The sequence below is a fragment of the Acartia tonsa genome, chromosome 10 (assembly GCF_053477335.1).
Source record: "Acartia tonsa isolate MP-2025a chromosome 10, ASM5347733v1, whole genome shotgun sequence".
Classification (NCBI taxonomy): Eukaryota; Metazoa; Arthropoda; class Copepoda; order Calanoida; family Acartiidae; genus Acartia; species Acartia tonsa.
In genome coordinates this window covers 3,729,728-3,855,000 of record NC_137269.1, presented here as the reverse complement: position 1 = coordinate 3,855,000, position 125,273 = coordinate 3,729,728, and the positions used below count along the sequence as shown (strand labels likewise).

At 33.7% G+C, this 125,273-nt stretch overlaps 3 protein-coding genes and 1 long non-coding RNA gene across 7 annotated transcripts in view; 2 read left to right on the top strand and 2 right to left on the bottom strand.

The window, feature by feature from the left end:
- Positions 1–3,283, bottom strand: part of LOC145329204 (protein CDV3 homolog) — a 12,257-nt gene extending 8,974 nt beyond the window's left edge. Inside the window, exon 1 of the mRNA XM_080173256.1 lies at positions 3,187–3,283. Coding sequence (XP_080029382.1) covers positions 3,187–3,282 — 96 coding nt within the window. The 5' untranslated portion in view covers position 3,283. The remainder of the gene's footprint in view (positions 1–3,186) is intronic.
- Positions 3,284–13,768: 10,485 nt separating this feature from the next.
- LOC145330469 (tropomyosin-like) lies at positions 13,769–24,282 on the top strand. The gene is made up of 10 exons (XM_080175102.1): positions 13,769–13,895; positions 14,618–14,675; positions 15,254–15,322; positions 16,039–16,142; positions 16,735–16,798; positions 19,399–19,485; positions 20,079–20,189; positions 20,742–20,839; positions 22,040–22,102; positions 23,922–24,282. Exons 1-10 carry the CDS (start codon positions 13,795–13,797, stop codon positions 24,019–24,021), a joined length of 855 nt encoding a protein of 284 aa, XP_080031228.1. The 5' UTR covers positions 13,769–13,794; the 3' UTR covers positions 24,022–24,282.
- A 5,855-nt stretch (positions 24,283–30,137) lies between these two features.
- Amph (amphiphysin) lies at positions 30,138–119,191 on the top strand. 4 transcript variants are annotated; one of them, XM_080173251.1, is made up of 16 exons: positions 30,138–30,345; positions 77,360–77,440; positions 80,341–80,395; positions 88,872–88,960; positions 89,771–89,872; positions 91,386–91,478; positions 92,081–92,134; positions 93,058–93,180; positions 93,537–93,578; positions 93,905–93,993; positions 103,854–103,870; positions 109,119–109,430; positions 110,415–110,609; positions 111,599–111,639; positions 115,680–115,781; positions 116,108–119,191. In XM_080173251.1, exons 1-16 carry the CDS (start codon positions 30,277–30,279, stop codon positions 116,189–116,191), a joined length of 1,548 nt encoding a protein of 515 aa, XP_080029377.1. In that variant the 5' UTR covers positions 30,138–30,276; the 3' UTR covers positions 116,192–119,191. The 4 variants fall into 4 exon arrangements, with proteins under 4 accessions (XP_080029377.1, XP_080029380.1, XP_080029379.1 ...); XM_080173252.1 differs by having other exon boundaries at positions 30,139–30,345; positions 116,111–119,191; XM_080173254.1 differs by lacking the exon at positions 110,415–110,609 and having other exon boundaries at positions 116,111–119,191.
- LOC145329203 (uncharacterized) lies at positions 95,316–95,787 on the bottom strand. Its single transcript, XR_013882803.1, has 2 exons — positions 95,554–95,787; positions 95,316–95,356 (listed from the first exon to the last, which is right to left on the bottom strand). It is a non-coding gene; the product is annotated as an uncharacterized LOC145329203 (long non-coding RNA).
- Positions 119,192–125,273: the final 6,082 nt, after the last annotated feature.

Sequence of the window (125,273 nt, the reverse complement as noted above, 5' to 3'; positions counted from 1 at the left end):
ATTTAAGCAAAGATTGGGTTTAGGCTTTTTGTCTGACCTTATCCACCCCTTTTACTTTTTGGAATACATACTAGATGTTGGGGGCGCATCCGCAAGTTGTTAATCAAGCTAAAAGGTAAACTATATTAGCTATAGAGAGTGCAGAAAATTAACTAGAAATGAATCTTCCCTCTAAGATTTATTTTCTAGAGTAATTAGTAACCCAAAACTGTTGGAAAGAATATGGAATAATATAATATTCTTAAGCTTTCTCAAAATTGGAGAAATTGGAGAATTATCTTTATTTATTTCTCACACTTTCTTGTTATCTCTCTCTTTCTTTTTGCCTCTCTCCTTTCTCTCTATCTCTTTTTAATGGGTTAATTTTCTTTATTATCATTGTGAATGTATATCAATTCACCATCCATTGTCTTATCCCTTTAGATCCCCTGAGTTTGTTTACAAATTTATCTTTTCCTGAAGCTTATCTCTCATATTTTTACATTTTATCATCATGCAAGTTTTTTTTAGTAGCGACTCTACTCCTCGATTCATTTTGTCTGTCTGTCCGCTGTCAGTTTCATTTTTGGGAAAATGAGACATTAGAGTAAAAATTAGAGGGAGAAAGGGTTATTAACCTGTATTTCCTTATCGCACTGTATCTAGCTGACTCTCAATTGGGTCATTGAAAATCAACCAATAATGATGTCACTTATATTAACACAGCCAAGTAGCAGAAAATAATTTAGAAGCAGACGAAAGAGTTCATTGAAAAAGGGAGGAAGGTAGTTATCTGTATATAATTCTATACTATAGATCTGTTAATTAGACTTTCAATGCTACTATTTTATTGTGAAGATTCCCTAAATTGATAATCATCAAGTATGTAATTTATGTCTGTCTGTCTATTAGTCATGCTACAAAATATGCTCTTGAATCACTTTGTCCATTTTCCTATCCACGATTTTATTGTACTTTGCTGCTTATGAATGTTGTCATCCTTATTTTTTATATCTTGTTTAAAAATGTTTTAACCTTTTACGCCGATTAAAAATTTCCAAAGAGGCTTTTTGTTATTTGTATGGCCCCTAAGACCTTTAAAATAGTGATTTCCGTCCGTACGACCGTCTGTCTATCTGTCTATCCGTTTGTAAGTCCCGTAAGATCTAGCAGCTAAACCGACTGAAAAGTGATTTTTAAATAATATACCTGATGGTTCTCAATGGTTTTTAACTATTTTTCTGGACGAAGGACATATCCACTCACTCCTTACCCCATCATGTATTTTAAGTATCTTAGCTTATACAAATTTATAGCAGTAAGTTTGAATTTGGAATATATACATTCATGTATAGTATAGTACATACAATAAAGTTATAAAATGAAAGTTAATATGGTAAAAAACTAGGACAATTTTATCTAAAGACAGCCCAGGAAGATTTTTGAAAAGCTAATTTTGGGGAGGGAAATTCTTTCAATTTAATTTTTAATGGGGGTTGGTAAATTAAATACATATTACTAGCGTCTGTGCCCCTAGCACCTAGGGGCTCTGTATTTAAAGGGGGACAAAAAATAGTCTAAAACCATCTAAAAGCTGAAAACAAATTGGTCTAAAACCATGCCAGGTCCTACATGAAACTTCAGACAAAAAAAAACAATACTGTACATATATAATGGGATAGTGTTTTAGGGGTGAAATAAACCCAATACCAATCCCTGCTTTCAAAGATTTAGATTTTTAACTTTTAAGTAGAAAACATAAATCCTGGAATCAAATTTCAAATTCCTCTTTGACATTGAAAATAAGAAATATTAGCAATACAAATATTTTATGTTTCAGCTAAGCAACTCTTTGATTTTTTTATTGGTAATGCCTGCGCAAAAATAAACAAGGATGACAACATCCATAAAAGCAAAGCACTAAGACGGTAGGACAAACGGATATTAACACTTGTATAGTGTCAGAACTGAATAATCAGAATATAAATGTATAAGCAAAATTGTAAGTAAATTTTGAAATACTGCTTGATACAGGATAATGTTTATTGTTTATGGACATACTTAAAAGGACTTGATTATAGAGTTGCTTCGCATATAACGTTATACTTTGATGTCCCAGGAATTAATATTAAAAAAATCAGATTAATCGGATAGTTAGATCACAAAAAAATATGTTGTCAAAAAAAGTAAAAAAGTCTACATGTTTAAAATGGACTTACGAACATTCTGTTAATGATTATACAGTTGCAACGCTTTCTAAATCGTACCTAACTTCTAAAGAAATCGCCATGCAAAGTTTGAAATCGATAGGACTATTTAACATGCCTAACATGTCTAAATTAACGAAAAAAGTTATCCGTTCCAGACGTACAGACGGACCGACCCTAATTATAGAAAATCTCCGCCTTTAAAAACAGTCAATTACAATGCCACTCTCATGACGGCGAAGCCCTCAGATACTAGTAGCGTAACACTCGTAATATGTTATTCAGTAAATATTATCTATACTGTATTAGTTATTTATCGTATCGTATTATAGACAGCTTTCTGCGGATATTAAAAGGTACAATTATAATATTAAAACCATTTTGTTAGCCCACCGCCAGTAGTCAACAAAATTGGTATTTATCTTATGGTTCTTATTTTAATATTCATAAAAAATTGTTTGTTATACGATACTATACATAATATTTATTATAGCTGTGAACCGGTTCTAATCCAGCGGATATTAATCGGTTTCGAAGCCACACTGGAAATTTTAATATTTCATATCACCTTTTCGTGTTATTATATTTATTTGATATTTACTTGTGTTATTTGATTCGATTTGCCATTTATTGTTATAATGTTTAATATAAATAATTGAGAAAATAAACAAGGATGACAACATCCATAGCAAACAACATTTTAAACAGCAGAAGAAATTACTGCCGTTTCAGAGATCTTATAAACACAGCTAAACCATTTGAATATTGTACAACTTTTTTTCTAGATGTCTTTCATAAAGATGCGCATTTGCCATTTTTTGAGCTAATACGCTCCATCCCCCCTTTTTGAATTAGCCTAGGTCATGTTTCAGGCTATTTTTCGAGAAGATACTAAAAATATGCCTAATCAAAGGACACACCAGCCTTCACCCCCCCCCCCCTTTTTTTATGCAAAACCTGTGCACGGGCCTAATAATCAATCAATAAATTAATAGCTTACCTTTCCTCCCTTTTTTCTCTTGTCCTTTTTGGCAAAGAAATTATCGAGGTCGGCCATTTTGTTTTCACTTGCTTCTAGGTCTGGTACCAAGCGCATTAAGTCTGAAAATTGGAATTGTGTTCATTAAAATCTCTGCTACTTCTGGCAGGGATCTAAGGGATAGGACGATGGTCAATAAATAGATATTTATCCCTAATGATGATACACAATATTACCCTTCTGTAAATTACAATCAGTGGTTGAAGAAACTTACTGAACCAACCAATCAAAAGTAAAAGTCTACAAAGTTATAAAACCAACAAATAAGGAAACATCATTTAAAAACTTTGGGGACTAGTGTAATAACCAGCTCGATGTCCCCTTTAAAGAAGTTTAAGCAGCCAAAATTCGATACTAATTAACAAGGATTACAACATCTATACCTACATGTAGCGAAGCACATTAAGAATTATGGAAAGACTATGAACCAACGGACAAATTGAGTTAAAGAGCAGGCGTCATATATTTTTTTAAGCGAAGCTTTTCTATAATTAGGGTCGGTCTGTCTGTCCTTCCGTCCGTACGTAACGGATAGCTCTTTTCGTTAATTTGGGCATGTTAGAATTGCCCTATCGATTTCAAACTTTGCATGATGATTCCTATAGGAGATAGGTACGAGTTAGAAAGCAAAGAAACTTTATAATCGTTACCAGAATAAAAAATGAAGCTTGGATGTCCTTGACGTGATTATAAACTATTGTATTTGGTACCATTCATAATTTACAGTCCAATGTTTCCTCCTTCCATGGGTTATTAGATTTTTTTAAACATAAAAAATTCTTTAAATTTTTTAAAAATCAATAATTTAATTTCACGAAATGACAAACGGTTGGAGAAGTTGATTCCAGATAATTGATAATTCCAGATATTTGTGGATATTTTCTGGAACTATATTGGTAAAAAGTTTGGAAACATTCAATCAAAAATTCAGCTAAAGTACCCAAAGTTTTGAACCAACGAAAAAGATGATGTGATTGTAAGTAAAACTTTGGATACCAGTTTATTTTGTAGACTAATAGAGTAAACCATTTTAATCCAATAATTTAAAACCCAAAAACATGTAAAAAATTGCCCAAATTTTGAAACCATATGTTCCAAACCTGTTGAGTCGTTTATAACCAAAAAACCTCGAATTTATCAACACACTCAAAAAAAATTCAAATAATAATAAAACATGAATAAAAAGTAATATTTAGTATAATAAATAGTAAAATTGATTATTTTTATAACACAATTGTTGAAAAAATCACTTGTTTCTGGATGACATATGTTAAGATAAAAGAATTAGAAAAATGATTTTTATTTTTGGATAGAGAGAGATATTTTATACTACTGACGAAATAAATGTAGAGTGTTATCTTTTTCTCTCCTTTTTTTTCTCTCTCTCCCTCCCCTTTCTCTCTCTCTCTCTCTCGCTCTCTAACCTAACTGTTGAATACTCTCTTTCTCCTTCTCTGGATAAAGTGACGTCACAAGGCCCACTCACACAAACTCTCTCACACACACACACATGCACTCCGTTATCGGAGGGCAAGAATAGGCCTTAAGAGAAAGAGAGAGAGAGAGAGATCCTCGAATTTTCAGGGATCGAAAAATCAACGACGATTAAAATGATCAACAACCATTTCTTTTCTGCTACATTTCCTAAAAGGTAGAATTTTATATTTAAATAGTTTGGGTACGATTAATTCATATTAGATTGCCCTATACTTTTATCCCTGATGTAGTGAATATACTATGTAAGGTTAGAACCATATGATATTAGACGTATTACTTTTAGAATAATTATAACATTTTTATTCTTTTTTTCTTCTTTCAGTATAGCTTAAAACAGGTTCTCAGCCATACTGAAAAATCATATATAGCATCGAATTACAGACAATTTTCAATAAAAAAAAATCATGAAATTAATGCCAGTTTTAATATTATTGTTTTATATTGTCTACAGGGTGAGTCAGAAAAAACTGAGTTTTCCGATTTTATGATACAACCAGTAGGAATATGGAAAAAACAATTAACATATTAAAAATACAATTTAATTAATAGTTATTTCTTTCATCGTATTATAAACGGTTTTCCGCGGATATAGAATGTACAATTATAAGATTAAAACCAGTTTTTTTAGCCCCGAGATGCCAAAGGCACGGGCTAAAAAAATTGGTTTTAATCTTATGATTGTACATTTCTATATTTGTAGAAAACTGGATATAATATGATGCTAGACATAGTTTTTTTGTATGGATGAGAACCGGTTCCCATCCACCGGGTTCAAATAAAGACGAGAAATTAAATTATCACATTATAAATCAAACGTTTTGTTGTAATCTATTGTTAAGATTTAATACTCCATGACCGGAAAACCAGCTCATGACCAGAAATATTTCATCTTGTTACCTAAATTCCTACCCCCTCCCCCTGAATTTCCTCTATATTTGGTGCAAGACTGGATTTAATCTTCAAAATCTCCGCCCCCTTTTGACAAATTATACTAGTGTGTTATAATCCATCATAATAACTTCATTTAAATATGGTAGGGTTTCTAAAAGGCATTTTCATTTTAAAAATTCAAACCTTAATAACTTTTTTATCTTAAGAGATTTTTTTGTCAAATAAAAAGGTTTTTTTTCTTGTTACTATAAGCTATGTTATTATAGAAAATTCTTTTAAACCACATGCATCACAATCAAGAAATATGAAAAAATGACAAATTGAAGTATTATAAAAATGCTTTTGTGAGGAGCCAAAAAGCATTTCACCTTTAAAACTCATTAAAGTACTTTTCTTAGACCTTTTTCTAAATAAATATTGAAATTTTAAGATTTTTTTTATACAAAATAGATGAGTTATTTTAATTTTTCTTGATTTTTCACACAAGGCATTTTTTGACACCATATACCTATCATAGAGGCCGCATTTTTAGAGATAATGAAAAACACCTTTTACAAGTTTGATGTGCTTTTGTACAGAGTACAAGGGTAAATAATTATTTTTTTCTGTATTCCTTCTGGTTGTTTCTAAAAATTCAAAGACTCAGTTTTTTCTGACTCACCCTGTATTATACGATGCGATAAATAACTACAATAACTTTTCATGTCGAGTATAATCTCGTAAATGGCTCTCATCGATCCATGAAAGCTAAGCAGATAAACGAACTTTTAGTCAACAATTTTAGAGTAGTAGTTTCTTGCAGGGAAGGAGGATTCATTGGGAGTTTTTTAACACTAGTCCCCAAAGTTTTATTATAAGCTACATTGTAAAGGAGTACCATATCGGTTCAGCAGTTACTGAAATCTTCAGACGACAAAAATACGGACAGACGGACAGACATCAAGCTACTTTGTATTATAGATAAATTACTCAAATTATAGCAACGCCAAGTTTTAACAAATAACTCTAATATCATATACAACATACATGCAACGCTCGAAATGATTCTCTTTTTGCCTCTTTTTTGAGCCTTACCCAATACAGAAAGGTTATCATTCAAAATTTTAAAAAAAGGATATTAGCTATTTAGCATATCGTTTTATAGGCATTGTTCACAAGCGACTGCGCCCCTATGGGCACTTTTTTATCTATGAATCCTATATGAGAACCGCTATTGTAAAGGAGAACCATATTGGCCAAGCGGTTAGCAATATCATACAGTACGAAAACACAGACATATAGATACCCTGTTACAAATTTTGACCGTTTTGTTTGATTATAAGAAATCACGTATTTTTCGGAGGTCGCGCATTCATGAAAATTTCTATACTACGTCATGAGAGATATAGAGAGACAGGAGGACGGAAAGAGAGAGAGAGAGAGAGAGGGTGGGGGGAGAGAGAGAGTAAAGGATATGCAGCTGTATTTATATATTTTTGGTTTTGAGGATTTACGTTTCAGCAAAAAAAAAGCAGATTTTTTTAGCAATATCTACCTTTCCAAAACTATATCAGGATAATAGTTCAAAACATGCCCAGCACCGAAAAAAGCTTGACAAAAAAGTCTTTAATTCTTGAGACAAACATACTATTACTTCACATATCTTTATCCTTAAATAGAAGTAATAGGAGGTCAGTCTTTGTGTGTATTTGTCTGTCTGTCTCTCTGAAGCTTAGGAACCATTGAACCAATATGGTTTTCTTTTACTGTGAAGTTTATTGTAGGTCCAGGCAAGGTTTGTAAATATTCAAGGGGGAGCAGGGACGTCCAAGGGGGGTATTTACCCCACCCAATAGAAATCAGTGGGGGTAATTACCCCCCCCCCCCCCCCAAAGCAAATTTTACCCTCAGGTAACACTTTTTGGGGTGTAAAAAAATTCTATTTTAACCCCTCCAAAAAAAATTACAAATTACCACCCCCCCCCCCCACCCAAAAAAAAGTTTGGACGTCCTTGAAGGGGAGGGTATCTTCAACAACTTCTCAAGAGAAATCGCCCTAGAATAAAAATATATTGGAAATAAAGTAAAATTGGGTTTCTGTGCTCGCTAGAAATTTTGAGGTAAAGGACCAGGTAGGGAGGACACATTGGTTTACTAGTATTCAAAGTTATGTAACCACTTTGGGTACTTTTATTAAGTTTGATTGGGTTTTTCCAAAATATTAGTGTCGAAACCTTTCATTCGATAATTTTAATTATAAGCAATCTGATATAAAAAAGGATACTATTTAGGTAGCTGTATATAGTGCCCAGCAAAATGGGGATAGATTTCACCGCGTTTGGTTTATGTGTCCAATCGACGTCATAGTATAGGGAAAGAGAAATGGAAGTGGTAAAGAAACTCCATAGAAAAGAAATGGGGTATAATAGGGTATATTATGACGTCAATAGAATAGGCACGTCAAAAGTGGTGACATCTATCCCTATTTTGCAAGGGCGCTATAGACAACTACCTGATAATTTTACTTGCAAATATGCACCCTTTTTAACTTTTTTGGTTTGCCGTAGTCTGTTTCATACTTTAATACAGTGCACTTCTGTAATATAAAAATCATTTTCTTTCCTGCTAAAATTACTTTTTTTACAACATGGTTAAAACATTTGAATTGGAGTAAGAGAAAGATAAAAATAAATCTTCTAAAAACGTTACCAGAAATGTACGTAATGAGTATAAATATACGTCAATATGTTAAAACAAGGATGACAACATCCATAGAAGCGTAGCTCTGAAACGGTAGGACAAACTAACATTAGCTCTTTTAGAGTGTCGGAACTTTAATTTGTAAGTCTAAAAATATTGTATATAATTTTGTTGTAAAATGACGTAAATACAGGATGCAGTAAAAGGACATAATTTCTTTTTTAGGATTTGAAATTATTTGAATAGAAATTAACTTTTAAATCAAATCTTAAAATTTAATACCTCTAAGTGTATTAAAGTTAATTTGCAGAACAAATATTATATAGGAAAAGAATATTTTCTTTAAGGAACGGGTTTAATGTTTGATTTATTATGTGTTTACCTACCTCTATCTAAGAATGTTCATGCTTTTTTTGGTTAGGGAGATCTTAAGGGACAGACAAACAAAGAAATTTGAATGTTTCCAATATAAGAGTTGTATTAAATACGCCTTTAATGTCAAAAGAACATTAGTTATCATTTTAACTACTATATTTCCATTTTAAGGAATAAGACAATGGACGATAAATTGATAAAATTATTTGTGCAGATTATAATTTGTTATGGAAAAGTCTAGACACTGCTAATTTGTACAACCCAATCAGGATTTAAATATCTATTATATTTTATATAGAACTAGCGGCTACGCCCCTAGAGGCCTAGTGGCACTTTAAATGTTTTATTTTATTCTAAATATGTTTTTGTTGCGTTCAAGTCTCTACGTAAAATCGAAAATATTACAAAAAAAATTCGATTTTTTGTAATTTCCCTTAGGAGGGTGGTGGTACCCTCCACCAAAATAGTTATAAACCTTCCCGGGACCTATGAGAAGCTACCCTGTTAAGAAGAACCTAATCGATTTAGTGGTTATCGAAATCCTTCAGTACAAACACACAAACATCCTGTTACTTTATTATAAGGATTATAAGGATAGACTCCACAACTAGTAGTGTCCAAGCGTTTCCTTAATTAGGAATAAGCTAGAAAAAGGGGTGATTTTGTTTAGATTAGATTAGATTTATTATACTTGGGTGTACTGTACATACATAGAAAAAAAAACAATAATAAATGAATTGAATGAGTATTATATACATTTATACATACAGTCAAATTTTATTGATAAAAGTGGGAAGTATGCAGTAATGTGTATTTACACATTGTTTTCATACAGGCCATATAAGTAAGACAAAAAAATAGAAAAAAAGATAATAAGCAATAGATAAAATCATATTGGAGAGGAAAGAATGATAATAGGAAGGATTGATTAGGGCATACAAGTCTCACACCATTATTGCAATTATAGAAATTTAGGAAATTTTTAACAAATAAATTTTAACTAATTTATTATGATAATTTATCTTTAGTCTGATAAATATATGTATCATATCAATTTAAAATTGGCAAGGGGATTCCCGTAACAGTTAGATACAATTTACTAATTTAAAAAACATTATTGACAGCAATTTTCATGTGATATAATTATCATCTGATTCTTGGAATACTGAAACCAGGACAAAAAAAGCACACAATGTTATCAGCGAAGCATCTCTACATATAATCAAGTCCTCAAAATGTAAGTATGCCCTTAAACAATATCCTGTATTTAAACAGTTTTTCAACAAATTTACAATTTTGTACGACTTTTATACATTTATATTCTGATTATTTAGTTCTGACACTCTTGTTAATGTTAATGTTCGTTTGTCCTACCGTTTTAAAGGTTTGCTTTTATGGATGTTGTCATCCTTGTTTAATTATTAACATATAAAAACTTTGAAATGATTCATTTAGATTGCCCCATAAAAAGGACCAACGACTTATAAGGGTCATTTCAGTTTAAATTTTTTACCCAAGGCTAGTCATAGACGTAGACGTAACATAGCTAGGATATCGTATACACAGCGAACCTAGTAAAAGTGTCTGACTCTGATTATGAGAGGCCAGTATACACTGTAATTGACCAATGGTAAAATTCATAGTGGCCTCTTATTGATTAATTTTTTTTTGACGTCATAATCTGAGTCAGCCACTTTTACTAGGTTTATAAATAGCGCAGTTACTCTATGTTTTCTTACATACGTCTTAGAGTATAAAGAATTGTTTTTGCAATATTGCAAGATTGTTGATAGAAAACGGATTTTAAAATTATAAAATATAACAAAAAAAAATTTTAATTTGTTGAAAATGCCTGCTGAAACTGGGAAATTCAAAAATATCAAAAGCTTTATGGGGAAATCACTTAAAGTACCTTTTTGAGCACTAATGACCACCTAACCCATCCTCCTTATCTTGAAATAAATAAAATATAAGGGGAAAGTAGTTTTTAGTTTGTTTGTTTATTGTTTTAGTTCAGATTAGGTTAGGGTTAAATGGGTACATACGCACATTTTAAAACTTGATTATAAAGATGCTTCAATTATAACATTATGCCTAATGTTCTTAGGAATTATTATGTGACTTAATACCCTACATGCAACAAACTCTTTAACTGAACAACCTTTGTCTGTAAGCCCCAGCTGTGTATGGTGATGTGTATTTCCTGTTTTAGGCAAAGGCCATTCCCTTACTCTAACTATTAATGTCACGCACCTGACATAGCATCAGCAGTCATATCATTTATGATGTTAGGCCTAGATTTTAACTTAAACTTCATATACAGGGTGCAGCACATAAATCCGAACTTTTTTAAACGGCCATAGCGTCAAAACTACTTGATCGAGACATTTGAATCCACTATAAAAAGCTTAGGTAATGACCTTATAGCACAGATAAATCTAGACTAGGGTCCACTAAATCTGATCTCAGCCCATCTGTAGGTGAGATAGGCATATGAAACTTGCTGGAAATTGCTGTTAGAAACATAAGTAAGACACTAGAAAAGACTAGAGCTCTCTATCTGAAATGGCTTGGCCGTAGTACTCCAGCAAAGTGAAACGTGGCAGATTTTAAGATGTCAAAAACGCAAAAAAAACGTGAAAATTTGTGAATAGTTCTCGGTTCTCGATTTCAGGGACCCATATGGAACTTTAAAACTCAGTTTAGACAATGAATTGCGCTGACAATTCCAGCTGAATCGTCATGCCATTTTCAAAAAGGTAAAAAAACGTTGTTATAGCTTAACTGTGGTCCAAATAAGAGCCTCCATGTCTAAGGGTAGCTTGAAAGTTGGATTAATTTGGACCCTGCGGTTACTCACATTCCTAAGGAAATATGGCCTCCCAGCAGCCTGATCTTAATTCAATGGACTTTTGGGCCTATAGCTACTTAAAAGCATGCACCAATAGACATGCCCATATCACAAAAACCTCCCTCATTGCCACTATCAAGGAGAACTTTGCCAGCTTGGACAGGTACATTTTGACCTGGGCCTGCTGGCGGTTGAGGAAGCGGGCAGAGGCGGTGAATGAGACTGGCAGCCATTTTTTTGAATAATCTAATAGTCAAATACCTATTATGCCTCTCAGTTTTTAAGTCCGGATTTATGTGTCGCACCCTGTATACTGCGGTTTTAAAACTTTCGCAGGTTTATAAAATAGTTATAATTTGTATTTTCAGATTTTGCAACGGCCAACCTAGTTTTCAAAGGTGAGTATGATATTATTTTTGCTATTGTTAAAAGTTAGGTATATTAAAGGATAAGACAATTGACAATAAATTACTTTACATCTCCAATGAAAATAAATGAAATGAATGGTAGAAAAGTTTGAACGTTTAAAACCAACAAACTAAAGTTTTCTATGAAAGTACCCAAAGTTTTTAGCCAACGATTAACAAAATGTGGCTATAAAAATTTGGGTACTAGTGTAATTTTCAGTCCAATATCCCCTCCCTCCCTGTCTGTGTTGAAATTCATATCTAATATCTATTTAGTCTGTGACATATATAAAAAAAATGTGCTGACTCCCAATAGTTTTTCTCTCCTGAGAATCCAGGTAAATATCTCAAAGTTAAAAGTCAGTATCTGTTTCATATCCTGACCATGATTATTATTATTCATTAGTTATATATAAAAGTAACAGGATCTCTGTGTGTGTGTACCAAAAGATCTCGTAAAATACTGTACCGATATGGTTTTCCTTTGCAATATAGCTTCTCATAGGTCTTGGGAAGGTTTATAACTATATTTTTGGGGAAGCCCCTAAAAAAGAAAGTGCCGTTAGTAAGCTATAAAGCTTTAACATGTGGCTCAGCCGCTAGCCTTTAGTAATGCGTGTAACTTATTTGTGTAGGTGTGTTTTTGATCCTCCGAAGGCGTCATAGTAAAAGATATTGAAAATTCTACCCACTACTTTTTACTTTTTGAGAGAATGGTTAATTCCCACTATACCCCCTTAAACAAAAATAAAAAGAAAAGTTTCCACTTTTATTATTAACTTTTGTCTTATTCCTTTAGTACCCTGTATTTTATTGCAATAAAAATAAAAATATGAAAGTCTTATTATGACGTCTAAGGGAAATTTATTTTCCTCTTACCTTAAAAAAAATCTCTACAGGGGCATAGATATTTATTGGTGAGAGTAAAGGGTTAAATAGCCCCCCTCCTCCCCCTTAAACTATGAAACCCTAAATTTTACCCCCCTCAAAATTTTTAAAAATACATTCTCAAACCTAATTTCGAAAAAGATACTACAACTTACGTTAATCTATTAAATATGAATGGATATATTATCACTTGGATCTTACACCAGATTTTCATCTTGAAGGCTGAAACGAGCAGCAAGATAAAATAATGATTTTTTACTACAATCCCCTTTATCCCATCCATTCTGCTTGAATGAACTGACCACTAAACGAGTTTGCTGTTGGCAAATAAATTGACGACAACTCTTCTGCAAATACCGACACTCCTCGGGCCTCTACACCCCCCTAAAACAGCCAAGAGGGGTGTCAAGGTAGAAAGGTTTTTTTAGGATATGTTAAGTGGAATAAACAGTATTATTTTTTTAGGAATTACTATGATAAATTATATAATATCTAATTTTAGTAAAACTCTAGTATCCACTAGTGACAATTTAGTAAGGGGTTAAGTCGACACTTTATTTCAATTCAGTTTTCAAGGAAAAGAAAAAAATCAAGGCGTGATTTCTCTTGGGACCTTAAAATAGTAATAAATCTTCTCTGTGCCAAAAAAAAGCTCCACTGTAAAGTAAAACCATCTCGCAGACACATAGACAGACATCAAGTTACTTTTATATAAGGATTAACACTCTAGAATTTTGTTTTCTGCTTGTATTTTATATTGATTAGTTTTGTAGAGATTAGTCTGCTATCAGCAGAACATATTTAGCGGCATTATGTGCGCTAGCCCCCAAAGTCTTTAAAATTAGCCAAAATAAGAAAAGTTGCACTATTACCAGTACTCATGAAAGCCAACATAATAAATTTCAAATCCATTGCCCCTTCCCTATATCCCAGAGAATGTTATTTGTTAAATTTCAGAAGGAATAGAAAAAAACTTTAGAAATGGATGCTATAAAAAAGAAGATGGTTAAGTTGACCACAGAAACGGACGAGGCCACACGCAGGGCGGATAAATTTGATGCCATCGCTATGCAAGCTGCCAGGTAGATAGATAGACAGTAAGGAGAATAGATAGATAGAACTGGATAGATACATTGCTTGGTAGATAGGTAGATAGGTAGATAGCTAGGTCAGTAGGTAGATAGATATATGGTGAAGCTGATAGCAAGGATAGCAAGAAGGGTAGATAGTTAGATAGAAGTAGATAGATACCTAGCCAGGTAGATAGATAGATAGCAAGGAGGAAAGATAGATAGATGGATAGACTGAGGAAGATAAATACAAAAATAGATAGACTGGAGGATAGATAGATACGTAGATAGACAGTAAAAGGTAGATATATAGCCAGGTTGGTAGATAAACATAGATTTTGTCTTGTAGCCCATAAAAATGTTATTGAAGCTACTCTATAATTTATTTTATCTGCCTGTTTGTCTGTCTGTAAGACTATGGCAAATTTTCTTGGCCATTTTACAAGATAGACGAATAAAAGTTTTTTTTGTGAAGATTCACTGTACCAATAAGCATCTATTTAGTTAACTTGGTCCGTCGGTATGTCGGTCATGAAACATGCTAACTTTGGCAACCACTAAATCATTTATAACTTACTTTGTCCTTTTTGATTCATTCGTATTTTATAATGCTTCGCTTGTTATGGATATTATCATCCTTTTGATTAATGCAAAAAAAATTTTCACAAATTTTATGAGTCTCAAATAAAGTTTGAAATCATTAGAGCTAGTTTATCATAAAGATAATTATTTAGCAATGCAGACAAGATTGAGGAAGAGCTGAAACATATCACCAAAAAGTTTGGAGCCAAGGTTAGTAAAGATCTCATGAATGGCTTGCTTAATTTTCTACATGGATTGTGGGAACATTAGGCTGTTCATTACACAAGTCCCCAAAGTTTTATAATAACATTTTCTTATTCGTAGGCTTAACAACTTTGAGGACTTTTATTGAATTTGGTTCATTAGGTTTTTTGTTAAAGTTCAAGTTCTTATAATACAAATGACCAATGATAGGCCGATACATAGACTACATTACCAATGGCAATCCAGTATACATTTTAATTGACTAATTGTAGGCCAGTATGACATCATTTTTTAAAGGCACTTTAATTAGCTTCGTGTTTCCCATTTAGTAACGTGAGGGGGGAGGATAATCATATTATTTTCTTCGTTTATAACAATTACAGAACTTGCCACTTAAATCCCACAAAAATAAGAAATTTAAATGAAGGGAGGTTATTATACACCCTAAACTATTTTGTTCCCCCATTAAATTTTAACTTTCCATAACCCATTCCCCCCCCCTCAAAAAAATCTTTTGCAACATTGTAAAGAAAACCTGGTTTTGCTATGCTTTTTATGGAAATATTTATTCTTGATTGTTTTAGGAATCTCAATTTGATGCTATAAACGAGGATCTCTTCAATGCCACCATCCAGCTAGAAGAAAAAGAAAAGGTTAGATTTGTATATTTTTTCTAATTACTAGCTACTGCGTCACTAGTACCTAAGGACTCTATATCAGAAAAAAAGCCTAACACCATCAAAGGACCTATAAAAAGATTCACTTAAGAGTAGGGCCATATCGACCATATCTATCTATCTATAGGTAGCCATTAATGCTGGGCAGGATGTGAACTCTCTGTCATGTAGGATTCTATCTATCTATCCATATATCATTATCCAATATCCATCTATCTATGTGTCCAGGTAGTGAGCAACTCTTTGTCCCGCAGGATTCTATCTATCTATCTATACACCTATCTAAATGTCCAAGTAGCCAGCAATGCTAAACAGGACGTCAACTCTCTGTCCCGCAGGATTCTATCCGAAACGTATGCACCCCCAAAATATTTTTCATTTTAACTCCCCCCCCCCCATGTAAAATTTACCCCTACCTTGCGGGTAGGGGTAAGCTTTTTCATTTGGGGGGTAAAATGGCGCGCAAATTTTTATTAACCCCACCAAGCAAATTTTACCCCGGGGTAAAAATTTAGGGGGGGGGGTAACAAAAATTTGCGCCGCGCTTCGCACGCCATTTTACCCCCTCCCCCCCCCCAAAAAAAAAATTTCCCCCGCCACAAAAAAATTTTACCCCCCTAAATAAAAAATGCTTGGACGCCCCTGAATGCATCTAACCATCTATCCATATATCTATCTATATATATATCCAGGTAGCCAGCAGTGCTGAACAGGACGTGAACTCTTTGTCCCGTGCGATCCTTCTGAAGGAGGACGAGGCTGAGAAGAGGGAAAACAGGCTTGCCACGGCCATCAGGTATATGCAGATAGATAGATAGATGTAGGGACGTCCAATTTCAGAAATATTTTATCCCCAGCCACCATAAAAAAAAAATTACACCAGAAGTTTTTGAGAGGGATATTACCAGAAAAAAAGTTTGGACGTTTTAGATAGATAGAAACATAGACTAATAATTCTGTCATCATATTATAGATAGATAAGTATAAAAATCAATAGATAAAAGATAGATAGCTAGCTAAAAAGATAGAGATATATAAAAAGAAAGATAGATTGATTGAAAGACACATAAAAAGATAAATAAATATATTGATAAGCAAATGAATAGATTAATATCCTTATACTAAAGTAACAGTAACAGGTAACCGCTGAACCGATCGGGTTCTTTTTAACAGGGTAGATTCTCATGGGTCCCGGGAAGGTTTATAACTATTTTGGGGGAGGGTACCACCACTCTCCCAAGAAAATCACAAAAAAATCGTAATGTAAAGAATTATCGTAGAGACTTTAACAAACAAAAACATTTAAAGTGCCACTAGAGGCCTCTAGGGGCGTAGCCGCTATTAGATAAATAAATGAATAGATAGATTGACATAATATATGTTTTTAGTGATCTCCTAAGAGCTTCCATCCGAGCAGATGAACAGATTAAAATGAAAAATCATATAGAACAGGTTTATATTATTACCTCAGATTAACTATCCCTTGTCCCTGCACGTCTGTCTGCCCGTCCATACGTCTGTGATGCTATATTATAATGTGATATTCTCGGCTGCTAATTAAGATATACAAATAATAATTTTTTTAGAATTCCCTGTATCAATATGAATTTACTTTTGTTTGTTGGTCGAAAAACATGAAAAAATGTTTATCAATTTATTCTGTCTGTCAGTCTATCCATCTGTAATGCTATTGGGGAAGTGTTATTTTTTCGGCTGTTATTTAAGTTAGACAGCTGATTTTTTGTCGAAGGCTCCCCGTACCAAATGCATCCAGTATATAATATACTTTTTTTGTTGGTCTAAAAACATGAATAAATGTTTATTAATTTATTCTGTCTGTCCGTCCGTCAGTCCATCCATCTGTAATGCTATATAATAATGTGATTTTATCAACTGCTATTTAGGATATACAAATAATAATTTTTTGAGAATTCCCTGTACCAATATGAATTTACTTTTGTTTGTTGGTCGAAAAACATGAAAAAATGTTTATTAATTTATTCTGTCTGTCAGTCTATCCATCTGTAATGCTATTGGAGAAGTGTGATTTTTTCGGCTGTTATGTAAGTTAGACAGCTGATTTTTGTACCAAATGCATCCAGTATGTAAGTTACTTTTTGTTGGTCGAAAAACATTAATAAAGGTTTATTAAATTATTCTGTCTGTCCGTCCGTCAGTCCATCCATCTGTAATGCTATATAATAATGTGATTTTATCAACTGCTATTTAAGATACTAGCGGCTTCGCCCCTAGCCTCTAGGGGCTTTGCCCCAAGAGGTTTGATCAAACCAATTTTTCGTATTTTAGATTTAAAATAAAAAAGAAAAATTTTTTTTGGGGGGGGATTTTTTTTTGGGGGGGGCGGGGTAGTCGACCACACTAGGGTTAGGGGTGTCCCACCCCCCAAGAAAATAGTTATAAACCTTCCTGGGAACTATGAGAAGCTACCCTGTAAAGGAGAACCCGATCGGTTCAGCGGTTAGCGAGATCCTACAAACAAACAGACAAATACACAAACAGACAGACATCGTTCTACTTTGTATTATAGATACCAATAATATTTTTGATAATTCCCTGTACCAAATGCATCCAGTATAAAATCTACTTTTTTTGTTAGTCGAAAAACATGAATTAATGCTTATGAAATTATTTTGTCTGTCCGTCCGTCAGTCCATCCATCTGTAATGCTATATAATAATGTGATTTTATCAACTGCTATTTAAGATATACAAATATTTTTTTTGAGAATTCCCTGCACCATTATGCATTCAGTATATAATCTACTTGGTCTGTCAGTTTTTTGGTCATGCTTTCATATTTTACAAGGATGATAACATCCATAAAAGCGAAGCTCTGAAACGGTAGGACAAACAGACATTAACACTTGTATAGTGTCAGAACTGAATAATCAAAATATAAATGTATAAGAGTCGAACCAAACTTGTAAGTAAATTTGTTGAAAAACTGCTGGATACAGTATAATGTTTATGGACAAACTTACATTTTTAGGATTTGAATGCTACTTTGTTGTTGCAGAAATTAATGTACCAAAAATCAGATCAATCGGATGATTAGATCACATAAAAATTTGTTGTTAAAAAAGTAAAAGAAATCGACATGTTTAAAATGAACGTACGGACATTCTGGTTGTAATGATTATAGAGTTGCTACGCTTTATAAATCGTACCTGACTACTAAAGGAATCACCATGCAAAGTTTGAAATCGATAGGACAATTCTAACATGCCTAAATTAACGAAAAAAGCTATCCGTTACGGACGGACGTACGGACGGACGGACCGACCATAATTATAGAAAAGCTTCGCTTTTAAAAATAAACAAAAGACAATGAAATTAAGTAAATATCAGGGATTTAAAGGGATAAGTCAATGGAAGATAAAGTGATGTAAATCCACAAAACCACCAAATTTTGTAGTTTAAAATTATTGGTTGAATAGTTTGTACAATGCTAGGTGTATCCAACCATTCAATAAGAGAACATTTAATAAAACTTTGGATACCAGCATAATATATTGTCCAATGTGTCCTTCCTTCCTTCCTGTTATGTTAATACTTCTTAAAAGCGAAGCTTTTCTATAATTAGGGTCGGTCCGTCCATTACGGATAGCTTTTTCGTTAATTAAGGCATGATAGAATTTTAAACTTTGCATGGTGATTCCTGTAGTAGTTAGGTACGATTTAGAAAGCGTAGCAACTCTATAATCACTACCAGAATGTCCGTACGTCCATTTTAAACATGTTGAATTTTTTAACTTTTTAATTATCCGATTGATCTGATTTTTGATATACTGATTCCTGAGACAACAAAGTACAATATTATAAGCGAAGCAACTCTTTAATCAAGTCCTAAAAATGGAAGTATGTTCATAAAAATTATCCTGTATTAAGCAACAAATTTACTTACAATTTTGCTTCGACTCTTATGCATTTTTAAAATGGTTTTCAGTTCTGACACCATACAAGTGTTAATGTCCGATTGTCCTACAGTTTCACAGCTTCGCTTTTATGGATGTTGTCATCCTTGTTTTTTAGGAAATATCTACTAATGAAGAAGATATTGATGGTATTGAGAGTCAACTCAAGGATGCCAAGATTATTCTAGCTGACTCTGAAAGAAAGGTTAGTATAGTAATTTATTGCATCGTATTTTATACAGCTTTCTGCGGATATTAAAGTGAAAATTATTTAATTAGTAACAGTTCTGTTAGTCCCGAAGGGCAGAAGACCTGGTCTAACAAAACTGGTATAAATTTTATGGATTGTTTTAATATACGTGGAAAACTGTCTGTAATACGATGCAATACATGATTTTTCATAGTATATTAACAAGTACAGGGATGTAAACAGATATTAGGATTATGTACAATTTCTTAATGATCCTTGGTAATTAGCACAATTTATTGGGAGTCAGAATGAAGCAACTTATAGTGCCTAATTAAAAAAATGACGTAATATAATACAAATGAACAATGATAGTCTAGTATACAATTTACCATATTGGTCAATTACAATATATAATTGGCCTATCATTGGTTATTTGTATTGTATGACATCATTTTTTATTAGGCACTATAAACTCCTTCAGCAAACAGTAATGAAACTTCTTTTTAAACCGTGGCCTTTAGGAACTTGTAAATTTAATAACAAACACAGAATTCAAATTTTATTAATACCACCTGGCAAACAAAATTGGAACTAATATTTCCTTCTAGTACGACGACATTTACCGGAAACACACGAACCTGGAGTCTGAGTGCGCACGCGCCACTGAGAGAGCGGAACTGGAGGAAAAGAAAATCGCTGAACTAGAAGAGGAGCTCAAGGTACTTTTTGTATCCTGCATATCTTGTAAGACAATAGATAAAAAACAGTTTAGTTGTAAGGTTAGGTTATAATAGGCATAGAATACTAGGAAGCCTGGCAGGGTTAGGTTGTATTTATTGAGTCCTAATATGTATGAGAAGGGGGAGGGGAAGGAAGGTAAATATTTAAAAGGATAAATTGTTTTACCTACACCTTCCTTTTCTAACTTTAACCCTTCCTTTACAAATTTTTATTACCACCCAAAAACATAAATAAAAAAATAAAATGTTTGGGTATCCCCTCTAACTTAAAGAATATAATAGTGATACAATATTACACAATGACCAGCCCTACCCAAACTAATGGGATGGAATATTCAACTCTTTTCAGGGACCCTAAGGGATAAGACGATAAATTAAAATACACGCCCAAGACCATTTAACCCATTCAGAGGTTTAAAATCATGAGTAAAAAAGTTTGAACAAACCAACCAATGATTATGCATTATTCTAAAACTTTGGGTACCAGTGTAATTTTAATCCAATTTCCTCTCACTACCTGATTTATTTTAGATTGTTGGTCAAAACCTTCAACAGCTGGAAGTTAGTGAGGAGAGGGCAATGGCGAGAGAAGAGGCATATCAGAAACAGATTAGAGAACTTATGAAAAGGTAGATAGATAGATAGATAGATAGACATTCTATATACATATACTGGCGGCTACTTTTTCTTAACAATACGTAACATTTCTATGTTGCGTTCAAGTTCTAACGTAAAATAAGCAGAACCCGATCGGTTCAGCGGTTAGCGAGATCCGTTGGTACAAACAAAAAGACAAACAAACAAACACATATCCTGTTACTTTAATATAAGGATATTATGACAGGTGAAAATTGTCGTCAATTTAGGTTGCTAACATGGACATCTCTTAATGGCCAGTTCGTTCATCCACTACAGGGTGTCCCTCGTAAACTGTTTTTTTTAAACACTTATTACTCCCTTAATTAATATTTAAGCTATCTTAGTAAAATAAAAAGTATTTGGCAGCTTACTACCGACTATTTAATGATATAGTGATGAAAAATCCGCAAAGTTAAAAGAAAAAAATCTACAAGGTAATACATAACAGGCTGATTTTAGTGAATATATGACTAATCCACAAGAAAAATATGACTTAGGTAACTTTAAAAGTATCTGGTGGTCAAACGGTGGATCACAAAGACTTACTCCAGACATTATAAGAACTGGCATTGTAGTCTAATTAAAAAATCTAGTATATTCAGGTTCTTGTGTGCATTTGAATCGAGTTCACATGAAAAATTAACAAAGAAGATCAATATTATGCCTATTTTTACATATTGTTCACTTATATTACTCTTCAGATTCTTGAATATTCAGAATTTCTGGTATTTTATGTCAAGTCTGTTCTATTTTTGTGCTTAGAAAGTCTGATTGACCAGCCGTTTGGACCTTAACTAATCCTAAAGTTCACAAAGCAAATATTTTCTTGTGGTCTAGTCTAAATTTGATAAAATGAACCTCTTATGTAATTCCTCGTAGATCATTTCCTGTTTATTTTGTGGATTTTACATCATTACCCCATAAAATGGTCAGTAGTAGGCTATCAAATAATTTTTATTTTACTAAGATAGCTCAAATATTAAGGGAGTAATAAGCGTTTTAAAACAAACAGATTACTAGGGACACCCTGTAGAAGGGACTGGATGGGATAAATGGGGTATGGGGAGAACGCTATTTTAGACCAAGATTCTCTGTATTAGAGTACATGATAATCTGGTGTAGGATTCAAGTAATAATAAATCCATTAAAATAACTAACATAATCTAACCTTACCTAAATTATTTATTAAGATTAAAAGAAGCAGAAACCATGGCTGAAAATTCAGAAATGAACATCCAACGACTTAATATTAGGTAAGAATAGCTATGTATCATGTAGTTTTGTTGGCCCCGATGGACCGACGGAAAAGAAAGAAAAGAGTGTCCTCGCATCTAAAAGAATTTAAATGACAGAGATCTTAAGGGATTAGACAATGGACGATAAATTGATGTATAATATCCCTAATAATAAAATTAAATTATCCTTTCCTTTGGTCAAAAGGATTGGACGCAACTGGTATGTAATTAATCAAAATTGGGAACAAATGCGCAACGTTTAAGTGTAATTACTACTATAACTTTTAGTACCAGTGTAATTTACAGTGTATGATACCCTCCTTCCCTGCAAAGTGTTGATGTTATTCTAACTTACCAGAAGGACACATGTACGTTGTAGAGTAGCTTCGCTACTAATGTATTAAAAACATATGGAAATTTTTAAAGAGCGGAAAAATATTTTTAATAAAAAATTTGTATGACTGCCCAGAATTTAGATAGACATGACACATTCAATTTAGCCCCCAAAAATTCTAAGTAAAGTCTAACAATGGATATAGAAGACGTGGATATATTGACAGGAGAAAAATTGTCGTCAAATTATGAAAAGATAATATAAAGGGATGCTTACCCCATCAAACCTTGAAAACCTTCTTTTAACCCAATCAAAGTTTTTTTTAAATACATTAGATTCTTTCCTTTAAAAACCTTTGGAACTACTCATTTTACCCCCTAAAACAAAAAAGCTTAGACTTCCTTGGTACAAAATTAATTATTAAAAACTAATTTCAAAAAAAATAAAATTTCATGAAATGTAATGAATGTTTTAAATATGAAAAGTCAGCAAATAAAATGATTCAGTTTTGGCAAATTTTCAAGAATGTTTTCAAAAAAAAAATTTTTAAATCAATAAAATTTTAGGAAGTTTTATATCTCTTAGAATTTCAAAACATATGTACTTATTTATTATTCAGGGTATTTTTTGATGGAATAAAACCATATGTTTTTTTAACCAAAATACAGAAGGGATAAGACAATGGCCGATAAATTGAATTAAATCCTCGATAACGATGCACAAAATTACAATTATGAGAAACGTTAGAACACCTAACTTAACTTTACCAATCTAATTCTATAAAAGACCCAAAAGTTCCATCGAATAAGAAACGTTTTTTTTTAAACTTTGGGTAATAGTTTCATACACAGTCCAATGTTCCCTCCCTCCCTGGTTTTCAAATGCAGCTATAGCTGCAAACCAATATAAACAAAATTGTAAGGTCTAAAATAAATTTTTAGAAAAAATAATGTCCAAAAATGCACAGAAAGTGTTACACATTTTTAAATCATCTTTTAATTACCTGTATGTGTACATTTGGACATAATACGTGCTATCAGCCGTTTATAAGCTAGCTAGAATCGTCCAGAGTTGCACCCTCTAACTTTGTTCTATTATATCAAGTAGTAAGTTTTTTTTTTTGTATTTAGCTTAAGGTTGCGATAACTACTTATCCAATTAAGTTCTACATTTCAATGAAGCTTCACATAGGTCACGGGTTGGATTTAGTCTATTTGTCTGTCCTTTACAGCCTCTGGATGCTAGTATTTAATAATTATCTGCCTAACCAGGATTGACCAAATAGAGGATGACACCCTGTATGTATGTATATACTTTATTATCTATCTATCTATTTAGGATTATTCAAATTAAGGAAGACACCCTGTAGACATTTATTTATTTATGAAAATTACACTGGTACCCCAAGTTTTGTAACTTAGAAACTTTGGATACTTATACTCAGAGAATGTTTCCAAACTCTTTGTGTTTAAACTTATCAACCAGTATTATCTATCTATCCAGGATTGACCAAATAGAGGATGACACCCTGTATGAGAAGCTGAAGATCAAAGCCATCTCTGATGATCTGGATGGAACCTTTACCCAAATGGCTCATATGTAAATGGATTTCTTGGTATTTTTTTAAGAAATAAAAAGAATATTGATGTCAAAGATAGCAAAACCCAATGATAAAAATACCAAAAATTACATTCAAGTAACATTTGATTTTATATATGTTTTTATTTCTATTTTCTAAGCATCAAATTTTAAAAAAAAACTTTTCTTGTGGAATGAAAAAAGCTTAATATTTGTTATTGTTTTAGACTATCATTGTCTTTTTGGCAAAAAATGACAATCCTCAATAAAAAAAAACTTTTTTTTTTATAAAAATATTAGAAAATGCCTGTTCATTTGAACTTTGAAATTTTAATTGAAAATTGTTGAAAAATTTATGTTATTTTGCAATAAATTATAAAATAGAATTGTTCTTTTTTCAGTATTTCATTTTAAAAATTAGAAGTTGGTATAATAATCAATATATCTCAGAGATAAATAATAAATAGATGTACATTGTACATCCCCGATGATGATACACAAAATTTACAATTCTATAGATTACAATTAGTGCTTGAAACGTTTGGACACTCTACTTATTGAACCAACCAATCAAAAATTAATAAAAGTCTTAAAAGTTGTTAAATTTTCTACCATCAAATCCATTCAATTTGGTTTTTTTTATCATAATCGAGGTTTTCATTAATTTTTCGTTTAATATTACTCAGGGCCATTTTTTTGGGAGAGGAGGGGGGGGGGGTGTTCACCTCTCCCCTTAAAAAAAGTTTCATTTATAATTAAATTTGACCAAATTTGAAGTAAATTTTAGAAAATCACTAAACCTCTCTTGAGTTAAATTTCAGAGGTTGTGCGTTTTTAAAAAAAAAAATAATTCCTTATATAAAAGCAATGGCGTGCACCGTGCTTTGCCTCATAAATTTAAGGGGGATGAGATTTTTTACCTTGACACCAACCTTCTCTGTAATAGAGGGGGTGTAGAGGGCTGTAGGTGTGTGGAAGCCTGGGACCCTGGGGGATATATCCAACCCCTTAATTTTACCAGATAGTTTGATACAGGAATAAGGTATAACCAACAAGGGAATTAAATCTAAAATAATATTTGGGGGGCAAATGGAGAGGTCGTTAATTTTTTGATGTGTTGCCCCCCAACGACAGCTGAAAAACACGTATAGGTTTCGTGATTTTTTCCCGAATTAATTTCGTTATTGGTATGAGCTGGGTTTGATACAACCTTTCTTCTGCGCACCTCTGTATAAATATATACCCCGCCCGGGCCGCCCCCCCCCCCCGTTCCAGGAAGGCCCCAGAAAACAAATAGGGGCGTAGCTGCTATCTGAAAATAAAAATAAAAATCTTAGGTGATTGGACAATAATGTTTTTTTTATATATATTTTGCTAGTTTAAAATTTAAATAAATATTATTATTCACCAAACCTTTATGAAGTTTTAAAGGTTTAGGGATTTTTTTCAATTTACAAAATTATCTATATTACAGGGTAGAGTGATGACTTTATGTTCGTCTGTCCGTCTGTCTGTGAGAAGCTTAAGATCTCGGTAACACTGAAACGGTTGGTAGTTTTATGCTATTTTCTTTTCTATTTGCAAAACCCCAAACAAATTCAGTTTTAAAATAGTTTTTTTATAGTTAAAAACCTAACCTGGACTTATAAGAAGCTACACTGTCGTGTAAATGAGAACCATATTGGTTCAGCGGTTAGTGAGACCCCTCGGTACAGACAGACAGACACACATATAAACAAATAGACATCCTGTTACTTTTATACTAGGACTAGTAGCTAAGCACCTAAATTTATTTTTCGGGATGGTCTTTTCTAAGGCGATTTCTTTTGTGTCAAAATAAATCTTAAGTTGACCTATAAGGAAGCTTCTCTGTAAAACAAGAATGACAACATCAAAAAAAAGCGAAGCTCTGAAACTGTAAGACAAACGGACATTAACACTTGTAGAGCGTCAGAACTTAATGATTAGAATATAAATGTAAAAAGTCAGAAAAAAATTGTAAGTAAATTTGTAAAAAAAACTGCATAAATACAGGATAATGATTAAGGACATACTTACATTTTTGGGATTTGATTATAAAAATGCTTCGCTTATAACAGTGTACTTTGTTGTCCTAGGAATCAGTATTTCAAAAATCAGGTTAATCGGATTATTATATCAAACAAAATTTGTTGTTAAAATAGTTAAAAATCAATATGGTTAAAATGGACGTAAGGAAAGATTTACCACGCTTTCTACAACATGTAAAGTTTTAGAGAATGCCAAATTAACGGGAAAAAGCTATCCGTTCCAGACGGACAGACCATAATAATAGAAAAGCTTCGCTTTTAAAAAGAAGAATATTAGGTTAGCGAGATCTTAATTGCCACAGAAAGAAGATACACAAAGAGACAGACATCCTGTTACTTTTATAGGAGGATTTGTAATTAAGTTGTTTATTACTTCGGCTATTTAAATTATCCTTATAATAAAGTAACAGAGTGTCTGTCTGTTTGTTTGTACCGAAGGATCTCGATAATTGCTGAACCGATATGGTTCTCCTTTACAGGGTAACTTTCAAAGGTCCTGGGAAGATTTTAACAATTTTGGGAGATGGTATCACCACCCTCCCAAGAGAAATCGCCATTGGAAAAAAATCACCACCCACCCCATAAAAAAATTATTTTATTTTTTTATATAATAATAATGATTTTTTATATAATTTTTTTTTAAATCTACAATAAAATATTAGGTTATCAAATTCGACCCCACCCTCCTAAAGTGCCCCTATACACTTCTAGAGGCGTAGCCGCTAGTATTATATAAAGGAGCAAGGTTTTTTTTGGCTTAAAGCTTAAGATCTCAATCACTACTTAACAGATTGTTTTCTCTATTTCAGGTAAGATTCACATAGGCCATGTAATGGTTTTAGACTTTTTATTTTCAGATTTAAGTTTTGGGATGGTTTTAAGCTATATTTCTAGTTTCTCTCTGCCACTTACCCTAGATGCTAGGGGCTAGTTTATGGACAATGTAGTCCTTGTTCTAATTCTTTCTTACTGTTGTGCTTTCATTCTGTTTCTCCATCTCTCTCCATCTCTCTCCCCCTCTCTCTCTCTCTCTCTCTCTCTCATGCTATCTAAAATATTGTCCGTCGTCGCTCGCACCATCACTCTCCCTCCCCTCTCTTTTCTATTCCTTTCCATCTCTCTCATTTTCTCTCTATCTAATCGGATTGTTGTGGAGCTTACTACACACACACTCACACACACACACACACACACACACACACACACATCTTACCCTACTACGGACGCACACATTAGTAAAACAAAGGTGTCAACATTAATCTGTCAAATAACCGTAAAACAATTCTCACATACCAAAGAACCTTGCTAACCACTTAATCGAAATGGTTCTCCTTTAAAATACAGCTCCCCAATATCATGGGAAGGTTTTAAACTATTTTTGTGTACCACCACCCTCCTATCATCAATATTTAATTTTAAAACTAAATTTTGAAATGGGGGAGCATAGAGGTCTCATAAAATGTTGATTCTATTAGATTGTGCTTTTTAGGGGACCCTTACAATGTGGTTTTAGGCTATTCTCTTATCTGTCTGCCGGTCCTTCCCTAGAGGCTGGAGTAAAGTAACCAATGTCTGTAAATAGTAAAAATAAGAAAAAAGGGGGATAAAAAATATTATTTTGTTTGTTCACCCCTCTCCCCTGAAAGTTGCCAATTGGGGGGGGGGGGGGGGGGGTTGTAGGTTCAAAACGCCTTTTAAATAATTTCATATATTAGTTTATAGTAAGCAAAATTCTATATTTCAAATTTGCGAGATCATAAATTTGTTTGTGCTTTTCCTTAGTGTACAAATTAATGACAAACCCTTGCCGTCCACCTGTTAGGATAGTAGCTTTTTTTCTTAATATCTACCACCTGCGGGCCTGTATTTATTCCCTAACCAAGTGGGGCTACCCTATACCCAATAGGGCATAACCTAAGCAGACATAAAGAAAACACAAACAAAAAACTCAAAGTATGCACAACTCCGCCTTTGCCTTGTTTTGAAAAAAAACTGAAAATAAGGGGTGAAGAGGGGGGTGGGGGTGGTAGTTTTTTTTATAAAATCACCTGTGAGCCCTTTTTTTGTCTCCTAACAAAACAGGACTACCCTGTACCCCATATGGCATAACCTAAGCAGACCTAAAGAAAACACAAACTAAAAACTCATAAAAATGCTATGTATTAAATATATGTTAAAGGGAGTGTGAAGCTAAAACTTTCTGTTAATATACGGAAAGAAGGGTGTTTTTAAAACAACATTAACTAAAAAAAATATCTGAAAGTTCCTTGTGAAAAAAAATATTGACTTTTTAATCCCGAAAAAACCTTGTTGGGGAAAGGAAGAAAAATTTTTCAAGCTGCTTTGGCTACATTTTTACTGTTTAAATCTATTTCCAATGACAATTTGGTTATAAAATATAGCTTAAAAGTTTTCCTAACAGTGTCTAATCAGTTATGTGATATTGAATTTTTATTTTACTGTTTTGTTACTGTGTAATTGTCGATAAATGAAGCATTTTAAAATGGAAATTATCTGTATAATGTCTAGATTAGGCTAGTACTTCCATTCAAATCCTTATACCAATTTATAGAATATATAGAATTAGACAAATTTCTTCTGAGTATTTTTTCCGTTTTCATTTTACTTTTTTATCATAGTATGAAGCGAAATAAGGTTCTTTTTGTAAGGTTATAATGCTGTAATTATATTAAGTGTAAAATACTTTTATAAAAATAAATTTTTATATATGTTTTTGAAAAATACTTAGTCAAGTATAAATAAAAAATTGCGACTAATATTTTGTCCACCTGCCCATCTGTACCTATATAGAACAACTTACAGCAGCTGATTTTGTTATTGTTTTGCAACAATAATATCAGAGATTAAAAATATACTTTGTTTATAATTTTGAGTTTATTATTTATAATAAGTATTTTTTTTAAGTTGACCTTTAAAAACATATTAACAACTTTTAAAGCTTTCATAAGAATTTCCTCAAAGAATACACAACTCTATCTTTGCCTTGTTTTGCGGGCCCTGAATTTGTTCCCTAATCCAGAGAGGCTACCCTGTACCCAATTTGACCTATCCTAAGCAGACCTAAAGGAAACAAACAAAATCAAAATAAAGACTATTTCATAATATTTTTGATTAAATCTTAAATAAAACTCAAGAAAAATATAATATAATAATAAAATTTTAGGATAATGGAAAGAAAACGAAGTTGTGGGTTGCGTCGTATTTTCACAGCAGCTTTTCTCCTATTTCTGGCCCATGTGGGCATATTTTCTAACCCTGAGGGGCAATCATTAACATTCATCTAACCTAACCGAAAATAACCTGTCAAAAGCTATTGTGAAAATACGATGAAACCCGCAACTTCGTTTTCTTTACATGACCCAATTTTTCAATTATCATGGTGGCCACAGGATACCAGCAAAATATCTAATTACTATATAAAGGGGATTAGAGCGAAATTTGATTTACTTGCGGAGAGGGAGTGCTCTGAAATCCCTTTGTCCCTAATTTAGGGGTATAGGTAAGGAAAAGTGCCTCGGGGTTTAGGGTTAAACAAGGATGACAACATCCATAAGTAGCAAAGCTCAGAAAAAAATTGCTATAAAGCAGTTTCATACAATAAACATTAATCTTGATAAAATAGGGAAATAAGGAAACCTTAAAAATCACGCAACCTTAAAAACCACGAAAATTTTAAAATCTAGGAATCAATCTAGCATCGCAATTTATAGACAAATCTTAATGAAACTTGATAAAAATATGTAGAATATGAGCATATTCAATTCCTAATAATTTCAGCCGCAAATCATGACGGACAGACAGACAGACGGACGGACGGACAGACGGACAGATGGACGGACATTTCGAATTATAGAGTAGCTTCGCTACTAATAATAAATTTTTTTTAAATGTAAAAAAGTTGGAAAAGCATCAAAAAAAATCCGGCACCCTTTCAAATAGCTCACCATCACACGCACACGCTCACAGTGTGCTGTGTGTGTGTGTGTGAGTGTGTGTGTGGGTGTGTGTGTGACGGACCCCTAGTCTACCTGTTCCCAAGATTATTTAGTTCTGCTTCAGACACCTGTTGAGTCACAGTGATCATAAGAATCATCACAAAAAATTCGTGAAAATTTAAATTTTTAATTTTTATTTTTCAGTGAAATCTTACATTAGAGCGGTCCAAATTGCCATAATTAAGTGCAGATAAAATGGCAGATACTAAAACGGCCAACTTGTCCAGGCTAGTGCTGAAACAGGCCGGCAGAGCTAAAGAAAAGGTAGGGGAAAGATATTTTTAGATTTAGATAGCCAGAAAGATAGAAAATTGGTAGATTGTCATCAAATTTTGCTATCTTATGAAATTTAATTGAAACATCTTTTGTTGTAATAAAGTTCGCTAGATCATATGTTTTGTAATAATATACAACCATATATATAAGCAACACCTAGTTGTGTATGTGTGTGTGTATGTGTGTGTGTGTGTGTCACTGCCTATGTAGGCCTATAAAGCAAGCTTACACTCTCACACACACACACACACACATTGGTGTCTATATATGGTATGTGTTGTAGGCATTAGAGTATATAATTAGACAGCCGTCGCCCCCTTTTTTTCCTTCGCGCATATTAGCCTACTGCGCAAAAATCTAACTTTATAAACCATTATAGAAGGTTTTTAATATACGTTAGTTTGTTCAAAGTATAGCAATTATATGGATTATTGAAAGGGGAATTGTTTCGTCAATTTAGGTTGCTAATACTGCCCTCAGTTAATGGTTAATATGTTCCTCTATGGTCAGGGGGAGGGGATTGGGTGAACTTATGAGGGAGAGGAGGTAGTATCGTTATATTAGCCAGCTGGGAGAAACATTTTATATGGGTATGTGAGAATCTCAAAATATCCACTGTATTTGAAATGACAGGGGAGGGGAATAGAAAAATCTCCATATACCATCCAAAAAAATTTAAGAGTAAAATAGCCTAAAACCATCTAAGAACGAACATCAATTTATCGTCCATTGTCTTATCCCTATATGAGTCTACACGTAGAAACTCTGTAAAAAGACTATCTATAGAATAGTATACCTATATGTTATATAAAGAAAAGTCTCCTTATTTGTCAGTAATTTAGATAATATATAGGGGGGATAAGTAAATAAAGTAAAAAGTAGGACGAAACCGAATCTCTCAGACTTTTGATTCCTATGACGTCATAAAAATAAGGGATTATTCATGTCTTTTTTAGGGGTTTTCTTTCCCACTTCTCCTCTCATCTCCCTCATTTTTATGACGTCACAGGAATCAAAAGTAGGACAGATTGGACATCGTCAAAAGTAGCTATTTTTGTCAGGGATCCAAAGGGATAAGACAATGGCCGATAAATTGAATTACATTCCCATTGATAAACCCCTTCTGTAGATTACAGAAAGTGGTTGAAACGTTTGGACACTCAACTGAATGAACCAACCAATCAAAATTCAATAAAAGACTCCAAATTTGTTAAGCAAACAAATAAGAAAACGTTAAGATAAAACTTTGGGGACTGGTGTAATAAATAGCCCAATGTCCCCTCCCTCCCGGTATTTTTGCACTGGTTACCCTTAACAATTTTGGATCATGTTAAAGATTTTTCATTTTTATTTACAATCAATAAAAATAAATTTAATTTTAATATTTAAGATTGTTTTGATTGGGCGATAGATGTAATGTTTCCACTTTAACGTATGGACATATTGAAATTTTGATTCAGAGTGTTGCTTTAAATGTCCAATATAGAGGGTAAATGGGTGTTTAGTTTTACCCCCCTCAAACTTTGAAACCCCTCATAGTTTTAAAGAATATATATGAAATTACCCCCCTAAGCCTTTAAAAAACCTCATTTTACCCCCTCAAAATAAAAAGCTTGGACGTCCCTGTGAGTAGCTTTCAAATATATAAATCTTTTTATAAGCTAATTTGCTTATTTCTTTTTCTTTGGACATTCATAAAATTTTATTTTCACATCTGTCGTTCAATTTTAAAGATGCTAAAGCAATGGATATAGAATACGTGGATATTATGACAGGGGAAAATTTGCCGTCAATTTAGGATGCTAATATGGCTCTCATTTATAGGGCAGTAAGATCATCCAGTTTGAAGGGAAGGGACGGGGGTATAGTTATTTTAGCCAGCTGCGAGTAGCAATTTATTAGAGTACATAAAAATTTGGTGCAACATCCAAGTAATAATATATCAAAAATAATAAAGCAAAATTTTACACAAAAAAAATGGTTTTTGATGTGCTTTAAAAAAGACAGTACATGCCTATTAAAAAATATTTTTATAGTTAAAACAACATATTTGAATATCGTAGAACAGTAAATTGATAAACAGTAAAGAAATTATCATGCATAACAATTCTATTTAAAAATGATTTAAAATTGTTTGTTAATATGCATCTTTTTATTATAAATTGTCCTTTTAAGAAAATTGTATGAAAAAAAATGTCATCGTGTAAAATGATTTTATACAAAAGGTGTCCAAATTAAGAAGGCGATATTAAATGAACACAATTTCGCGGGGGGGAGGGGGGGGGGCTTATATTAAGGTATTTTCCAGTATGGCTTCGAAACCGATTAACATCCGCTATAACCGGTTCTCAGACATACTGAACAATCATGTATAGTATTGTATTACAGACAATTTTCCAATAATGGCTAATTTTTTTTACGAAAATCAAATACAAATTATAAAATTAATACCCGTTTTGTTAGCCTGGGCCTTTGCTTCCTTACTAAACTGGTTTTAATCTTTCATTTTTTTTTTAATTTTTCATTTTAATATCCAAGGAAAGCTGTCTTTAATACTGTGCGATAAATAATTAACATGAGTGGTATTATGAATTCAAAAGTTGTTAAATGTTAAATTTGATTAAGAAATTTAAATGTATATAATTTATTTCATCAAAATAAATTCTCGTAATCATTCCAAACCGATTAATATCCGGTGAATTAGAACCGGTTCTCATCCATACGAAAAAAACTATGTCTAGCATCGTATTATATTCAGTTTTCTACGAATATAAAAATGTACAATCATAAAATTAAGATGCCGAAGGCACGGGCTAAAAAAACTGGTTATAATCTTATAATTGTACATTTTATATCAGCGGAAAGCTGTTTATAATACAATGCGAGAATAGTTATTTCTCGCATCGTATTATAAACAGCTTTCCGGGGTGCCGAAGGCACAGGCTAAAAAAACTGGTTTTAATCTTATAATTGTACATTTTTATTTTCGTAGAAAGCTGGATATAATACGATGCTAAACATGGTTTTTTCGTATGGATGAGAACCGGTTCCTATCCACCGAAATAACTATTCATTACTTTTACTTCTCTTTAATCAGGATGTCTGTCTGTCTGTCTGTCTGTCTGTCTGTCTGTCTGTCTGTCTGTCTGTCTGTCTGTCTGTCTGTCTGTCATTTATAACTCAATAAAAATATCCAAATTTCCTTAAGCCAACGAATGAGTAAACGTGTTTATTACACCAGTCCCCAAAGTTTTATAATAACATTTTCTTATTCGCTTGCTTAACAACTTTGGGGTCTTTCGATTGGTTGGATAATAAGATTGAGTGTTTAAACGTTTCAACAAATAATCTTAATCTACTGAAGGGATAATTTTGTGTATCATCATATGTATATCAATTTATCGGCCATTGTCATATCCCTTTTAATGATTTTATGATCAATAATTGTATTGTTAAAAAGTAATCACACGATAATTTTAATAATTTCCTGCTAATCATAATAGGGAGGGGGGGGGAGCATTGGACTGTATATTATACTTGTACCCAAAGATTTGTAGCCGTTAGCTTAAAAAAATTCAGGTATTTTTTTTTGAATTTAGATTGGTTGGTTCCAAACTTGTAATGTTCAAACCTTTAAACCAATTATTTAAATCTACAGAAGGGGTAATTTTGTTTATCCCCAATAGTTAAAGTCCATTGTCTTATCCCTTAAGATCAATGTCTTAACATGGAAATATTGCGTTGACATACATTTGTATTGGGTTTATGCCATTGTCGATAATGTGGCGTCTATGAAAAGTAACTTTTATTTATATCTACATTAATTTTATATCCATGGGAAAGTATTACTAATAAAAACCTTTATCTACCTCAAATTTTTAATCCTTATATAAAAGTAACAGAAGGTCTATTTGTCTATATGTACCGAAGAATCTTGCATACCGCTGAACCGATATGGTTCTCTTTTACCAAGTACCTTTTTATAGGTCCTAGGAAGGTTATAACTATTTTGAGGAGGGTACCACCAACATACCTAGAGAAATCGTTTGACCTATATGGTTTTCCTTTATAGAGAAGATTCGTTTTGTGATTTGTAAATAACGTTGCACATACACACACACACACACACACACACATACACACACACAAACATACACACACACAAACAAACAAACACACATACACACACACAAACACTCAGACACACACAAAAACGCATACACACACACACACAAACACACATAAACACACACAAACAACACACATACACACACAAATACACACTCAAACACAAACACACACACAAACAAACACACAAACACACATACACACACACAAACACACATACACAAACATACACACACACACACACATACACACACACATACACACACACATACACACACACAAACACACATACACACACACACAAAACAGTAAAGTTTTTGTATATTCATCTATTATTGTTAAGAAAATATTATTTATGCCTGAATAATTATTTTAATAAATACGGATGTTGTGTTTTAATACGTCGTAGCAACTCCAAAACTATCTGTCTGTCTGTCTGTCAGTCTGTCTTTTAAGTTTTCAGTATGTCTTGTCAGTATGTCTTGTCAGTCTGTCTTGTCAGTCTGTCTTGTCAGTCTGTCTTATCAGCCTGTCTTGTCAGTCTGTCTTGTCAGACTGTCTTGTCAGTCTGTCTTGTCAGTCTGTCTTGTCAGTCTGTCTTGTCAGTCTGTCTTGTCAGTCTGTCTTTCTATCTGTCTGTCTGTCTTGTCAGTCTTGTCAGTCTTGTCAGTCTTGTCAGTCTTGTCAGTCTTGTCAGTCTTGTCAGTCTTGTCAGTCTTGTCTGTCTGTCTGTCTGTCTGTCTGTCCGTCCGTCTGTCAGTACATCCTTTTCATTGATACTTAAGGGATAAGACAATTGGCAATTTAATAAATACTGATGATGTGTTTTAATATGTCGAAGCAACTCCAAAGCTATCTGTCTGTCCGTCTGTCCATCAGTGTGTAAAACTTGGATCTTTGGGGATATGACAATGGGCGGTAAATTTATTTACATTCCCGGTAATGATAAACAAAATTACTCATTCTAAAGATTTTTAGGATTGTTTAAAATCTTGAAGACTCTAGTTTGAAACCAACTGATAAGAATTCATTAAAAGTACCCAAATTATTTATACCATAACCAACTAATAAGATAACGGAATCATTGGGTACTTTTGAGATTTACAGTCCATTGTCCCTTCCCTCCCTATATAAAAAAAATATGCAGATACCCTGTCAAAGCTTTTAGTATTCTGCCGATAAATAAAATATTTTTAAAGGTTTATGTCGACTATATTTAGTTTAATTTAAAAGTGGCCATGACTGATATAATATCGACACAACGGAATTTTAAAGAAACATTTTGAGTACATGCTTGTGTTGACATAAAAAATACTTACTGCTACGCTCCCTAGAGGCCTCTAGATGCACTTTGAGGAATAGGTGGGGGGGGCTTCACTTTTAATTTAGGTTCAAAAAGAAAAAGTAAAACAAAAATTTTGGGGGGCATTTTTTCCAGGGGCTATTCTTCTTGGGAAGGTAGCTGTAATTCCCCTCCCCATAAAACAGTTATAAATCTTCCCTGTACCTTGAATGTAAGCTACACACTGAAGGAGAACCATATCAGTTCAGCGGTGAGCGAGATCCTTAGTACACATAGACACACAGACATCCTGTTATATAAGGATACAATGTTTTTTATAGTTTTTTTGTTTGGACTATTTAACTCTTACTTTATGCCAGACGCGTGAACATCGTAATCCTAATATTGCATGATTTCTTTATAGTAGCACAGCTACTATATAGTTAGGACGTGTATATACGTTTGTCCGTCCATCCGTTTGGCACTACGTACTTATTCGTAATTTAGTTGCAAGATAAATCCTTGCCCCCAATAATTTTCCAGGGAAAGGTGGGACATTGGACTGTAAATTACACTAGTACCCAACTTATTTTAACTACGTTATCTTATTCGTTAGCCCAATAACTTTGTTTAACTTTGTTGATTTTTAATGTTAAAATCAGTAGTGTTAAAATTTCAAACCAAGAATTTGACGAAGTAATTACGTTTTTATCATTGAGGATGTACATTAATTTATCGTGCATTGTCTTATCCCTTAAGATCCTTATTATTTGCAGAGAGCATTTTTATTTGGTATTCATAAATTGTTAGTTTATTTTTTTGCTGTGCTACTTAAGGACAAAATTATCTTTGTTAAGTAAAAATCTCAATATTGTTTAATAGTTCTGCCAAGGGATTTATCATGATCAGATATAGGACAAATGATCATAATTTTATCTACAAAGGTCGGTCTTTGTTTTTTTACAAAAGATATTTAAGCATTTAGGTTACGCTCACCCTTGCGGGGTTAATCATTACTTGAATATAACCTAACCTAATCTGATGTAAAATACACGAACAAACTGAAAACAATTCCCCCCTCCCCTTCAATTTTAATTTTGTAAATAATCCGTAATAGCCAATATACATGTACATTTATATTCTGATTATTCCGTTCTGACACTCTACAAGTGTTAATGTTCGTTTGTTATACCGTTTCAGAGCTTCGCTTTCATTGATATTGTCATTCTTGTTTTTATTTCTCTTCCTTATTATATCTAATAAAAATGTTTTATTCAAATATAAATTTTATATGCAAATATTACATACAAAGTATCTGGGAGAATGTTTGCACGTCTACTACGCAGGGATATAAAGGGATAAGACAATGATCGATAAATTTATGTACATCCCCAATGATGACAAACAAAATTACCCCTTCTGTAGATTACAATTCTTGGTTTGAAAGTTTAGACTTTCAACTTAATAAAACAACCTATCAAAATTCAAAAGTCCTCAAAGTTGATAAACAAACGAATAAGAAAATGTTATAAAACTTTGGGGACTAATAAAATAAACTGCTCAATGCCAGATAGTCGACATAAAACATTTAAATTGTATGTTTAATGTTAAGTTAAGCTTTTTATTTTGACCCAAGACAGGTTTTAGGCCATTTATCATATAATATTGTTGCTAAAAAAAACTCACAATGAAGTTTTATAACATTCCTACAATTCTTTCATACCTTAAACATCCATAACGTACAGACCCAACTATAATAAAGCCTCGCTTTTAAATTGATGCAATATACTTATGCTTTTCATTAGAATATGATTCATTTTGGAAATAAACAAGGATGACAACATCCATAAGTAGCATACCACATTAATAGAAACATTGTTTTTATGTGTGAATCAAATAAGGCAAATTTAGTTAAGGTTTGTAAAAATCAGCCATCTTTAATACCAGCCGAGAAAATTATATTTTCCATTCTAAAAAGAATATTCATAGCCTTATGGACAGACGGACGTACAAAGAGAAATATAGATTAGATTCTTTTTGGTCAGACGTACGGACAGACAAACTAAGTTATGGAGATGCTTCGCTACTAAAATCTGGATTTAAAAAAAAAAACATTTGTATCGTATTAATAATGCATTTTTGACTCATAGTAATTTTATCATTCGTAAATAAAACAAGGATGACAACATCCATAAACGCGAAGCTCTGAAACGGTAGAACAAACGAACATTTATACTTGTAGTGTGTCAGAACTGAAAAATCAGAACATAAATGTCAAATCAAAATTGCAAGTAAAGCCGATAATTTAATTTAAAGTGAAGAAAAGTCATAAATTAGGATGCCAGCTTTTTTTTATAAACAAGAATAATAATATGTCCATAGGACGAGCATATTTCAAATTTAATTAATACAATATGGATTACTAGCATCTACGTCCCTAGAGGCCTCTAGGGACAATAAAGGGAATGTTGGGTAGGGGGAGTTGACCATTCACTCTCAATTTTAGTTTTAAAAAGGAAAAGTATAAACTATGTTTTCTCGTATTCATTCGAATCCGGTGGATGGGAACCGGTTCTCATCCATACGAAAAAACCATGTCTAGCATCGTATTATATCCAGCTTTCTACGAATATAGAAATGTACAATCATAAGATTAAAACCAGTTTTTTAGCCGGTGCCTCCGGTACCTCGGGGCTAAAAAAACTAGTTTTAATCTTATAATTGTACACTATATCCGCGGAAAGCCGTTTATAATACGATACGAGAAATAACTATTCTTTGTTTTTTATGGGTGGGGGGGGGGCATTTTCCCCCTGAGGAGATTTTTCTTGGGGGGCGGATATACCCTCCCCCAAAATATTTATAAACCTTTCCTGGACCTATGAGAGGCTTCTCATAACGGAGAACCATATCAGTTCAGCAGTTAGCAAGATCTTTCGCTACAGACAAAAAAAAAAGCGTACTATTTTATATATTAGTATATAAGCAGCAGGTCGTACATGCTTTTTTTTATTTTGAGGGGGTTAAAATGAGGAGTTTCAATGTTTGAGAGGAAGTTTAAGACTTTCCAAATACCCTGGGAGGGGGAGGGAGGGGACATTGGACTGTAAATTATACTGGTCTCTCATAATTTGGGAGCTTTTGATTGGTTGGTACAAACTCGCAGTATCCCAGCTTTTCCATCAACAGTTTTACTCTACAGAAGGGGTAATTTTGTTAATAAAAATTGGGAAGACGTAAATACCTAATGTCTGTATAGAGTTGCTGCGCTACTTACAAAACAGATATTTAATATTTATTTTTGGTGTCGCTGTATTATTGCTAAAAATAAATAAGTCATTAATTATTAAAAATATTTATAGTATGGCTCCTAAACCAACCATTATCCTCTGGATTAGAACTGGTTCTCAGTCATCCTGAAAAATCATGTTTAGCATTGTACAATAGACAATTTTCCATGAATATTAAAATATAAATCATAAAATTAATACCAGTGTTGTTATTTTTAATTATAATTTGTTATTCTGTAAAAACGTAAATTTCTTTATTTACAGATTTTGTCATGTCAATTATAGAATTATCCAACCAAGACAAAAATAATTTCTTTACCAATTAAATTAAACAAAAAAAATAAGAAATGTTGTTTTTTCAATATTTTTTTTATTTTAGAATTTTTTTTTTGTCTATCCTTTTACTAAAGTTTTTGTTTGTTTGTAAAGATCTCGTTAACTATTGGGTAGATTTAGTTAAGTAAAGCTTTACATAGATCCAGGGATGGTTTCAGGCTATTTTACTGCCCTTCCCTGGCGCAGCCGCTAGTAGCTTTTCTACGTTTTTCTGAATGAATTTATGAAGCATAAAATTATTTTACTTTTTTGTTCTTAATTTCAAAAAAAAGGTATTAATGCTTCATATTTTATTTTCGTTTCCGTGCAAAATTTTTTTAAGACAATTTAAGTAAATCTCGGTTTAGAACTGGTTTGCATTCCTGCGGGAAAAAAATCGGTTTCGTAGCCTGAACGGAAAGTGAATATTCATTAAGTTATTGTTGTAATGTTATAAACATTTAGGGATCTAAAGAGATAAGACAATGGCCAAAATATTTATGTAAAAGCCCAATGATGATACACAAAACTAATCCTTTTGTTTATCACAATTAGTGGTTGAAACGTTTGGACATTAAACTTTATGAAATAATCGGTTAAAATTACAGTACCTTAAGTTATTAAGCCAACTATAAGAAAACGTTATCAAAAAACTTTGGGGACTAATAGATTAAGCCAATATTAAAAAACATTGAATTTTCTTTTGAATAATTTTACCTTGCTCACAGCGTGTGAAAAGTTAATTGATATGAACAATTAGGTGGCTGCGTAATTATCTATCTTTCTATCTATCTGAGGATCCATCTATTTTTTTCTATCTAACTATTTAAATATGAATTAAAATATCTATTCCTCTATCTATCTAGTAATGAATACAGTAATAGGAAAATCAAGATAATATATCTTCCTATTGATATAAATTAGTAAGGTTTTTTGGGTTTAAAAGATCTTTGAAAAATGCTGTCAATTACAGAGAAGCTTTAAAAATGTCTTCGGATGGTTTTAGGCTATTTTTCTGACACTCCCGCCCCCCCCCCCTTAGAGGCAATGCTAGCGGCTGCGCCCCTAGCATATATGGGCCCTGTAGAGTAGGAAGGGCATAAATAGAGCCTAAACCCATCCCAAAATTTTTTTAACCCCCCCGAAATCTTTTACCCCGGGGGTAAAATTTGCTTGGGGGGGTAATTTAAATTTTATCAAAAATTTAGTATTAAAAATGCGCGCGGAGCGCGCAAAAATTTTTTTTGTTAGAGATTTTCTATTTTGGGGGGGTATTTACCCCCCCAAAATTGTTTGGGGGGGGGGGGGGGTAAATACCCCCTCCTAAATGGTTGGGGGTGCCTACGGCACCCCCAGGGTAGGGGTAAATTTTAATCGCCCCATTACCCCCCCCCCTTGGACGTCTATGCCAAGAATTAAATGTAAATGTGCAATAGCCCCCTTGAAATGGAGAATCTAATCGGATCAGTATCTAAAGCTACAGACAAAAAAAACCTTAGTAGTTTATATATATAAGGATGCTTAGTTTTAGAAAATTGTGATTTTTAATAAAAAATTAAAAACTTTACTTAAATACTCTTTTTGGAAACATCCCTCTTTTAAAAAATTTGAAAAAAAGTATGGCTTTAATAATGCTTTATAATTAACCTACCATCATATTATTTAAGCTTAGTTTTAACATGAGTTTAAATGTTATAATTACAAATGAATATCAACTAAGGTTACTCTAATATCCTTCTGTTTAAATGGTATAATATTCACATTAGGAACGGTACTGTAAAACAAGTACAATTATGTGTAAAAGTAGCGCAGCAATATTTATAAGGAAAAAAGATGTGATAATATTATTTATTGTAATTGTAATTATTTTTGAAAATGGGAATCAAGGATGGCCGAGAACGTTTTAGCTATCAGGGAGGGAGGAGACATTGGACTGTTTATTACTATACTAGTCTCAAAATTTCGGCATTTTTTATTGATTTTATTCGTTGGCTTAACAACTATAGGGACTTATAATTAATTTTGGAAGGGGACATTAGACTTTATTTTAACTGGTCCCCAAAGTTTTACAATACATGCATTGGTAGAAACTAGAATTGTCCAAACATTAATACCAATAATTGTAATAAAAAAAGGAGAGGTAATGTCTATATTAAGTATTTATCGTCCACTGATTTATCTCTTAAGATCCAAGGGCAAGAATAGAATATACAGATAGTTTTAAGGTGACTGAAGGACGTACGGACGTAGCCTAATTGTAATTTAGCTACGCTGCAAAAAAAGTTTAACCAGCGATTATTAAAACTTCCATTTAGGATGGGAAAACATGGGGTGTTCCATCCTTGACGCAAAAGCATTAAATTAAAATAATAAAGGTTTAAATCACTAAAACAATCTTTCTAATAACATTTTAGTATGTTATACATGACTAGCGGATATTTCCTAGCATTCAGGAGCTCTTTATTCGATGGCTAGAAAAAAAACTTAAAAATAGCATCCAAAGACTTCACCACCCAAAGACTTAAGTTTGAAATAAGATAGCCTAAAACCATCACATGACCTAAGTGACGGTTACTTGAATAAGAGAATCCAATCGGTTCAGTAGTTATAGAGATCGTAAGCTTCAGACTAAAAAACTTGCTACTATATATATTGGGATTTTTATCAATACATTAATATATATGTATCTACATTCATTATTATGGATGTTTTTATGTTGATTTGGTTGCACACCAAAATTGAGAAGGATAATATTTTATAATTTTAAGCGTTTTGTAATTATTTTCTTAATGTAGAGAAAAATTTGATAACAACTTTAAGGATTTTGAGGGATAAGACAATAGATGATGAATTTATGTACATCCCAAAATGATGATAAACAAAATTACCCCTTTTAAAACTTAAATCCCCAATCAAATTTTGACATTTTTTTGGAAAACATCAACACAAATTTAATTTAATTTAAGTTTTAGGGTTTTCAAATCAACGAATAAGATAACGGTTTTATAAATATTTAAGTTTCAGCATAATTAAATTTATCACGTAGTATTTCTTATTAGTTGGCTTAAAAAACTACTAATAAATCTTGATTAGTAGGTTTAAACTAACACCTTTGACCAATAATATTATAATATAGAAGTGTTATTCTTGTTTATTATTAGAAAATTTATATCAATTTATCGTCCATTGTCTTATCCCATAACAATCTTTGACATACAGACGGACAGACGGACGAACATATATTAGAGAAGCTACGCTGTTAAAATAAATTATTTAAATGATTAAAATGTTACTTAAATACGGAGGCGTAATTTGCCAAAAAAAACTCCATGAAAAAATCATTCACTTTTTGGCCTACTTTCAGAAAAACAAGTATGACAACATCTATAAAAGCTAAGCTCTAAAATTGTAGGACAAACGAACATTTACACTTGTAGAGTGTACGCAATTAATAAGCAAAATATAATTAATGTACAAGTCTAAAAAAACGTAAGTAAATTTGTCGCAAAACTGCTTATATAATCTTTTTAAGAATATACTTACATTTTAGTGCCTGATTATAGAGATATTTCGTTTATAAAATTATACTTTGTTGGCCTAGGAATCAGTATTCCAAAAATCAGATGAATATTATAATTATTTTAAATCAAAAAAGTTAAAAATCGACAAGTTTTAAATGGACGTACGGACATTCTGATAACCATTATCCCCCCCTATAGTTATAAACCTTCCGAGAACCTATGAAAAGCTTTCCTTTCAAGGAAAACCATATCGGTCCAGCAGTTATCGAGACAAACACAAACAGAAAAACGGACAGACAGTTAGACATTCTGTTACTTTTACATGTACAAGGATAGGCTATAGAGTAGCTTCGCTACTGCAGAATTTAATTTTAAGATGTGCAAGATAGATAGAAAAGTAATTACAGTATCTATAAAATAATTTGTTGTTGATACGAATAAACAAAGAATATTTTTTTTATGAAAAAAGAACAGGAACATATTAAACATTAAGTTGAATCATTAAGATTATTGTTAGCTGCAGGTTACTTATGGATATTATTCGCATGGTTTTACTAATGAGGGAGGTGTCATTGGACTGAAAATTACACTGGTGCCCTCAGTTTTATCACCACATTATCTTATTCATTGACACAAAAAGTTTGGGTCCTTTTATATTGAATTATATTTGGTTGGTTCCAAACTAGCAATGTCAACAGAAAAGATAATTTTGTTTATCATTATTGGGATGTATATCAATTTATCCTTTGATGTCTTATCCCTTAAGATACTTTGGCTTAATTTTTCAAATGACGTTGTAAGATAAGCCAGCATACCAAACTAGAAATCGAACCAACTTGCTTTTTTTTATGTTGGACTGAGAGGCGTGCATTAGGGGTGGTGCAGGTGGTTGTATCCAGCCCCTGGCAAATTAAAGAAGAATGCTAAAAATATTGGCACTTTTAACTCTTTAATTTACCAAAACAAGTACGCATTTTTCTCTTTTTAGTTGTGTGGATATACACCCAGGGGGAGGGGTGTATCCACCCCCCTGTCACTAAAAAGCACCTCTCTTGTCTGTAATACACACACACACCTACACCCTCCTCGATATTCGTGGCAAATTGTCTGTATTACTATGCGATACATAATTTTTAATTATGGCTGAGAACCGGTTCTAATCCAGCGTATATTAATCGGTTTCGAAGCCATACTGGAATAAACTTAAATCAAAAAGAAGGTTATATCTTTTTGCTACATATTGACATTTAGGGAAATTGACGAACATTTTTAGGGTTAAAGCTCATTCAATAATATACGTCTAGAATCCTGTTTTGAACATAAAATAAAAATTGTAGTAAGTAGCGTAGCTAATAATAACCTATTATATAAAGTAGTAGGTTTTTTTTTATTGTAGCTTAAGAGGTCGATAACTACCGAAACGATTCGGTTCTCCATTTAAGGAAAACTTCAATTAAGTCACGGGATGGTTTTTTTATCTTTAGATTTGAGTCTTAGGCTAGTTTTAGGCTATTTGTGTGTCGTTCCATAATATTTAAATACAGAGCCCCTAGAGTTAGTGGCGCAGTATTTTAAAGAATTACAGAATACTCTTATACAGTAGTAAGAGTCGTTAATATGATGCAATAAATGAATATTTTTTATGGAGACTATGACTTAACGTCTGATGTACAGACATGCTAGTTATAGAGTAGCTGCGCTTCTTATAATAGGTCATACGTCTTCTAGAACATGCTGTAACATAACTGTGCATGGGTAAAATGTGCTTAAACTAAACGTAGCGATGCTGCTCCATAATAGTCATGGACAAACTTACTTTTAATCAGGAATTGAGAGAAATTGAATTGGACCCAACGTTTTATAACCGCGTTGGCTTAAAAACTTTGGGTACTTTTATTTCATAGTGATTGGTTAAATTCAAACTACGTGAAATTGATCAAAATCATTGGTTGAAAAGTTTGGACACTTCTAGTTTTTATAACCCAATCAATCTTAAGGGATAAGACAATGAATGCTAAATTATGATAAACAAGACTACCCTTTCTAAAGATTAAAAATATTGAAAGAAAAATTTGAATAGATTTTGAACCCAACAATCAAGATTTAGTAACAGTACCCAAAGTTTTAAGCAAAACAAATAAGATTACTTATAGAACTTTGGGTACCAGTTTAATTTACAGTCCAATGTCTCCCCCCTCTCATTTCGAGTCTAACCCCTTACAGAATATAAACCAGTATATATCAAAATTGGAGTCAACTGAATTGTAGTTTCCGATTTTGTACATAGCACCCCCATCCTATCTCAAAATTTACTACTAGCTAAAAAAGCTTCAAACTTTCAAAAAAATCGAAATTTGAAAAATTTAAACTTTTAATGTATAATGTTGAAATCATTTATACTTATATCGCTTTTCCCTTTGACCGGAGTAGCTGAAAATAGCTTTTAGAATAGTTGGGTTATCTGTTGTACAACTTCGGAAATTAGGCAAGAAATGGGTAATCAATTTTCAGTTGATTAAAATTGGCGTTTACTTTTATATGTTTTAGGACGAGTTTTGACACCTTTCTTCCATAAAAAGTTAATCCACAATACAAAGCTATAGAAGACTTTAATTAAACTGTAAATTCATGGTTTTGTAGATCTATAGAACCCACCTATAAACTTTGGCATTAAGCCACCCACATTTTGCAAAGCGAAGCTTCTCTAAAAAATTATTTGTTTACAATGTAACTGGACAAAGTGTCTAAAAAAATCAGCTCTGTGACGTCAAAAAAATGAGAATTATCCATCTTTTTTTTACGGGTTTTCTTTCCCACTTCTCTTCTCGTCCCCTCAGTTTTATGACGTCATAGGGTAAGGGGGGGGAAATATCGGTTTTTTTTCGGTTTTTTTGAAAAAAAATGGGGTAAATATTAATATTTTCAAATGAAACCAAGACCAGTAGAAAGCTTACGGAAAGGACTATCAGGTCCTAAAAGGACATTATCCTAGGACTTTTAGAAGTTGGCCGAAATTGACCGCAAAAAAGTTACCGATATTTCCCCACCACCGGGGGAAATATCGGTAATTTTTTTCAACCTAAAAAAAATCGATGAAAAACGGCCAAACGGCCAGTCGAACATAAATAATCATAATTAGTATAGGTTATAGGGATTATCCACAAAAAGTTTCATAATGATCGGACTATTCCTTCTATGTTAAAAATGAATTTTTTTGAAAGACGCGAATTTTCGATTTTTTTTTTCGAAAATTTTTTTTTTAAAAACTTAAAATTAATATAAGAAAAAAACGTATTTTATTACTTTTTAGGCCTGATCCTAAAAAAGCTCACATTGAACTATAGATTTAGCCCAAAAAACATGAAAATTGATTAAAAATTGACCTCAAAAATTGAATTTGAAGCAAAAGTGTCATCTTTGCAAAAAATCTTGACTACATTTTAACCTTAAAAAATCGATGAAAAAAGGCCAAACGACCAAACAAGCGTAAAAAATCATAATTAGTATAGGTGATTGGGATTAACCACAAAAAAATTCATAAAGATCGGACTATTCCTCCTATGTCAAAAATATTTTTTTTTCAAAGGACCTGAAATTTTGATTTTTTCCTCGCAAAATTTTGATTCAAAAAATAAAATTATTTTTTTTTGTTTTTTATCTGTTCTATTCATTTTTAGGCCTAATTCTTAAAAAGTCCATATGGAATAATAGATTTGACAAAAGAAAACATGAAAACATGACCTTAAAAGTTGAATTTTAATTTCTTTTGAAATTACCGATTTTTCCCCCGGCGCCAACTTTGGTCATTTTTGAAAAAAATATTAACCCGATTTTAAAGCTCTCAACGGATTTGGAAAAAGCGGGCAATTTCTAGTTCAAAAAGTTTTTCAGATCAGCTCTAGGTCTTACCAATTTTTGTGTAGGTCGATCTTTACACACCTACTAAAAAATTTTTGGAAAAAAAAAATTTTTCGTCTGACTTTGAGACCCAATAAGTACCCTTAATATTCATCTCACAAAAAAATTCATTAAATACTTTTTTGTAGGCAATTTAATAAGGAACAAATTTGCTTTTATGTTTTTTTCTGTCATTTGAAAGGAACATGGAGAAAAAGGTCATTTAATGAAGGTAGGTCGAAATTACCGAGAATAGCCCCTTACCGAAACTTCCCCCCCCTTACCCTATATATGTCCAGTTACGTTTACAATGTTAAATTTGAATAGAAAAATAATCTTTATAACTTGCTTAGAATCTACAGAAAGCTTTTTTAAAAAGTTCAACTCAATATAAACAGATAAACAGACAATCATCTTACTTCTTTTATATAAGGATAATGTACACCCAATATTGTAAAACAAAATTACCCTTCTTGTAATTCAAACTGAATGGTGGAAAAGTTTAAACACTTAAGTTTTGTACAACCCCCATCAAGATTTATATAAAACTTTGGGGACCGCTTTAATTTACTGTCTTCTGTATTAAGCAGTAAAGTTAACTGTTATATTACTGAATTAAATATTTATAGAAAGCACCTTTGGTTTGATCTTAAAATATTTCTTATTGGAATTGCATACTAAAATTATTCATATAAAACATCCAAAAAATGTTATAGTCAATTTTCTTATCCCTTTAGATGCCTGTATTTGCAGAGAGAGAGGGGACAATTAGCTGTTTATTTCACTGGTGCCCAAGTTTTTATAATACGTTGGCTTAACAACTTTGGGGACTTATATTTAATTTTGATTAGTTGGTTCAATAAGATTTGTGCCCAACTAATTTTATTATACAAAAGGTGTAATTTTGTGCATTAAAATCGGGGATTAACATCAATTAATAGTCCATTGTATAGTTCATTATAGTTCATAGGATTCATATACTTAAATTTTTTTGTTGTATTTATAAAAGTAAAACACAGTACTTTATAGCCCTAAGATATGTATGACTATGTATGGGGATTATACCGCGCTTCATGCTCTGAGCATCGTATCGTCTTTGTTATATAGTGTAAAGTATTTATAAAATATTCGCGTCATGATTAAAGACGTTAAAATAAATATAGATATACTCCCAATTTTTTTAAACGAAAAATTTAATTGGTATATTTGTTTTTAAGGATGATATCTATTTTTGAATAGGGATGGGTAAATCAAACACCCTCTATAGCCTAAAACCTTATCAGATCAAATACAAAAATCTCTGAAAATTTTAGAGGAATTCTTTTATGTTTTCAGATATATACAGACAAAATATACAAACATACAAACAGACAGACAGACAAACAGACAGACAGACAAACAGACAGACAGACAAACAGACAGAAAGACAAACAGACGTACAAACTTTCAGACATGCATCCAGATACTTAAGTATATAGAATTGGAACATGATTATAAATATTTTAAAAAAATACTTTTATGATTCTTTGTATTACATTTACTTCTAGATCAGATATAGTCAGTGATCTAAAGGGATAAGACAATAAAACTCAAATTGGTTCCTCTTTACATTTAAATTATTGGTTGAATTGTTTGGACCAACTAATCAAAATTAGATAGAAGACCTAAGCTTTTGAGCCAACGAATAAGATTATAGAGCCTAATAAAAAATTACGTCATTTAATACAGTATTCATTTTAATTGACCAATAGTAAAATCATACTGGCCTATCATTGGTCATTTGTATTGTATGACGTCATGACGTCACATAGGTACTATAAGCTGCTTCTTAAATTGTATCATCATATAAATTATGTTTTAGTTATAACTTAATTAGCAGATTTTATGAAAATTTTTGGATAACAGCTGTTTCATAAACAAAATAGATAATAATAGTTTGTACTTTTTGTAAGAATATTTTAACAATAACATTTATATCTACCACAAGTAGCATAGCAATACGAGCTACCTCGCAAGATTTTTAAAAATTCAGGGGTCTAAAGGATTAAGACAATAGCCGATAAATTTATGTACATTCCCAATGATGAAATTCAAAAATAACCACATTTACATTACAATTATTGATTGAAACGTTTGGAAACAAAACTTAATGAACCAACCAACATACCAAAATTTGAAAAAGCTGTTAAGCTAACCCTTAAAAAAATGCTATTATATAACTTTGGGGACTAGTGTAATGAACAGCCCAATGTCCCCTTCCTCCCGAAGTTAAAAAAGTTAGATGCGGAATTTCCCGCATTTTGAAAATGAACCTCTAACAAACCATTTATAAAAAATATATATTATTCTTATTTGAGGAAAGGGATAGAGAAAAAAATAAGGTGTATACAAATATAAACTCCAGTTCTGGTCATCAAAATTGACCTCCAGTAAAATATTTTTAGCAGTCCTAATTAGTAAGTTTCTTAAAATTAATATTTAAACTAAAATTGTATAATTACAAAATTAATCTTTTCGGGGAGGAAGGAGGAGTTAGATTAGAAATACTGGTTAAAAAATTTAAAACTGATTAAGATTTACCTAAAGTTTTTAAGCCAACGATTGTTACTCACACTTTTGGTAAAAGTTTAATTTACAGTCTAATATCCCCTCCCTCACTCAGTAATAAAGTAGCAGAAAAAAAGAATAAAATTTAGTATAGTTCTTGTTTATCTTAGAAAAATCTTAAGTATTTATTTCATTGTTTTTTTAGACATTACAGACGCTTAAACAGACAGACAAACAGAAATAAATACTCAAAATTTAGGGAAATATGGAACAATAATCAGTTAAATGAATCTTCAATACTTTCTTTCCCCTATATTTACCATTCAGGCAAAATAGAAAACTTCGCATAATTATTACCTGAAATAACAATGGGCTGTAAATTATTGTGGTACCCAACCTTTTTTAACCACGTTTTCTAATAAGTTGGCTAAAAACTCTGGGTGTTTTTTATTTAGTTGGTTCCAAACTAGTGATGTACAAACTTTTTAACCAATGATTATAACCAACAGAAGGGATAATTTCATTTTTCATCATTTGGAAATTTAGTTTATTGTCTTATTTATTCAGATCCCTGAAAAATTGGAAGTAGAATTAATTTATCACCCATTGTCCTATTCACTTATTCCTGCTTAAAAATACTTTTTCAGGGATCTTAAGGGATAAGAAAATGGATGTTAAATAAGTTCACATCACATTCCCAATTATATTAAACAAACTTACTTCTTTTGAAGATTAAAATTATCAGACACAAAAGTTTTTTTTAGCCAACGGTTAAGAAATAACGTGGTTATGAAAGTTTGGATACTAATGTAATTTCCGGTCCAATGTCCCCTCCCTCCCTGTACTATTTAAGTTATTTTAATTCTACAAAGGGTCAAAAATCTAAATAGAATGTCACTAAGTCTAGAAGTCTTAAAATAAATTAATTTTACCTTTTCGTCTTAGAAATAGAATTTTCAACTAAGCATTCTAAAATTAGGACCTGACGTCATAACTTTACTGTTAAACAAAAGATCTCAATAGCAATTGAACCGATATGGTACTCCTTTATAGTAAAGAATCTTATTAGACCTATAAAGGATAAACCAATTCATATCCGCTTGCTTATAACTGGTTCTCAGTCATACTGAAAAATCGTGTAAAGCCTCGTTTACAGACAAATATTCCACGGGGTTAACAAAACTGTTTTTATTTTTATTTTTTTTTTATTTTAATTTCCGCCGAAAGCTGTCTATAATGCGATGCGATAAATAACTATTAATTTTAGTTGATGGTTTTAATTTTGTTAAAACTTAAAAATCAAATATTTTTCTTTTTTTCAGGTAAGAAATACAAACAAATATAAGGCAGTGATTTAATCTAAGATGAAATTACATTTTTATCCACCTATTATGAAATTTAGCGACTGTATCCTTGTCTCTGTATTCGAAAGAGGGGGCAGTTAATAGCCTCGATTAGACTTAATATAAAAATTGAATAGCCTCAAATCATATTAGGACAATAAAATTAACTAAATTGGTTTAGTGGTTGCGAGAGAACGGACTGACATAATAACCTATTCTTTTATATATAATAGGATAAAAGCAAGGCTTTTTGTTTGTACGTGAAGATCTTGCTAACCACTCAACCGATTAATCGTTCTCCAGTTCTGGCTATTTAACTACTTTAGATTTCAGTGGTGATAATCTTTTTTTCAAAATATTTGTCTTAAAGTTTGTCTTATATATATATATAGAGAGAGAGAGAGAGAGAGGAAGGACGTCATAACTTTATATATATATATAAATATGTATCTATCTATCATTCTCTCACTATCCCTCATTTTTTCACACTTTTCTTTCTAAAAGAATTCTACATAGAAAAAGGGAGAGGTCATTTTCTAGTAAATCCCGTAAAGGTGTGTGTTATAAGGCCTAAAAATAGTAGTAGAACGATAAGGTGCTCTATATATTTGTATTTCCTATTGAATAGAACAATAGGGAAGAAATTTTTTTTTTTTTTGATAACCGTACCTGGAATATCTGAAATTTCTATCAAACGCTTTGTTTGGCTCAAACTGACACAAATAAAAAAAAATATAATTATAATAAATCAACCTGTAAAGAATGACTTCTTCCTTTGTTTAATGGTATAGATTGTTCTTAACCTTTACCTTGTACCTATAGAAAACATTATTATTATAATTATATTTTTTTAATTTTTGTCAGTTTGAGCCAAACAAAGCGTTTGATAGAAATTTTGTATTTTTTTTAGATAATCCAGGTACGGTTATCAAAAAAAAAAAAAAAATTTCCCTATTGTTCTATTCAATAGGGAATACATATATCTAGAGCACCTTATCGTTCTACTACTATTTTTAGGCCTTATAACACACACCTTTACGGGATTTACTAGAAAATGACCTCTCCCTTTAATTAAAAATTAGAAGTCAGCATAAACTTCAATCTTCCAAAATATTTGTCCAAACTAAACTAGATTATAAATCAGCTGATTTTGGCCATCTTAGTAGTACCGTAGCAACTCTATAATTCACTTTGTCTGTCAGTCCTTAACGCTATATGGTATTCTTGACTTCTATTAAAGATAGACTGAATATTTTTTGTGAAGGATTCATCCTTCTTGGTTTGTCAGTCTGTTGCTTATGCTTTTTCTTTTACTCTCCTTCATTTATGGCAACTGAACATCTTCTTAACTCACTTTGTCCGTTTGTCCATCTATATTTTTTGTGCTTCGCTACTAATGGATGTTGTCATCATCTTATTTTACAAATTCGACATTTTTTCATCAAAAGTAGACTTAATATTTAATTCGTCGATGTTATAATCTTCCTATTGATTTCAAACCTTGCATACATAATGTCATTTAACATTAGAAGCATTGCAATTCTATAGTTATTGTCAGGTGGTCTGTACGACCACTTCAGAAGTTATTACCAGAGATTCCAAGGAAGATAGGGCATGATTAATGCTCGTTTGTACTTTTGTGCGTTTTGTTGCGCCACGCTTTAATGGATGTAGTTATTCCTATATCAAATAAAAATTTTAAGATACACCGTTATTTTTTAGGGTTACCTATCATTTAAACCAGGGACAGCCAAGCTTTTTATTTAGCAGGGGGTTAAATGAGGGACTCCAAAGGTTTAAGATGGGTAATCTATTGTATTTTTTAATATATAGGGGGCGGGGAATTAGTTTAAATTTTTGAGGAGGGGTGAAAAACACTACCACCCCCTTTAGACGTCTATGATTAAAATAAGTTGCTAAGTGATTTTTTTCTATATTCAAAGCTATAAGTTTTCATAAAAACTAGAAATATTCAGAATTAAACTACAAAAGTAAGTACAAACTACTAGTTGGATCTACCTTTGCATTGATAGGGTTCAGAACCTAGCCTAAAGCTTGCCAAAGACATTTCCTTTAGAAATAAAACAGCCTAAAACCACCTTGGAACCAATGTGAAGCCTCCTTAAAGAAAAGAGAACTTAATAAGTTTATATATTAGTGAAATTACAAAAAACTTATTTCTATTTTAAATGCAAATATTTAAAATTGCCTTAATGAATAAATTAGGATTAAAAGTGAATTTTGCGCTAAAAAAAAGATAAAAAGGAAAATGTAGAAAAAAAACTGTAGAATATACATATAGACAGGGATCTAAAGGGATAAGACATTAGCCGATAAATTAATGTAGATCCCCAATAGTGATAAACAAAATTAACCCTTCTGTAGATTCAATTGGTGGTTGAAAGTTGGTATACTCAACTTAATTAACCAACCTATCAGAATTAAATAAACATTCCCGAAGTTGCTAAGACAATGTTATTACAAAACTTTGAGAACTAGTATAATAAACAGCTTGTTGTCCCCTCCCTCCCTGACGTGAAGGTGCAAAGTTTAGGCAAGCTTGTCCTTGCTCCCCTTTCAATTAGTGTTCATACATTATAGTGGGTAATCCTTATAATAAAGTAACAGGGTGTCTGTCTGTTTGTACCGAAGGATCGCGCTAACCGAGAATTTTTTTTATGTTCTTTTTCTTTTTAAATCTAAATTAAAACATTTGGTTAGCAAAGTCAACTCTCCCCTCCTCAATTGCCCCTAGAGGCCTCTAGGGGCGTAGCCGCTAGTATAACAAAAAAATCGCTAGCTTACAGGGAGATTAAACATTGTTGTTATGCCGGACGAGTGACATTAATAGGAGTAGGGGGAATGTATTGGCCCTTAAACAGGCGCAACTCATTACCATGCACAGTTATGACTTGATTGAAAGGGTTGATTGTCTGTTGGGAATTACCTTACCTAATACCCCGAGTGTTTTGGCAGTAAAGGACACACTGATCCCCTTTTTTTGTTGCGCCTGACGTTACAGCAGCCTCGCCCCTAGAGGCCAGTAAAAGATTTATTTATCTATTAGCAAAAAAATGATAGTTATTGATTTAGAGACAATACTAGCCAAATTAAGAATTGATATAGAATATACTTGGATATTATGACAGGGGAAAAATTTAGCTTTCTAACATGGACATTACTTATTGGTCAGTTCGTTCATTCAGTAAGAGGGGAGGAAATGGAGTAAAGGGTTTGGTTATTCTAGCAAGCTACAAGTTTCACTTTATTAGAGCACATGATTATCTGGTGTACGATCCAAGTAATAATAAATCCAATAATTCAAGGTTTTTAAAAAAATATTGGTCCAGAACTTATATACATAATTGTCCTTGTGTTATTGCATAAATGTAGCAATGTCCTTAAAATATGTCCTTCTCCCCCTCCACCATCCCTCTGAAGTGAACATGCATGTGTTGGGGCAGGCTTCTAGAAACCCATATCTACATTAGTGTTACAGAACACTTTCATATGTGCTATAGGTTTTATTATACTGTTATATTAGGGTTATTTAGAGGCTTTAGAACCTGGCTAGCGTGCGTGTCAGTCTGCTTGGCCGGCAAATTTTTGGCCAGTCGCCAAATTTTTAAAGTCAGAATGAAATAGAGAAACATTGAAGGAGAAAAAGATATTGAAAAATAATGTTTTTAAATTAAATTGGTTCAGATTTAAATAAACTATTAAATTCAATCCTAACTCCAATCCCCCCCCAAAAAAAAAAAAAAAAAAAAAAAATATTTTTAAGAAATCTTTTTAAGGATGGGAGTGTTTTATTGGCAAGAAACAATAATTAACGCAAAAGAATAGCTTATAACCACCAATATGGTCCAAATTAAAGCATAAATTTATAGTTATAGCCGTTGTAGAGATTTTATTCAACAAATTCAGACAGCCGGAAGTATTCTTTCTTTGTGGAAGGTGTGGGGTAAAATTGCGCTATCCCCCCAAAATTGAATTACATCTCTATTTACAAAAAATGCTAGGACGTCCTTTGGTGGAAATATCAAAAATATTATCAATGACATACAGAGGAACGTATGGACATACATTAGTTAAAGAGTAGCTGCGCTACTTACAAAAATATTTGACGGATTTATGTTCAGAAAATGTTTCTCTGTCTTAATAGAAAATAAAAAGAAATGAATACAGGATAAATAGAAAGAGAAAGGGGATAAAATAGATAATAATAAGAAAGGGTCATTCAAAAAGTGATTTATTAAATTAAAGGAGAAATTGCAATAATATCCAATTAAGCTAAAAAAATTCACTTACAGATATAACTATTAACATGTATTAGGAAGTTAAATTGAAATGAAATTAACATCAAACGCTTTGCAAATTCAAAAAAAAGTATTATACAAAAATTCTAAAATTAATCTGAATTTTGTTTTGATTTATTTAATGAACTTTCTAATACCTTCTTATATGTATACTAATGGCTGTGCCACTAGAAGTGCTCTGAATTTAAAGGGTTTATTAGGAAGGGGGAATAAAGATAGTTTAAAACCAACCCATGAGTTAAATCTATAAATAAAATAGCCTAAAAAAAACGCTGAGACCTATGTTAAGCTTTCTAAAAAGGAAACTCAATCTTAAGCTTTTACTACTTTATATAACAGTCAAATTATGTATAAAAATTTTTAGCTTTATATGATGCTTGCAATTGTACAATGTAGAGTTTCCACCCCATTTATAATTTGGTTTTCCTTTATGGACCAATCGGTCCAGTGGTTTATAAGACCTTATCAGACATTTATACATCCGGCTCTACTTTGGTGTATATGACCAGAATTGAAGATTGCTGTTCAAAATCTCTGAAACCGCAGTACTAAGCAATTTTACACTTTAAAAATATCATCGACAAATGTTTCCTAGTGTTGAAATTATCATAAATCTACCCAACCTAATGTTAGAATATGCAAAAAAAAACGACCCAGCCTAATATCATATTATGAAAAAATTTACCTAACTTAAAGTTACTGTTAGAATATACCAAAACGACCCAACCTAATGGTAAAAATTGATCGACACAGCCTTATGTTATAGTATGCATAAATCGACCCACCTTAAAGTTACTGTTAGAATATACCAAAACGACCCAAACTAATGGTAAAAATTGATCGACACAACCTTATGTTATAATATGCATAAATCGACCCAGCCTAGTCTATTTTTATAATACAACAACTACTTGTTTCATTCACATATAGTATTTACATTTTAACAATGTATCATTTTAACAGGACACTCTTAACTTTTACTTCGCCCATAGCCTCTAGGGCAGGGCAACGAAGGTTAGAAAATAGCCCAAAACCACTCTAAAATATATCTATAAAGCTTTCCTGAAAAGCAAAATCAATTTGAATTAGTAGTTTCCGAGATCTTTAGCTTCAGTCCGAATAAATGATACAATATCGAACGTAAAAGGATAATATAAATACCAATAAATTGACATACATCCCCAATTATGATACACAAATTATCCCTGCTGTAGATTACAATTAGTGGTTGAAACGTTTGGACACGCAAGTTCATCAACCAACCAATCAAATTTCAACAAAAGTCCCCAAAGAAATCAAGCCAATGAATAAGAAACCGTTACAATAACACTTTGGAGACTTGTTTTTTAAAAAGTTTTTGCTTTGCTAGTACTTCTGGATATAATTAAAGGAAAAAACGGAGTGTCCCTTTAGGGATTGACTTTCTCAATTAGTTGGACAACAAAAATAGGATATATTGTTTTCAATTCAATTCTATTAATAAGTGCAATTGATAATTTATAGTTTTTATGCTTCAATAGTTTTATATTTTAAATTAACAGTTTCTTTTATTTTACAGTTTCAATATAAAATTTATCTTTTGCAATTTGATAAATAATATTTAAATAGCAACTGCGCCCCTATTGTCCTCTAGGGGCATTTGTAGTAAGGGAAGAAAGTAGACCCCCTTTTATAATTTTAGTTTAAAAAGAAAAAGTAAAAAAAATTAGGGGGGGGGGGGAATTGGGGAGCAGAATTCCTTTTACTTTTATATGGGGATATACACTTATTATTGCAAACTAGGGCTTTTATTGATTTAATTTCCATTCTATCAACTAAGAATCCTTTTTGTGCTTTAGGTATGTCCTATTAAAACTGATGTTGAATTATAGAGTAGCTGCGCTACTTACCTATTGTTTGTAAGTTTGCGATGACACGCAAATTCAGGATCCAATTTTATACAGTACATATTCTGTACATATTAGAGAGAGATGCTTCGCTTAAAATATTGTCAAAAATCAGATGAATAGGATGATTATATCAAACAAAAAGTTGTGTAAATAAATTTCTTGTCATAATCTTTGAGATACAAGTTACCATTGTTGAGTAATTTCATGGAAAAATGCATAGGTATACTTAGGATAATGTTAAGCATAACTTTGACAAAAAAATGGATTTGGTATATAGTAATATAAAACCTTTTTTTACCTTTTTGTAATGTATTTTTCTCATATTATGTATACATTTTATACGCGTAGCTTTTACATTTCTTCACATTAAAATTATTTCATTGGTTGAATAGTTTGGGCACTACTTGTTCAAACCAACCAAACACGATTAAGTAAAAAAAGCCCAAAGTTTTTAATAAACTATATAATATATAAAACTTTGTGTACCAGTATAATTAACAATCCAAAGTCTTCCCCTTTTGATATTAGTAATTTTTGGGGACAATTTATTTATCATCCATTATCCAATCTCTTACTTCCTGAGTTATACCCAAGTATGAATGATGAACTGAAATTTAATTTCCGAATGTGTACACAGTTTCCTTGGTGTTTCCTCATCCTATCTCAATATTTGCTACTAGATAAAAAAAATCAAAATTTGAATGTATTAACGATTTATACATTATACATTCAAAATTTTAATTTTAAATTTAGATTTTTTTAAGTTTGAAGCTTTTTTAGCCAGTAGTAAATATTGAGATAGGACGAGGAAACACCGAGGAAACTGTGTACACATTCGGAAACTAAATTTCAGTTCATCCCAAGTATCATCAAATACGTGGAAAATAAAGTACTTTGTGCTTTTTGGTTAAACAGTGTTCTTGCGGGCAAGTCAAATTTTCTTAAAAAGCGCAGCTGCTCTATAACTTAGAAATGTATGTACGTCCCTTATATGTTTTAGTACCAATACAAAACACCATGGATCTTAAGGGATAAGACAATGGATGATAATTTGATCTACATCCTTTATGAATATTAACAAAACTACCCTCTCTAAAGATCAAATTATTGGTTGAAAAAATTGGACACTGCTTGTTTCAACCAACTATCAATATTTAATACTAGGAATCAATTTTGGGGGTCACCGTATTGGATAACGTAATTTTTGATAATACTTTATTTTATTGCTAAAATTTAAAAAAAAATTTGAGTTATTGTACAAGAACCTGTTAAGGAATTGTATTGGGTAAAAAGTGTATCGTTAGAAGACAAGTAAATAACAAAATACTCAATGTAAAATTTAAGAAAATAAATGGCCTAAAACCATCCTCGGACATATGTAGTGGTTTATGAGAATCAAACAGACAAACGAAAGAAAACCTTACTGCTTACGAAAAAACAGAGAAGGGAGGAGACATTGGACTGAAAATTACAATAGTAACCAAAGTTTTATAACCACGATTTCTTATTCATTGGCCTAATAACTTTGGGTAATATTATTTAATTTTAGTTGATTGATTCAAAGCTGAATTTTTTTGGGTTGTTATCCTTTTATCCTCCATTGTCTTATTCCTTTAGATCCCTGTGAAAAAAACCATACTATACCAAATCGGACCCTGAATTCGACTGTAATTATAAAAATATTATTTTACCCCTTCCCTTAATGCATGGTGGGTAAATTTCAGGGAGGGAGGCGACATTGGACTGTAAATTATACTGGTACCCAAGTTTTTAAAAGCTCATTTGCTAACTTAAAACTTTGGGTACTTTTATTAAATCCTTATTGGTGTCTAAAAACTTGGAGTGTCCAATCTATTCTACGAATAGTTTTAATCTGCACAAAAAGCAATTTTGTATATTATTATGGGGGTGAAGATTAAATTATTGTCTAATGTCTTATCCCCTAAAATCCCTGATGCTAGGTAAAATGTGAGGAAATCTTGGCTTCCTTGTTTCAAGTAAATATTGTCCCCTCATTTCAACCATTTTTTTAATTCTGAAGTTTTTCTACAATGTCTTACAATGCAGGGATCTAAAGGGATAAGACAACGGCCGATAAATTGATGTACATTCCCAATTATGTTACACAAAATATCTCTTCTCTAGATTACGTTGAATAATTTGGACACTTATTTGAATGAACCAACCAATCAAAATGCAATAAAAGTCTCCAAAGTTGTTGAGCCAACGAATAAAAAAACTGTATTATAAAACTTATAACTTTTGTAATAAACAGCACAATGTCCCCTCCCTCTCTGCTTACAATGTCAGTATGTCAATACATTGTTTACACTGCGTCATACTCTAGAGTCTAGACATCTTAAAATGGCGCCTACTGCTGCTATGCCGGGCGCGTGGGGCTATTAGTAGACTAGCAAGAGTTTGGAGAATGCATTGGCCCATAAACAGGCGCAACTCATTGCCATGCTTAGTTAGTTTTGATCATCATCATTAGTGATTTACGTCCATTGTCTTGTCCCTGAATTTACAGGGAGGAAGGGAATATGGGACCGTACACTGGAACCTAAAGTTTTATAAACACTTTATCTTATTTGTTGGCTTAAAAACTTCGAATACTTTTATTATAATTAGGTTAGTTTTGAACTAGTATAGCCCAAACATTTTAACCAATACTTGTAATCTACAGAAGGGGTATGTGTATATGTTTATCATCACATGGGGGATGTACATCAATTTATTGCCCATTGTCTTATCCCTGTAAAATCCTAGAATTTACCTGTTTTTTTGGCGGGATTTGAAGAACACTACAAAGCGAAGACAAGGGTAGAAAATATTAAGATCAAGGATGACAACATACATACAAGTTAAGCTCATAAGCTCATCATACATGTGGGTAATATAACAATCTTTACATAAAAGTAACAGAATGTGTTGTCTGTCTATATATTTGTAACAAGATATCTCACTGACCGCTCAACCAATATGGCCCTCCTTTACAGTGAAGCTGTTCCGGTAAGGTTTTTAACTATTTTAGACGAGGGTACCTCCACTCTCTGAAGTGAAATTTAAATTACAACCACTTTCTTGTGATGATTAAAGAGTTACTTTTCTTTGAATATTATACCAATTTCCCATAGTAATTCAAACGCAAGGTTTTAATATTATAGGACAATTCTAACTTTCATAAATATGACACACATTAAATGTAGAAAAGGGAGAATTTTTTCAATCTTCCACCCCCAAACATAGGATGACAGATTAAGCTTCTGGCGTCAAAGACGGGTTTAATAGTTGTGCTAAAAAAATATTATGACAGTAGATATTATGTATGGATAAGTTTATTTTGCTACTGTTTATTGGTTGAATTTGTTGACTATAGGAATGAATTTATATACTTTAATCCAATTATACGATTAGCATACTTTCTTTGAAAGATGGATAGATAGATAGATAAATTGACAGGTGTTTGGACATATAGATAAATATTTAAATAAACATAAAGACAGATAGATAGATAGATAGACAGATAGATAGATAGATAGATAGATAGACAGATAGATAGATAGACAGATAGATAAACAGATAGATAAACAGATGGATAGACAGATAGATACACATTGGTATACAGATAGATACACATTGGTATACAGATAGATAAATAGATAAATACAATATAATCATAAATATTTTAAATAGATAGGTAGATAAAAAAATCTATTCTAAAGCCTAGAATTATTATTCACATGTAAATACATGTTTGAGAACAAACAAGGATAATTTTGTCTATAAATAGCGCAGCGCTCTATCTAAAAAAATGTTTGTAATTGCCTTTTCTATAACATTAAAATCATTGTTGGAAAAGCTTTGACATTGCTAGTAGGGTTGGGCCGGATACTTTTTTGGCCGGATACCGGATATCCGGCTGATTTCTAATGCCGGATATCCGGTTCCGGCCGGATATCTGGCCAACGTTCGATATCCAGCAATTTACCGGATATCCGGCGTCAAAATCTAGCCGGATATCATGAAACCGGATAGTTTTAATATCTGGTATCCGGCCGGATATTAAAAATGGTCGTATATCCGGCCGGATAACCGGCCAGACCGGATATCCGGCCCAACCCTAATTGCTAGTTTCATAGAAGTTAAAGGGAAAGCACCAAAATCTGCAATCTGTAATCTAATTAGAGAAAAGCTTTGCTTAAAAAAAACATTGATGACAACATCCTTATGTAGCGAAGCACAAAAAAAACAATGTATAGTCTAGAGGAGCGTTTTTCATACGAATCTTCACTGAAAATTTCAGCTGTCTTTCTTTAGTAGCAGCCAAGAAAGTCACATTTTCTCAATGGCGTAGGGAACTGACAGACTGACGGACAGACATAGTGAATTATAGAGTAGCTTCGCTACTAAAAAAAAAGGCGCAGCCCATTTTTAAAACATGTGTTTTAAATCAACAGAATTATGACTTATTGTATTTTGTATTTTTAGTTCACATTTTTTCAAGACAAAGCTTAAATTTTTCATGTTTTACAGCGGCTGTGCCCCTAGAGGTATCAAAAGATTTTTTAAATAGAGGTTGAATAATTTTAATATTATAAATAGAATGATTTTTGGTTCGAGGTTGAGCTTTACTCTATTTAAAAAGATAAAAACCTTCCTGGGACCTTTAAGAAGCTTTATGGTATAATAGAACCTAAATGGTCCAGTGGTTTGCTTATAAAGTTTTAGCCTCAAGGGGCTTCGAACTGATGAAGAGAGGTGGTAGGGCGATGTGTAATCTAATATATTTTCAATGGAGATATCTATGTATCTTTCTTTCTATCTATCTTTATATCAATCTATCTTACTATTTTACTGTCTATCTCTCTATGTAAGAAACCTCTAGGTTGACTTGGTATTGATGTGATTAAAATATTTCCTAAAGCTTTGAAGCTAAAAATTTGCTCAATACTTAAAATTTTTTCCTTTTGAAATTTTGTTAACATTACTCTAGGGATTCATATTATTTATATTATTGGGTAAATATACAGATTTTTAAAAATAAATAGATAATTTGTTAACTTAGTATGTGGATAGATAAATTTATATTTAGATGGATAAATAATCTTATAGATAACATAATGATGGACTAACTTTTAGAAAAGTACATTAAAGGATAAAAATATATTATAGATTGATAGATTTTAAAGATTTATAAAACTTATATTATAGTTGGCCTTTTCAGTGATCTTATAAGACAAAGTTTAAGGATTGGACTTTTTGTCATGACATCATTGTAACAAATATTCATATTCTCATAAAACTGCGAGGAAAAAAATAGCAATGATGAAAATTTAATTTAAAAAGGACAATGGGGCAGGGGACATTTGACTATGGTTAACCCGCGACCGTGGCTCAACACGTAGCGCATCCGCTCGTCGTCGGGAAGGTGATAGGTTCGAATCTCGGTCCGACACCGCGTCATAACTAAAGACGTTAAAATAGTTAGAGTAGGGGGAATGCCTTGGCCAAAAAAACAGGCGCAACTCGCTACCATGCACAGTTGGGACTTCTCAGACAAAAGTTATGCATCTCAGAGAGTTGGTTGTCTGATGGGTGAATGGACGCTTTACAAGTAATGTATGTATGTTCCAAGGTGCGTGGAGAGAGGTCTAGTACCCGAAGCGACACCTAGCCCTCTAGAGTCTTAACTTAACTGGTTGGTAGGGTACCCAAAGTTTTATAAACACTTTTCTCATGTCTGCCCTAAAAAGAACATTTGATTAGTTGGTTCAAAATAATAGTATCCAAATTTTTCTACCAATAACTGTAACCTGTTAGGGATGAACATCAATATCTCGTCCATTGTCTTTTCCCTTCAGATCCCTTTAACTAATTATAGAAATTTAGGCAATATCTTTATCTTTCTAGATGAATCCTTTGTCTGTAGTTAATGATCTCGTTAACCACTGAACCTATATAGTTCTCCTTTACAGTGCACCTTCTCATAGGTCAAGGAATGATTTTTAATCAATTTTGGGTAGGTTATCACCCAGGTATAAGGTATAACCAACAAGCGAAATAAATATAAAATAATTTTTGAGGGGCAAATAGAGAGGTCGTCAATAATACGATGTGTTTCCCCCCAACGACAGCTGAAAAAAACGTATAGATTTCGTAGTTTTTTTCCGAATTAATTTCATTGTTGGAATAAGCTGGGTATTACCACCCTTCAAAGAGAAATAACCCTTAGAAAAATTCCTCCACCCCCCCCCCATTTCTTTTCTTTATAAAACTTAAATAAAAAATCAGGGTGCAGGTCCTCCGCAGCTAGTAAACGGTAACGGGATATCGTTCTGCCAAATGTACGTCCTTGCAGACATGTCTTAGTTATAGAGTAGCTTTGGATCAGATATCTTAAGGGATAAGACAATAGACGACCAATTGATTAACATCCCCAATGATGATAAAAAAATATCCATTTTGTGGAAGAATTTATTGGTTGACAAGTCTGGATAATTCTAGTTTAGAACGAACCAATCAAAATTCAATAGAAGTACCCAAAGTTTTAGCTAAAAAATTTCAATAATTTTGCAGCAATGAATAATTTCTCGTTACAAATATTTTGATGGGACACAAATTAACAACAAAACCGACCATTTCCCAGATTATTAAATTCTTAATGGTACAGTAGATTTTCTACCCTGTTAGCCTTCTAATGTACTGTAATTTTATGGGAAAATATAGACTGTGGAACATTAAAGTGTATGATAAAGTGTAGATAGCTAATTGGTTGATATTTTATTAGATAGCAGCTCTATTTAGTAGATAGATAAATTTAGATAGATAGAAAGGGTGCAAGATAGCAAAGAGCTGTGAAAAAGATAGCTATTTTTTTATAGTTAGATAGCAAGAGTATAAAAGGATATCAAAGAATATGACAATCTTATTCGTTGGCTTAAAATCTTTGGAGACTTTTATTGTAGTTTGGTTGATTGGTTTAATAGCAGTACTCAAAATTTATAACACATAATATCATTCTAAATAAGGGCAATTTTGTTTATCATCATTTGGGGATGTATAACGATTTATCTTTCATTGTCTTATCTCTGAATATCTCTGATATTTAGCTGTTTAGTTAGTAAGACAATGGATGTCAAATAAATCTTCCCCTTAAAGTCTTTGGGTGAAATTCTGTCATTGGTGGCTTGTAAATTTAGGGGGAAAAGAAGGGTTGTTGATTTATTTTTATACATGTTAGATATTAGCTAGCAAAATTAAGATTTTAAAAAATCTTTAAAGGCATAAAAGTTTGGGTTTAGAAGTGTGTAAAATAACAGTTTTACATGTAAATATGTTTTTACATTGAAACCTGTAAAATTGTAAACTGCGAAAAGTATCTTCTATAAAGCTGCTATTCTTGAGATTCTTATTAGAAATCTTAAGGGATAAGACAATCGACAATAAGTTCATGTACATCCCAAATGAGTTACACAAAGTTAGAGCTTACAATTAGTGGTTGAAACGATATGACACACTTAATTTGAAACTTAATTAACCAACCAATCAACATTTAATAAGAAGTCCTCAAAGTTTTTAAGCCAGCGAATAAGAAAATGTTATTAGAAAACTTTGGGGACAAGTGTAATAGCCTAATGTCCCCTCCATTTCTGCATAAAAACGCTCTATAAATTTTATTGTACTTTTTATCATTAAAAATGGTATTACTATGTTATTGCTGCGCTACTTATGGATATAATTGTTATTGTTCCCTATATTTTGTGCTATTTTTTATAATTTTGTGGTTTTATGTGAATTTCTGAAACACCCACTTTTAGCTTGCAGGCAAATTTCTTAGTTGGGTCAATACATCAGGGAGGGAGGGGACATTGGACTGTAAATTATACTGGTACCCAAAGTGTTATGACAACTTTCTCTTATTCGTTAGCCTAAAAACTTAAAAAGGACCATTTTTTCTGAATTGAGGTGTATATTAATTAATCGTCCATTGTCTTATCCTTTAAAATGGTTAACACCTTAACATTGGACTGTAAATTTTACTGGTAACCAAAGGTTTATATACGCGTAGTCTCATTCGTTGGACTAAAAAATTTGGGGATATAGTATAAATCTTATATTGGATGTTTAAAATTAATCAATAATTTTAATCTACAAATGGGTTTACATCAGTTTACCCTGAAGATTGTGGTATAGCATGTACTGAGTATTTTACAATTGATATATTAATTGGATGTTGTACCAGATTTTCATGTACTCTGCTCGCACTTGGGTAAAAAAACGATTTTAGCCATCCAATCCCTTTATCCCATTTCCTCTCCTCCTACTAGATGAACGAACTGACCAATAAATGAGGTCCATATTAAAGCCAAATTGACGACAAATTTTCACCTTTCATTATTACCTCGTCTAGCTTTAACCATTTCTCAAATACACCTCAAAATAAAATAACAAACAGTTAAAAAAAACCTCAAAATTTCTAAAAATTTGCTACGGCTGATTAATACAGTAAAATGAAGATTTCTAAAACAAACTTATTGCGTATTATAACAGTTCAGTTACAAGCTGACAAATACTTTAATTCTAATGTTATATTAAGCACCTAAAAGTTCATGGGACCGTTTTAAGCTTTAGGCTCATTATATGAGGAGAGAGAGAATATAACTGTTAAATCCTAAAAGGCATTTTAACCAGGGAAGGAGGGCACAATGGAGGTTAAATTTACCTACAGTTCTTTCTTCTTCTTGTGGTTTAGTATTTCACAACAGCAGAGTTTATGAGGGGGGGGGGTCGATTTATCGTCTATTGATAAATCCTTTTATCCCATAAGTTTAGTATAATTTAAACATACATAGATACATACTAATTCTGCATATTAAGGCATTTTAGTAGAGCAGCTTCTATACAACAAAAGCGTGTTGAAGGGAGGGGTTGTATAGGTTTGAAAAATAAAATTAAAATGGGAAAAGCCTGCTACCTCCTTTGTTCGCCCCCTTAAAAAGCCTTACCTCTGACAAAACCTGTGCACGCCACTATACACAACTTTACTCTCTCTCTCTCTCTCTCTCTCTCTCTCTCTCTCTCTCTTCTCCCTTTCCTTTATCTCTCTCTATATATCGTATTTTCTCTTTATTCTTTCTCTCTCTTTCCTCTTCTCTCTTTCTATATATATATATATATATCTTTCCATCTCTTTCTTTCTTCTTTTTTCTCTCTTTCATTCTTTCTCTCTCTTTTTCTCTTTCTTTCAGTCTCTCTTTCTCTCCCTATCTCTCTCTTTCCCCCTATCTCTTTCTTCCCCCTATCTCTTTTTTTCTCTCTCTTCACATATCTCTCTCTCCCTAGCTCTTTTTTGTAAATGATTGTTTTCTATAGAATACCTAGACGTTCAGTCGGTCATACTTCAGTTATAGAGTAGCTTCGCTACTAATTATGCATTATATCAAGCTAACGGTTCATTAATGCAAAGCGAAATTTATAAACTCAATATTCTAGTTTTACAAGCATCTTACAAGAGAGGGAGGAGACATTGGATTTTAAATTATAATAGTACCCAAAGTTTAATAAACACTTTCTACCATTCGTTGGCTGTAAACTTGCTTGATGTGATTCTAGTAATTATTAACTGGTTGGTTTAAAACAGTATCCAAAGTTTCTACTAATAATTAAATTCAATTAAGAGGTAATTTTGTTTATCGTAGTTGTGGTTTGACATCAACTTATCGTCCATTGCCTTATCCCTTAAGTTCCCTGGTATTAATTGAAAATTTTATATTAATCAATGATTTAATTTTTTTAGGTAAGCTTTCAACAAATATGAAGAATTTACTGAAACAAGGATGACAACATTCATAAAAGCGAAGCACTGAAACGGTAGGACAAACGGACATTAACACTTGTATAGTGTCAGAACTGAATAATCATAATATGTATAAGAGTCAAAGCAAAATTGTAAGTAAATATGTTGAAAAACTGCCTGATTCAGGATAATGTTTATGGACATACTTTCATTTTTAGGGCTTGATTATATTATACTTTGTTGTCCCAGGAATCAATATACCAAAAAACAGATCAATCGGATGATTAGATCACATAAAAATTAGTTGTTTTAAAAGTAAAAAAAACAACATGTTTAAAATGGACGTACGGACATTTTGGTGATGATTATAGAGTTGCTACGCTTTCTAAATCGTACCTAACTATTGAAGGAATCATAATGCAAAACTTAAAATCGATAGGACAATTCTAACATGCCTAAATTAACGAAAAAAGCTATCCTTTACGGACTACGGACGTACGGACGGACCGACCCTTATTATAGAAAAGCTTCGCTTTTAAAAATGATATGTATATTATCTTAAGGGATAAGACAATGGATGATAAATTTGTATTCATCCACAATGATGACAAACATATTATTCCCTATAGATTAAAACTAAGTTTGGAAAGTTTAAAACAACCAATCAATATATATTCAAAGTACCCAAAGTTTTTTATCATAGAACTTTGGGTACCAATGTAATGTTGTATCCAATATCCCTTCCCTCCCTCATATGTTTATTTTAAGTTAAAAACTGCAAAATTTTAGTAAAAAGTTTATCATAGGGAACTTTGTTTATTTAAATAGAAATTTTAGGACATTTTTTGCAAAATTAAATGGGGAGGGAGAGAACATTAGCCTGTAAATTGTACTGGTACCCATAGTTTTTAAATGCATTCTTTTATTTGTTGTCATAACAGCTTTGGTAACTTTTATAAAATTTTAATCGGTTGGTCTTTGATTAAATCATGGTAGTTTGTTTATCAAGAAATGGGGTTGTACTTGAATTTATCGTCCATTGTCTTATCCCTTAAGATCCCTGATAAGTTTTCATTTTCTCTCAATAAAAGACAATTAATTATAAGCACCTTTTTCAGTTAAAAAAAATGATGGAAAAGTTTAGGCACTGCTGGTTAGACTTACATAACTTTTTAACCTAACGAATTAGGGAACGTTTTAATAGACTATTTTAATTTACAGCCCAAAGTCCACTCTCTCTCCATGTTCTAAGTATATATATCCTATTATATAAAGTAGTAAATGATTTTTGTCTGAAAATTAAGATCTCAAAAACTACTTAACCGTTTGGGTTCTCTGTTTCAGGTAAGCTTCACATAGGTCCTTTGATGGTTTTAGGCTATTTTATTTTTTGAACCTAAGTCTTAGGATTGTTTTATTCTATTTTTCTGCCCTTAATACAGTCCCTATTTGCTAGAGGCACAACCGCTAGTTTAAATTATACCATTTATTATACCAATGCATTGTCTGTCTGTCTGTCTGTCTGTCCGTCTGTCTGTCTGTTAGTCCGGCTGTCTGTCAATACATAAGTTTATCGATGTCTATCTTTAAATTAGTCTGTTAAAACATTTCCAATGCAGTGTGCGAACTATAATTAATTACAAATAAAAATGAAAACATCCATACCAGCAAGGCAAACAGACGATCATACCATGCATACGAATATAAACAAATTCTAAATATCCATTAATTATACTATTATAACACTATGCCTATTTCTACTGAAAATAGAATGATTAAATTCTAATAGTTCATAAAAAAAAGCTTTCAGACCAAACCATATAGAAACGGACACTTTCTGAATATAGAGAATCTTCTTTATAATAATGATTAACTTTAATACAATACAAAAATAAAATTTCTGTCTAAAACTCCAATTAAATATAATCTATTCATCTATCTAACTTGTTTTTTGTCTTAATGTTTACACTATATTAGTGGGTGCGCCTCTAGTATCTAGGGGATCCGTATTTAAATGGGAAGGATGGGATGAAAAATAGCCTAAAATAATATCAAACAAATATCCTATAACCAGTTCAGGACCTGTGTTAATATTTCATGAAATGAAAAACGCAATCTGTAAATATCGAAATCTTAAGCTACAGATAAAAAAAACATTAATTCTTTATGTCGTATCTAGAGGCTCTGTCAAGATCTATGCGAAGATACCCTTAAATTGAGAACATAATCAGTTCGGCAGTATTCAAAATATTAATGTTTACACACAAAAAATAACTTTCTGATTTATATAATGAACTAGCGGCTTCGCCCCTAGCTTCTAGGGGCGAAGCCCCAAGAGGTAATAAAAAGGTAAAAACATTAAGTACCTATGGTGCTGCAAACAATAAATTTTAAATTAACTGCCTAAAATATGGAGGGGGGGATTTTTTGGTTTTTGGGGGGTTGTTAAATTTAATGTCCCCCCCAAGAAAATAGCCTAAATTCACCACAGGACTAGTAGGCATATTTCCTGAAGAGTATAATCGGTTCAGTGGTTACCGAGATCTTAAATGACGGACAGACAGACAGACGGACGGACAGACAGACATCAAGCTATTTTGTAGTATAGATATTGAATATCTATCTCCTATATCTATCTATCCATCCATCCATTCATTAAACTATAAATATCTTAAATATGAACAATGTGTGTAAACTGTTATTCACAGGGATCTTAAGGGATAAGACAATGGATGATAATTTTTTAACATTTCTAATGATGATTAACAAAATTACTCCTTTTTAGATAGCAATTATTGGTTTAAAAGTTCGGACACTAGTAGTTTAGACCCAACCGATGACAATTAAATAAAAGTACCCAAAGCTTTTGAGCCATATAACAAAATTTACAGCCCAATGTCCCCTCCCTCCCTGGTTAATAAGAAGAATGATGGGGCAACACAAATTTGTTATTTTCATGACCAACAACATAAATTAACAAATTGTACATTTTGTACATTGTTAGCACAGCTATTTAACCTTGAGGACTTCTAGGTCTTTGTAACTTTTGTTTATTGACGGAATGGAAAAATCTAAATAAAATACCCATAATTTTATTTTACTGCGCCCCTAGAGGCTTCTTTTTTACAGGACTTTTTTCTCAGGAGAATGCGGGAACCATATCTATCGAGTGTTTTACGAGATTTTAAGCTACAGATAAGACAGACATACATCCTGTTACTTTTACCTAAGATAAATGCTCGTTATTAAGCATCATAAATTTGTATGTTTAGCATTTAATACCATATATGGTGGAAATTACATAGTTTTTGTCTTTTATTCATTTTAACCAAAATTAACTATCTTGATGCTAGTGGCTGCGCCCTTAGCCTATAGGGACTTTGTCTTGTGAAAATGGGGTATTCCCCTCCCCTTTACCTTCCTAAATTTTATTTGTTATAGAAAAATATCTTTGAGTAATGATATTTTCTTTGGGTAAATTTGTCTCAGGAGGGTTTATTTCATGAAAATAGCCTAAAACCTGTCCTGGGAAGACAATTTAACTTCGGGGACATTGGACTTTAAATCATTCTGGTACTCAAAGTTTTAAAACACATAATCTCATTCGTAAGGGACGTTGCCGTTCCTGCAACTGGCAGAAATACAGTGGATGTATTTTTGTCAAAATTGTTTGTCTGGATGAAAATTCGACAGTAATTTAATATACAATATCGTAGGTATGCTGACAAATATACATCTAACACAGGCATTTAAACATCCAAAATTGTCAACTATACATCTATATCTTGCCAATTTCACATCTAAATCTTGGCTATAAACTTCTTCACCAATGATTTCAATCAATATAATGAGTATCATACTTGGGGATGAACAACAATATGCCAGTCAATTGTCTTATCCCTTATAAGAACCCTAGTATTTAAGCCATTACGTATTGTTCAAATCGATATATTATTACATGGATGTTGCACCAGATTTTATGTACTCTGATAAAGTGATGCACGTAGCTGGCTAAAATAACGATACCCCCATTTACCCTCTTAACCTCAACCCCTCCCCTCCTACTGGATGAACGAAATAGCAAATAAATGAGGTCCATATTAACAAGTTAATTTGACGACAAATTTTCTCTTGTCAATAAATCCACGTATATCCGATATCCAAACTTGAACGCACTAGGAAATTACGTCAGAAATTTCTGAAAAAAGGTTGTTTCAAAAAATGTAGTTAAAACATCATGACAGTAGAAGAAAAGGCTAAAATTATCTTAAATTGGACTGTAGCAATGTGTGTGTTTTTCTGCTTTAGAAATCATTATTGCAAATTCTTTTTTTTCAATGGATCTTATATATCTGGGGGATATTGGACAAAAAACTATACTGGTACCCAAAGTTTTATAAACACGTTCTCTCATTCGTTTGACTGAAAACTTTGGGTATATGTATTTCATCTTGATTGGTAAGTTTATATTTTTTAACCAATGGTTTTAATTTTCTTCAAACTATTACACTTCCCTGAGACAATGTACTCTTTAGTCATGGTTTCTATGAATTAGAATATAATAGATGTATTGCGCTAGATGGTTAATTATATATTTGTATCACGTATGTTTTAACCCATTAGTGCCGAGCGCCACTTTTATGGGCCGATCGAGCTGTAAGTTTCAGGGAAGCTTTATAATGGTCAAAACGGAATTCGTATTTTTTTGTTTTGCTCTAGTGGCGTGCACAGGAAAGTTGCAAAAAAACCCGGTTCGGCTTGGCCATAAATACCAACCAGGCATTAACACCCGTTTTTGGTGCTTTCCCCCAGTTTTAAAACCCGGTTGACCTGTATAAACCCGGTTATTTTGACCAAAATCGAAAAATGTAATTTTTGAACGCCAAAAGTGAGATGAACACTTTTTAGAACTTTGATACGATCCGTAATTGAAAACTACACAACCTCATGTAATCTAAAGAGCTACAAGTATAATACGAAGCGATTTATTTCAAATTTAGTGTTTCGGCTATAGGTGCCGCCGTTTTCGGGTAAAAAAACCCGTTGCTCGAAGTTTTAAAAGACACACACTACAAAAAAAGAACATATAAAATTTGGGTGTTACATATCAGAAAACGAGCATAAAACTATTGGGTGACACCTATAGAGATTACTAGGGTTATTAGGGTGGCTCAAACCCTTACTAATGACGTAAACTGTAATTTTTATTGGTTGAAAAGTTAAAACCGGGTAATAAAAACCGAAACCGAGCCGGGTTTTAAAATTTTCGGGTATTTATAGCCAAGCCGAACCGGGTCATAATAGGGCGTAAAAAAACGATAAAAAAATCATATAAAAAATTATAATTTGAATAAAACGAATTCACAAATAGATGTACTTGTCAATAAACATTAGATTTCACAAAAAAAATCAGCGACTTTACTATAAAAACAAAAAAGTTAGAAGGGGAATTTGAACTTTCATGATTTTCAAATTTTGTTGAGCTATACCAGCAAACGGAAGTAAGCGATCTGCCTGCTCCAGGGGGAAATGAAAGTCAGGGTAGTAGAGGGGGGATTCATTCTGAGAATGATGCAATTATGAAGCCGGAAACCGTTTTTTTTTCTCCATTTTTCGGAACCGGGTTTTAGTGCCCGGTTCGGCACTAATGGGTTAATAGTAGATGTAAATTATACGTGGATATTATGACAGGGGAACAACTGTTGTCAATTTAGCTTGCTAACATGGAACTCGTTTAATGGTCAGTTGGGTAATTTAATACTAGCTGTGAAATTTTACAAATGTGTACACTTTTCGGCCAATTATGTGGTAGGATTGTTCCTCGTTGTAATACAATTTGTCCGCAAAAGGAATTGGTCATCTAGTCATACTATATTTATTAATAATAGAAAGCCTTCTTACAAAAAAAACTAGAAATTCATCCTACGCAGTTTTTTTGATAAACAAATTTAAATTTTTTTAATTTTTCCTTATATAAATAAGGAAGTAAGGACAATATTGTACATAAGTAGCACAGCAATAGATCGATAAAATAAAGGGTGTTTAAAAAAAAACCAATCGCTCACAATTTGAACCACCATAAGTACTTCAAATCTTGGAGATAGACCCCATAATGTTTAGAGTTTTTGAAGGGGCATGTAAAAACCTTTCTTTAGACACCTTAAATAGGTTTTTACCTCAATCCTAGCCGATTTGGGATAAAAAAGGCAGACCCATCCAACATTGAGGCATGGCGGCTCTGTTTAAATCTAGTTCTTGATGTTTGTCAGGTCTTTCTTTTTGATGCCAAATTGGCTAGGATTATGTTAGAAACCTTGTTAAGGTGTCTAGAGAAAGATCTTTACATGCCCCATCAAAAACCCCAAACATTATGGGGTCTATCTACAAGATTTCAAGTACTTAAGACGGTTTGTTCTTTTTTTAAAGAGACAAATTTGTCTTAATTTTATTATAAAATATGCACTTTCGGCGTAGGGCAAATTTCTCTGCAAGGGCTAGGTTTCGAGCTCTAGTGCTCGGGAAGGGTGAGTAGATTTAAGATTCAATATTGTTTTATTATTTTCATTGCTTGGGCATGAATTGTACTATTTTTTTATTAGTTTTGGACCAAAACTGTAAAGTTTATATTGAAAAAAGTGAAGCGATTGGTTTTTATTTAAACACCCTTTATTTGATGAATAAAGAACAGTTAGAATCCGCGACCGTGGCTCAACACGTAGCGCATCCGCTCGTCGTGGGGAAGGTGATAGGTTCGAATCTCGGTCCGACACCGCGTCATAACTAAAGACGTTAAAAATGGTTCCCACTGCTACTATGCCAGATGCGCGACATAAATAGTTAGAGTGGGGGGAATGCCTTGGCACAAAACAGGCGCAACTCGCTACCATGCACAGTTGGGACTTCTCAGACAAAGGTCGTAGAGAGTTGGTTGTTTGATGGTTGAATGGACGCTTTACACCGCAATAATAAGTATTGTATGTATGTTCCAAGGTGCGTTGAGAGAGGTCTAGTACCCGAAGCGACACCTAGCCCCCTAGAGTCTTAACTCTTAAGGTGTTATGCAGTAATAATATAATTTTCTATGTTAGGCTTAATTTAAATCCATGTTATAGTAATTAAGTTATTTTGTTGTTCATTTAAGATCTCTGAACCACTGAACCTATTGAGTTCTTAATTTAAGTAAGGCTTAAAGATGGTTTTATGCTATTTTTCTGCCTTCTAGAGTTAGGGGGCGCTGTCGCTAATATATATGAAAGATCAAGTAAATCTTGGTAACTATATTTTAATATGGATGGAGGGGACATTGGGCTTTTTATAAAGCTAGTCCCCAAAGTTTCAAAATAATGTTTTCTTATTCGTCGGCTTTTATCAAATTTTGATTGGTTGATTCATTAAGTTAAGTGTCTAAACGTTTAAAACAGTTAATGTAATCCACAGAAGTTGTATTTTCATGCATCATCATTATAATTAGGGATGTACATCAATTTATCGTTCATTGTCTTATCTCATTTGATTCCTGATATTTTGTAGACCAACATTATATATAATCGTACTTGTTTTTTTGTTTTGTTTTGTTCTCTGCTCAAACTCAGGGGTCTTAAGGGATAAGACAATGAACGATAATATGATAAATAACCCAAAACTCCTTAAGTAAATTAAAATTAATGTTTGAAAAGTTAATATTATACTAGCTTAAAACAAACCAATAACAATTTTATAAAAGTACCCAAAGTTTTTAAGCCAACTAATAAGATATAAAACTTTGGGTACCAGTGTAATTTACAGTCAAATGTCTCCTCCCTGCCTCCCTGACTAAAACTATTGTTCCAAATGGCTGGCTATTACATAATTAAGCACAATATGAAAAAACAAGGATGACAACATCCATAAGTAGCGAAGCACAAACAATCATGAATGGACAAACAGACAAAATGAGTTGCCATTAACAATCATTGGAAATGATGATATCTTTTTTAAAAAAAAGTATTTTTGTCTTTTGAAGCGTGACCGACGGACATTGTTAATTATATATTGGACTCTCAATGGAACAGTCTGTCTCAAATAACATCAAAGAAAACGACAATTATCCCATAGAGTTACATACGGACAGATAAAGTAAATTGTATAGTAGTCTTTCTACTGAAAATCATTCAAAAATCTATAAAAAAAAAATAAAAACAATGATGACATAATTTATAAGTAGATAAGCTTATCTATAAAACAGTTTACAAATAAAACAGAATTATGAACAGACAGACGGACATATTGAGTAATTGAGTATAAGTTTATTGATAAGCGTAATCTACACTAACAAAATTTAGCTATTTATCTTTAATAGCAACAGATAATAGATATTTCTCGCATCGTATTATAAACAGCTTTACGCGGATATAAAATGTACAATTATAAGATTAAAACCAGTTTTTTAGCCCCGAGATGCCGAAGGCTAGACATAGTTTTTTCGTATGGATGAGAACCGGTTCTAATCCACCGGTTTCGAATGAATACGAGAATAGTTATTTCTCACATCGTATAATAAACGGCTTTATTATAAACCAGTTTTTTTAGCCCCGAGGTGCCGAAGGCACAGGCTAAAAAATTGTTTTTAATCTTATGATTGTACATTTTTATATTCGTAAAAAGCTGGATATAATACGATGCTAGACATAGTTTTTTGTATGGATGAGAACCGGTTCTTATCCACCGGATTCGAATGAATACGAGAAAATAGATTCTTATTTAAAATTTGTTGCCCTCTTGAGCATTATACGTAAGGCCGACGGACAAATAATTTTAATAAAAGTCTAAAACAAGGATGACACATTTAGACAAGTAAAGCTGTATAAATTATGATATTAGGGTGACTAGCTTTCAATTAAAATAAAAATACAAATCTAAATACACAAAAGGTTTAGGTATAAATTATATTTAAAGCTACGGATTTTTTAAAGATTTTACTATTCAGGGTTTGAATTTCATAGAACGGCTCTAGCAGACCTATTATAAACATTAAAAAAATCATTAAAATTACAAAATATTTTATTTAAATTTTGACCTATGATTTATGAACAAATAAATCCTAATTTTGCTATTTTTTCTCTTGGGTCGAATTAAGGGTGTTTTTAGAAAATAACAAATATTTTAAACGATGATAGCACCAGAATTTGTGTTTCTTATTATCTTTAGAATGGCTAAATTCATAACTTTTGGATGGCCTTAAAATTTGATGAAAAATTATCTTTATTCTGTTGTTATTTTAAAATAGTTTGCTAGTAACAAAAAACTTAAATAATATTGAACTGCAATACATTAATAATATAAAAAAAATCAAATAACTATCTATCCGCAAAGTTTTATAATAACGTTTTCTTATTAATTGAATTAACTACTGTGGGGACTTTCGTTGAATTATGATCGGTTGGTTCATTATGTTGAGTGTTCGAACGTAACGTTTAAACCACTTTTTGTAATCTACAGAAGGGTTAATTTTGAGTATAATTATTGGGGATGTACAATTATTTATAAGTCATTGTCTTATCCCTTTAGATCCCTGATTTTTTAAAGTTTATTTAAGCATTATTGTGTAAACGTCTTTCTGAAGAATTAAAAGGTCCACAGGTGTGTTTCTAAACTTTTTACAAAACTGGTCCTAAAAGCGCCCAGTGGGGTTTCAAAGTCTTTTAGTCTTAGTAACTTAACAGTACACTAACGGTCTATGTTTTAAATAATATCTCATACTTCAAATGTACATGATTTATATTCCGTAATTCGTAATTTATCTATTATAAACATTTAAAAATACATAAATTCATAGTTTGTTTCATGTTTAACTCGAAATAAATTATATAAAAACAACAACAAACAACAACAACTATGTTGTAATTCTTAATTATTGTTAATCCCAGGAATCATCGCTAGACAGGGCGTAATGAGTATTGGCTTAAGGAGTTCTCAAAATGCTGATAAATAAGATATTGACCATTTTTAGCGCAAATACTATATATGTAGTGATGTCCGTACGTCTGTATGTCTTTATATTCAATTTATCGTCCTTTGTCTTATCCCTTAAAATCCCTGACTTCTCTATGGTATTGATAGTTTTAAAAATCGGGTTGAAATGAATAATTTTCTGCTTTTACTGTATAATAGTTAATGCTCTTATTGCTTTTAACAAGATAGAAGTTTTTGCTAAATTTAAATTTCTTGGCACAAAGATTTTTTAAAATCTTTAAAATGTAAACATAGAAATTTAATGGGTAATATGAATAAACAAGGATGACAACATTTGAAAGAGCGAATTTTATTACACCTCATAATATGTATTTAGGGTTAGTATTTAAAGTTTTTTAATGATTTTATCTGACTAGAGCATGAAATGGTACGTCTGTCTGTCGGTTATGCTACAAAATACATAGATATGTTATCATAGACGTTATATATATTTGAAAGGTTTCGGGTTCTTTTTATATTAAATTATTAATATTGGCGAAAACTTGACTAAAACACTGTTAGCGTTTTGATCATCTTGACCATGTTTTGCAAATATTTTGACCCAGGAATAAGGTATAGCCAAACGAAATAAATCTAAAATAACATTTGGGGGACAGATATAAAGGTTGTAAATTTTTTAATTGTTAAGTAGCACTTTTTTAACCATTTTTTCTTGTTTCAGATTCTGCAGAACCTGGGTAAATCTGACAAAACCACAGATGAAATTTTTGAAGAACATTTGGCAAATTTTAATGCTCAACAGGTAAAGCCTCTTATAGTCTCTGGTATATTCCCCCAACGTGCATGTTGAGCACCGAACTCCCTAATTTTCTAAATAAATTAAAAATATGAGGTGGTAGTTTTCAGTTTGTTTTTTCCTTTATTTCAAGTATATATTGGTTACCATAAGAAAAAACTAACCCCGCTTATTTTCAATTTATTTAAAAATAATGGGAGGGGGAGTTCAAAGCTTAAGAGGCACTTTGTGGAAAAGTACTACCGCATCTTCTAGTTTTGCTACAATGTTAGACCCGTGACAAAGAGAAAAAGTCTGTGCAATTCAATGGTTTAGTAATTAGTTTACAATTTATCTCTCTCTCTCTCTCTCTCTCTCTCTCTCTCTCTCTCTCTCTCTCTCTCTCTCTCTCTCTCTCTCTCTCTCTCTCTCTCTCTCTCTCTCTCTCTCTCTCTCTCTCTCTCTCTCTCTCTCTCTTCCGTTTCTTTATTTCTAGTCTTAAATTTTTATCTTTATTTTGTTTAAATATTCATCTTTTTTAATGTATTCGTATAAAAGAGTTATCAAAACCTTTTTGTGATTTTTATGAGCATAGCTACTCTGTAACTTATTCTGTCCGTCCTTCTGTCTAAGGGATGTATGGGCAGGTGGTACCCAATGTGTTCATTCGTTTGCTTTTGGGTGGACTCAGTGAAAAATATTAGTGCCTAGAGTTTTCCACCATTAAATTTATTCTGAATACTGGATAATTGTCTTATCCCTTTAGATTCTTGGCCCTTTATGGTTCTATCGGACTTTCTTGTGTATTGATGGATTTTTATTAGATACTTTTAATGATGCTCTGCACATGGACATCAATTAACCCTTAACGGTCGGGGGGGGGGGGCGTTGAACGCCCCCCCTTCCGGTTTTTTCTATCTCATTTTCTGTGTGTGAAAGATAAAGAGCCCAAACTGCTTGACTTTTTAAGTTTGGGTATGACACATAACTGAGAGTTGGAATTTTTTGAATATCTCCATCCTGGCGGGCACAGGATGCCAGCAAACCTGGCAGGGTCATCCAGGTAAAGATCAAAAATATTTTTTTTGACTTAAACAAAGCATTTTATCTTACCAAAATACTAAAATATCCTCTAGTAGTACATCCTCATATTAAATACAGGTGTTCAAGTCAATTTCAGGTTCCAGGTATGATCCTGCAGGTCCTGATCCTCCAGGTCTCCAGAAATCTTTAAAAGGTTCCTGTGGCCGCAATTTTTGACTTAGAGACTTCAAATTTTAAACTTAAGCTTTTCTTACATGTCTACATAATGTATTAAAATTTCATAAAGATCCGCCGCCGTTTTCCCGCCGACCGCCGACTGCGGCTGCTGACAGCTGCCAAGTACAGCTGCGGCCGCTGAAATTTATGTTTTGATATTTCAAACATAAAATTTACATAAAAATAAACATTTTCTGCAAAAAAAATTTTCTTCTAGCTTCAAAAATTAAAAAATTACAGCCGTTTGAAATTTTTAAGTAAAAAAGGACCTAAAAACAAAGGTTGTTAAATAAAAGGGTGAAGGAAGCGAAAATTGACCTTGACTTACTTAGGTCGAAAATTCATCATAACACAGGGGACTTGCACAAAAAATTTTAGCCCTCTAGCTCTAATAGGAACTGAGATAATAGGGGGGGGCGTTGAACGCCCCCCCCCCCCCCCCCCCGACTGATTAAGGTGCGGCAAGGGGCCCGACTGTAAAGGGTTAACTTGTTGTTATAAAAATTATGCATTTTTGTTATCATTTATGAGTATCATGTAATGAATAAAAACAGTGGTTCTTTTGTCCATCGTAAGCGTCCGAATTTTTAAATCGTATTTGCCTTGACGTTGGGAAGGTGGTGGGTTGTAATTTTGGTATAAACTGCGTCATAGGTAAAGACGTTAATTAAATGAGTACCACATTTCTTGTTTTACTGGTAGTAGGAGGGAATACCTTAGCACTTAATAAGCGCAGCAAATCATTGCTGTTCATAGATAAGACTTCCAGTCAAAGGTCTTGTAATAAAAGGGTTTGTTATTTGTATTATTTTGATGATAGATTCATATCCATTCCCAATTATGATATACAAAATTACCCCTTTTGTAGATTAAATTTTTGGTTGAAAGTTTGAACACCGCTAGTTTAAAACAATTTATTAAGATTTAATTAAGTGAATGAGAGAACGGTTTAAAAACTTTGGGTGCCATAACAATTTACAGTCCAATGTCCCCTCCCTCAAATTCAAGAATAGCTTAGCTTTTTAAAAAAAATCCGCAACGCATAATTCATTTTTGCATTTGCAATAATTATTAGTATGGAGGGAGAGGACAATGGCAGATATTCTAATCAGCACACATTAGAGATCTTAAGGGATAAGACAAAGAAAGATAAATCAATGTACATGCTCAATTATGTTAAAACAAAATAATCCCTTCAAAATTTAATGAAATGACAAAGTATTTATACAATCTAATGCGTTCATAAAACTTTGGGTACCAGTATAATTTAAAGTCAAATATTCCCAGGACCTTAGAAGTTACATTTGCATTGTAAAGAAGAAGAACCATAACGGGTTGAGATTAGAGAATTCTTAAGCTACAGACAAAAAGACCCTACTACTTTATATAATACTAGCGGCTGCGCCCCTAGCCTCTAGGGACTCTATATTCGAATGGATACTGATGGGCAGAAAAAAGGTAAAAACCATACCGAGACTTACTTTTAAAAATTGAATACTAATAGCCTTAAACCATCTCAGGACCTATAAGATATTTCCCTGTAAAAATGAACCATATCGGTTGAGTAGTAAGCGAAACACTTAACTACAGACAAAAAAAAGCTTACTACTTTATTATTAGGATGACTTTGTATATTATTTAGATATTAATTTTAATAAATATTTTAGGTTAACGCTACGAGATTACATAAAGATATTAATAACTACCTTCGTTGTATTAGAGGTGAGAGTTTTTTATCATTTTTTTACGGGCGAAGCTTTTCTATAATTAGGGTCTGTACGTTCGTACGTCTGATTTAGCTCTCTTTGTTTATTTAGGCATGTTATAATTTCCCTATTGATTTCAAACTTTAGATGATGATTCATGTAATAATTAGGATCGATTTAGAAAACGTAGCAACTCTATGTTTGTTACCAAAAAGTTCGCACGTTCATTTAAAACATGTTAATTTAAATTTTCAACCTAAAGGAAATTTTTGTGTGATATTATTATCCTATTCATTTGATTTTGGGTACAATGATTCCTAGGACAACAAGATACAATATTTAAAGCGAATCATATCTGTAATCAAGCACTAAGATGTAGTATATCCTTGAACAGAATCCTTTATTTTAATGTACGTTTTTTCTATCGTTTGATTTCAGTTGCTTCGCTTTTATCGATGTTGTCATCTCTATTCAGGGAAGATTCTCTGGAGATTATTCCTGTTGGTATATATCTATTGTTTATTGATTTTCGAGACAAAATTGTGTTTTATATGTTGATTTAAAAGGGGTCGGATGTTTTTTTCATGTCTGTCCCAATAATATCTCGCAAATGTAATTTTTTGGGGTTTTCCAGTCGACGAATAAGAAAACGCAATTATAAAACTTTGGGGACTAGTATAATAAACGGCCCAATATCTCGAAATAAATTCAGTATTAAAATTAGATGCCCATATAGGCTAGAGGCGCTGTCACAAACAATAATTTAAAAATTAATCAGTTTTTAACCAATAAAATAGCACAAAAAATGTCCGCTGAATAAAACCCAAAAATAAGGATATACATCCGATTTAGTTTTTTTCAGGGAGATAGGGGACATTGGACTGTTAATTACACGAGTCCTGAAAGTTTTATAATAACGTTTTCTTTGGTTTATTAACTTTTGGGACTTTTATTGAATTTTGATTGGTAGGTTTATGAAATTGATTGTCCAAACGCTTAAACCACTAATTTTAATTTACAGGAGTGGTAATTTTGTGTATCATTATCAAGGATATACATAGATTTATCGGCCATCGGCTTATCCCTTTAGATCCTTGAGTTTTACCAATATTATTTGAGTAGATATAGAATTTCTAGATGACTAATTCCATAATATGACCAATAGGAACACATTATAGGAACAATTCCTATATTGGACTAATAGGAACAAAGTATAGGAACAATTCCATAGTTAGGCCAATAGGAACACACTGTCTATATTATTGGTTAGAAACAGTACATTTTCTGTGTCAGAAGGCCGTTTTGGACGATTTATTCTGTATGAATAATCATCTAGGGTAATAAATCTATAAAAAAAATTATAAGCTACTCTTTATATATAAAAAAGTAGGACGGTTGGTAGCTATTTTAGACCGCGAGCTGTTTTAGAGATTTTAAGTAACTTTAGTGCAAGGGAAGACCCCTCCGCTTGCATTGATATTTGTTTGCAATGAAAATTTAGGGGGAGCGGTGTAATAGGTAATTTCCCAAGGCCATATATTCTTGGGGGGGGGGGGGGTACCTTTATGACCTACCTCCCTATATAAAAAAAAACCAAAGTTACCCTAGATTTAGAACCATTAAAATCTTCACTTAAAATTGTGTCTAGCAGTTTCTTAGATCTTAGATGAAATGAACGGACGTAATACATTAGGACTTAACGTTGCATTTAGGAGCTTAGTACCTTATAGGAAACAAATTTTAAAATAGTGTAAAACCATACTAAGCCAATATAACTTCCTAAAAAAGCACAAATCTAACAGTCCAGCCATTGAAGAGATCTAATGCTTCTGACATAGAGACATTTATTACTTAAGATTTTGGAATAATTAGCCCCAAAAAAGTCAAATTTATGCCCAATCTTAAATTTAATAGATTCATCCTTAAATTTTCAGTAATTATAAATACATTATGTAAATTGTATGAGATTGCCAGATTAAACCTATTTTTCAAAATGTTCATATTTTTAAGACTAGCGGCTACGCCCTTAGATGCCTCTGGGGGCATTTGAAGTCGACAATTTTCAGTTTTTTTTTTAGGGAAGTCATTCTAGGGCAATATATTTTGGGAGGGTTAAGTCCCCAAAATTCGGTATAAACTTTTACAGGACCTATGTGATGCTACACTATAAAGGATAATCATATTGGTCGGTATCCTTTGATACACACTGACAGACGCACAGACCTAGACATCCTGTTACTTATATATAAGGATAAAAAAAATTCCTATATCTAAGTTTATTTTAATATCCATTAAAACCTGTTTTCGTAAGGTTTCAGGCTGTTTGTTGTTTTTATATTTTCTAAATATGTCATAAATTTTCAAGATTTACTGTTTACAGTTAGTTATGTCGCAGCTGTGGTGGAGTGTGGATCTAACCGACAATTTCCAATGAAAGCTGAGTTTTTTTCAGTATTTCTTATTCAGTCAGCTCAAAGTTGATATGGGTTGAATAAATGTATAAGAGCCCAGTGAAGCATAGAGTTGTGAGACTTTTTAAACCACCAAAAAGAAATTTCCACATACCAAAACCATTCAATGAACGTCAGCTTTAGTTAAAATGCTATCATTTTCTCAAAAAAATCCTTGTTTCCCACCTGAGAAGGGATTAAATATTCCCCTTACAGAAATACTCTACCTTCCCTTACACCCCTCAATCAGAGCCTACTCTCCTCCTCTCCAGCCTGACCTACGCGCAATTAAAGTTGGCGTGCAATTTGAAACCAAGCATCATAACACTACAACTCACACAATGGGTAAATCTTGGACATTTAAAATAAATTAGGTTGGAGATGACTAATTTATTTTGACATAACTCCTGATTTTTCAGTATGAATCTCTTGGTTACATCCATGCCAGGCGTCAGCCGTTTTTATTTATGGATGAAGGGTTTCTTAATTGAAACTTTGGCGTCTTGCTGTCGACGAGTTGCAGTTTCCTGACACCTTCCTCTTCAAATTTCAAGTCATGGTAATACTGCAGAAGAAATCAGCACCGAGAAGCAATGACATTTGTCTTTGTGGATTATGTATATAGTGTAAAAAGTGACAATAGTAAACTTCATTTGTCAGTGGATAAATATCTACAATAAATGAGGAAATTTGAATCTAGCTGCTAAAACTTTAACCTCTATCATCCAATAACTATTATATCATGATATTAACCATATTATAACCTATGTGTCATTATATTATATATGTTATAACATTATGTTGCTTATAATCTCATAACTAACTTATCATATTTATCGTTTTTGAACCTATCTAACTCACTGTGAGATTGTTAAACATTGTTCTTAACTTACTGTACTAATGATAATTTGCTATCTGTGTATCATTTTGTTAGTTAATTGTTTGTATTTTTCCTATTATTTTTTATGATTTTTTCCATAAGTTGAATAAATCATCTAACAAAAAAATTTTAACTGTTTACAGTTAAATGTATTACATAAATCTGAAAAATTGATACCTACATTTAACTGCGTTAGAAATTATCTCATTTTAAAATTTTATCTATTTTTAATAAGTTTTAACAAAAATACTTTAATTTATATTTTAAGTTGTAAGCAGTTTGTGAGATCTTTATCCACTGCTCTGTCATATTGAGTTATTACCTCACTGCTAAATAGGTGTTCGATTAAAACCACAAATATACATGGAAAAATATTTTAAAAATTGTGGACATAACTTATTGGTCAGTTCATTCATCCAGTAGTAGGGGAGGAGATAGGGTAAAGGTGGTGTAGGGGGAAAATCGTTATTTTAGCCAGCCACAAGTTTCACAATATTAGAGTACTGGATAATATGGTGTAAGATCCAAGTAATAATAAATTCATTATACTTATGTTGATACGCTAATTTTGAATTATCTGATTTTCTTCCAGCTCCGAACCGGTTGTTTTAATAATGTTTATATTCGCGTAATCTGTATTATGAGGAACTGAAGAAACACTATTTTTTTTAATTCTGTCTTTTTTGGCAAAAGTCAATTATGATATTATGGTAGTAGTCAGAAAAATCCTTCTCGCTCTTTCCCTTTAAACGTTATTTAGAGGGAGGAGACATAGGACTGTAAATTATACTTCTACCAAGTTTTATTGGCGTTTTATTTAATTCGTTAGCTTAAAACTTTGTAAACTAGGTTGTTTGGTTGGTTCCAACTTGCAGTGTGCAATCTTTTCGACCATTAATTATAACTTTGTTAATGATCATTGGGGATGTTCAACAATTTATCGTCCATTGTCTTATCCGTTTAACTGTATGGCTATATTAGTTATTTATCGCTTCGTATTATAGACAGCTTTCCTTAGATATTAAAATAAAACTGGTATTGATTTTATGATTTTCTAAAATATTTGTGGAAAATTTTCTGTAATACTATGCTTTACATGATATTTCAGTATGGTTGTGAACCGGTTCTTATCCAGCCGATATTAATTGGGTTTGAAGCCATACTGGAAATAACCTTTTTAATTTGATTGGTAATTCAATATGGAAAAAAACTAACTTCTCGCTTCTTTTCTGTTTATGGTTTTTAACCAAAAGTCTTTTGTCAGTTCAGGGAGGGAAGGGACATTGGCGGTAAAAATTAATCCACAACCCTTTCTCCTATATAATATTTACCAGCTTACTAATGATGTTTTTTATCAGAGATCTTAAGGGATAAGACAATGGACTATAAAGGTTCACCCCAATTAACATAAACAAATTAACCCTTCAGTAGATTAAAATTATTTGTAGAAAAGTTTAGGCACTGCTCGTTTGTTTCTTTGTTTGTATTCTGTATCTTTTATTGGTTGAAAAAATCTTAAAAATACCAGTTTATACCAATCAATCAAACCAATATTTTTTTTAAAAGTACCCAAAGAATAAATTTGTAGAACTTTGAGTACCTTCATAATGTGCAATATCCCCTTCTTCCCCGTAGAAAATAAATAATTTTTAATAATAAATCACCCTTTCCAAGGAATCGTTGAAAATTGACGCATGTCCTTTTTTGTTGAAAATTGAGTTATTTTCATTTACTTCAAATTTGGTAATCCAATGGATATATTATAACTTGGATCTTACACCAGATTTTCATGTTCTCTAATAAAGTAAAACTTGCAGCGGGCTAAAATATCGATTACCCCTCTCCCATCATTTTTACCCCATCCTCTCGTACTGGATGAACGAACCCCGACCAATTAACAAGTTCCCTGTTAGCAAGCTTTATTAACAAAAAAATTCCCCTGTCTATATATCCACGTATATTCTACATCCATTATAATCCTCTACTTTGGCAAAAACAATTCTTTCAACTTTAAGAATGAAATACATATAATGACGTCATGGTGTAAAGCTTTTTTAGATAGTGGGTTGTCTTTTAGTAAATAATTTTGATTAGATATTGTTAGCTGGTGTTGTACTAAAGTATTCCTATATAAAAGTAACAGGATGTCTGTCAGTCTACATGTAGCAAAGGATCTTGCAAACCACAGTAAAGCTTTTCTCGTATTCATTCGAATCCGGTGGATACGAACTGGTTCTCATCCATACAAAAAAAACTATGTCCAGCTTTCTACGAATATAAAAATGTACAATCATAAGATTAAAACCAGTTTTTTTAGACCGTGCCTTTGGCACCTAGGGGCTAAAAAAACTGGTTTTAATCTTATAATTGTACATTCTATATCCGCGGAAAGCTGTTTATAATACGATGCGAGAAATAACTATTCATACGTCTATAGAATACGTCTAATTTTGGTGAGAATACCTCCAACCTCCCAAGTGAAATATCCAGATAACACCCAAAAAAAATTCTAAAATTAAAAGTGGATGGTTGATTTACACCCCCCTCCCCCCACTTCCTTCATGTCCCCCTAGAGAGTCCTATTAGTGCGTAGCTGCTAGTATAAAATATAGGGATCTAAATATATAAATTAATATAGGTATCTTAATGTATAAAAGAATAATATAATTCTATTTCATACTTTATACCTATGTCATAAAATGATAAATGACAACACTGTGACTTTCATATTGTTATTTGCAAATTCAAATAATTAATAAATGGACAAAATGGACAAAATTTTAGACGGGGGAGAGGAGATTATACAACTCCCCCATTCTTAAATATAAATATTTTAACTTTCATAAATATGTTGATTTTTAAATGTTATGACAACCCTTTTTTTGTATGATATAAAAATCCTATTCTTTGATTTTGAACAAATTACAATACTTAAAGCGAAGCATTTCTATAATCAAGTCATTAGAAGTTAAGTATGTCCTTAAAAATCCTGTACATACAATATTGTTTATGTCGTTAAATTGCTTACTGCTTATTAAGCTTGGACATTCTACAAGTGTACATATTCGTTGGTTGAATTCAGAGCTTCGTTTTTACGGATGCTGTCATCCTTGTTTCCATTCATTTACTTGATGTATATATTAATTATTTATCAAATGCATTAGGAAATAAATTAAATTTTAGTTTCGTGGTGCATTTACTTTAGGGCTTTCCCTCAAAGTTCAAATTGAGCACTAAGTCCCCCCCGGCCCCCCCCCCTCCCTTGTATTTTAAGTAAATTGAATAATAGAGGGAGTAAGGGTAGTTATTTCTCCGCTGGTGCCCTAACCCAGTATAACCTTACCTTACCTGAATAACCTAAATAATTCCCCCCTCCCTCCATGATTTCAAATTATTTCATACAAAGGGGGTGGTTTTATGTGCTCAATAAGTCACCTGAATGGAAATTGCATTTACTTTAAATCATTTTAGTGTTGAAAATTATAAATTATTCAATACAATTAAATCAAAAATAGATGTGAAGTCAAATGTAGGGGGGTGTATTAATCCACCCTCCTCTTGACAGAGTTTTACAACCCTTTAATATAGTCAAAGGGGGTGTAAATTTTAAATGTTACCTCCCCCCCCCCTCTTTCATTATTGTTTGCTTATTGAGTAATTGAAGGCAGGGATCTAAAGGGATGTGACAATGGCAGATAAATTGATGTACATCCCCAATTATGATTTACAAAACTACCCCTTCTGTAGATTATAATTAGTGGTTGAAACGTTTGGACAATTAACTTAAATAACCATCCAATCAAAATTTAAAGTCCTTAAAGTTGTTAAGCCGACGAATAAGAAAACATTATTATAAAACTTTGAGGACCAGTGTAATAAACAGCCCAATGTCCCTTCCCTTTATGAATTGAAGGTCAAATGAAATGTCCAAAAAAATTTGTTTGTTGAATTTCGAACTAAATTTTGGAAGTTTGGATAGCGAAGAAACTCTATACTATCATTTGTTTTTGTCTGTACGTCCAAATTGAAGGATAATTTTGTATATTGTGGGAGGTTACTACTACCCTCTCAAGAGATAGAGCCCCTAGACAAAAACGGCACCAACCCTAAAAAGCAAAATTTTTCAACCAATAACCTAATCTACGTAAGGAGTAATTTTGAGGATCAATTTATCGTCCATTGTCTTATTCCTTAAGGCCCCTTTTCTTCGCTACTTATGGTTATTATTACCATTGTTTTAATGTATTTATTTTACTGTATTTTTGTGTTTATTTTGGCGTTAACTTTTAACACTTAGAATGCAGAGATCCTAGGGATAAGACAAGAAACGATAAATTGATGTACATCCCCAATGCTGAAAACAAAATTACCCCTTTTTTAGATTTAAATAATTGGTTAAAAAGTTTAAAACCAAGCAATTAATATTTAATGAAAGCACCCAAAGTTTTTAATCTAACGAATAAGATAACTTATTTATAAAACTTTGGGTACCAGTTACTTTACAGTCCAATGTCCAATCCCTTTCCAAATGGAAATGTCTTGTCCATTAAACAGGCGCACGTTCTTTTCTCTCTCTCTCTCTCTCTCTCACACACCTCTCCCCCTCTTTTATTGTAAAGTATTTATCAAAATACATGTTTCAGAATAATCATATTAAAGCGTTCAAAATAAATTTAATTGTTTAAAATAGAATTTAAATTTTTACGCAGCAATTTATCTAGCGTTGCTACTCTATAACTATATTCTATGCCTCTAGTGGCACAATTGTCTTGAATTTAATTTTAAAAAGCAAAAGGAAAAAAATTTGGGAAGACTTTTTTCCAAAAGGCGATTTATCTCGGAAGGGTCATAGTATAGTTATAAATACTCCCAAGACCTACGAGAAAAGGAGAACCATATTGGTTCAGCGGATAGTGAGAGCCTTCATTACACACGGACAGACCTTAAATTGTAAACTGTAACTAAAGTAATTAAACATGTTTATAAAATAAAATTTTTCGCCCTTCCAAAAGAAAAATAATCAAATTTCTAGATTTGCCGCTAAAAGGAACCAACCACACATCACCTTTTCATAATGCCAGCATATTATTGGATGAACCTTTCCAAGCAGACTTCTGATTGGTTAAAAATGGCGGCAAATTCAAAATTGAACTTCTTTTCAGCTATGCAAACAGCGAGTAAGAATTTGATGGATACATTGAGTGATATTTATGAGAAGGAATGGATTGGCCAGGATATGCTTCATGTTCAGGTATCTATCTATCTATCTATCTAGCTATCTGCCTACCTATCAAACTATCCATCTATCTATCTATGGATACATAGAGTGATATTTATAAGAATGAATGGATTGGCCAGGATATGCTTCATGTTCAGGTATCTATCTATCTATCTAACTATCTGCCTACCTATCTAACTATCCATCTTTCTATCTATGGATACATAGAGTGATATTTATGAGAAGCAATGGATCGGCCAGGATATGCTTCACGTTCAGGTATCTATCTATCTATCTAACTATCTGCCTACCTATCTAACTATCTATCTTTCTATCTATGGATACATAGAGTGATATTTATAAGAATGAATGGATTGGCCAGGATATGCTTCATGTTCAGGTATCTATCTATCTATCTAACTATCTGCCTACCTATCTAACTATCCATCTTTCTATCTATGGATACATAGAGTGATATTTATGAGAAGGAATGGATTGGCCAGGATATGCTTCATGTTCAGGTATCTATCTATCTATGTTACTATTTATCTATCCATCCATCTATGTATCTATCTACTTATCTAACTATATATTTCTCTATCTATAAATCTATCTACCTATCTATCTATCTATCTATGTATGTAGGCCCAGAATAATGAGATGCTATGGGCAGACCTGGCGCACAAACTGACCGACCAAGTCTATCCATCTATCTATCAATCCATCAACCACTCTATCTATCTACCTACCAATCTATGTAGGCCCAGAATAATGAGATGCTCTGGGCTGACCTGGCCAATAAAATGACAGACCGTACATCTTTTTATCTATCTATGTATGTAGGCCCAGAATAATGAGATGCTATGGGCAGACCTGGCCCACAAACTGACCGACCAAGTGGTGACACCCCTCAATACTTATCAAGCACAGTTCCCTGAAATGAGGGTAAGTTTGTTTGTTTTCATCGGCTTTAAATCCGATTAATATCAGCTGGATTAGAACCGGTATTCATCTATATTATAGCATATTATTTCCACGAATATTATTACCATTTAATTTTAATGTCCGCGGAAAGCTGTCTTTGACACGATGCGATGATTAAATAAATAACTTTTCTTTCCAAAACACACGGCTACAAATTCGATTCGAATCCGCTGCTTTTAACCGTATTGAATACATATTTAAGGGATATGCCAATGGGCTATAAATTAATGTAATCCCCGGCCAATTATGATAAATAAAATTACCCCATTTATAGATAAGTCTGTTTTTTACAACCCAATCAAGATTTAACTTAAAGTTTCCAAAGTTTAGAAGCCAACAACTGAGAATAATGTTTAAAGAACTTTGGGTACCAGTAAAATTTATAGTCTAATGTCCCCTCCCTCCCTGACTTTTATAAAGTGTTAACACCCAAACAGATCCAATAATGTTAATCTAATTTGAGATAATCGTTTCAAGATTATTTTTATCAGATTCAAATTGCACTATTTCCAGGCATCTTAAAGGATAAGACAATGGCCGATAAATTGATGTTAATCCCCAATGATTATGCACAATATTTCCCCTTCTGTAGATTACAATTATTGATTGAAATGTTTGAACACTCAACTTAATTCACCAACCAATCAAAATTCATAAAAAAAATCCCCCAAAAAAAAGTTGTAAAGCCAATGAATACGAAAACGTTATTATAAAACTTTTGGGACTAGTGAAAAAAACCCAATGTCCCCTCCCTCACGGAAAGGTTATATCACACAAAGTACCGGTTGAGCATTTAAACCCCCCCCTCCCCCTCCTCGGTCCTTTATTTTAGAATAATAATGGGAATGTTAGTTTATTTTCTTATATATAACCCCTGCGGGGAGCCCATACAAGCGGGGTTACTCAACCCAATGAAACCTAACCTAACCGTAATTATAGGTGAACTATATCCATAAGTAGCGCAGCAAAGAATATTTAAATGAAGAATTAATAAGTAAAAGGATTTCAATTTATTTATTCTGGTGAAGCTTAAGATCTCTCAAAATGTCTGTATTTGCCTTTACTTTTTTTCAATTTTGATGCCCTAATAAAAATGCTAATTTTTGTTTGAAAGTTTTTAACAAAGATATTTTGATTTACCTTACCTTTTATGGTAAATAATCAAAATATATTTTTTAGATTTTTAAAAAATTAATTTCTTTATAAAAAATTTTATTACGACATTAATTTTCATATTATATAAAAGTAACTGGATGTGCGTGTGTGTTTGTCTGTCTGTACCAAAGTATCTCGCTAACCACTAAACCGAAATGGTTCTCCTTTACAGTGTACCTTATCGAAAGTCCTGGGAAGGTACCGCACCCCTCCCAGGAGAAATCGTCCCTAGACAAAATGACCCACCACCCTAAATTTTCATATATATTTATTATTATCAATTTATTCATCTGATTAATTATCTATTTATCTATTTTAGAAAAAGATAGATAAACGTGGTAGAAAATTGATTGATTATGACGCGGAGAGACACAATGTTCAGACGATGCAGAATAATCCAAATAGAAATGAGGTGAGTCCTGGGATAAAAAGGGATAAGACATGCAGAATAATCCAAATAGAAATAGGGTGAGTACTGGGATAAAAGGGGATAAGACATTAATTAATCCAAATAGAAATGAGGTGAGTTCTGGGAAAGAGGTGGTCCTGAATTTTCATAGGATATATTTTTTTTGTACATTTTGATTTTTCTCGAGTTTCAAACGGTTATTTATTAAAATTAACAAAACTAAGATATTTTAGAACTAAATATTAATTTAAAAAGTGGTTAATTGCTGTTTTACTACGAATAGGTGGAATGCTTTGTCCCTTTGAATGCTTTCTCAAACTGTTGCCTTTTTATTCATGTAGCAAGGTTGCGTGAATTTTAAAATATAATAAAATTCAGAAATCTAAAGGGATAAGACAATGGATGATAAATTGATGTACATGATAAGCAAAATCAGCCCTTTTGTAGATTGAAATTATTTGTTAAAAAGTTAGGACACTACTACTTTCGATCGAACTGATCAAAGTACCCAAAGTTTTGAGAAACCAATAAGATAATATGGTTATAAAACTTTGGGTACCATTATAATGTCCCCTCCCTCCCTGAATAAAATGTTATTATTTCAGGCTAAATACATAAGAGCCAAGGAACAGATGGAAAATGCTAAAAGAACATATGAGGTAAGTAATATATTTATTCATCCGTCTTTTCTGGCATAAAAAGACGGACCTGTAAATTAAAACTTCGAAAACTTAAAATAGACAGAGTCATCATGTCTCAATGTTTGATTGGTCAGTAGTTTTGATGCCAAATTGGGTTTCCATAGAATGTCCCATCAAAAAGCATGAACATTTTGGGATCTATCTACAAGTATTTTAACAACCTTTTTTTTATCTATCAATTAATCTATCTATCTAACAATCTTTCTATATATCTATCAAAATATCTAATCTAACTAACTATCTATCTCACTATCTATCTATCAATCTACCTATCTATATACCTAACTATCCACCTATCTATCTATCTATGTAACTATTTATCTATCTAACTATCCAACTATCTATCTATCTAGGTACTGAACTCTGAACTATAAATGATGAGCTGCCAGCCCTATTTGACCATATATTGTCTGTCCGTCTGTCAATCTATCTATAATCTAACTATCTATCTATCTATGCAGGTACTGAACTCTGAACTGCATGATGAGCTGCCAGCCCTATTTGATTATATACCTATTTACATATTTATCTATCCATCTTTCTATCTATCTATCTATGCAGGTACTGAACTCTGAACTGCATGATGAGCTGCCAGCCCTATTTGATTATAAACCTATCTATTTATCTATCGATCTTTCTATCTATTTAACTATCTATCTATCTATTTATGCAGGTACTGAACTCTGAACTGCATGATGAGCTGCCAGCCCTATTTGATTATATACCTATTTATTTATCTATACATCTTTCTATCTATTTAACTATCTATCTATCTATTTATCAAGGTACTGAACTCTGAACTGCATGATGAGCTGCCAGCCCTACTTGATTATATACGTATCTATTTATCTATCCATCTTTCTATCTATCTATCTATGCAGGTACTGAACTCTGAACTGCATGATGAGCTGCCAGCCCTATTTGACAGCCGCGTGATATTCCTCGTGACGAACATGCAAACCCTATTCGCAGCTGAAGAGGTCTTCCATTCTGAAACATCCAAGGTTAGTTTAGATGCCAAAAAAGTTTCTCAAAACAAGAATCTAAAGGGATAAGACAATGGTCGATAAATTGATGTACATCCCCAGTGAGATTCCTAAAATTACCTCGTCTGTAAATTACAATTAGTGGTTGAAACGTTTTGACACTCAGCTTAATGAACCGGTTTTCAGCCATACTGAAAAATCATGTATAGCATCGTATTACAGGCAATATTCCACAACTTTTGTTAGCCCGGTCCTGCGCCACCTCGGGACTGACAAAACTGGTTTTAATCATATAATTTTTCATCATAATATCAGCGAAAAGCTGTCTATAATACGATGCGGTTAATAACTATAATTAATTGTATATTGTGTAGGTATTCAGTGAATTAGAGACAGTTGTGGATAAACTATCAAAGGTAATTAATTTTCATTTGTAGTGTAATTTCCAAAGGGGGAGTAATACCACCTATAAAAGATTTTACCCTCTCCTTACCAATTAGGGTTGGCTTAAGGATTTTCGGCTTTGTACAATTTTTTTTCAGCCTACTTCCCTGTACTTAATTAGTTGGTTTTAGTGTGTCTGTCTGTCTGTCAGTAATGCACAATAATAAATGATTGACAAGAACCTAGCAGAATCCCCTTTCAATTAAAAACATGGAAGGGGGGGGGGGGATAATGGACTATGCGTTCCTAGAATTGTTTTTAACACGTTCTGCCATTTGTAATTGAATGTTTATTTAAGGAGGTACAGAAAGGAACATTGCCAAGAAGATCTATGTCAAGAGCTCTACCATTAGAACATTCTAGCCCTCCAGTTATTAATAATTCTATGTAAGTATATACATAGATACGTAGATAGATAGATAGAAACATAGATCTATGACAATAGCTCTACCATTAGAACATTCTAGCCCTCCAGTTATTAATAATTCTATGTAAGTATATACATAGATACATAGATAGATAGATAAATACATAGATCTATGTCAGAGCTCTACCATTGGAACATTCTAGCCCCCCCAGTTATTAATAATTCTATGTAAGTATATACATAGATAGATAGATAAATACATAGATAGATAGATAATAACATAGATCTATATCAAGTCCCTTACCATTAGAACATTCTAGCCCCCCAGTTATTAATAATTCTATGTAAGTATATACAAAGATACATAGATAGATAGATAGATATATAGTTCTATGACAAGAGCTTTACCATTAGAACATTCTAGCCCTCCAGTTATTAATAGTTCTATGTAAGTACATACATAGATACAAAGATAGATAGATAGATACATAGATCTATAACAAGAGCTCTACTATTACAACATTCTAGCCCTCCAGTTATTAATAATTCTATGTAAGTATATACATAGATACATAGATAGATGGATAGATAATAACATAGATCTATGTCAAGTCCTCTATCATTAGAACATTCTAGCCCTCCAGTTATTAATAGTTCTATGTAAGTATATAATTATACATAGATATATAGATAATTACATAGATCTATGTCAAAAGCTCTACCATTAGAACATTCTAGCCCTCCAGTTATTAATAATTCTATGTAAGTATATACATAGATACATAGATAATTACATAGATCGATGTCAAGAGCTCTACCATTAGAACATTCTAGCCCTCCAGTTATTAATAATTCTATGTAAGTATATACATAGATAGATAGATAGATAATTACATAGATCTATGACAAGAGCTCTACCATTAGAACATTTAGCCCTCCAGTTATTAATAGTTCTATGTAAGTATATACATAGATACATAGATAGATAGATAGATACATAGATACATAGATCTATGACAAGAGCTCTGCCATTAGAACATTTAGCCCTCCAGTTATTAATAGTTCTATGTAAGTATATACATAGATACAAAGATAGATAGATAAATACATAGATCTATGACAAGAGCTCTACCATTAGAACATTTAGCCCTCCAGTTATTAATAGTTCTATGTAAGTATATACATAGATACAAAGATAGATAGATAAATACATAGATCTATGACAAGAGCTCTACCTTTAGAACATTCTAGCCCTTCATAGATACATAGACCAATATATTCATAAAAAGGACGCGCACCAACTATTCTATTCCCCAACAAGGAAAAAAATCAACACATCAGGCACCGAAATTTTTCGTTTATTGGCATAAACATCATCAGGGTCTAAAAAAATATTAAATTTTTTTCACAAAAAAGTATAAGAAATGGTTATATACACAATAACATAACAAATCATTTTAGCAAAATGGTCAAAATTTAAAGAAACAAGGACAATTATATCAACAAAAAGCGTAGTAACAACAGGACTATGTAAATTTAAAATATGTAATAAAAAAATTCTATAAAATAAAACAACTTACATGGTTATTTATATACATTTTTTCACATAAAATTTAGCAGTATCTTCGTGCATTGTCAAGAATAGAATGAGTTTTTTGGGGGAAAATTAGTTTGATAACAATACAGGCGGTCAAAATGGTCAAAATTTGGGTGGTTGTTGAAAATCATCTGTTTAAAGGGTTAAATAACTATTACAAAAATGTTATATATAATAAAGACAAAAAAAGGGAGGTACAAGAAAAAAAATGTAAGGTTGCAACTGGCAATTAATAATTTCTGTTTAATCCAAAGATTACAGTATTTTTTTCCAAAATCCAATATTTTTCACGAACATCTAATAAAGTTTTATCTTTTTTATTTAATTTTTCAAAAGGTGTAAAAATCATATCTGAATGAGAGTGGTTTCTACTGTTAAAATGCTTTGGTACAGGTTTCTCATTCTTTTTATTTATGATATCCCATGAGTGGCTGTTAAAGCGTCTACACACAGGTGTCGTAGTTTGGCCTACATATTGCATATCACATTTTTTACATTGAATTGAATAAATAATATAACTATCAGAGCATTTAATTTTAGATTTTATAGGATATTTCTTTTTTGAATGACTAGCAACATGTTCTGTTATGTTTTGACTATGGTTACACAAATCACAACCAATATCTCGTTTACTACATTTAAAGAAGCCATTTCTATTTCTCATTTCATACCTATGGATGGGATACAATTTAGCACGGATCAAGTGATCGCCTATATTGCGTGCTCTTTTGTACCCAACCATAGGCATTTTCGGAAAAGATATTTTAAAACTGGGATCCTTATTTGCAATAACATAGTGCTTTTTTATACTATCATTTACATTTATAATTCTTAGGTCATAAGTTAAAGAAAACATTACTCTATTATTTTGTTTTGGATGAATTACTTTTTCTAAAGTTTTACTGCGTGGAATATTTTTGAGTTTGTCAAAGGCATTTACAATAATTTTGGCATTGTAACTATGGTAAGCCGAACGTTTCAGCTCACAGGGTTGCGAGTTCGAGTTCAACGAGCCTTAGCCTTGAATTATTCTACCAAAACAAACTAGCAGGATTTAGTCATACAGAAATTATATATTTAACTGAATAATATTTACAATGAATGTTTACTATATATATACAACAGATTATAACAATGGTTAGGTTTGAAGGGGGTGTGGGACGCTAGGGCTTAGCTCCCGGCGGTAGACAGGCTGTGGGGGCAGCTGTGGTAAAGGGGGAGGCAGCGCCTCCCGGTTGTATAATCGCGTGAGGGGCGCGTGATAGCTGCGTGTTTGAGTCCCTCCCCACATTTAGGCAGGCCAGTTTGACCGCTGGATAGCGAGGTCAACATCGGTCATGAGATAAATGGTGATATAATAAGATTAGTGCAGAGGGTTTGTTATGATAAGTCACAGCGTAGCAATTCCGTAAACTGCCTGTCCGTCTGGTTGTCGTATTACCACAACCTCCCCTTCAAGGGTTGCGGGGCTCTCGAGCCACCAGGCCTTGAACCTGGGGATACGACAACCTATGTCTGCGCAGGACAGGCTCTTCCTGGGGCACCGCTCGGTGGAGGACAGCTCGGGCTACACAGGCTCCACGGGACACTCGTTGCTCTGTCTGGCTGTGGTTGGATATCAGCATTGTCAACTCCTGGTTGGCTTCCAGGCGTGGGTTGGCGACGGCCAAGCCCCGCCGCTGGAAATTTTGCCTCGTCTGCAGGACTAGCTCTGCCTCAGCGGGTAGCTGGACACGGAGGCCTAGGCTAACTCTGGTGGTTCCCAAGGGGGGAATGACGATGGAGGAAGGCGCATAAAATTCCATGGGGGCGCCTGCTTGATCCAGGTTGCTTGGCCTCCTAGCTCCTACCCGGATGGGGATGGCTGTCATCAACAGGGGGCACATGGCTTCAGCTTCGTCCTCTGGGGCTGCCTCTTCCATTGCAGTGGCCGCTTCTCCTCCTACAGGCTCGCTGCTGGCTGGCAGGTTCTCCATGTCCGTATCAGGATTCCAGATGGCATCTCTGGGTGGCTCTGGAGCTGGCGGCGGCGGCGGTGGTTCGTTGGGTTGCTCCTGCAGATTCTCTTCTACTGGGTCACGGTCCTGGCCGCTAGGCTGTGGGGCGGCTGCGGTCGGCTGGTACACTGGGAACTGTCCTGGGTCACTCGCTGGGGGCGCCGCAGCTCCGACCGGCAGCTCGGTGGCATCCTCGTTGCCGTCCAGGTCGCCTTGAATGTCTGTTGGAATCTGGTGGGCAGTCACATCTCCAGTGTATTTGCGCAGTTGGCCTACATGCGCGGTAACTTCCGAGATCCTGGCAATTGGAGAGGCAGGTTTGATGACATAATGGACGTCTGTAGCTTGCCTCACTACCTTCCAGGGGCCAGTCCATCTCTTGGTAATCTTGGCTGCCTTCCCTGGCACCAGACGGGGGGCCAGGTACCAGACCAAGTCTCCAACCTCGTACTTGGCCGTGCCTTCGTAGGCTGCCGCGCTCCTCCGGATGGCTCCCTCCTCTTTCTGCTGGATGGCCTCATACACTGCATGGTAGCGTTGCAGGAGAGCTTGGACGTTGGCTGGAACCGAGGCATATTCTGTGTCTGGCAGCCGGAGCACCATGTCCACCGGAAGTTTGGCCTCTCTCCCAAAGTAGGCCAGGAACGGGGTCACGCCGGTGGATCTGCAGGCCTTGGTGTTGTAGGCGAAGGCAATGGCAGGCAAGTGTGGCTCCCAGTTGTTGTCGTCTCTGTCTAAGAACAGACGCATGCCTGTATTGAGCGTCCGATGGAACCTTTCCACTCGGTTGGACTGCGGGTTGTAGGGTGGTGGATGTGTCAGGCCAATCTCAAGCTTGGAGGCCAGCTCCTGGAATACCTGGCCGGTGAACTCCATCCCATTGTCGGAGTGGATCTTCAGGGGGCATCCGAACGTGGCCAGGTGGCGGTGCAGCAGGGCTTCAGCCACCGTGAGGGTGCGCTTGTTGGGGATGGCGTAGAGGCTGACAAACCGGCTGAACCCGTCTTGACAGGTGAGGATATAGCGGTTCCCGGCTGGGGTTTCTGGCAGTGGCCCCACCAGGTCAATGAACAGGACTTGCTGTGGATACCCCTGGAGGGAGGGCACATGTATCCCTTGCTTCAACCTTTCCTTGGTAACCTTCTGGACACACTCAGGACAAGTCTGAACCATCAGGCGGACGTCACGGGCCAGGTTGGGCCACCAGAAGTGCATGGCAACGCGGGCGATAGTCGCGTCCATTCCAAAGTGCCCGGCCATGGGGGTCCCATGGGCTAAAAAGAACGCGTCCTGCTGGAGGGCCGAAGGCAGCAGGTATCTTGTCCTTTCCCCTGTCAAGGTTTGGTCAGTGGTGGTGAGGCAGCCATGCTCGTCAAGTCCCAGGGCTGGGAAGCGGCTGGCGTACTGCTGCTCGTCTCGTTCCTTGCCGCGCAGCTCAGCCTTAGTTGGGGCTCTGCCATCAGCCACCCACTGGCGGACACGGAGCAGGAGAGGGTCCTGTGTCTGGGCTTCTAATACTCTAGCTGGGTCCAGTCGTGCGGCAGGGGGCCGGCTAGCTGCGGACTCCCCTAGCTGGCAAAGGTTGTGGATATACTCAGCCTGCTCTGCTAATTCTTCGGCGCTAGCCATCGGCATGTTGGCGTCCTCCCGGCGGCTAAGGGCGTCGGCGTTGGTGTTCTGGGTGCCAGGACGGTGGCAGACAGTGAAATCTAGGGCCGCTAGCTCCTCCTGCCAGCGGGCCACCATCCCTGTGGATGTGTTCAGTGACTTCATCTGCAGCAAGGCTGAGGAATCAGTGTTGATCTGGAAGCTGCGGTAGGACAAGATGCCGTGAAATTTCCGGATTCCATACATAATGGCGGCCATCTCTCCCTTCCAGGACGGGTAGCGAGTCTCGGGGTCGGTTGTCTTGCGCCCCACGGCGGCAATCAGCCTCTCCTTGCCGTCCTGGCATTGACTCAGAATGGCAGAGATGGCGCAGCTGCTAAAGTCTGTGGTGAGCTGGAACACCGCCGGCAAGTCAAACCTGGGCGGCGCTCGGATGGGGGCTTGACGGAACTTGTCCTTGAGCTGTAGCAGCTGGGCTTCCATCTCAGGCGTCCAGGCTAGGGTCTTGGCCGTCTTCTGCCGATTCATCTCGTAGGTGAGGTCGGCATACTCTGGGATGAACAGGCGGTAGTATCCAAAGAACCCCAGAAGCGCCAGCAAATCCTTGGGGGTGCTGGGGGCCGGCCAGTCCAGGATGCGGTCAATATAATCCTCCTGCATGGCTATCCCCTCACGGCTGAGGGTGTGGCCCAGATAATCCACCTTGGCTCGGAACAGCTTGGTCTTAGCTGGCTTGAGGCGGATTCCTCCCCTGCGGTGGGCTTCCAAGACCTCCCGGAGCCTAGCCAGGTGGGCCCAGGTATCCTGGTGGAAGGTCAGGACGTCGTCAAGGTATGACTGGAGGTTGGCTGTGCCTAGTGGATTTAGGACCCCTGCAATAAATCTGGAATAGACAGACGGTGCCGTAGCCAGGCCAAAGGGCATCCTTTTCCATTGATACAAGCCCCTGGGGGTGGTGAAGGCGGTGCAGGGCCGGCTGTCCTCAGACACACGGATGGTGTAGTACGCGGCCACCGCGTCTAGGGCACTGTAGACGCGGTGCCCTCCAGCTCGTTCTACCAACTGCTGGATCCTGGGCAGAGGGTAGCTATCCAGTTCCAGGCACTTGTTGAGGGCTCGGTAGTCGACGGCCCAGCGGGTGCTCCCGTCCTTCTTCTTGATGGGCACCAGGGGGCTGCTCCAGGCGGAGTCTGACGGCTCTATGACTCCCTCTTGTAGCCAGGTGTCCAGTTGTTTCTCCAGCTCAGCCTCCTGCCGCGGGTTCAGATCCCTAAATCTCTGGCGGATCGGCTGGGTTCCTGGCTTGAGGCGCAGCTGCAGCTCGACTACGTCCGTGCAGCCGGGGGTAGAGTTGGAGAAGACGTCCCTGTACTCTGATAACAGGGTCCAAACCTCCTTTTTGAGCAAGGGGTCCTTGCGCAGGAACTCATTGTCTTCCATCTAAAGGGCCTCCCACAACTCCTGCATATCTGGGGGCTCAACAGGCTCTTGGAATGAGTGGAGACGCGGGGGAGGCTTATCAGAAACCTCTAAAATGTCAGGCTTGACTAGCTCCCCAGCCACTGGGAGGCCGGCGTCCAGCAGGAGGGGCGTCTCCCCTTCATTTACCACCAGCACTCGAAACACACTGGCGGAGCCAGGCCTGTGGGCATACAGGCCTTCTGGGATGACAAGATCCTCCCCAAACCTCTGTTCTGGGGCAGCTAGTTGGATGGCATCCTTGGTGCGGTGTCCTACTAATTCAACAGGGACAGCCATGACACCGCGGCCAGGCAAGACCACCCGCTTGGCCGTGCGGAGTTGGGGTGGCTGGCCGTCAGTTGGAGTGACAGCGCTTAGCCTATACGTGGCTGGTGCGGGGTCAGCTTTGGCTCCGGGACCCACCGGCCGCGACTTGACGGGCTCGGCCTCGGGAGGGGCTGACGTGTCGGAGCCAGGTGTGGCTCCGAGGGCGTCCGGCCACGATTTGACGGGCTCGGTGCTGGGAGAGGCCGGGGCGCTGGGACCAGCCTGGGCTCCGTGGGCGTCCGGCCGCGACTTGACGGGCTCGGCGCTAGGAGAGGCTGAGGCAGCGGAGCCATGCGTGGCTCCGGAGGCGGCCGGCCACGACTTGACGGGCACGGCGCCGGGAGAGGCTGATTCCTGGGAGTTGAGTGTGGCTCCGGGTGCATCAGACCGCGACTTGACGGGTCTGGACTCGGACTTGGCTGGCTGACTGGCTGGGGGTCCCAGGTAGAGGGGGCCAGGTGGACACGGCTGGCCGTTGATAAAGGTGTCGGCGGAGAAGATTGGTTCTGGAGGGCTGGCAATCTCAGGGAACGTTGTTGGCAGGTTCTCCAGCGGCACCTTGGGCACTGGGGGCAACCCCATGGCTAGCAGGTTGGTCCCCCTATGGGCGTTGAGCGCAGTGTCCACCCAGTGCGTGCCTTTCTCGACCACACGCGGCTGCTCTGGCAGTGGGCCTGGCAGAGGCCCCTCGTAACTCAACTCTCTCTCGGCTGTCTCCCGGTCAATGGGGACGCCACGGAGTGGGATGAACTCCCCACGCACCCACAAGCAAGGTGGTTGCATGTCGAAACAGAGCCTAGTTCCGAACTCCTTGAGAAAATACCCTCCTAGGTTCAGAGGGTGTGAGAGATTCCGGACCACAGTCACGTGGTACAGATGGAGTATAAGGGTGTGTGAGACTGCCATATATAATTCTTTCAATTTTCCTATTACCTGGAGGGGCTGGCCTTCCTCGTTAGCAGTCAGGATTTGGGTGTTGTCCGGAATCAACATGCGTTGCACGCCCATTGCGTGCATGAGGTGTTCAGAAATTACAGCAGACCCTGGTACACGGTTGCCAGAATCGATCATGGCATCAACCTGTACATGCTGGGCAGGGTCAGGAGTAGGAAACCTCACCCTGATATGGCAGGGGAAGTGGAGGTCCTGCCCTTGAGACAAGGGGGCCTCCCGTTCGGCTGGGGTTGGCAGAAACTTCGGTGGTGGCCGAACCGCAGCTATGGTGGTATCGCTTACCATGGTGGCTTAGACTGTAGCTTCGAATCACTAGAGCTTATTAATTATCACTGGGTCAACAATTTTATATTTCTTTTTATCACTTGGTTGACATTTATACACACTTATGTGTTGTTATCACTAGGAGCTCTAGGTGTGATTCTGGAAGCACTGGCAGCAGGGAATGTCCGTCCTGCAAGGTTCAGAGGGGTGGCGGCGGTAGGGAATGTCCCGTCCTACAGCGCCGCTGGTTCGAATCCCGAAAATGGCGGCAGGGAATGGCCCGTCCTACAGCGCCTCGGGTTCGAATCCTGGAAGGCAGCGGCAGGGAATGTCCCGTCCTGCCGTGCCTGTGGCTCAAAATCTGCTATCCGTCGCAGTGGTAGGCCTTACTTGTGTGCTGAAGCTTCGCAGCCACACATTGCCTTCTCAAGGAGACCAGCACCCAGCTGTCTGTCTCGTAGGTTTGGCCTGGGTGTCCTGGGGCTTGTCCCAGCTACACTTGCCAATTTAGACTCAGTTCTGTAGCCGTCTGAGCTAAATTATCCGATTACCATGGCTGCGCACCTAGCGCTACTCCTACACGGTACGGAAAAAGCGTCTTAACTGGCGCTTTTAGCAGGCTAAATCTGCTTGCCGTAGGCCAGAGGCCCACATATTGCGTTCAAAATGATGGAAATTTGACCTAAAAAGGCCGTCTCACGGGTCAGTTGGCTTCTCAGTTGGCGGCTGATTGTCCCCTTACTTGCCAAAGGGTCCAATCAGAGGTAGAATAGGCTAATTTCTGTAAGGCTCGATTGAAACACGCTGACACCAAGTTATGGTAAGCCGAACGTTTCAGCTCACAGGGTTGCGAGTTCGAGTTCAACGAGCCTTAGCCTTGAATTATTCTACCAAAACAAACTAGCAGGATTTAGTCATACAGAAATTATATATTTAACTGAATAATATTTACAATGAATGTTTACTATATATATACAACAGATTATAACAATGGTTAGGTTTGAAGGGGGTGTGGGACGCTAGGGCTTAGCTCCCGGCGGTAGACAGGCTGTGGGGGCAGCTGTGGTAAAGGGGGAGGCAGCGCCTCCCGGTTGTATAATCGCATGAGGGGCGCGTGATAGCTGCGTGTTTGAGTCCCTCCCCACATTTAGGCAGGCCAGTTTGACCGCTGGATAGCGGGGTCAACATCGGTCATGAGATAAATGGTGATATAATAAGATTAGTGCAGAGGGTTTGTTATGATAAGTCACAGCGTAGCAATTCCGTAAACTGCCTGTCCGTCTGGTTGTCGTATTACCACATAACCACGGCTTAATAAATTTATTTTGAGTTCATTTAATCTTAACAGAAAATTTTCATTTGAAGTACAAATTCTTTTTAATCTGTATGCTAAAGAGTAAGGTATATTGCGACAAATAAAACTGGGGTGACAACTTTGAGGCATTAAATAAGTTATTCTGTCTGTATCTTTTGTAAATAAATCACATTCAAATTTACAAAGATCATTAATCCAATAATAACACATAGACCAAAAAAAGAAGACTAGTAAAATAGATGGATGGATTGATGGATAGATGGATGAATACAGAAATGTATAAATTGATTGATTCATAGATAGATAGAAAACATAACTTTCATTTGAAATATTTTTAATAATCCTTTCTATTTTTAGGAACTCTCCGCCTAAAGGTATGTACTTTTTTTATTTTATTTTGGGGGGTTTGTTTTGGGGTATATTCATGCATGTGGTGGCAACCCCCCCCCCCTCCCCTTTTGTTTATTATATCCTTATTTATTTCATACACTTATGCTCTTGCCCCAATCCCGCACCCTATTAACCCCCCATCCCCTAATCATGAAAATACCCCAATTTAACCCTTTTTATGCTTTTCAAGTTTTTTAGTCCTTAGCTGTTTTTTTTCTTCATGCAATTTACTTGTCTACATGCTAATTTAAAGAGGGCATTTGGTCGTTGATTTTTTTAAAGATCAACCTTCTATATAAAATCTAAATATAACTACTTAATGCCTTCTTTGAATTTATTTTTGTGGTGAGCCATCACTGCCGTATATTGTCATAAATACAAAGTGTTCTGTAATCGCAAAATAACACAATTTGGCGGCTTCTCTCTTAAAGTACAAAGTCGAGCATAAAACCCCCACCCCCCTTTAATTGAATTTAGATTGAAAATAATAGGTGGGATGGTTTTCTTGGGTCTGTGTTTACTTTAGGTCAGGTTAGGTTAGGTTTTAATTGGGAGAGGATAGCCTCGTGGGGTTAGGGCATAAAGTAGACATAAAGTAAAGAAAAACAACCCAACCCTTAATTGCAAAAAAAGGGGAGTTGGGTATTATAAAATAATTTGAAAATAATGCGGCAGTGATAACGCACCATTTTTGCTATAAAAAGAATATACATTAAAACTTCCTAAATTGGTTTATCAGACGTATTTTAAAACCTTTTCTTTTAAAATAATTTATGAGTTAAAAATGGCCCCATAAAAAAGAAGCTACTTTAATAAAAAATTGCAAGAATTTAGCTTAAAAAATTATCGCTAATTCACAGGCAATTCTTTCTTCTATTATTTTTAGTTTTTGAATAATGCTGCTTCTTTTACTTTAAGTTATGTTAAGCAAGGTTTTTTAAGACAATAAAAAGTATTATAGGCATTTAATGTGCCCCTTTTTGTAGATTTTCCCTTACAGGAGGCCATCTAAACCTTACCTTACCTAACCTAACCAAAAATAAATGAAGCATACAATAAAATCTTTCTAAAATCAAAGCTATTGGAGGGTGGGGGGGTGGTGACAACTTCCGATTAAAGGGGATATTGCCATCGATTACGTAAAAGGAAAAATTTAAAATTCAACTATACCTACATATAAGTCGCTAAAAATTGCTTATCGAGCAATTAAGAGTTAGACCTGAAAATTACTAAGTTGGGGCCTGAAACGGGGGGGGGGGGGGCTATATTGAGTTCCCATAAAACAAAATGTATTTTTAGAATATCTTAGACAGCTTTAAAAAATTATGTATATCCTTGTGATCTGTGTGTGTAACTGTTTGTACCGTAGGATCTCGCTCACCGCTGGACCGATATGGTTCTTCTTTACAATGTAGCTTTTCATAAAGTTTTTTTTCCTTAATATAATTTTGTCAAGAATATTTTTGTTTGATGTTAATAATATGCAAGGGCTTTTTATTGGAAGGTGGAGGAAGGGAGCAGAAAAATAGCTTAAAATTATGGTTAGCGAGGTCTTACTCTTCAAGGACAAAAAAATACTACTTTAACTGGCAGCTACGCCTTTAGAGGTCTCTGGGGTCATTTGAGGGAAGGGGTAGTAGTCGAAAAATCTTCCATATCGGTCCAGCAGCGGTTGGCGAAATCCTTCGATACACACAGACAGACAGCAATCTTGTTAAAGATGATGTTTTTTTTTCTATAAAAATAGATTTTTGCTGCCCTAAATAAACATAAAATTTTGCAACGCCTACACGAGTATGACCAAAAACTACACAAAGCCTCGGAGTACTGATATGAAACTTTAATTAGGATTTTGCTATGAACAACTTTTTGTGATGAAATTTTATACCTCCAGAAAGGAAGGGGTGAAACCATTGTGCAGGGATTTGAAGGGATAAGACAATGGACGATAAATTGTTAAATATCCCCAATTATGATAAACATAATTATTACTTCTTCTGTAGATTAATTGTATTTTTGCAAAGTTTGAACCAAGGTAATGAGAGATTTTAAAGGCCAATGTCGCTACAATTTAGGGAACCTGCTAATTGCTCCTGTGATGGTTTTAGGCTATTTTTCCATTCTAAACCAATCTCTTTGTGTGGTTTTAAGCTATATTTTCTATCCCGATACAGAACCACTAGTTTTAAAAATAGAAAACATCTTTTTGTATGAATATCAAAATTTGTAACATAGTGTCGACTATATGCAATAATATAAAAGGGGTCTTAACTGACATATAATCAACAAGCCGTTTTTGAAAATTGTAGCAACTCTACTATCGTTACCAGAATGTCTGTACGTTCATTTGAAACATGGAGATTTTCAACTTTTATGACAACAATTTATATTTATCCTCTTTATCTGATTTTTGAGGTACTGATTCCTAGAACAACAAAGTACAATGTTTAATGTAAAGCATCTCTATAATAAATCTGCAATTGTGCGTATTTAAACAGATTCTGTATTTAAGCAGTTTTGCAACAAATTTCCTCACAATTTTTTACTTTTACATTTATAGTTTGTTTATTCAGTTCTTCACTTTTATAGATGTTGTCATCCTTGTTCAATTATTTTTCTAATAAAAAAAACTAAATGATTTGAAATAAAAGTGGTAATTTCTGACATATTAGCGATATAACCTTATTATAATGACATTATGACTTATGTTGATATAATGACAACACAAAATATTGACAGGGAACCAGGGGTTTTAAGGGAGAAGACAATGGACAATAAATTGATATACATCACAAATGATTATAAACAAAATTAACCCTTTCCATAGATTTAATTATTGGTTAAAAGTTAGGTCACTATTACTTTGCAACTAAACGAACTAAAAATTTTCAATAAAGTACCCAAAGTTTTTGAGCAAATGAATAAGATAAAGTTGAGTACCAGTATAATTTACAGCCCATTATCCCCTCCCTCCCTGTGCAGGGAACATTAGTTGAAAATTCATTGTCTATAAGATGAATTATCTATGCTAATTAAACAACTACTAAGTGGTTCCTATGGTTGAAAATACCCATAGAATGACAGTATGATATCTATGTATTCTAGACAGCTACAATTTTGTAATACTGATGACTTGCAATGTCCTAAGAACCATTTTTGTTTGTCATAGATAAAAGAAATTTCATATAAAATAAAAAATCTTAATTTTGAGTAAAAAAAGTTAATTTTTTGTTCTGTTGGCCCATAGGGGCTTAGGTCATTAAAACATGATTGATTTCATGATTGATTTTTATTTTCAATTAAAATATGCTATTTATGATACTATACAACGCATGATTTTTCAGTAAGGCTCAGAACCGGTTCCTATCCGTCGGATTTTAATTGGATGCGAAGCCACACTGGAAATCAAGGACGTCCATAATGTTTTTTTTGGGAGTGGGGAGGTTAAAGTTTTTGTTTTCAAAGGTTTGGGGGGGGGGGATTTTTAATGTATTTTCAAAAGTTTTCTTAGTTCCTAAGGCATGGTGGGGGGAGTACAGGGGTGCCTCCCTCTCTTGGAAATATATTTATTTTCCCTATATCCCTGGTGTGGTTCAATCTAATTTTATTTTGCACACCTTGTTTTCAAAATTTACCATGGGGTCATAACTTAGTCATTCTAGTGCGCTTTCACACAAATTGACTGTTGAGCACTGCCCCCCCCCCGGGCCCCCCCCTCAACCCCCTCTATTTTTGAGCAACCCATTACCGAATAAAACCTAGCCTAACCTAGCCTGACCTAAATTTAACAAACAAACAAACAAGAAAGTATACCTCTTTCCTTATTTTTAATTTATTTGAAAAATTAGGGGGAGGGGGGGGGGTTATCAGTGCTTTGTGCGAAAGCACATAATTTACTTAGGGCAGACAATTGGACTTGGATAATGAATAGCAAGGACCATTATGTTCATGAGAAGATGAATAGCAAATAAGAAAATAAGTTATACAATACAATAGTGGCTTCGCACTAAGATAATTGAAGGGTAACATAAAAATCAACATATTTTTGTTTTTGTCAGCTGGGTCTCACCACTTTTTTTTGGGGGGGGGAGGTCAATATTTTTGGGCGTGGGGTTTTAACACACCGCAGACATATATAGCCAATAAGCTTGAAACGAACAAAAAGCTTTAGATAGACAGACAGGAAGACATTGTTCTACTTAGTGTCATGGATATTAAATCTTATCTAATTATTTTCTTAGGAAACCCATCCAATTTCTTTGATAAAATGACCAATAAAGATATTTAGAATTATAACCATGAATAATTTTCATAGCTTGAATAAAGAATAGAATATTTATTTAACGCATCAGATTATAGACAGCTTTCCGCGGTTATTAAAATGAAAAATTATAAAAATCAAATCAGCTAAAGGCCCGTCTAACAAACTGGTTTTTATATTTATGATTTTTATTTTAAGATTCGTCAAAAATTGTCTGTAATTCGATGCTACACATAATTTTTCATTATGGCTGAGAACTGGTTTTAAACCAGCGGACATTAATCAGTTTCAAAGCCATACTGGAAAAGGGTTTTCAATACATTTTTATATATTTCCATGTCTCTGCCCTAAGCATCTAGGAACCATCATTTATTTAGATAAAATAGCTAAAAACCATCCTGCTATCAAAATAGACTCACTTTCATAGGATTATATATAAAATTTGATTTAAAACTTAAGAACATAAAAATATAAAAGCTGAATATTGAAATAAAATACAACTTTGCTTTAGATATAACAGCTTTATTTTTTATTGCTTTTTCATAATCATTAAATCCCCTTTGTCGTTCATTTTTGTTTTATTTATAGTTTTTTTCTGGATTATACAAATTTTAGAATAGGGTTGATAAACCCAAAATTTTCCAGAAAAATTCTGCATCTGCTACTAATGGATATATTATTACATGGATCTTACAACAGATTTTCATGTTCTCTAATAAAGTGAAACTTGCAGTGGGCTAATATAACGTCCCCCCCCCCTTTACCACATCACTTTCTCTCCTAATTGATTAATGAATTGACCAATGAATGAGTTCCATCTTAGCAAACTGAATTGATAATAATGTATCCCCTGTTATAATATCCATGTATATTCTACATCCATTATGCTTCTTTTTTTCCTCTGAACCCAGGTACAATACCAAAAATGAGTGAAACATGCTTATACAAACAAATATAATTTTCTTTTGCAGCAAAGTCAACAATTTTGAGTCCAAACAGTTTGAAAAAGGTGCAAAGCTTCTCCTCTGATCTGCTCAGCCATGTCAGAAATTATTATCAGACGGCTAAAACAAATGTTACTGGCGGAAGACAATCTGTCTCGACCCCCCACTTACCTGACCGGCTGGAGCCAGCCCCCGATGCCTCTTTTGATGATGAGTTTGGCATTGAAAGTCCTGTGGTCAATGGTGGCGGGGCTCTAAAACCACGCCCCCGCCACAATGGAGATTTAGACAGTGATGAACCTGTTATGACAAATGGCCATGGAAAAACTAAGAAACCAAGTATGTGCACTCTTAAACCCACCCACCCATATTAATAATCCTCTTTTTTCTTGATTTTCTTACCCAGTCAAGTCCCAACTTAAAATTTCCCCTACCCCCTCCTAATGTACAGTACTGTTGCCAAGAAGATGATTGGACAGTAAGTGAGCAGTAGCAATGGGGGAGCTGGGTGATTGGACAGGGGAAGCTCTGCCTAGCTGCTGTATAGTCTATAGATAGATAATAGTGGGTGCACTCTTGAAGCTAACAACCAGATGAAAGGGATATCTAACACATGACACCGCACTCAACCTTATAACTTTAATAACAACCAGGGATTGCTAGCTTGTCCTGATAGAGGATCTTACCTGGCCATCCCTAATCATCGCCAGGGATAGCCAGCAGTTTTACTTAGGGAAGATAGCAACTGGCTATCCCTCAAATACTACCAAAACTACTACTAAGAGGCATTGTGGAGCAAATATTAATCAAATCGTACTACCATTTAATAATGATTTTTTTAAAATTTTAACCAATCATACTTTATGGATCAAAATACTTGACTTTGCTGCTAATATTTTTAGTTGGTGTGCTCTAACAATTATTAAGCTTAGGTTTTTGAGAAAAAAAATAGATGAATTTAGAGTGCAAAACAGCTATAATGTTAAAATTTATTAATTAAATTTTTTAAACATAAATAACAAAATATACATTAATTTGGTTTGAATTAACTTAGCACCATAGTTTGATTAATCACAGACTAATAATAATATTGTAGTAGAGGAAAAAGAAATAAATTTAATTTTTGAAATTATTTTTTGTAAAATTGTAATTGACTTTATCCTCTATTAGAAGGGTTTATCTGGGCATTTTTAGCCTTTTTGGGTGATTTTTAAAGTTCAATACTCTTAAAATATGTAGTTAATTTATTAATCAACAAAAATGCAAATTTTTTTGCCCAAATTGCTAAAAAGTGACCCATTTATTAACAGTTTTCTATTGTAGCTACTAACGGAAGCGGCAGCAAATACCGCGGTCACAGCCCCACCAAGGACTATGAGGTTGTCGGTCATGACCGCACCACCGGAGGCTATGACCGGTTCAACAAGCCCGACCGGGACGATAATGACCGCGGCGGTCATCATCGCATTGAGGAGAATGGTAATGGTAGGATGTTGTCCCGCCAAGAAATTCCCCCGGGTAAGACTAAATAAGTTTTTTTTATAAAAACTCGACCGATAAAGGGTTAAATTTTATCATTGTTATAAAAGGGGAGTTACAGGGATCGTAGGGGATAAGACAATGAAAGTTAAAGTATTATAGTATATTCTTAAGGATTAAATCAATGATCATTATCAATGATATTAAACAAAATTACCCCTTCTGTAGATTATGATTATTGGTTGATTTACTAGTTAGGAACCAACAAATCACAAACATATATCCTGCCATTCCAAAGATCTTTAGCGACAGATCATTCGTCGAATTGTAGTTTTAACTTCCTCAAGAATCTAGTTCCTGTAGGTTAATACCAACTTTTTGTTTTATGTGTTTTTAATTTGCTTTTTAATAATTTATTAACCCAAAAACATTTAGAATTATATTGTTTAAAAGTAAGTTATTTTTAATTTCACTTTTATTTGGTACTAACCAACACGTTTTGGAACAAGAAAAAATATGTTCAGGATTAGCACAGAAATAATTAAAGTAACAGGATGTGTGTGCGTTTTAGAGCTTGCCAACCACCGGACCGATATGGTTTACTTTACAGTGAATCTTCCTGTAGGATTTGGGAAGGATCACAATTATTTTGGGGAGGGTAATTCAACCCCCCCCCCACATAAATCAATACTAGAAAAAAGACTGTAAGATAGATGCACAAAGAAACGAACAGCTGGACAGACATACCAATATTAAAGAGTAGCTTCACTACCCAGGGATCTTGAGGGATAAGACAATGGATGATAAATTGAATTGCACCCTCAATAAGGAAAAACAAACTTATCCCTTTTGGTTATTGAATTATTATTGGTTGAATTATTTGGAAACTGTTAATTTGAATGTGGTAAATTTTGGGTACCAGTATAAATTATAATCCAATGTTCTTTCCCTCTCTGTGAGCTGAAAAAAACTTTATATAGATATCTATTTTTTTTAATTTTCCTAAATTAATTTTTAATTATTTTTAGGAGCTAGTACTGATAATATGCCACCAGGAGTCTTATATAAGGTAAAAAAAATATTTAATTGATTGCACGCCCTTTGTTTTGAAGCCATTATGGTTCAAAGCCATTGATTTCGTCTGGTTTCAAAATAATTCAATAATTTTTACTTATGGTACAATATTTCACGTCTTTTGTTATGACGCAAGCACATCACTCTCTTGACATCAAGTTTATCTCCATTCAAAGGGGTAAGGGGATAGAAAAATAGCCAAAAAACAACACAAGGTTCAAATCTAAAAATAAAAAAGCCTAAAAACCATCATAGGATTAATGTAAAGCTTTCTTAAAATAGCAGAACTAAATCATTTTAATAGTAAAATCTTAAGATTCAGAAAAAAAACCTTACTATTATTTTATTTAACAGAATAATTTGTTTAATATGTAAGTGCGTACAATGTTTAATCGTTGAGGGTAAAATGGCCTTACAGACCTAGAGACAGACACATATTATTTACAGAGTAGCTTCGCTACTAAAAAAATACTAATTAATATCAAAAGGTTCATCGCACTTTTAATGCGTTGATTAATATAGCCCTTTAAAACAACCTAGCATAATATACAATTTAGTACCGCAGCTCAGGGATATAAAGGGATAAGACAATGACCGATTAATTAAAGTATATCTCCAATAATGATGAACAAAATTATCCTTTTAGTACATAACAATTATTGGTTGAAACATTTAGACACTTTAAGTTGTTAACACAACGAATAAGAAAGAGTTATTATAAAACTTTGGGGACTAGCGTAATTAACAGCCCCCCCCCCTCCCTGAGGCATTGGATGCCTGCTTGTTTTTTATTTGTCATTGCCGCGATACCTTTGCTTGTATAGGTTCCTATTTGACATTTTTGGAAGATTTTTTGTTGAACTATATGCACACTTTTTTTCGACCGCCCACATAAAATTTCTAAAAATGCAGGCTTTTTAGCAGCATAGCTATTCTATAATTCATTTTTCCGTCCGTCTTATCGTTGGGCCTCTAGGAGCGTATGAGGTTGAGGGGGGGGGGAATTCGTACCCCTTCCCCCATTTTCAATTTTAGTTTTTAAATGAAAAAGGAAAAAATAGATTGTCGTCATTTTTTCTAGGGGCGAAATCTCTTTTGAGGTTGCCTTTCCCAAATATAATTATAAACCTTCCCAGGGCCTATGAGAAGCTACAATTTAAAGGCAAAACATATCAGTTCAACGGTTTGCAATATCCTTCGGTACATACAACATCCCTTTACTTTTATAGGATTTTTGAGGATAGATTTACGTATATGGGGCAAATGTGTATTAGTCATACATATTTGTAAGATAGTTATACCATAACAGTTCTTTCACTTAAACCTATAAATGGGGTCCTCTGGTCTCTCTTGATCCTTACTCGATCTAAATTAATCATAAAGTTTGTTTCTTGTGCTTATACCATTCTCCTTTCTTTAAATTCTTTATCCCTGTAATGGCTATGATACTGTTATAAATGTTATCCTTGTTTTCCTATGTTTGCTTATTTGTAGTATTGACAGACAAAAGTTTTTTTAATATCGAAGCTATACTATCGAATCTAAAGGGATAAGACAATGGCCGATATATTGGTGTACATCCTCAATGATGATACAAAAGATTACCCCTACCGTATATTCCAATTAAAATGCAATAAAAGTCTCCAAAGTTGTTCAGACAACGAATAAGAGCACGTTATAATAAAACTTCGGGGACTAATGTAATAAACAATCCAATGTTCAAGATTTAAACCAGTTTTTTTTGCCCCGAGGATCCGAAGGCCCGGGCTAACAAATCTGGTACTAATATTATGATTTTTATTTGAATATTCGTGGACAATTATATGCAATACGATGCTATACATGATTTTTCAGTATGGCTGAGACTCTGTTCTAATCCAGCGGATATTGATTGGTTTTGAATCTATACTGAAAATAAAATGATTGCCATTGTATCGTTATTAAAACAAAGATAGCAACATGCATAGAACCATAGGAGCATCAACATGTTACATTTAGATATTTTCTACAGTCTTATATTAATATGATAACAGCACAAATCCTTATAATAAAGTAACAGGATCTGTGTCTGTTTGTACCGCTTACCGATATGGTTCTCCTTTACAATGGTCCTGGGAAGGTTTATAACTATTTCGTGGGAGGGTACCTCCACCCTTCAACCATAGAAAAGAAATGCCAAAAAAATAAAAGGCCGCTAGGCTGCACCTGAAAGACAGCTCATCTTAACATAGACAAATTATTTCTTAACTTAAATATTTAAAAAGAAAGCATTTTAAGTGCCGCCATATAGGCTTCTAGTGTTTACATATATAACGAGAAACTACGCTCCTAAGTCCAAACATATTTATTGTTTATTTTGATGCAATTATTTTCTGACGTCAAAAATATGTCTGTGTGAATATTTATTGATTTTAAGTGTTTTTTTTACACATTTAATTATATTTTTAAACTTTTATCCACCCAAGGTTTTGTGAATTTTCTTTTTACATTAAAACCTCTCTGACCACTGAACCGATTCTGTTCTATTTTTTTAAGAGCAGCTTCTAGGTTGGCTTTTGGCTATTTTTCTGTCCCCTCCCTTCCCCTTCTTATAAAAACATCTTCGTTTGCTAAAAATACATTTAAAAGTTGGACAGATTTTTTTGTCACATTGATCATCCATGGTAATGATCATCTATTTATCTGCTTATTTCTGTATCTCTTTCATCCATAAACAACAATATATAATTTATCTATCTATCTCTATACCTATCTGTCTATCTATCTATCTATCTCAGTATCTATTTATGAATCTATCTAGGTGAAGGCTGCCTACAAGTACCAGGCTGAGGACGTTGATGTATCTATCTATCTCTGTATTTATCTATCTATCTAGGCGAAGGCTGCCTACAAGTATCAGGCTGAGGACGTGGCTGTATTTATCTCTGTATCTGTCTATCTATGTATATATCTATGTATCCTACTACCTATCTAACTATGACTGTATCTATCTATCTCAGTATCTATCTATCTATCTATCTCTGTATTTATCTAGGTGAAGGCTGCCTACGAGTACCAGGCCGAGGACGTGGATACATTTGTCTTTCTATCTATCTCAGTACATATCTATCTATCTAGGTGAAGGCTGCCTACAAGTACCAGGCTGAGGACGTGGCTGTATCTATATCTGTATCTGTCTATCTATATATCTCTGTATCCAACTACCTATCTATCTATGACTGTATCTATCTATCTTGGACGTGGGTGTATCTATCTATCTCAGTATCTATCTATCTCTGTATCTATCTAGGTGAAGGCTGCCTACAAGTACAAGGCCGAGGACGTGGATACATCTGTCTATCTATCTTTCTCTGTACTTATCCATCTATCTAACTATCTCTGTATCTATCTAGGTGAAGGCTGCCTACAAGTACCAGGCTGAGGACGTGGCTGTATCTATCTCTGTATCTGTCTATCTAAATATCTCTGTATCCATCTACCTATCTATCTATCTAGGACGTGGGTGTATCTATCTCTGTATATAATTATCTATCTATATAGGTGAAGGCTGCCTACAAGTACAAGGCTGAGGACGTGGATACATCTGTCTATCTATCTATCTCTGTATCTATCCATCTATCTATCTATCTATCTCTGAATCTATCTATCTCTGAATCTATCTATTTATCTAGGTGAAGGCTACCTACAAGTACCAGGCCGAGGACGTGGATGTATCTATCTATTTATGTATCTATCTATTTATGTATCTATCTATCCCTGTATATATCTATCTATCTATCTAGGTAAAGGCTGCCTACAAGTACCAGGCTGAGGACGTGGCTGTATCTATCTATCTCTGTATTTATCTATCTATCTAGGTGAAGGCTGCCTACAAGTACCAGGCTGAGGACGTGGCTGTATCTATCTATCTCTGTATTTATCTATCTATTTAGGTGAAGGCAGCCTACAATTACCAGGCTGATGACGTTGATGTATCTATCTATTTCAGTACATATCTGTCTATTTATCTCTGTATATAATTATCTATCTATCTAGGTGAAGGCTGCCTACAAGTACCAGGCTGAGGACGTGGATGAGCTCAGCTTCGAGGTCGGCGAGGTCGTGCAGGTCATTGAGTACGAGGACCCGGAGGAACAGGTAACATTCAATATAAACAACCGTGGAAGGAGGGGACATTGGACTGTAAATAACACTAGAACCCAAATTTTTATAAGCATATTCGTCATTGGTTGTCTTTTAAACTTTAGGGAATTTTTATTATATCTTGATATTGAAAAACATGCCTATCGTTCGAGCACTGAATCCCCCTCTTCTACATTATTTTTTTTTAATCAATTGAAAATACGAGATGGGGGGAGGGAAGGGTTTTTATTTCCATATCTGTAACTCATTCTATTAATCATATTTTTCATTGATTAATTTAGCTATGCCTTTGAAACTTTTGTCCTCCTTGTTTATTTTTGCAGGAGGAAGGCTGGTTGATGGGAATCAAGGAGTCGACAGGACAGAAGGGTCTTTTCCCGGCTAATTTTACTCGTCCTATGTAACTAACAATAACACAATATATATATAATACTAGCAAGGGGGGGTGAAAACACCCCCTTTATATATATTAACAATCTATTATTTCTAATTTTAATTTAATTTTATAAGGGATGCATGAATTGATTTTGGTCTTCAAATAATTATTTAAAGGTGATTTTTTCACTTCTGTCAAAAATATAGATAAAAAGCCATGTGTTGTTTTTCTGTTTAAAAATTTGGATATATTATATCACTAGATGAAAAATTTTAAAGAAAAAAATGTTCAGAGAGTAAAATCTCTGAACTGAAAAACAATGTTAAAAGATCTTTTAATGAAAACATCTAAATCTAATAATAATAATGCTAATATTTTTAGTGCTCTGTGTAAAAATGATTATTTTGGGCCAATTTTTCTATTTATGTAATCCTATTTTTTTTACAAGCCATCACCTCAGTCACGCAACCTCAACAATAGTTTTCCCTTATTTTCCCTTTTTTTTATTTTTGAACATTTTTCATAATTTTTTATTTAAAACTATGATACTAGTCGTAATTAGTAAGTATTTTTTTTTAAATTAGCAGTTTTTTATGTGACAAGTTTTTTTTTATATATTAAGGGAAGGATTATTTTTGTATATATCTCTTAGATAAATACAAAAATCATCAAAATTTATGTTTTTTTTAACATCTTGAGGGTCCCTCAAACCAAAAAATATAAGATATCTTCAAAAACTATCCTATCTAAAAAAAAAGCATAAAAATACTTGTCAATTTTTTTAATTATTGAAATTATTAAAAAGTTTTAGAATAGGGAAAATGGCATTCATTTTGAATATATTGTAAAAGTAAATTTTAGTGCCATGTACATAAGATTAATTTTTATATGAAATAACACATACATACAGTATAAACCACTGTTTTTTTATTATTTCAAACAAAAAATACTTTTTTTCTACTTAAATCACAATAAATACTTCAATAATTTACTTAATTTTACTTCTTGTCAACTTAATTTTTATTGTAGAATATAACCCGTAAAAAATAATATGTATTAAATGATTTAAATGATCGTTAAAAAGTCTTAAAACTGCCAAATTTTTTAATGTTGTGAATTTTACAATAAGCAATATTTTTTTTTAATTTTACAGTTTTTTTTAACCTTTTCCATTAAACCTTTTGAATTGTAAGCATTAAATAGCATAAAACTATACAAAATTGTTGTGAAACGTAACCTAAAAGCATAAATTTAACCATACTTAATTCTAAATTTAATCTTGTCTTCAGGTTGTATAGAAATATTTTTATTTATATTTTTTACAAATGAAAATTAGAATATCAAATTTGATAACCCATCTGTTGAAATTTTAAATTTTTAAAAAAATTTAATTTCTACCGAGGTACATTTTTTTTGTTTTTTTTCTTTTAAAAATACAGAAAATTCTTTATAATTGAATTTCGGAAAAAGGTTGAGAGATTAAAGATTGTTTTTCCTCTGCCTTTGTCCTTTTACCCCACCTAGCTTGAACCAATAGATTTTCTTGTAAAACTTATTTTACCTCTTTGATAAAGTTACACTAAACTATGTTCAAGTCAGGTGTGTTATATCAGTTAGGTTCACGAAAGTATTGTTGTTTACTACTGAAGCTATTCTAATAATATCTCATCTTTGAGTTTGGTTGTATCAGGAAGGGGGGCGTCATTGGAGTATAAATTACAATGGTAATCAAAGTTCTATTATCACGCTTTCCCATTCGCTTGCTTAAACTTTGGGTACTTTTATGATTGTTTTGGTGGAAACTAGCAGTGACCAAACTTTTCAAAGAGTAATTCAATCTACATTCTTAGATATGTATATAGAATTATTCTTAAGATTCCTAAATTATAAAGTACAAAGCTTTTATTTCATAACATCATAAATAAGTAAAGAATATTAACTCCAGTGGTAAACTATAATACCTTTGTGTATCTAACTACAGGGTGTTTTTTAATAATGGAATAGAAGCATTGCTTAATTTATCCCACTTATCATTGACATTAATCAATCATCATTATCTTATTTTTAAAAATTTGCTTCGAGAATTTAATATCAGAAAATAAATATTTTAAAGTTTTAAACAAGAAAAAAATTTATGAATAATTTCTGTCAAGGGTAAGTGGGTTAAATTAAGCAATACTTTTGTTTAGTCTGAAACCATCCTTTAACTATAAATGTTGTGATTGTTTCTCAAAGTGCCAAAATATTTGGTGATTCCTAAACTTTAAATTTATACCAGGTTTTCACAATTTCTTTTCTGCCCTGGCTAGCTAGGGTTTATTATGTGATTTCATGGTTATAGGTATTAAATTTGGGCATCACCAAAAGTAAGAAATATATTCTTGATATTAAAAATTTGTTTTATTGAAATGATTTTTGGGTATCTAGAAAGATATCTAGATTTCTGGAAATCTTCTGGATGTCTTAAAATTATGAAATTTAGTCTTGGAGAATAAAATCTCTTTAAACGTTATCAATATTTTGTTTTTATTTATGTTTTTAGAATGTAAAAATCGTTTGAATCAAAATGATTTTCAAAAAGTACCATTTTACCCTCTAAAAACATAAATATTACAGGGAATAGTAGCGAAGCTCTTAGATATTAATATTAAGATTTAAAAAAAGAAAGACCAACAAACAATCTTCATGGAAGGGAGAGTAGATTGGTCTGTTTATTACTCTAGTCCCCAAAGGGTTATGATACCGTTTTATTAACGTTGGCTTAACAACTTGGGGGGTTTTATATGAATTTTGATTGGTTGGTTCTTTAGGTTGAGTGTCCAAATGTTTCAACCACTAATTGTAATCTACAGAGCTAGTGTATTATCATTAGGAATGTACATTGTACATCAATTTATAGGCCATTGTCTTATCCCTTTAGATCCATGATAATCATCTAAATGAATGTGTTACGTGACGGCTATTCGATAGATCTGTATGAGTGTGTTTGTATGTGTGTGTGTGTGTGTTTGTGTGTGTGTGTGAGTGTGTGGCTGTGAAGACAGTGGACGTACGACCAAGACGACAACTTATACAGAAGCTTCGCTACTAAAAAATTTAAATATTGATAACAAAATGAGTAAAAGTTTAGATCTTTAAATATTAAATAAAAATCTGTTTAAAATGTAAATATTTTTAATTTTATTCTAGCCTAACCAAGTTAACATCTAAATATAAAATATAAAAATATGCTTTTATATAAATTGTTAAGAACTATTATTAAGATTTTATTAATAAATTTTGTATTGAAAATAACAGTTTTGAAAGCTAAGCTTTTCTATAATAAGGGTTTGGACGTCCGTCCGTACATCACGGTTAGCTGTTGTTAATCTATGCATGTTAGAATTGTCCTATCGATTTCAAACTTCCTGATTATGATTTCTGTAACAGTTTTGCGAGATCTGGAAAGCGAATCAACTCTGTAATATTTTTTAGAAAGTCTGTATGTCAATTTAAACCTTTTCTGACAATATTTTTTTTGTATGATATAATTATTCTATTATTTGTAACAATGATTCCTAGAATGACCCGGTAAGAATAGTAAAAAATATATTTAGCAGCTCAATTATTCTTACTTGATTAACTGTCCGTCTGAATGAGTAAAACACTAGAGGGAGAAAAGGGTTAAATAACTGTATCTCCCCATCGCAACCGCCTTGTGCAACCTTTCTATTGGATCATTGAAAATCAACCAATGATGTCGCTTGTATTAACACAGCACAGAAGCAGAAAATAATTTAGAAGCAGACATAAGAGGTCTTTGAAAAAGTAAGGGAGGTAGTTGCCTGTATATACATCTATACTATACATTTCTTCATCTGAATGTCTAATATCTATAGGTCACTCTGTCACAATGTAAAATTACTTTAGCTGATAAGGTTTTGTGATTTTTAAGAATTTTATTTTTTATTTTTTCTAACTTTTATCTTTTGAATAGCAGTTAATATTTTATTCGATAACTAGCGGCTGTGCCCATATCATCTAGGGCTCTATCGAAGGGATATGGAAGGTTGGAAAATGGCCTGTGTGGCGGCTAAAACTTATAATCACAAGCCAATAAAATAATTGCCCAATTACTTAAAAATACTTCACTTTAGCGAGTAGTGATTGTCCCAATTAAAAGCTACTTTTGGTATGCAATCCTTGCAATTAACGGAATAAAGGGGAGGTATATTTTTATTAGGTTAATTTATTTCACTTATCAGTACATTTTTACCCCTTCACACACTATTATATTACTGGATATATAGCTTACAATTCCTATAATAGGTGTGCTAATAAATTGGATGATTAATCTGAAAATAGAAATAATCTTTAATTTAGAAATGTTTGAGTTTTAATTAAGAAAAGAAAAGCAAATATAAACTTAAAATAAAAATTACCAAAAATGGATATTTAAATATTTAAACTATTTAAATCAGGTAATAAATCTTCAGGTTTAGATAATTTTCATTCATAAATTTACTGTTAGCAACCTGAACAAAATAATATCAATTATTAAAACATAATTTTAATCACTATGAATATATGTTTAGTCCATAGAAATTTTAAATTGACACAGCCTGAAACCATCTCCAGACCCATTGGAAGCTTCACTGTAAAGGAGAACCACATCGGTTAATGAGATCCTTCGCTACAGACAAAAAAAGCTTACTGCTTTATATATTAGGAAGATAGCATCTAGCGGCGGTTCTGTATTCCAAGATTTAAAAAAAAATAGCCTGAAGCCATGCCGAGACTTTGATTTTTTAATAGCATAAACCAAAACCAGTCAAGACTTCAATCTTAAAGTTAAATTGACTAAAACTATACGGAGCTCCCTAAATTGGAGAAATAAATCGATTCAGTAGTAATTAAAATCTTAAGTTTCAGACAACAGAAACCTTATTACTTTATATTATACTAACGACTAGCATCTAGGGGCTCTGTATTTGAAGGACTGAGAGGACCAAGAATAATAAAACAGTTTAAAACCATCTCAAGCCTTAAATCTGGAAATCAAAAACCATCACAGGGCCTAAGTGAAGCTTAATTGAAAAATCGGTCTAGTAGTAATTGAGATCTTAAGCTTCAGACAAAAAACCTTTAAAATCATAGGATTGTTAACTTCTAATGATGTGCTATTTTAACCCACTAATGTGGTTCAGAGATGCACTAAAATAAGATCTCGTAGTGCATCCCTTCAAAGGCTATACGAAGATAATGCTACGCTGTATATGAACATAATTGTACTTGTTTACTTTCTAGTGTTTAAATTCCCTAGGTCAAATAAAAAATGATATCGTATAGGCCTATTAATCAAAACAATCCTTCCTTTTATAAAACTGACAGTATGCCTTACCGCTGAACTGGTCTGATCCTTTACAGTGTAGCTTTTAATAGGTCCTAGGAATGATGAAGGGATCATACCATCCTTAGAAATAGCTCCTTAAAAAATGCCCCCCCCCAAAAAAAAAAAAATAAAAAAAAAATTAATTTAAATTTTTTTTTCGTATTCATTCGAATTTGGTGGATAGGAACCGGTTCTCATCCATACGAAAAAACTATGTCAAGCATCGTATTATATCCAGCTTTCTACGAATATAGAAATGTACAATCATAAGATTAAAACTAGTTTTTTTAGTCGGTGACTTCGTCACCTCGGGGCTAAAAAAACTAGTTTTAATCTCATAATTGTACATTCTATATCCGCGGAAAGCCGTTTATAATATGATGCGAGAAATAACTATTCTTTATTGAAAATAGGGGGAGGGTCGACTATACTCATTGCCTTAAGTGCGCGGCGCCTAGGGTCATCTAGGAGCGTAGCCGACCTCTACCTAAAATCTTAATAATTTTGTGGACTATTATTGAATTTAATTGGCTGGTGGTTCATTAAGTTGAGTGTCCAAACGTTTCAAGCACTAATCGTAATCTAAAGAAGGGGTTATTTTGATTATCCTCATTAGGGATGTATATAATTGTATCGGTCATATTGTATTATCCCTCTAGATCCCTGTGTTTGCACATTTTATGTATCACTAAAGTTTATTTTAAAAATTTACTTAAAAACTTGATTGGGTTATATTTTAAAACTAGCAATGTCCAAACTTTTCCACCAATGAGTTTATTCTATCTTGGGGGGGTTATTTTGATTCTCATCATTGGATTGTAGAACAATTAACTGTCCCAGAGAATCTTTGGTGTATGTATAAAAGAAAGGAAAATAAATATTTGCTTTGAAAGTTATTGAAAGCACTTTTAAGTACTTTTAGTAGTACACAAACAGTCAAGAAAGAAAGCTTTCATAAAAAAAGCTTTTTCAAATTCCTATAGTTATTCTATTTCATACTGCCACAATAAAGATTCTATTTTGTTTCCCTGAATTTGTAATGTTATACTAATAATGTAGAATGACTTTTGGAGCATTTTTTATAGGCCAACACCTATAGTTGCAAATTCTGTACATGATTTTCTATAAAGTTAACTTTTTGTGAAAAATCTTATTTATAATGTGATTAATTAAGTGGATATATTGTTCTCCTTTTTTTAAAGGTAAGTGAATTATCGTTTTAAAAGCGAAGCTTTTCCATGATTAGAGTCTGTCCGTCCGTACGTAATTAACAGAGAGCTCCTTTCCTTATTTAAATTTTGTCAGAATTGTCCTATGGATTTCAAATTTTGTCTGTTGATTGCTATAACAATTAGGTACTATTTGGAAAGCATCTTTACCATCAAGCGTCTTATAGGTCCAGAGGGTAGGTTTTTAACTATTTTTGTAGAGGGTATCTCAACCCTCCGAAGATAATTCGCCCCTAGAAAAAAGTTACCCTCCCCCCCTGAAAATTTCTCTTTGCTTTTACTTTCAAAACTTAGATTTAAAACTGATTGTTGTAAACATTTTAGGGAAGCTTCACATAGGTTAAAGGATAGTATAGGCTATGTTATTTTTAAAAGCGAAGCTTTACTATAATTAGGGTCGGTCCGTCCGTCCGTACGTCCGTAACGGATAGCTTTTTTCGTTAATTTAGGCATGTTAGAATTGTCCTATCGATTTCAAATTTTGCATGGTGATTCCTGTAGTAGTTAGGTACGATTTAGAAAGCGTAGCAACTCTATAATCATTACCAATATGTCCGTACGTCCATTTTAAACATGTTGATTTTTTTACTTTTTTAACAACAAATTTTTATGTGATCTAATCATCCGATTGATCTGATTTTTGGTATATTGATTCCTGGGACAACAAAGTATAATGTTGTAAACGAAGCAACTCTATAATATTAATCAAGTCCTAAATATGTAAGTATGTCCATGAACATTATCCTGTATAAAGCAGTTTTCAACAAATTTACTTACAGTTTTGCTTCGACTCTTATACATTTATATTTTGATTATTCAGTTCTGACACTATATAAGTGTTCATGTCCATTTGTCCTACCGTTTCAGTGCTTCGCTTTTATGGATGTTGTCATCCTTGTTTAGATTTAATCCTTGGGATGGTTTTAGGCTATTTTATCCCCTTCTAACCTATTTTAGATGATAGTAGCGCAGCCGCAAGTAATTTGATAAATATTTAAAAGCAAAATATTAAGAGATTTAGAGAAATAAAAAAATTAATATGATAAAAGGATTTTTAGAAAAAGAGCAAATAAATGTAATAAAGAAATATAGAGGAAGAGACAAGAGAGATAGAAGGAGAAAGAAATTCAGAGAAAGAGAGAGAGAAAGAGGGAGAGAAAGAGAGACAGAGAGAGAGACTGAGAGAGAGAAGGAGAGAGAGGGAGAGAGAGAGACAGAGAGAGAAAGAGAGATAGAGGGAAAGAAAGAGAGAGAGTGAGAGAGAGAGAGAGAAAGAGAGATAGAGGGAGAGAAAGAGAGAGAGAAAGAGAGATAGAGGGAGAGAAAGAGAGATAAAGGGAGAGAAAGAGAGAGAGAGAAATAGAGACAGAGAAAGGGATATATCGAGGGAGAGAAAAAGAGACAAAGATGAGAGATAGAGAGAGAGAAAGAGAGACAGAGATAGATAAAAAGAGAATGGGAGACTAAGAAAGAGAGATAGAGGGAGAGAAAAAGAAACAGAAAAAGAGAGATAGAAAAAGAGACAGAGATAGATAAAATGAGAATGGGAGACTAAGAAAGAGAGCTAGAGGGAGAGAAAGAGAGAGGGAGAAACAGAGACAGAGAAAGAGATATATCGAGGGAGAGAAAGAGAGACAGAGATGAGAGATAGAGAGAGAGAAAGAGAGACAGAGATAGATAAAAAGAGAATGGGAGACTAAGAAAGAGAGATAGAGAGGGAGAGAAAGAGAGACAGAGAGACAGAAAGAGAGATAGAGGGAGAGAAAAAGAGATAAAGCGAGAGAAAGAGAGACAGAGAAAAAGAGAGGGAGAGATAGAGACAGAGACAGAGAAAGAGATATATCGAGGGAGAGAAAGAGAGACAGAGATGGGAGATAGAGAGAGAGTGTTTCGGTACAACGGCTTTTGCCTGGCAGTGTACAAGATCTTTTAGTACAAACGTACTAAACCTGCTACTTCCCACATGATTCAAAACCAGCGTAGTTACTAATACAATTTATTGTATGAAAACGGTCACGCTGAAATAAAAAATAACAAAATTAATAATCAAATATTAAAATGTTAAATACTTCATAAAAGAAAATAAATCTTGTAAAAGAAAATAAATCTTTTTTCATTTGGACATAATCGTCTTTTTTTAAAAGGTTTTGTGATTTTGAATTTATATTTCAAAATATATAAAAAAAGGTTAGGCTTATTTTGCTTAAAATTAAATCAAAACTTAATGCGAGTTTATAATTCATGGATAAAATCATCATAGACTACTATTAAAATATTCTGATACAAAAATAAATTAATTACTTGGTCTAATTTTAATGAAAATAAAGAAATTAATTTGCCGTCTTTAAGAAATCATTCCACTCTATTAAAAATGCTTAAAAGAAAGAATTCTTACCAAGTCGTTTGAACATGTCAAGCCGGGAAGCACTCAAAGGTATTTTTCAGTACGGATAACACCACATTTTTGACTATACATGGGTTTTCATCACACAGATATTCCGCACTTCTTG

What these genes read in the sequence shown, in the direction of transcription:
- LOC145330469 (XM_080175102.1), top strand. Translation starts at nt 13,795, where the DNA reads ATGGATGCTATAAAAAAGAAGATGGTTAAGTTGACCACAGAAACGGAC. An exon ending in AGCTAGAAGAAAAAGAAAAG is followed by an intron (nt 15,323 to 16,038) that starts GTTAGATTTGTA and finishes ATATATATCCAG; the next exon opens with GTAGCCAGCAGTGCTGAACA. An exon ending in TGAAAAATCATATAGAACAG is followed by an intron (nt 16,799 to 19,398) that starts GTTTATATTATT and finishes CTTGTTTTTTAG; the next exon opens with GAAATATCTACTAATGAAGA.
- Amph (XM_080173251.1), top strand. Translation starts at nt 30,277, where the DNA reads ATGGCAGATACTAAAACGGCCAACTTGTCCAGGCTAGTGCTGAAACAG. An exon ending in TCCATTCTGAAACATCCAAG is followed by an intron (nt 93,181 to 93,536) that starts GTTAGTTTAGAT and finishes TATATTGTGTAG; the next exon opens with GTATTCAGTGAATTAGAGAC. An exon ending in TGGAAAAACTAAGAAACCAA is followed by an intron (nt 109,431 to 110,414) that starts GTATGTGCACTC and finishes TTTCTATTGTAG; the next exon opens with CTACTAACGGAAGCGGCAGC.